The sequence below is a fragment of the Lissotriton helveticus genome, chromosome 1_2 (genome assembly GCF_964261635.1).
Source record: "Lissotriton helveticus chromosome 1_2, aLisHel1.1, whole genome shotgun sequence".
Lineage (NCBI taxonomy): Eukaryota > Metazoa > Chordata > Amphibia > Caudata > Salamandridae > Lissotriton > Lissotriton helveticus.
The window spans coordinates 396,343,473-396,487,651 of record NC_136058.1 but is presented as its reverse complement, the minus strand read 5'-3'; the positions used below and the strand labels follow the sequence as shown (position 1 = coordinate 396,487,651).

The 144,179-nt window shown below is 49.1% G+C and overlaps 1 protein-coding gene across 2 annotated transcripts; it reads right to left on the bottom strand.

The window, feature by feature from the left end:
• Window positions 1-47,012: 47,012 nt before the first annotated feature.
• LOC144806323 (uncharacterized) lies at window positions 47,013-109,866 on the bottom strand. Of its 2 annotated transcripts, XM_078672720.1 has the most exons (4): window positions 109,799-109,866; window positions 92,027-92,146; window positions 51,883-52,050; window positions 47,013-51,703 (listed from the first exon to the last, which is right to left on the bottom strand). In XM_078672720.1, the coding sequence occupies exon 4, from the start codon at window positions 50,852-50,854 to the stop codon at window positions 49,376-49,378; it is 1,479 nt and encodes a 492-aa protein (XP_078528846.1). In that variant the 5' UTR covers window positions 50,855-51,703; window positions 51,883-52,050; window positions 92,027-92,146; window positions 109,799-109,866; the 3' UTR covers window positions 47,013-49,375. The 2 variants fall into 2 exon arrangements, with proteins under 2 accessions (XP_078528846.1, XP_078528841.1); XM_078672715.1 differs by having other exon boundaries at window positions 47,013-52,050.
• Window positions 109,867-144,179: the final 34,313 nt, after the last annotated feature.

Below are 144,179 nucleotides of genomic sequence, written 5' to 3'. Positions count from 1 at the left end.
AGGCCCTAATGAGGGAGGCCAAAAGCTGTCATTCCATGGGTTGGCTGCTCCGCCCACCAGCACAAGCTCGGTCTTGGTAGGATTTAATTTGAGCTGGCTGTGGTACATCCATTCCGATATCTCAAGCATGGTAAATTGGAAGCTGGTGCAGGAGGAAAGGGAGGTGTCAATAGGAAAAATTAACCGCAAGTCGTCCGCGTAATTAAAGATAGTGGCTGCGGATTTGCGAAGAGAAGCAATTAGGGGCTGCATGTACAAATTAAATAACAAAGGGGATAAAGCGGAGCCCTGTGGGACTCCGCAGGATAGGGGGGAATAGGAGGCGGAGAAGGTAGACAGGTGCACTGCCTGAGAGCGTTTATCCAGAAAGGATCTAACCCAGTCCAGAGCTACGCCCTGAATGCCGGCATTTCCGACACGGTCGATCAATATTGCATGATCGACCGCGTCAAAGGCCGCCGATAAGTCCAGCAAGCAAGTGCTTGGGAGATGTTATTGTCGGCGCCCCTTCTCAGGGTATCCATCACAGCCACAATGACTGCCTCGGTGGAATGAAGTGGGCGGAAACCGGCTTGCTGGGCCTCCAGAAAAGACGCGCTCTCAATAAAAGCACTCAGGCAGCAAGTGACATGTGTCTCCAAAATTTTCCCCAGATAGGGGAGAAGGGAGATGGGCCTATAATTGCTCAAGACCGTAGGGTCGGCATTGGTCTTTTTTAGGATCGGTATCACAACTGCCTGTTTAAAGGAGTCCGGGACCACCCCCGTCGCCAGCGAGCTGTTCAGTAATGCCAGTGGAGGGTCGGGGAAGGCCAAGAAGATTTCCTTAAGGACTTGGGGAGGGCAGCAATCATTGGGGGAGCCAGAGCTCACTTTATGCAGTAACGAATAAAACTCCGAGAGGGAGATCGGGGGAAAGACATCCAGGCAGCAAGGATTTCTGGGAGGTAAAGGAGGAGGAGAAGAGGATGAGGGCGGGGGATATTGTTCTTGATGGTGATGATTTTATCAATGAAAAAAGCATTGAGTGAGTCGCACAAGGACTGTGTAGGTTGAGGTTGAGGAGTGACACGGTCTGGCAAAGAGAGCTCATTCACTATGGAGAAAATATCCTTTGCTTTGGAAGCAGACTCCATCATTTTTTGGGAAAAATAAATTGTTTTAGCCGATAAGATGGATTTTTTATAGGCTTTCAGACGGTCCACAAACTCATCTTTAAGTTGTTGGTCATAATTACACCTCCAGCGGCGCTCAGCCTGGCGTAGGGCTAATTTGTCTAGCTTTAGTTGATCCGTAAACCACCGCTGGGCGTCATGAGGGCGCTTCGTTTTTATAGTTTTCAGGGGGGCGACAGTATTACAGGCGGACAGCAGCCATTGTTCAAGAAGGAAGGCCTGGCGAGTCACCAAGGCGGAGGTCGGAGGGACTGTGGAGGCTAGTATAGAATGAAGTTCCACCAGGTTGCCTCTCTTCCAGTTCCGAGTAGTGAAATTGGTCGTAGGGGAGGGGCGACTGGGGGTAGTCAAGTTAAAAGAAAAAGAAATAAAGCAATGATCTGACCAAGAACAAGGGGTCGCTATAGGGGACGAAATTTCGAAATTGGCCGTCCACACTTGATCTAAGATGTGGCCTTTGCAGTGAGTGGGTATTTTAATGTGTTGATGACAGTTCAGGCCTGATAAGAGATCAGAGAATTCCTCTGAGAGACGGCTTTCCCGGGGGTCAGAGGGCCAATAATTGAAGTCACCGATAATGATAACCGTAGCATGGTTGATGATGAGTTGGGAAATAAGATCACCAAACTGTTGAGGGAAGGAGGGCATAGGGTCAGGGGGTCTATACACAAGAACAACGATAAAAGAGGACCTGGGAGAAGTGAATTTGAAAGTGAGACTTTCCGTTTTGGAGATCCTAGCACAAGCTAAGGTTGTAAAAATATACTGGGAGCATGTGATGGCTGCCACCCCGCCGCCGGCTTGCCCAGCTGGTCGATTAGATTGCAGGATGTAATAGTCGGCGGGGATAGCAGCAAGGATGTCAGGGGCGGAGCCCTCAGTCAGCCAAGTCTCTGATAAAAGGAGGATACTCACAGCTCTATCGTCTAGCAGCTGGAAGATTTCGAGTTGATGTTTCACCATTGACCGGGTATTGAGATATATCACGGTCAATGGAGTGGCCCCCAGAGTTGACGATTTGAGGCGAGAAGATATCGGCTTAGAGCAGGGAGAAGGAGTCTCCAAAATAGGAGTATCCAGGGAAACAAGAATGCCACAATCCAGAGCAGCCCTTGCGGCGCGGGCCTGTAAGGGTACCGTGCGGCAAAACATTAAAAGGTCAGCGGAGGAATAGGTAATGAGTTGGGCATTGTGACTGGCCCCAGGGCCCGGTCGGCCGCGGATGGGCGCAGACGGGCTTTACTTAGGCACAACTTCGGTGCGAAGTCGGCGCTCCCGCTGCCCTCGTCCGCTGCGCGTCCGCCAGGCCACCATTTATACTACCCAGGAGGTAAGCCACTAGACCGCTAACCTGTGAGGTGGAGGGGCAGGGCGGAAGTGGTGTTAGGAGCAGAAAATGGAGCTCAACTAGACGACCCGCCGCACAAATGGCACAATGCCGGGGCAGAACGGGGCAAAGAGCGTTAGGAACAGGTAAGTGAGCTCTAGTACCCTTAAGCATACAACACCGAATAAATTGTACAGTCAAGTTAAAATTGCAACACAGCTATTAGATCAGCTTTTAAAATAAAGTTCAGCGAGACAAGCACACACCCGCAGCCTAAATTGCCGCGTTTATCTGAGGAAAGGTGCAAATACCGTGCCTAAAATAGAAAAATGTCTGCAGCCACTAGACCGCTAACCTGCGAGGTGGAGGGGCAGGGCGGAAGTGGTGTTAGGAGCAGAAAATGGCGCTCAACTAGACGACCCTCCGCACAAATGGCACAATGCCGGGGCGGAACGGGGCCAAGAACGTTAGGTAAGTGAGCTCTAGTAACCTTAAGCATACAACACCGAATAAATTGTACAGTCAAGTTAAAATTGCAACACAGCTATTAGATCAGCTTTTATGTTTAAAGTATTTTATTGAAGCAGGGTGGGGTAGGACACAATAGGGCAAGGAACAGATAAACCACAGGAACCGCACAATCAGTGCGCATTATACAGCAAGTACAACAATGCAGTTACAACTTTGCAAGAGGCTTCATCCGACTCGGGAGCACAGCTTTCGCACCTGTGGTCACATACAAATAACGAGGGGGGGGGAAGGGGGAGGGAAGGAAGGACGGGATAGGGGAGAGGAAGAGAAAATCAGGGGGGGGGGCAAAGAAAAAATAAAGAAAAAGGAAGGGGGGGAGGCGGGAAGGGGAAAAGAAAAAAGGGGGGTGAAGGGTGGAGAAGCATCCCCGCTCCAAAAACCTACCCAACCAAACAGAACGCCCAACTACCATACCCCAACCCACCCCCTGTACTGTGCCATTATCTTCAGCTTCCTCTTCAGTCAACTCTCCAATAATCCCCGCTATACAGTACCGACCCCGCCCGGTCAGACAGGCGGGTCCGGTGGCGGCGTCAGCCTTAACAACCTAAGGTATCTGGGGCAGGTGATCTCCCGAAACTCGGAACATAACAGGCTATGAAAGGGCGCCCACAGTTCTTCAAAGGTATCAGTATCTCCCAGGGCTACTAAGGACATCTTCTCCATTCCAAGAACATGCCATAATCTATGCAGCCAGCCAACTACAGAGGGAAGTGTGGTAGTGCGCCAGTGTATGAGAATATTTTGCACCGCTGACCCCAGAGCAATCGCGATCTGTCTACCCCTCTTAGACCTAAGGGGATACATCAACCCATTTGGCAACCCTAGCAGAACATAGGCAGGGAACCTCGGCAGTTCTATCCCAAAGCATTTGTCCACCTCACCCAAGACCTCTTCCCAATAAGGAGTCAGTAGGGGGCATTCCCACAGTATGTGTGTTAGTGTACCAGTATTGCCACAGTTGCGCCAGCACGTCCCTGGTATTGCCCTGTCCATCTCGTGCAGTTTCTCCGGAGTGCGGTACCAGTAGGTCGAGATTTTGGTGAAGGTCTCCGTAAGACCCGTGTGATAGGCCGAGTGACGTGCGCGGAAGGAGATGTGTTCCCATTCCTTGTGGCTCAACACTCGCCCGAGCTCCCGCTCCCACCGTTCCCGACCGGGGTTGTGAATGTGAAAGGAGGGGGGCTGCAGCATTTTATACAGGTCTGAGATCAGTTTAGCGTCCGACGTGCGAGTGATTAACCAGCGCTCATACACCGTGATCTCCCGGTGTGCCGCGTCGCGCACTTGGGGTTGTAATGCCCAGTGACGCGCCTGCATGTATCGCATGCGCTCCGTTTCCGGGAGGCCATAATCCCTCCTCAAGTCCGGGAAGGGGACAACTCCCTCAGGGCTGTACAAGTGATACAAAGTGCAGCAGCGGGCCACCCGCCAGCGCTCATAAGCACCCTGCTCCATCCCGGGGCCGAAGTCCGGGTTGCCAATGAGCGGCGTAAAGGGAGAGGGGAAGGTAGTAAGCTCGTACCTGACAGCCACCGAGTCCCACATCCGGAGCGGGACCCGCGTCACCAGAGACGCGTAGAGGTTAGGGGGTCGATGGGCCCGCTTCAAGAATGGTATTTCCTGTAGCGTCCTACCCGCCACCGCCTGATCCTGGAACAGCCAGTGCTTATCAGACTCTCACCGGCTCCATTCCACCAGATAGCGGAGTTGGGCGGCCTGGAAATATTTCCGCAAGTCCGGTATCCCCAGCCCCCCAGAGTCGGGCGTCAGCATAGCGATGCTCCTCTTGATCCTCCGCCTGCGGCCCTGCCATACGAACCGCGCAATGGCAGACTGTGTCTCCGCAAGCCACCCCGCGGGGGCTGGAGCGGCAACGCTCTGAAGAGGTAAAGCACCTGAGGCAGGAGGGTCATCTCCACCGCGGCCACCCTACCTAGTAGCGACAGCGTACCCTTATCCCACCGGCCTAATTCCTCCCTGATTTTCGTGCCCAAAGCCGCATAATTGGCCGTGACCATCTCTGGGAGGGAGGGCGCCAACAGGATCCCCAAGTACGGGATCCGGTCCTTGGACCAGCTCAGAGGGTAAAGCCTCTGTAGTTCCGCTCTAGTGGCGCTAGTAAGCGAAATGTCAAGGGCGGCTGACTTCCCCAGGTTCACCTTGAAGCCCGCCACGTCGGCGAATAGGTCCAGTTCCTCTACGCAAGCCGGCAGCGACCTCCGCGGGTCATCTAGCGTCAGAATGACATCATCCGCGTACAGGCTGATCGCATGATGGAATTCACCCATCTTGACACCGACAATGTCGGGGTTCTGCCTAACCCTTTGAGCAAATGGCTCCATGTATAGGGCAAAGAGCAAAGGGGACAGTGGGCACCCCTGTCGCGTACCCCGTTCAATGGGAAAGGGTCGAGAGCTGCCTCCGTTCACTCGGACTACTGCAGATGGGAACCGGTAACAATTGAAGATCAGATGACGGAACTTCTCCCCAATCCCGAACTTGCCCAGGACCTTCTCTAGGTAGGGCCAATGCACCCTATCGAAAGCCTTCTCCGCGTCTATGGACAGGAGCATCCTCTCCCCTGGGATCCTGGAAGCCTTCTCAAGGATGTGGGTCACCCTCTTTGTGTTGTCTACTGTTTGCCTACCAGGCACAAAGCCCGCTTGGTCCGAATCAACCATGCCCGGGAGGTGCAACGCCAGACGTGCAGCTAATATACTGGTGAACACCTACAAATCTGTGTTCAGCAGCGAGATAGGACGGTAGGACCCACAGGCGGTCCTGTCCTTGCCCGGCTTCGGGATCACGGAAACCGTGGCCTGGAGAAATTCGGAGGGGATGGCACCCGGCTCCGCAAAGGAGTTGAAAAGGCGGGTCAGTAGAGGCGCCAACTCCTGACAGAAGGTCTTATAAAACAGAGGGATAAAGCCATCCGGACCTGGGGCCTTGCCCAATTTGAGCCGGGATATCGCCGTGATCACCTCCTCGACACGGATGTCGCGCTCCAGATACTGAGCCTGATCCAGTGTCAACGACGGGAGCGGCACCGAATCCAGATAGTCCACCTCAGCCTGGGCCGAGGGGGCCTCCCCGGTGTAGAGGTCAGCATAAAAGCTGCGAAAGACATCTGCTATTTGCTCGTCAGCCGTGACCCTACCTCCGGTCGGGTCAACTAGTTCCTTCACTCGGTGCTGCTGGTGTTGCACCCTGAGTTTGTTGGCCAAGAGCCGCCCGCACCGATCGCCCCCTGTGTAATATTTGTGTTTCAGGCGGAGCATCGCATACTCCGCCCGGTCCGTATCAAGGGCTGCCAAGAGTTTCCGTGCCGCCTTCAACTGCCTCCAAACCCTGGGGGCCCCTGTCCTATGATGAACCTGTTCCAGCTCCCTCACCTGCCGGGTGAGCTCATCCCTCTTGAGCTGTCGGTCCCTATTTTCGGCCGAGGAAATAGCTATAAATTCGCCTCGGAGCACCGCCTTCAGGGCTGCCCACTGTGTCGCACAAGAAGTATCCTCATTATCGTTCACGGTCTGAAAATCCAAAATGGCCGCTCGGATCTGGTCCACCACTGACCGCCTGTGCAATAGCGTGTCTCGGAGCCGCCAGACCCCTCTTGGCCGAACCGCCGGCGGCAGAGTGAAAGCGCCCTCCACCGGCGCGTGGTCGGAAAGAGAGAGGACCTCCATATCTGCATTCGAAGCCAGAAGGAGCATTGTGCCCGACACAAGTAGATGGTCCAGTCGCGCATAGGATCTGTGGGCATGTGAGAAGTAGGAGTATGCACGGGTGGTAGGGTGAAGGTGGCGCCACATGTCATGCAAGTCCAGCTCCTCAAGTCGAGTGCGAATCGAGCCCGAAAGCTCACCCAACTGGTGGCGCCGCTGCACAGACCTGTCCATTGCCGCATCGAAAACCAGGTTCAAATCACCCCCCAACACTATGTGCCTATCAGAGGTGGATGCCACGTCCTCCAATGCCCTGTGCAAGAATTGGTCCTGATGATCATTGGGACAGTAGATGGTGCCAACAGTCAGTGCTAAACCCCCCATCTTGATCTTATATGCCAGAAGTCTCCCTTTCTGTTCTGCTAGCTTGCACACGACCTCTCCCCTGAACCCCCTAGAGAACAAGATCGCCACCCCTGCCGTCTTGGAGGCGCTAGAGGGGAACAGCTGCGTGGGGAACTTGGGGGTACGCATTCTTGAGCAGTCCTTAGCTAGCAAATGGGTCTCCTGCAACAGGCAGATATCCGCCTGTGAGTTTTCCAACAAGGATAACACTGCCCGCCTCTTAACCGGATTATTCAGCCCTTTCACATTTAGAGTGAGCACTTTAAGAGCCATCAAGGAGGGGAATCAGTGGGGCACATACCAAGAAGCAAAGCCCAGCAGGCAAACACAGAAGGCACCACTCGAGGCCTCAACACAGAGCAACTTTGAACAGTCCAATGGCACAGTACAGTCCCCAAACCCCAACACCCCGCAACTAGAAAGACCCCCCCTGCCCCCCGAGATCCCACACAACCAAATCTACACCACCCCCAGCAACAAGCCCCCCCTTTAGGCCCCGAAAGCAAAACATCCCCCCGCCAGTCCCGTCCCCACACCCCACTTCTCAAACTTTGCAAAAAAGACATTGTCCCAGTCCAGTCCTTAACGGACAAGGCCGTGGTAAATCAGTCTAGTGGACGTCCAGCCACCACCTCCAGCACTCGCCATTCCTCCCAGCCCTCCCCTCGAATCCCCGCACCTGCAAAAGGAACAAGCTAGAGTAGACTTCCCCCGGAGTGAGTTCAGGCCGTCAGGGCCACTTCGCCATTTGCCGCCACTCTGGAGGCCTCCTGGATGGCGGCCGCCATGTCCGCCCGGATCGTGGGCGAGCCCGGTCGTTCCGACGGAGGAGAGCCCCTCTCTCCCACCTGCTGCCATCCGTCACGAGTGCTTCGCCTCCGCCGCGGAGCCGGGGTATCCGTATCTGATGCTGTGAGGCCCAGCACCGCGCAGACATCTTGGAGGGACCGGAGCTGGTGCAAAACACCGTTCCATCTAAAAATCAGGCGGAAAGGGTGCCCCCAAGAGTACTGTGTCCCTTGCTCCCGAAGGAAGTCAGTAGCGATCTTGAATGATTTCCTCTTCTGCAGCGTGACCGTGGATAAGTCCTGAAACAGGGTCACAGGGTGGTCTCGGAATCGGAAAGGTTGCTGCCCTCGCGCTTCTCGGAGGATCCGCTCCTTCAGGGGGAAGTCTGGGAGGAAGGCCAGAATGTCCGGGGCGGGCGCTGTGGCTCTGCGGGGGCGACCCACCCGATGTGCTCGGTCTATGCGGATCCGAAAGTCTTCCGACTCCCCCAGGATCGCACGAAAGAGGGCCACCAGGTATGCAGTCACGTCTTCACCCTCCTCGCCGGACGGCACTCCGCGGACCCGTATGTTATTCCGCCTGGACCGATTTTCAAGGTCCTCGGCGTGGGCCTGCAATTCAATCTGTTGTTCCCGCAGTCGCAGGACTTCCTGCTGCAGATGGGTGATCTCCTCATCCCTGGAGTGACCCGCTTCCTCCACTGTGTTCACACGTTCCCCCAGGGAGTCCATCTCTCTCCGTACTTCACGGACCTCCCCGGCCACTTCACGCTTGAGCGTTTGAAAGTCCTCCCGTAGGGAGCTGAAGAGCGACTCAAGAAATGATCTCGTCACTGGGGGTTCTCCGCCATCTGCACCCCTGGCCGGGGCTGGGGAGGTCGTGGTGGGTTGGGTTCCTCCACTGCGTAGGGCGCCGCGTCCCAGCATGTCCGGCAAGGTTCGGTCGCCCCTTCTCTGTCCTCTAGCATTCGACATTTCAGCTGAGTAGAGGACGTTGAGGCTTACTGTCCAGCAAAGAGAGCAGCCGTACCGGCGCGGCTATACACCAGCCGGGGGCAGCGCCACACAAAGAGCACTAGGAAGGCCGAGCTGCCAGGCCGGAGTTCACAAAATGGCCGCCCTGTGATATCGAGAGGCCAACGCCCAAGATGGAGGTCCCTTCTCTGTCTCGGGTCCGGGATCTAGAAATCCGGCCGGTGGGCAAACTCACTGAGCGATGGTCGCCGGGGCCCGCAATTCCAGGGGGAGATCTGCTCCAGGAGCACAGTTCCACTGCTCCACCACCGACAGCTGGCCGGAGCGGCCTCTCAATACGAGCCCCCTCAAGCCACGGGACGGCGTAGCAAGTCGATGCCGGCTCCGCCTCCGCCCATCACCTCCGCTCAGCTCCGCTCCGTACATCCGCCGTTGGATAACTCCGTTTCGCTCGCGAAGCCGCTGCCGACTCCCACTCCGACAGTACATGCACTGCTGCGGGCTTCACACACAGGAGGCAGAGCGCTCCGTCAGGCTCCGAGGGTCGGGAGACTCGCGGCTTCCGGCTCACACACAGGCCACTCAGCGGGCTTCGACCCAGGCTTTACCGGTCAGAATCTCACCCCCGACGGTGCAAACCAGGCTCAGCAGTCGCTCCACACCTCTACCGGGGGCACCAGGCTCAGTCGCCGCGTGATCCGGGGGGGAATCAGCGGTTACGAGCGGTGCAGGAATTCAGGGGTCCGGGAGCTCTCGGCGAGTGCGACCTCTCAGCCCGCCATCTTGGCCACGCCCCGTCTTAGATCAGCTTTTAAAATAAAATTCAGCGAGACAAGCACACACCCGCAGCCTAAATCGCCGCGTTTATTGAAGAATGGGTTAATATGGTAAATACATTTGATATCCTTATGTTCCCGGAGACCTGGGCAACTAAAGAATTATACCTAGAAGGATATGAGTGCTATAATATTATAACCCCTCACCCCAAACACGGTAGACCCTCTTGTGGTTTATCAATATGGGTCAGTATTGCATCAGGTGGCAGACCGAAATTAATTCCCATTAGAAACGCTAACTTTCAAGTACTGATTAATACACGGGGGTTCTATTTGTATTATTAATTTTTATAATAATTACTTCTTAACCACACCTAACGTTGATTTTGTTAATCTTTTTAACTTTATTTCGGACATGGATAATCTACTGGGAAAGCATAAACCGGTAGGGGTATGTTTGGGAGGTGACTTTAATGCGAAGATAGCAGGGGGAAATACTGCGAGTCCCACCCATCATATCTCAGTTAATCCATGTAAGAGAGGACACAAATTAATAAACCACCTATCAAATAGCAGCCTTTTAAATGTTATGGATATTGTTTCTGTAAATAATGGGGAAGGTTCAACACCGACTTATAGAGGTTTTGGTCGAGCCTCAACTATAGACTATGTTTTTATATCTGCACCATTAGAAGATCATCTGGTTTTGGCAGAGGTTAGGGCATCGACTTTTGGGGATCCCAATCCCATCTTAGTCTCTTTCTGGGCAGCCCCGAGACCCAAAACTAGAAAGGAGGCAAGGGCCGGCAATTTAGACATTTCCACTGATAACCTAAGAGTTAAGTGGAAGGGCATGGACTGCACGAAGGTGTTCCAAAAGATGGAATAAAACTATCCATCGCTCTGTGAGACTTGTCTAACACTGGCTAACCCTACCCCAGAGGCAGTCTCTGCTTTTATCTTACTATGCGCAGGTATTGAAGAACTAATCTCCAGACCCGCAGATACACCTATACCCAACCCTAGGTGGTTTGATAACATTTGCTCCAGGGCTAACAGAGAACTCAGGGCTGCCCTATCAGCTTCCCCTAGAGATCCTAACCTCATTAGAGTACTAAGGCACACTTATAAAAGTGCAGTAAAGCACAGGTGAGATGAGGCCCCCGGATAGAAGAGCCCAGCTCAGCCCCAGGGGCCCCCAGATAGAAGAGCCCAGCTCAGCCCAGGGGCCCAGGATAGAAGAGCTGAGCTCAGCCCCCGGGGCCCAGGATAGAAGAGCCCAGCTCAGCTCCCCAGGGGCCCCCGATAGAAGAGCCCAGCTCAGCCCAGGGGCCCCCGGATAGAAGAGCTCAGCTCAGCCCAGGGGCCCCGGGATAGAAGAGTCCAGCTCAGCCCCAGGGGCCCCCGGATAGAAGAGCTCAGCTCAGCCCCAGGTGACCCCGGATAGAAGTGCCCAGCTCAGCCCGAGGGGGCCCCGGATAAAAGAGCTCAGCTCAGCCCAGGGGCCCCAGGATAGAAGAGCCCAGCACAGCCCCAGGGGCCCCGGATAGAAGAGCCCAGCTCAGCCCGAGGGGCTCCCATATAGAAGAGCCCAGCTCAGCTCCAGGGGCCCCGGATAGAAGAGCCCAGCTCAGCCCCAGGGGCCCCGGATAGAAGAGCCCAGCTCAGCCCCAGGGCCCCCCCGGATAGAAGAGCCCAGCTCAGCCCCAGGGGCCCCGGATAGAAGAGCCCTGCTCAGCCCTAGGGGTCCCGGATAGAAGAGCCCAGCTCAACCCGGCTCCTGCAGAGATTCCCTCCAGGATTATTCAGTCTATTTCTACAAACAAAGCATGAGGTGCTGACAATCTCCTACCTGAGCCTAGACCCGTGCAGACATGTCCAGGCTCTCTCCTCCTTCTGGGGTGGTGCCGGGGGGAGGGGGGAGGGGGGGAAGATATGGGGTCTGAAGGGGGAGCAGGGGCAGATCTGGGGTCTGAGGGGGGCGTCGGGGCAGATCTGGGGTTTGGGAGGGAGAGGCAGATCTGGGGTCTGGGGGGAGGGGCAGATCTGGGGTCTGAGGGAGGGGTCTGTGAGGGTCTGTAGATGGCGGTAACTGCCCACCAGACAGGGCTCCTTCCTCCTCTGCAGCAGGCTGAACACCAGTAGAGGCCGGAAGTGATGTCAGCATCTGCTGCTGGTGCTGTCTCTTCCGCCACTGACCCGGAAGAGGAAACCCTTCTCCCTTTCATCCAATGTGCAGTTCAGTGGGTTTCATCAGCAGGTGAGGAGCGCCCTCTGGTGGCTGCTGACGGAACCGCCACCTCCAGCCTCCAGCAGTGAATTCATTTCACACAAACAAACACTTATACCTGTAAAGACCAGGGATTTCAGATGTCACAGACGTGAATGTTTTTAAGGGTCAGACAGTTCAAGTGCAGGCCTCACACTTGGCTGCTGCTGTATAAAAGTATTTATAGCTTCACTTCAGATGAGCATCTTCCAAACACTGTTGTAAAGGACTGAAGACTATTTACAGAAAGGTGACAACTGGAAGTGATAGTCCGTATTTCAATTAATATATCTGTATTTCAATGAATTATATGTATTTCAATTAATATATCTGTATTTCAATGAACATATCTGTATTTCAATGAATATATGAGCATATCGGTCAGTTTTGCAATTAAACTGGGCAGCTTATTTATTTATTTAACTCATGTATTTGCAGTTTTTTAAATCCACAGCGTGGTACATAGGAAAGTAAACAGAGGAAAATGCCATGGTGTTTTAAACACCAGATCAGTGACAATGAGGCATATGTCATGTGACAAAGCTGAAGGGGACAGACCTGTATCCTCAGCACTTCTTGAGTGGGGTGCAGGGGGGAGTCATCTAGACAGTCACCTTGAGGATTCTCTTAAGCTTTCTAGAGTGTTCATAGGACTTTGCTCTTTCTGGTCCCTACACGCCAGGAAAAAACGTGCATGTGCGTGATCCAAAGGATCAGAATCAGCTTCCGGCCTGGCCTTTCTAATGTCAGCCAAGCGCATTGCTCGCATTCTGGTTGTCTATTTGTACCATACGTTATCTTAACAGCATCTATCTAACATTTTCTAGCTTTACAATTGCACCAAAATACGTTCTTATTAATGTCATTCTTTTTTTAAGGCCCTTGGATTTCTATCCATGGGCTGCGTGTGGATGCGTATCATTGTAAGAGATTTCTAAAGTATCAGGTTTTAAATTAGTTATGCCACTGATGGCCGTACGAACCACATATTCCTAAACATAATGGGGTGCATTGCAGTGGCGGCTTGTGACTTTTGAAAGTAGTAAGGCGTAGAAGTTGGGGCTGAGTGTTACATCGGAGCCAAGCAAAGCAAGCAAGCCTGATCAACAATAGGGGATTTGGGGGTTGTCCCCTCTGTGAAAATGTTTAAAAAGAGTGCACTTTAATACAAAATTATTTTACATGCAATTAGACATGGGGTCACAAATTTAAAAAAGTTCTAGCAACTGCCTCCTCAAACTCACCGATTTGCATGCACAACTGTACCTTTTATAATGTGTATATGTAATTGTGATTGTGTGTACATGTAGTGTGTATGAAGCATGAGCTACTGTACTGTACCTGCTATATGTGTGTAAATCGTGTGCTGTTGTTGCCTGACTGTACATGTCATATGTAAGTGAGCGAGAGAGCGAGTGAAGCTTTTTCTGATACTGATGCGTGTGTGTGTTTCTGTATGTTTGTGAAAGCACATGTATGTGCAGCACTGCTTCTGTCAGAGGGTGCCTGCCAGTGTGTGTGTGTGTGTGTGTGAAGCTTGTGCTACTGTTGCCTGACCGGCTGCTGTTCTGTGTGGGAGAGCAGAATGAAATGGTGAAGCTTCTGCTTGTTAGCGTAATAAGCGAATCTCGAGAACAGTGTTTATTGTATTGTATTGTATTGTGGTATACTTATAGAGCGCAGCCTGTCACCACCAAGGGCATCCTGGCGCTGATCCAACAACAGCTTCAGCAGCTAGCCTATCCTCGGGAAGAGGTAGGTTTTCAACGCCTTTCTAAAGGCTGGAAGAGCCTCAAGGCTCCTGAGGGCTAGTGGCAGGGAGTTCCAGAGTTTGGCCGCCGCTACTCTGAACGATCGGCCACCCATCCTCACTCTCTGGAAGCGCGGGACTACTAACAGCTTGGATGACGAGGAGCGTAAGGCTCGAGATGGGAGATACCAAGCAAACATTCTCCGCAACGGGATTGGTCCCAAGCCATGAATAGCTCTGAACACTATGCATGCTGCTTTGTATCGGACACGAAGGTGAATCGGCAGCCAATGGAGTTCCTGTAGTGCTGCTGTAGACGAACTGTAGTAGGGGCGGGAAAGAGCGAGTTTGGCAGCCAGATTCTGTACCCTTTGAAGCTTGCCCAGTAGTGTTACAGGGGCATCCAAAAGTAGTGCGTTGCAGTAGTCGAGTCGACTTAGGATGGTACTCCGCACTACTTCGGATCTGGCTTGCTCAGGAAGGAGAGGTAGGACCTTACGCAGCATCCGGATAAGCATCATGCACGTTGACGTGGTCTTATTTACGTGCAGATCCAGCTGTAAATTAGGCCCAAAAATGACCCCCAGATTACGCGCCGAATGTGTGGCTGACACCGTCTCAGAAAAAGAGACGGAGCTATAGTACACAAACACTAAAACTGCTGGCCACTGACACTGCTTGCTGCTTTACTCACCAAAACACGGGGTGTGCAGCAGCGCCTACTAGTGCCTAGAGAACCTGCTCTCCGGCGCCTCGGTGACGCTGTCGAGTGGTGAACCGCCCTCCTCATACCTGACTCTCTCAGGGCTGACTCTACCTGATTATCTGCTCTGAGGGGTTGGAGGAAGTGGGTTCCCAAAGGCCACAATTAAGAGGCAGCCCCATCACTCCTCTCAGCGAGCCCTATGTAATTGCTGCGCAGTTTGGCTTTTTAAACCTATCTTCGGGAGAGAGAGGCCCTTCATTACCAGGTCTTAAATACTTGTGTCAACTGATAAGGGGGAGGCGTGAAGGAGCCAAGCCCAGGAGCTGTGTGCTCTGCCCATCGAGGCCTCTGCTGCTGCCTGGCACCGCGGAACAGCTTTGGGGACGGATCTAGGAACCTACAGCCTACCAAACAAGCATTAAAATGCAATAGGTCTCACCTTTAATTAACTTAAAGCTACTTGCTTTGCTATACAATACCATTAGAAAAGCAAATGGCTTTTACTTAATAAAAGGCGAGACCCATTGCATTTTCAATGCTTGTTATCGTATTGCCTCAAGGAATGGACTGCCACCAACCGCCTTCGCTTTAGTTAAGAACCTTGGAGTTGTAGGTCTAGCTCAGCTAAGATGACAGTAGCCTTCCTGAGTGACCTTTAATTTGGGATTCAGTGCCTACCTGCCATGCCCGGCGTAAGGTCCATCGATCAGTGCAGCTTTTCAATGCAGAGGGCTTTACTCTGGATTTTCTTTGAGCCCTTTTAGTTCCCGAGTCTCACAAGTCAGCATCTAAAATGGTGTAACCCGGCTAGAAGCTGTGGCCACACCTTGCCCTGCAGAGCCATTGGAAGCACTCGGGGGAGGGGCTTCACCAGGCCGGGTGTGGCATACAGCTGCATAGCATAGCAAGTGGAAACTTCAGAAAAACTTCAATCAAACCACCGGTAGCACATTATACAAAGGGCATTTTCAACGGACACAAAACAGCCAGAGATTCATTTTCTACAAACCGCTGACGACTGTAATCAGAAGCCTGCAAACAATCACACACAGCACCCGCCTTAGCATGAAACGCCAGCCCGCCCGCTCTTACGTTTGAACAACTTAGATGGACTGAGTCATTCATCCCAAGCCTTTCCAGCTGTTGTGGCCTCAATCAATGCACTCTATGCATACAGAACAGCCTCAATGTACACTGATCGAACAATATATCAATAGCCCAGTGATCCCCAGAAACATCAGTTTTACAATGGTGGCAATAAACAACAACTGCACATTGATTTCCAAAGACAACATCAAATACTGCTTACCCAAAAAATCCCTTTGCTTAAACAAGGCCATTATGGATTGCGCCACAAAATAGATATAACACATCGATTTAAAAATATTTTTCTATCACAAGTTATATTTAAAACAAGCATTTGCAATGCAATAGGTCTCGCATTAGGAAAGTTTGAGCTATTGGTCTTGTAAATGACACATTTTTTATTTATGTGTTGGTTTTGAAAATAGCGAAATTAATAGCTTTGTCATTTACAATGCCAATAGTTTTAACTTTCGCAAACGTGACACCTATAGCATTTGTAATGCAATATGTGTTGTATTTACATGACTTAGATCTATCAATATTACAAATAACAATGGCTTTTATTTTTTTTAATAATTAATACTTAAATAAAAGTTATTGTAATTTATAATGGCAATAGCTTAAACTTTTGTAAATAACTTTTGGGAACATTATATTCAGTGTATTTTATTGTGATGAAAATCCAAGAACAGAAGTGAAATATTAACATCTTTTTGTGACATTTGTAATAAAGCTTGAAACATTGAGAGAACATATTAGAACCAGTTATTGTTTAATGGTTGCACAGAGTGATGCTGTGGCCTTTAGTGGTGCTGAGTGATGCTGTGGCCTTCAGTGGTGCTGAGTGATGCTGCGGCCTTCAGTGGTGCTGAGTGATGCTGTGGCCTTTAGTGGTGCTGAGTGATGCTGTGGCCTTTAGTGGTGCTGAGTGGTGCTGAGTGATGCTGTGGCGTTTTGTGGAGCTGAGTGATGCTGTGGCATTGAGCGATGCTGTGGCATTGAGTGATGCTGTGGCGTTGAGTAATGCTGTGGCGTTGAGTAATGCTGTGGCGTTGAGTGATGCTGAGGCGTTGAGGGATGCTGTGCACTGAGTGGTGCTGTGGCATTGAGTGGAGCTGTGGCATTGAGTGGTGCTGTGGCATTGAGTGGTGCTGTGGCTTTGAGGGGTGCTGTGGCATTCAGTGGTGCTGAGTGATTCTGTGGCGCTGAGTGATGCTGTGGCGTTGAGTGGTGCTGTGGTGTTGAGTGGTGCTGTGGTGTTGAGTGGTGCTGTGGTGTTGAGTGGTTCTGTGGCGATGAGTGGTGCTGTGGCGTTGAGTGGTGCTGAGTGATGCTGTGGCGTTGAGTGATGCTGTGCCATTGAGTGATGCTGTGGCGTTGAAAGATGCTGTGGGAGGATGGATCCAACTGATTTCAGAAAAGGTCAAAGGGTGCGTAAAATCACCTCTGCCACCACCAGCTGTTTGGTGAATGGGGGACAATGCTTGTAAGGTCACAGTGAAGCTTTTATTGTGGAAAGTGCACCTGCCCCTGAGAGCCAGACACGAGACGGGACAGTAGTGTGTGCCAGCAGTAGCACCACCTTCCTTCACAGACACAGGGCGCTTGTGAACTGGGAAACTCTTATCACATGTAAAATCAGAGCAGAACCGAGGAACATATACGGGCGCGGAACCGGAAGCTTCCATCCAGGAACAGTGGGTCAGGGGTCAGGCACTGCAGACACACTCTGGGTATCGGTCAGCAACTCACCTGGAAGGACGACGCGTCCTCTTCTGCAACAGAAAAGGGCAGGTAGAGGGAGGGAAAGCAGGGGAGGGAGAAGCGAGAAATGAAATAGGAGCAGTGATAACAGATAAGGGAAGACAGTGTGGACAGAGGAGAAACAAATGCATGAATAAAGTGAGAGAATGGATAGAAAGAGAGCAGAGTGACAAGATAGAGAAACAGGGAGGAGGGGAGACGTTTAGAGAAAATGAGGATGAGAGAGGAAGAGAGGGACAAAGGGAGGTAGAAAAAAATTAAAGGAACAGAAGGGAGGAGGGGCCAATCGAGGAAGAAGGTGGGGAAACAGGGCACGAGGAAGTAGGAGAGAGGGAGAGAAATAGAGGCGAGGGAGCGAGCAGGTACAGAGAGGGGAAGGGGGTAGAGAAAAATGTGTGTTACTTAAGTAAATAAAGCTGATTAAAGATCATTTCGCAGCGTCTAAATCACGAACCTTTAATCCGGATTAGCATTTGGCAGCAGGTCAGCACTAAAAGAAAAGGGTGAAAAGTAGCCGGCAGAGGAAAGGAAGCGCTGGTGGTGGAGCGGGGGGGGCTGGGCATCCATGCCAGCATCCCGATTCACGAGCAGATGGTCCTGTTTATGACCTGCGGCGCGCCTGAAGTGGATGGTGGCAAATAGACTCAAAGCGGCTGGTCACTTTGATGTTCTTGGCTTGCTTTGTGGGATGGCGGAGTTTCAGATACTCAACAGAGTCAGCAAGTTTCCAAGTACTAAGTGCAAGTGTAGTCCTTAGTACCAGGTTATGGTCCTGTCCAGATTTTCATTCTGCTACTCTAGTGCACGATGAAACATAACCAAGCTAGGGCAGAAATTAGAAAAGCAAGACTGTGTTATTCAACATGCACAGGGATATGGACTTGAATATTAAGCAGGCCTCCCAGGTGCACTTTAGAAATGGGGCTGGAGAGCTGTGCAGTCTGGCTGCAGTCCAATATCTATCTATCTTATTTAATGTCTGTAACCCTGCTGAAATAACCAGTGATAGGAGCAGAAACGCGCCACTGTTAGTCTGGTACTCGCTGTAGTAGCTCCTGTTGTGGTTGGGATTCTGAAACTGGGGGATCAGGCATGTCAAAAATAAAACAACTGTGAAACTAACTATACTTATAAAAGCAGGTCAAATGTATTTGTATAAGAGTCTGCTAGCAACAAATTGATACTTGCAACGTATGAGTTCAGAGTACTTGGGTCACTGTGAAGCGTGTAGTCAAATATATGATGACATGCTAGCGAAAAAGCAACAAAACTCAGGTAAAAAATACAACAAAACACACAGAACACATCAGTAGAAAGATCGACCATGGTTTCAAAGAACAAACTCTATATTTTGTTAAGACTTTTGTGAATCTGCCTAATAGGTTGTCATCTTGTCGTGGCACATGGTAAACAAGAACAACAGGAAAGCCTTTAATCTGAAGTCCAGGTAACAATGAAAAACCCAAAAATTATCATGAATTGGAGGCTGCCTATGCATCTCTTTTTTTACACCATAGCAAAGCATATCGCTTCGGTAACTGATGATAATTTACCATGAGTTTTGCACCCGGCCAGTATCTGCCAAAAACTATCCGCAAAATCGGAAAAGATGAAATAAGGAAACGAGGAGAAATTAGAGATAAAGGAGAATGGGAAACAAACAAAAGAGAAATGCAAAGGGAAGACAGGAAAATAAGGAAGGGGAAAGATCAAAGAAGGAATACACAATAAAAACAGATAAGCGATGCACGCTCTGTGATGGGGAGGGCGAGGGTCATTAGACTGAGAGAACTCGCGGCAAGATCAAAGGAAGGGCGGGAGGGACATTGGCGAGCGAGGGGGGAGGGGATGTGCAGCCTGGTGAGCTGAAGTGGCAGCAGAGGCGGAACGCGGCGCGCGCGCACGAAATGTGTGTGGATAAAGGGATACAAGAAGGAATGAAGCATGACTGTCATGTCAAAGTCAGTGAGGCAAGCACTACTTTACTTAAAGAACAGGCCTTATACACAATGAATGCTTCAGTTCGAGTCTGGGCAGTGACGTTCAACATCATGTGATTTTGCGCAAACCACTTAATCTACCCGTGCCTAAAAAAAGGAATATGTCCGTCTGTAATGCAACAGGTGCTCAATGTACAGCGAGCTGATACCTTCAGGTCGAGATCACGCTAAATAAAACTGCCAGCAAAAAAAAGAATTTGATCTCTGGAAGTACATAGTTTAATTGCTCACGTCATGTGATTCAGTTAAGTTAATGTTACGCAAACAGACATGGAGACTTCAGCATGCTATTGCCACATCGCTAAACTACGTGTTTGGGCGCTAAGCAATTGAATCTTTGTAAGTCCTGTGAGAAGCAGAATTGTTTTTACTTGGCAGTGCTTTGGTTACTAAACTGTGTGTGTTAGAAATACAGCACGTCATTTGGAGGACAGCTAGGAGTATGACAGCGGAGGGAAGCCAACAAGTTAAATGTAAACATTGCCAGCATTGCTGGGGGAGGGGGCAGGGGAGCTGGAGCGCTTTTCCTTGAAGTCTGATGGCAGGGGCAGGAGAGGCTTGAGAGCGGATTCCTCTGAAGTCGGATACGAGCCAGATGGTGTTTGGTGCGAGGCTGATGGGTTTGACGTGCACGCACGTCTCACACAACTAGTTCACATGAACTGCACGTAATCCACACTTGGTCAAATGTTTGTTTCGCCTACTATATACTCACCTATTAATCCCTGTGGGGTATAATAGTCGAGACCTAAAAAAAAACACGAAAGCTGGACCTTTCTAGTGAAGTGAATGGGGGAGGGGGTTTATTTTGGACATGTGCCTCGGACGGACGGCCCCATTGTTCTGCCCCTTTCTTTTTCTTCACAAGGAGAGAGTTGCAGCCCGTCCCTCCTGGGGCGCCCCCTTTTAATAGGACTGATGATTGAACCGGGAGTCTGGAGGTCTGGAGGGGCGATAGGAACGAACATAATCTGACTTCTGAAGTGTTACATGTCCGCCCCCTGAGCCCCCTCTGGGGGACACACATGCGTCAAAGGGAACCATGTGGGGGTACAGTTGCCTGTTGACTCCACTGGAGAGAGCCTCCCCCCACCCCTGCCATTGGAGTGCTGGGAGTACAGAGAGCCGCGCATCTTTCGGCCCTTCACCAGGCGACACTGAAGGATACTCCCGCCTCCTCCCAAAATGCAAACCCTGCGGCAGGGCACCCTTATGGCGTTAAGTACCACTCCACCCCTAAAATCTTCACAACTTGTTACCGCTTCAAGCTTCGGGCAGAGAGGGGGCACATCCATACTGGAGGGGGCTGGGGAAGCTTGTCCTAGAGGCAGTGTTGACAGTATATAGGGTAGGCTGGAGGAATTTCATGGGACCAGCTGTAAAATAAACAATACATACACTATGTATTGTGGCCCAGTAATGTATTCTCGGGGTTCTGATACCAATCACAACTCCAGCCCTCATTGGCTCGAGGGCCGATTGTCGTGTGATCGCGCCAGCCCACGGCATCCACACTGCTTCATGGTATGTACAATCCTCCCTGATGCACGTGCACGCACGTGTACATACTGCACATGTATATCGCATGCGGAACTCGTCAGTTCACTGCTGGTTGCAGGCTGTCGGTGCTTGCCATCCAGGGCCCCCTGAAAGACATGGAGCCTCCGCCCCCACAGCTCTCGTCAGCACTGCCACAGGGCCGCTCCAGGCCTGAGGAGCCGTCGAGAGGAAGTGGGCAATAAAAGCAGCGAGGCCCGTCCACGGGACACACAGTGAGGCGACCCATGACAGGGCATTAATTGCACCCCAGCGATGTTTGTTATTTGCTCTCAACCCCTAGTAAACGCCACTTAATTACCTACGTCCGTCAATAAGATCTGTTTAAAATGTAAAAACACACACACTTCGCCGTCTCCACAAAAGAGGCCAGTCACTTCAGCCGTCGAACACATGCCATCCGCTTCTGAAGAATGAATGGCTCAGTCGTCCCCTCCAGCCCTCCAACATTTTGCCTGCAGTGTGTACGCAGGTTTCAATAAATCCCTGGTGTTCCATGTTTTATTGTGGTGTATTCATTAATTATGCATGATAAAAACTGACATTTTGATATCAGTGCTCCTGCGGTCACGGCGGAATGACCTGCACCGCTGCCTTATAATTATCGATCATCAGTAACTCGGATCTAGACTGCCGCGCCCGCCGGCTCTCCTCTTCGGACCTCCCATGGCCCCCCTGAAACGATAACAGGCATAGTCGGCCCGGCTGCGGCTCGATCGGGCCCGGGGGAACTGATCTCCCAAAATGTCCCCAGGTGGGGCACGTGGCTGCCCCGGCGGCGGGACATGTTTCTGCCCAGGAGGGACCCAATGACCCTGCTGCTGCCCCGGCGTTGGCTGACTCTGGAAAGTGCTGAACTTTCTGTGACCGGACGGCGGGTGCGAGAGGTGAAGGATACGGTCATCCAGGGCGCACCTAGGGGTCCTGTCAGCTCTCCCACCGAACGGGGTGGGGTGGGTCCAGCCGAGCGCTAGAGCAGTCCTGTCAAGTATCACGCATCCGGTGTGACACTCACGCATTTCAGTGCGGTGTTCCGTATCACCACACTGAAATGCGTTGTCACGCATTTGAGACTCGCCAGGTCGCGCCACCAGCAGTGCCTGTGCACTGCTCCTGCTGCGAGAGACGTGCTGCCAGTGCCAGGAGCAGCTCTTAGTTCATAAATACCTAATAATGGCTGAGTCAGTGAGAGCGCGGCAGCGCTAGGCGGCTACATTTACAATGTAACAAGTGGCTCCAGGCTGGCGCTGCAATTATTCCTGCCGCGCCACGCGGATTAAGTACTCAGACACAGTTGCTGCCAATTAAGAGGGGGTGGGCCGCCCTGTGAACACGATGATATAACTGCTCTGCAGCCAGGCACTCACCAGGGGCGCCCTGATGTGCTAATTATCCGAATGTGAGATACCGCACTTGCCTTCACCTCCGGAGTATGAGGTCAGATTAACCCTCGCACCGTGTCCATTCCGTGGAAACATATCTCTGACACCCCCGCCCGCCTACCCTCCTTACAGTAAAGATAGCCAACAATGCGTGTGCATGTTGTGGTCATTGTTGGCCGCAGTTTTATTAGTATTACACACATGCTGGTTATACATTTGTCATTTGCGAACTGCCGTATGTTGGTCATAAGTCATACATGTCAGAAAACATCTTGGGCCGACTCTGGGCCGGTACTTTTGTGTTACACATCAGTTCGTAAATGGCACCCCAAAAAAACAGCTATTTTTGTCAGTCCTCGGTGGTCCTCTTTGTTGGTTATTTCCGGGATCACCATTGGTTGGTCACCCACGCCTTCTGTGTGTAGTGGAGGGTAGCTTTTCTCTCTGGAGTTAGGCCCAAGCTCGCTACCTTTTGCGCCCTGCCGTCCGGCCGGGTCTGGGCCGCGAGTGCTGTCTCCTCTTGCTACTCCCCTCCTTGGTGCGGCCACCTCACCCTACCATGCGGCATCCAAAAGTGAGTGGCCCTCCTCCTACACACCGCCCGCCGGTGTGTTTCCTTAGCCAACCATTGTACCAATTTCCGCAAATGCCCTTGCCACCATCCAGCCCTGCGACACTGCTGCTCCTTAGGTGTGGGTGGGTGGGTCTGCAGAAGTTCGTCAGGTGCGCCGCTCTCCCTGCTCCTCGACGAAGTTGAGAGCTACCTGGGCGAGCGGCGACTTATATTTGCCATCTTCTCACCTTGGCGCTCCAGTGGAGCCCCATGATTGGGGGGTGCAAACATAGCGCTTCCTGCCCATTGGCCGCCCTTTTGGCGCCACCGGGCACTCTCTGTCTTTTTGGCGGGTGGCGCGAACCGCGAATCTCCCCTTGGCTTCTGGGCGCTTTAAAGCGCCCAGAACCAGTTTCCCACTGGGGGCACAGCGCGGGTTATGGCGCCGGCCCCTGAGCCCCACCTCCCCTTTGGGGGGGGTGTGGCGGCCTCTGCAATAACCCTCACACCGTGCCCATTCCGTGGAAACATATCTCTGACACCCCCGCCCGCCTACCCTCCTTACAGTAAAGATAGCCAACAATGCGTGTCCATATTGTGGTCATTGTTGGCCGCAGTTTTATTAGTATTACACACATGCTGGTTATACATTTGTCATTTGCGAACTGCCGTATGTTGGTCATAAGTCATACATGTCATAAAACATAGAAAACATCTTGGGCCGACTTTGGGCCGGTACTTTTGTGTTACACATCAGTTCGTAAATGGCACCCCAAAAAACCAGCTCCTTTTGTCAGTCCTTGGTGATCCTCTTTGTTAGTTATTTCCGGGATCACCATTGGTTGGTCACCCACACCTTCTGCGTGTAGTGGAGGGTAGCTTTTCTCTCTGGAGTTAGGCCCCAAGCTCGCTACCTTTTGCGCCCTGCCGCCCGGCCGGGTCTGGGCCGCGAGTGCCGTCTCCTCTTGCTACTCCCCTCCTTGGTGTGGCCACCTCACCCTGCCGTGCGGCATCCAAAAGTGAGTGGCCCTCCTCCTACACACCGCCCGCCGGTGTGTTTCCTTAGCCAACTATTGTACCAATTTCCGCCACGCCGTAGGGAGGCTAACGTCTTTCTGCGGCTCCCCCACCCCCCCCCCCATAAAAGAAGTTTTTTTTTTTATTTGCAACTTGTGAGAGTCATTGCGCCCCACAAGTTGTCCCAACAGACTCTCCTCCCTATGCCGGAGAGATGGACCCCGTCTGGACCATACAATTCTGGGCGTCCGCGGTGAATCAGCACGAAGGAATGGCCCACTATCCATCAGCTATGGGCGACTCCCTGCCAAAAGAAAAATTGGCAGAATAAGGTGGCCTGCTGCGCACCGGATCCATTGTCTGCCGTCTGGGGGTGTTGTGTAGGGGGACTTCGGACACCCTGCCGTGTGGCCTCCCAAGGTTGCCCTGCCTGCTGCTCACCCTGCCGTGTGGCATCCCAAAGTGACTGACCTCCCCCCCCCAGTAATGCCTGTTCTGTTCGTCAACCACTTGAGCGCTAGGAAACCCGCCTCTAGCTGTGTCTCAAGGGAGTCTGACGTCTGGCCAGGTCTGACGGCAATCTACCACAGGCACCCCATGGTGTGCTCTGCCCCGCCCTTGCCTTCATGCAGTGGTACGCTTGCGTCCTGTTCGGAGTCTTATGGCACTGTATTCTCTCGCCATGGGTTACACATGAAATCCAAACAAAAATTGGGTGATTGTCAGATACCACGTGTGGATATGTGATACACTTAACATTCATAAATACCATCCTCTCCTTCACTTGTTCTCCTGGTAAGCACCTTTGCAAAACCAGTACCCAAGTAGTCCCCCCCTGGAACGTGATATTAACGGAAAGTTGCATTTGTATGCTAAACAGGTATACCGCTAACCCTTCCTTCTTCCAAAATTTTGTATTGGACTTTTTTATCTTAAACTTCATATTCGCGCCCAATGAGATGCAATGTTTTCACAAACTTCGTATATTCTTAATAGAGTTGCAGTGACTCCGCCCCTTTTATGAGGATTTGCCTTTGCAAATTGTTAGCTTATGCTTCGTAAGCGCGTCCTACTCATATGCGATACTTTACAAATGTTTTCCTATATTCTTAATAGGGTCGGAGGTCTCATGCTGCGGGCCTGCTGAAATCCCTCCACTGGCTTCCGATAAGGAAACGCATCGAGTTCAAGACGCTGACCTTGGCATTTAAGGCACTCCATGGCTCTGATGCAGGTTACCTAAGGAAGCGGTTGGGATTTCACACTCCATCCAGAGCACTTCGCTCTGCGTCCCTTTCACTGGCCACTATCCCGGCAGTCAGGCGCGCTCGCATCGGGGGCCGCTCTTTTGGATACCTTGCACCCCGAGCCTGGAATGCACTGCCACTGTCACTTAGGAAATGCGTGACCCTTTGGTCTTTTAGGAAGGAGCTGAAGACGTGGTTGTTCTGCAATTAACTCCCCTCAGCCGTAATGGTTGTGTTGTGTTGGGTCTGACAGGGCCGGGACACTCGGTCCGAGTAGCTGAGCGCTTAATAAAACTCTATATAACAATAACAGGGTCACCATAAGACTTTTCCCTCTTATCCAAATTTCGCTTCTGAAAATTGGGCAAATTTCGTAAGCACGCCCCAATCAAATGCACTGTTTTACTAACATTTTCCTCGTAACTTGTTGCTTATTCTTGGGAGGGGGGAGTCCAGAGCTGGCACTGCCTAGGACATAACCTACGTGTTTGTAAAGTGCCCTTACGCCCAAGTGATCCTAGCACTGAATCACAGCTGTTTATTGTTACCCAACTCCCTGGTACAGCTGTTTTTCCTTGCTGTATTCCCCTCCTACGTTTACCGCCAATCCTCCGTGAACACTGAGTACTGGTCGCCCTGTGCCTGCTCCAGACATCCGCCTTCTTGTCAGCTACCGGTCTTGGAAGCTGGTCTAGATCGTGTTGGTGCATTTTTTGTACTCTAATGTTATACATTTTTGTTTACCTAGCACCTCGCTAAACTGTACATGTTTTTCCTATGGGCGGATGAGATCACGATTTGCACAGTTGGGGTCGCCGGGACCATGACCCCTCTATTTGTAAAGCGCATGTACACCCCATCTAGGCCCTGGGTACCAGATGTTCATTGTCACCCAACTCGACTTGTTTACTTTCCTTCCTTCCTCGCGGAGATAACCAGACACAGCACGGATGCCCGGGGCCGGGCCCCCCGGCCCGGGGTGCCTTACTGATGGGTAATATCATTGTCCCCATATTTACTTGCCTGCCGCACGGCTGTCTTTGAAAACTTGCTCCCTCGTTCTTCATTGTTGTACCAGGAATCAGCCCAGCGGTACATGTGCGTGCGCATTATACAATTATTCTTGTATTACAGGTAGCTGAGTTACCGGCTGACGTGGTTCCCCAGTCAGATATACCGGCCCTAATTACACAGTCCCTTTCTATCAGGTTTGTGCCACATGCCAGACTTGCATTCCTATCGTTCAGCATTCTGTCCTATGAATGACACCTGCTGGCACGAGCGCTATACCTAAAACCTAACCTAAGCTTCTCCCGGTAACTCCGTACTACCTGGTATTATAACTAAGGGCTACTGCAGACATTCAATAGCACTTAATTATCAAATGGACTTTTATTCTGAGGGTTTTTAGCTCTTCTACAGCTTCACCGCAGGCTGGACCTGCATATGTCCCTGCACCATGATAGCTTTAACCATACAGAGGGAGATGCGATTTGAAACATCTAACTCCTGTGCTCATCTAGGAGTTTGAGCGTTATGTTTTACCTTTCAGTTACAGTAACCTTTCATTTATACATCTGCGCATTTTGGTCACCGATTAGGCTGGGCAATGCTGACCTCTAGTGGAATGCCTCGGGATACCACTTATCCACTTTGGTGTTCTTGATGCAATTAGCGCGCGTTCTCCAAGGCAGTAGCATAACCACTGAATTGATTACCCGTTTTTTAACGCTACACCTCCGGCAAAATTCTGTGAATGCCTGCTGCTCGTTTTCTCAGTGTAAATGCTACTAAAGTTTCCGGGAACTACATGAGTGCAGCCATCTGAGAAAGTTTAAATGCTGGCATGTCGCTGCAAAGTGGGGTCATCCACGAAGGGTGACCTTAATCGCGTCCTACTTGCTACAAGTGGGCTTTCAACACTGATTGTGCCTCCCACGTCAGTAGCATTTCAAGCCTGTCTCCAGCCTACCATTGCAGTGCCTACGTGTGCAGTTTACTGCCATTGCATTGCATGCTTGTATTGCGCGATTCGACTCGAAGGTATTTGGCGCACTTCGCCTGAGCACCGTATTACATTACACATGGCGGCACAGGAAGATTAAGTGATTTGCCCAGCCTCTTCGGCTGGCAATGGCGGTTAAACTATTCGCGTACTGCCACGTCTTTAGTTGTGGTTGCTTACCATTTACTTTAAAGTGCTTGGTTTACTTTTCCGTTTAACTGTTGTGTATGGCACTTCTCTACCCCCAACCAAGGTATGGCTTTACCAACCTTCGTGCTCGTGTGATGGGCCACGCAGTTTGACCAGCTCTTGCGGGTTGATTTTATGTGTCGAGCTGAGCTCTACCTTTTGCATCCATTTCGCGACGCAAGCGTCCATCCACAGCTACATTAGCTCCGCCGCATTCCGCGCGCTAACTCCCGCATTTATAACAAACGGACACTCCTATCTTGGACTATAGAAGCGCTTGATCACATTCATCCTTATTCACAGGTAACACTCTTTGCCGGCTCTGTGGGTTGGGAGGAATGTCTGACATAATATCGACAGACAGAATATCGACATGCAAAAATATCGGAGCAAAAATATCGACAGCAAAAATATCGGAATCCTATCTTCATTAAGGTAAGTACAAAAATATCGAAAAAATAATATCGAAGTACAAAAATATCGGAATCAAAAATATCGTTTTTTTAAATGTATTAATAATAATGTAAAAATAATATTTAAATACATATAATTTTACAAGTATTAAATAAAAATATTAAAACAAAATTAAAACGAATACATATACATTTAAAATAAATAAAACACTGAAAAATTTAAAGTAATTTTAATTTTTTTCATCTAATTTATTTGATGTAATGTAATATTTTTTAGTTTTTACCCTGTACACCTGTACCCCAAAAACCCAAAACTGACCCTGAACCCTAAAAATATCCCTGTACCCCAAAAACCCAAAACTGACCCTAAACCCTAAAAATACCCCTTTACCCAAAAACTGAAAACTGACCCTAAACCCTAAAAATACCCCTTTACCCAAAAACTGAAAACTGACCCTAAACCCTAAAAATACCCCTTTACCCAAAAACTGAAAACTGACCCTGAACCCTAAAAATACCCCTTTACCCAAAAACTGAAAACTGACCCTAAACCCAAAAAATAACCCTTTACCCAAAAACTGAAAACTGACCCTGAACCCTAAAAATATCCCTTTACCCAAAAACTGAAAACTGACCCTAAACCCTAAAAATACCCCTTTACCCAAAAACTGAAAACTGACCCTGAACCCTAAAAATACCCCTTTACCCATGAACTGAAAACTGACCCTGAACCCTAAAAATACCCCTTTACCCAAAAACTGAAAACTGACCCTGAACCCTAAAAATACCCCTTTACCCATGAACTGAAAACTGACCCTGAACCCTAAAAATACCCCTGTACCCAAAATTAATTAATATTATTTAATTACCAATTAATTATTAATTAACAATAACAATAAAGTAAATATATTATCACATTTGCTGTAATTAATTTAATTTAATAATTAATATTATTTTGCCCAATTAATTAATTAAGAATAACAATAAATTATATATTAAAAAATTACTATAATTAATGTAATAAAATAATTAATAATAATTAATTACCAACTAATTAATAATCATAAATATGAAAAAAATTATAATAATTAATTAACTAATTAATAGAAATTAATTACCAATTAATTATTAATTAAAATATGTACAAACATATATCAATTAATTAATTATTATTAAATTACTTCCCACCCTATTCCCCTATAAACCCATAACCCGCTACAGAACATATTTATCAATTAATCAATTAATTAAAAATAATTAAAAATTAATTCTCAATTAATTAATTAATAATTCCTACTAATTAATTAATTTAACATAATTAAATTACTTCCCACCCTATTCCCCTATAAACCCACAACCCGCTACAGTAGTAAAAGACAATATTTAATTAAATTACATTAAAAATAAATAATAAAACATAATAAATACAATATAATATACACTAAATTTATTTAAAAATTGATATTAGTAACATCAAAGTTATTAATTTCGATATTGTTAACATCGATATTTACAACTTTGATATTACTGATATCATACCAATATCGATATTTAGACTGTCGATATTACTTACCTTCGATATTTTTGTATATCGATATTTAAACTTCGATATTTTGGTATATCGATATTTAAAACTCAATATTTTGTCTGTGTACCGGTTGTGAGCAATGAATTTGTGGAGCGCTCTGGAAAAGCACTGTATTATATTAACGTTAAAGACTAGAACAGTGGAGGCCAGGCCACGCGCTCCTCAGCAGCAGCCGCGGTGTCATAACAATTGAAATTTGCTGTGAGAATGGAAACTTTGTTTATCTGCCTCGCTCGATGTACTTCTGGCCTGCCTGCTTGGTCAACCACATTCTACTAGAATGAGTATTTCTCAGTCTTTTGTGCATGGGTGCAGTTAGGTACATGTCGTGAACACGAATTGATGCGTTTTACCACTGTTAGTTTCCTCTCAAATAATGAGGCCTCTTTCTTTACTTGAAGGGCATTTTAATCTGGCCTCCAAATGCGTTGCTTTTTGTCAAGGTAAAGTAGTTGCCTTCCACCCCGAAGGTGTTTTGAATCGATGCAATATTTTACGTACATTCTTTTTACTGTGTCATGCTCTCTAGCATAGTTTTAGTCAACGTGGATTTTTGCTGCTCCCTCGGCCCTACTGCCCCGGGAAGGGAGAGGAGATTCACAAATAGTACTGTACGACATCGCGCTGCAGTCTGTGTACCCAGTCCGCTATATACACGGTCACTGCACCTGTGAACTTGGCTCTTGTAGCTGGGGCATAGCTGGGGGTCTGGTTCATTCCTTAGGGGTCGGCAGGTGCTCATGTGCCTTCTACCACTTTGTCTTTATGCACGCATTCTTGGATGGCAGAGCGCTAGCTCACATGGCGCTGCTTTAAGGCACACGCTCTCTGCCATGGAAAGGAGATGGCCCTAGCTTCATTGCACTGGGCTCCAACCTCTGCGTGTGTGGACGAGGCTACCAACCTCTTCAGTCGAGTCTCGCAACCCCTATCAAGGCCATACGCAGCTGCTTGCAACTCCCACCCTGACAGACAAGCAAGATTAATCTCACTCCAGACTTTACAGCTTATGTAACGGTGCCCCTGCAGGGCTGATCCTTACCGAGGACTCATGTTCCATCCTGTAGGATGCCGGCTCTGGTCCTTGTTCTCCCCATCGGCCCGTGGCCTCCGCCGCTGCTCCTTGGCACGCTCACGCTGCATCCTGTTGATGGCTCCCTGCCTCTGCTACCGGTCGGATGTCGCTTTTCTTCTCCGCCGCTCGCAGCCGAGCTGGTAACTCACCGAGCCGGTGAGGTGTAAAAGCTCTTTTAAAAAAAAAACCGAGGGTCCGCCGCCGCTCAGGACGTCCGAAGGAGCCGATCGCACCCTCACTGACCTCCTAATGCTGCGCCTTCCGCTCACACTGTTCTTGCCCACGGCCCCCAGCGGCACAATGCGCGCTGAAAACGGTGAAGCGAGAAGCCGCGGGCTCTACCGGGCTTGTGGTGGCCTAGCCACGTGCCGGTCCCGGATTCGTTTGAGCGTCTGGGTGAATACCTGCTCCGCCACAGAGAGCCTTGCCGGCGCACCGATGCTCCTTTAAGTCCAGCGATGGTCCGTCATCCGCCGGTCCCGCTAGCACACCGATGGACCCTTCAGTCCAGGGATGGTCTGTCGTCCGCCGGTCCCGCTAGCACACCGAGGGTCCCTTCAGTCCACCGATGGTCTGTAGTCAGCTGGTCCCGCTAGCACACCGATGGTCCCTTCAGTCCAGCGATGGTCCGTCATCCGCCGGTCCCGCTAGCACACTGATGCTCCTTTAAGTCCAGCGATGGTCCGTCGTCCGCCGGTCCCGCTAGCACACCGATGCTCCTTTAAGTCCAGCGATGGTCCGTCGTCCGCCGGTCCCGCTAGCACACCGATGCTCCTTTAAGTCCAGCGATGGTCCGTCGTCCGCCGGTCCCGCTAGCACACCGATGGTCCCTTCAGTCCAGCGATGGTCCGTCGTCCGCCGGTCCCGCTAGCACACCGATGGTCCCTTCAGTCCAGCGATGGTCCGTCGTCCGCCGGTCCCGCTAGCACACCGATGGTCCCTTCAGTCCAGCGATGGTCCGTCGTCCGCCGGTCCCGCTAGCACACCGAGGGTCCCTTCAGTCCAGCGATGGTCTGTAGTCAGCTGGTCCCGCTAGCACACCGATGGTCCCTTCAGTCCAGCGATGGTCCGTCGTCCGCCGGTCCCGCTAGCACACCGATGCTCCTTTAAGTCCAGCGATGGTCCGTCGTCCGCCGGTCCCGCTAGCACACCGATGCTCCTTTAAGTCCAGCGATGGTCCGTCGTCCGCCGGTCCCGCTAGCACACCGATGCTCCTTTAAGTCCAGCGATGGTCCGTCGTCCGCCGGTCCCGCTAGCACACCGATGGTCCCTTCAGTCCAGCGATGGTCCGTTGTCCGCCGGTCCCACTAGCACACCGATGGTCCCTTCAGTCCAGCGATGGTCCGTCGTCCGCCGGTCCCGCTAGCACACCGATGCTCCTTTAAGTCCAGCGATGGTCCGTCGTTCGCCGATCCTGCTAGCACACCAATGGTCCCTTCAGTCCAGCGATGGTCCGTCGTCCGCCGGTCCCACTAGCACACCGATGGTCCCTTCAGTCCAGCGATGGTCCGTCGTCCACCGGTCCCGCTAGCACACCGATGCTCCTTTAAGTCCAGCGATGGTCCGTCGTCCGCCGGTCCCGCTAGCACACCGATGGTCCCTTCAGTCCAGCGATGGCCCGTCGTCCGCCGGTCCCACTAGCACACCGATGGTCCCTTCAGTCCAGCGATGGTCCGTCATCCGCCGGTCCCGCTAGCACACCGAGGGTCCCTTCAGTACAGCGATGGTCTGTAGTCAGCTGGTCCCTCCGACAGAGCTTCACCTCGTCTGCAGAAGTTCGTCAGGTGCGCCGCTCTCCCTGCTCCTCGACGAAGTTGAGAGCTACCTGGAAGAGCGGCAACTTATATTCGCCATCCTCTCACCTTTGTTCTCCGGTGGAGCCCCCTGATTGGGGGGTTCAAACATAGCGCTCCTTGCCCATTGGCTGCCCTTTTGGTGCCACTGGGCACTCTCCGTCTTTTTGGAAGGTGGCGCAAAGCGCAAATCTCCTCTTGGCTTCTGGGCGCTTTAAAGCGCCCAGAACCAGTTTCCCACTGGGGGCACGGAGCGGGTTATGGTGCCGGCCCCTGAGCCTCCTCCCGCCTTCGGGGGGTGCCGCGGCCTCTGCAAGAACGGAAGTAGTGAGCCACGGCGGGGGACTCAAATCGAGACAGGAGTCCTCCTCACGCCGTGGAATGCTGTACTGCTGACAGATAAGTGCCTCTCGGAGCCCCAGTCCTGAGGCCTGAGGCAGGGTGGCTTTCCGCCTCTGAGAAAGTTCGAGACATAATTAGCACTTAGAAGGAGTGAAAGCGTACTGCCAATCGCCCATTTTCTCCTGGACGGACACTTGCACGCAATGGACTGGGTTCCCTCCGTACCTCGATGATCTCCCCAGGCGAATCCTCATCTTATCTCACCAGAAACTTCTCACCTGCAGCAGGGCAGCACATGTGCAGTGCTGCCGGGGAATGCGGCTCTGGTAAAGTGAGTGCACTCCCCGGCAAGTATGGCGCGCCTAGGAACGACTGTGCAGGTCAGCAGTAGTTTTTCTGTGTAAGCGGCAGGCGCAACTAATGCTACCTTCAATATGTGTTTTTTGTGTAAGTCAAGTGGCAGCGCGTTATCAGCTGCTTGTAGTATTGGTGAAGCTCTGCCCTGGGCACGGCTGCAGGCTCGAGGCTGCCGGTGGACCGCGACCAAGTGTGCTGCCTCCCAGAGCATGAGGCTGCCTTGCCCAACATGCCCCGGGGCGCATGCTGCTGTCAGCCGCCGTACGTTTTCACTTCACCCTCGGCCAGACAACAGCTCTAACTGTCCGTTACTTTCAGCAGCAGTGCTAAAAGATGCAAGGATTGCTGGAAATACTCATGTTCTGTTGTACCTGTTACGTGTTTAAGAAAAATCAATGAAACCTATTAAACCAAACACGTTACTATAGGGTGCTTTTGTTTACTTGTAATTTTGACCAGGAAGCGGTATATTGCTTTCCAAGTATGTGCATTCATGCTTTGCCTTACCCCGAACGCTACTTCAAATAACACATTTATCTCATTGAAGTGCTGATTCTATTATGGAAAGCGCTTCGCTCAACATTTGATTTAGGTTGATGTTAACAGAACAGAACTGAAAACATTTCCGTTCCAACATGGTGTCTATGTTTGTGTGCATTTCCACTGAGCTCAACTGCCTTATCCGGAATTACGTTGACAGTTGGCTTCCGTTTTTTTTTGCGATATTGTGAAGTGTCTGTGTTTTAAAACTCCCCACAGTCCACATCCATGGCTATTCTCCTTTCGTTCCAGACATAGGTGCTAGTTCCATTTTGCAAGTACTTTTTGCTTTTGGTATTTTAGGGCTGTAGCTTACTAATTACACAAATGAAACTGTATTGCATAATCTTCCTCGTGCACATTCCTTAGTCTTGCCCTAGCTGGCTGTAACCTATGTGTGTTTCAGCCTCACTCTCCTTTGATGCTTACCTGATGCAGAATGTCAGTGACTACTGTCCAATCAGGTTGCAAGGCCACTATTTTTTTATTTCTGGTGCTTTACAGCAATTTTAAGATCCCCTTAGAGTTTCTTGTTGCTCAAATGTGTGTAATTTCTGATAAGTATATGTTTCCCTGGTCTTCGTGGCTTGATTTTGCTTGCGATAAAGTGTCACTCATAGTCGTTGAAATGTCACTCATAATTACACTTAAATTATGAAAATGTCACACATAGCTATCAGAAACTTTGGCAGCTATGCTAGAGGGTCCCTCTCTCACTCACCAAGCGCTTCTTCAACCTTTGCGCAGCTCATACATACACGAAGCACCAAGAAGAGCAGCGCTGAAAGACAAGCGTGATCTCGTGGCCGCGAAAGTTAAAGTTGTGCCTGTACAGCGTTTCCTTTACGGGAGCCAGCATGCACAAGTTTCAAGTTAAGTGCTGACTGATTCCAAGAGGTCCCTCTAAGCAGTGCTTACGCACTGCATAGCGAGACCTAAAAAGGAGGTCACCGGTATACTCAGACTGAGCACCTAAGCGCTAACTATGGGGGGGGGGCGCGGTCGAAAGGCTAATGGCTCAGTGAAGTAACTGTTCCACGGGAGATGTGCCTCTGTGTTGCTAAATTTTGTGTTGTCAGTATGTATTTTTAATTGCTCCCAAGGAATGCATTCATTTGTGAAAGGAAAGCAGAGTGGTGGTACTGACCCGTGCCCTGAAGAAATTGTCTCCAAATCAATAGGCAATGAAACATGTTGGCTCTCTATGATGAAAAGAAGCAGCAGAGTGTCCTTTTAATGTGAGCAAACCCACAGCATAAAATAAAGGTGATAAGCTAGTGTTGGTTATAGCTCGTTTTGAAAACATAAAGTGGAGCCTAAATGCTAGGATCTACTTTATAGGGTCAGTTTTTTAGTACTTAGAGCAACACTTTAGTACACATAACCAGTAAGTTCACGACTGGTTTCACTGCACACTTAACATATGTGCACTTCACCATCACCAATATTCATTTGTCTTTACTGTTTCCTTTAGCGTACGGGTCTGCTGATGATGAGAACCTGAGTCCACTGGTGAGAACCAACCAGTGGACTCCCAAGGTGTTACTTCCGTGAGGCACCCTATACCCTTTCACATTTTTGTACGTTTGTCACTTTATTGGCACTCACTTGCGTTATTAGGATTTTATCTATTACACTAAGCTCTGGGTTACACTGGTTGGGAACATTTTTATACATAGAACAGGGACCTATAGAGAAAGACAGCGTAGGATTCACTGCTCAAGCAGGACACGATATTGTGGCAGCTATTGACAGATATTAGGTCCACGTGCATCTGTTCTAGCATTTAGGCCAGGTCTCTATTGTGTTTTACTTCAGTGAGTGGGGGACTGACCTGGCTTATATAGTACCCCTCAGGCTCCTTGGGGAATTTAGAAATAAAACAATTTGCCAGAATCACCTCATGTGCTCACGTGGGTAAGCCGGGACTGATCTCAGGTGTTCTTGTTTCCCATTGTGCAAGTCGGCATCTATTTCTCTCTCTCATTTGACATACACATTAATTATTTGCCTTTAACTCTTGGTGCATGAGGGGTGAGTCTGGGTGGCAGGAAGAAGGCACACTCTGCTTGTTTTGGGCTCAAGGATAGAAGAGATCCTTGTGCTGAGCCAGAGCCAGGCATATGGCTCGAGCCGTCAGTGGTTTGTCCACCTCTATCGCTTAATGGCAATCAAAGGGACAAAGACATAGGAACCACTCGATGTGACCGTGGTCAAATAATGTGGTCAAGTAGGAGTATTAACACCACAGCACAAGTTCTCTTGCTACGCAGTCAATAAGATTTTCACTACTTCGTATTTCAGTGAGTGGGCTCTGAGAATAGGTGTCCTAGCCTTATGGGTAACATAAAATGGATAGTTGGCCTTCAGTCCTGTTTTATTATCACATACTTTTTACAAGTGTTTAGTTTGAATGCAGTTATTCCTGTTACTGATAAAACCGAATACAAAGATCTTGAGAACACAATTGGTCACGAGGGGAGGCTGGGAATTATGACAAACAAGTCTCCTGGTTTTATAGACTTCATCTTGTTTGGTACATAATTTGGGTATCAGTGGCCCTGATGGTGAGACTCGGGGACTGTTCTTATCAATAACATAACATAACATAACATGAGTATTTGTAAAGCGCACGTTCACCACTACGGGCCTCTTGGCGCTGAAATAACAGATGTTTGTTGTTACCCAACTCAATGAAATGCAGATGATGGAGGCTGCCCAGACTTTTAATGGAGTTCACAACCAGAATATTTTGGGCAAGATGTCAAGCCAGGAGTAAATGACAGTGAGGTTTGTGGCTGCCCAACTCAGTGAACTACGCACCTTGTTGGGGAGTTTCACGAGGATTTCTAAAAGCACTTGCTACTTTAAATGACCCTGTTTCTAAGCTCTCCAAATGTTTACAGATAAGAGATTAAAAGCATAAGTAGATGGTGAGGCCTAAGATTGTATTTCATTCCAATTAAATAATCAAGTTACCTCCTGTGTAAACTTGATTGATCAAACGTGGCAATAGCAGGCAGAGAAGGCTTGCTTCAGGGTCCAGTACACGGAGAGCAACTGAAATAGAGCACAACACAGAACTGTCAAATCTATGTCTCAAGTAAACACTAGGGGATTAATTTAGAGGGCAGTTTGATATGCCCTCGATAACCCCATGAGTCACAGTCCACACAATGTACAGGCTTTGGTCCCCCTATTTACAACCTTACATCCCCCAAATCCCCTGCCTGACCCTCTCCCTGCTGATGACAATGTGGGCCTCTGTCACCCAGCAGACCATATGTTTGAGGCATGTGAGCTGTAGATCACATGCTTTGCATACACACTGTCATCTAGTTTTGGGTCTGGATGTTTGCAAGTTGTTCTTCGAAGAAGTTTTTCCAGTCACGAGGTAGGTGATTCATCCTTTAGGTGATAGTGCGCATGGGCATCAACTCCATTGTTAGATAGTTTTTTTTTCGCCATCGGGTTCGGACGTCTATTGCTGCACTCCGCTTTAAAACCGTTGCTTCGGGTTCCCCCCGGTGTGCAATCCACTTTACCCGCATCGGTACTGTTTTCGAACACTTATTCCACTTCTCCGCGTATCGTGTCCGTCGATCAGAGATCTTGGAAAGGCCGTCCAGCCTACCCTCTTCGGTCCACTTTGCAGTCAATGGAATGGACCCCATTTAAATTCTGCCCTTGGATCTTTAACAAAAAAAAATTCTGCCCTTGGTGCCGCACTAAGTATATGCGCACTGACCTGCACGAAGTTTGCAACTTGTGCTTGTTTCCGGAGCACAACGAAGAGAACTGTGACGTGTGTAAATCGTTCTGATCAAAGAAAACGCTCCATGATAGTCGGGCTTGACGTCACGAGATGCAAACTCATAACATCGACTACATGCTGGACATCTTTGGCAAATATTTCGAACAGGAATTCAATGCACAAGGGGCAGAGGAAGAACTTTTCTCCATCCCTGAATTGGACTCAAACGCGGAAGAAGACTTGCCGCAAGGTCAACGTACCGTGAGTACCGAAAGCCCCTTAACCCAAAACCCAAGTCAACCAAAACAAAAGGCTTCGGTCCCACCCCCGCCTTCAGGCCACGTTCAACACCGACAACATGTTTCCGATGCCCCACCCTCCGGCTCGGCACAAAACACATCACTAAGCCTTCTGGCTCAGGATCGAGTAGGCCAAAGACTGGCACCAAGCCGAAGCATTCAGGCTCGAAGCCGCAACCCGCTTTTGAGCTGAAATCCTTGACGCCAAAGAGAAAGCCTCCTTCGGCACTGAAACCTTTTGGCGTCGAAAGGAGATTGCACCCCAGCACCAAAATCTTCGGCACCAAAACCCAAAACTGTGCCTCCGAAGCGGCAGGGTCCAGATTTCGATGTTCCAACATCCAAATTGGACCTAAAACTAAATGAACTATACTAAATCCTGATACAAGATGTGTTCTTACTAAGTAACCTCAGAAACGTAAACCTGAGTCACAAGAAAGACACTTACTTTATTCCTTTCAAGAAGAAGAATGTGGATACTAACCCTACTCCCTTCCCACATTCTTCAACACCAACCTCTCCACCTTTACGTCATTTGCTAATCACACCCACTAACTCTCCAGGATGATGATAAGAATGGGGGGGGGGAGACTCTTCTACAGATAGATCCCTGGAGAGACTATCACACAGATTCACCAACACAAACTCTCCAGGATGACAATGTAGGACACCTAGCGTTGCTCACTAGAGTTGCAGAATATCATTGGGTGCAGTTACACAAGGAATTTCTAGAGGAAGATTTCCTAACCCTCACTACCACACATAGGGTTAGCCACACTCTGCCTATTCTTAGAGGCATGATGAGGCATGCGGACAACATTTTCAAAGATCCAGTGCGGGCAGCATTCTAACCCCCAGAATTGAAAATTATAAGGCTGCTCCTTCAGACCCAGTCTTTATTAAAGGTCAGCTACCACTAGGCTCTGTAGTCTCTAATGCCCGTAAAAGGACCTATTCACAGACCACAGGGATGCACCCCCTCCAGATAAGTAGTCAAAACTATTAGACGCCTCTGGTAAGAGAGTAGCTGCTTAAGCAGCAAACCACTGGCGCGCTGCCAACACCCAGGTGCTGCCAGACAGATTTGACAGGGCACACTGGATTGAAATGGAGCAGTTGCTGCAACATCTCCCAGATGAATGTAAAGCAAAGGCCCAAGATTTAGTTCAGGAGGGAAAGCTCATATCCAATTCCTCAATAAGATGTGCTTTAGATGCTGCAGACACGGCAGCTGGGGGTTTAACACAAGTGTGTTACTTAGAAGACATGATTGGCTAAGGATTTCTGGGTTCAAACTTGAAGTCCAGCAGTCTACTTTAAATATCCTTTTGACAAGGAGCATCTCTTTGACCCTGAAGTAGATAAATCCTTGGAGAAGATGAAAAAGACACAGTGGTAGCCAAATCCATCGGAGCTCTACAGTCTCCTCCTAACCGTGGCTCCTTTCGTCGGTTTTTCTACCAGGGGGTTTAAGACCATTTCTTCGGACAACACCACCACCTCTTATAAAGGTAACAACTAATCTTCCTCTACGAGAGGTTTCCTTAGAGGAGGATAACAAAGGTCGAGGCAAGCGTTCAGTACCGCGTAATTCCCACTCTCCCAACAGTGACTTGCTCACACTTCCCCCAGCCATTTTACATCTATTGGGGGACTTCTTCTACAATTCCTCCACATTTGGCAATCTATCACTACGGACAAATGGGTGTTAGGAATTATCCAATATGGTCATTGCCTGGAACTTACCAACATTCCTCCAAACATACCACCAGGTTCTCACAAAATGTCGCCAGAACATTACACTTACATTTACACTTCAACAAGAAGTACAGTCTCTCCTCTCCAAAGGAGCCGTAGAACCTGAGCCGTTATAACATCAAGTAACAGGGGGCGTACTCCTTGTATTTTCTATTCCCAATAAAGACGGCTCATTGAAACCCTTTCTAGACCTCAGAGAATTAAACCCTTTACATACTTTCAGAGCATTTCCACATGGTGATACTGCAACAATTGCTCCCTCGTCTAAAGCAGGGCGCTTTATTGTCTACCCTAGATTTCAAAGACGCATGTTTCCACAATCCATTCAGGATTACAGCCTTCCAACATACAAACTTATCTGGGGGGGGCCACAATAGACGCTCACAACGCTCTAGCCTCTCCCAATACAGCCAGGATTCACAACACTCAGGTCCTTCTCGCTCAATTTCAGCCCAACCAAGCATTGCCAGCAAGAGTATTCATGCAACTACTAGGGATGATGGCGTCTTGCATTATAATTTTTTACCCCCATGCAAGGCTTCACATGCGTCACCTTCAAGAATGCTTAGCAAGTCCACGGAACCAGTCGCAGGGTCAGTTGACTGATCTAGTGGCCGCACCCATCGCTCTCTGCAGTGGTGGAACCCACAAAATGTATCCAAAGGGCGGCCCTTTATCGACCCTGTTCCACAGACAGGGCTAACAGCAGACGCATCGCTCACTGATTTGGGCGCATACCTACAGACTCTCCCAGTCCAAGGGTTGTGGACTCTAAAATACAAGAGCCTCCATATCAATCACCTGGAGCTACTAGCAGTATTTCAAGTGCTCAAAGCCTTCCTACCTTACCCTACAGGCAAAACTGTCCTGGTATGCACAGAAAACATGCTAGCGATATATTACATACAAAAACAGGGGGGGAAACACACTGTCTGCAACTGTCACGCCTAGCACAAGCCATTTCAAAATGGGCCATACATCAAAAAATGTATCTCCTAGCAGAATATCTTCCAGGAGTGAACAATCAGATTGCAGACAGAGGCAGCAAATCCACGAGTGGGAACTTCATCCCAAGGTTCTCCGTCCCTACTTTCAGGAATGGGGATTTCCACACATAGACCCGTGCGCCACAGCTCCAAACGCAAAATGCCAAAGCTTCGCCTCCAGGTTCCCACACCTGCTCTCCAAAGGCAATGCCGTATGGATGAACTGGTCAGGGATATTTGCTTACGCTTTTCCATCTCTCCCACTCATTCCGCTGGTAGTTCGGAAGCTCAGACAAACATCCCTCAAACTGATTCTCATAGTTCCCACATGGGCACGTCAACCTTGGTTCACCACCCTGCTAGAGCTCTCAGTAGATCCACATCAAAAGCTGCATCTCAACTCCAGTCTACTCACTCAGAGCCATGGAGAAATCAGGCATTCAAATCCCAACAAACTCAACCTAGCGATTTGGCTACTGAGGTCATAGAGTTTTGTTATTTACAATTACCACCCAACTTTATGAATATCCTAAAGGAGGCTAGGAGACCTACCACTAGGGCATGTTATGCAGCAAAATGGAAACAATTTGTTATCTATTGTACAAATAATAATATCAATCCCCTTGATGCCTCAGGGCAAAACATCATCTGTTGCCTCTTACACTTATAGCAATCTGGACTAGCCTACACATCCATTTGCTTGCATTTAGCAGCAGTAGCTGCATACTTATAAAACATACAACATTTTTCTCTATTTAGAGTGCCAGTTAATAAGGCCTTTATGGAAGGATTAAAAAGCGTAATACCACCAAGAGTCCCACCTGCACCAAAGTGAAACTTGAACATAGTCCTTACAAGGCTGATGCGTCCACCTTTTGAACTAATGCACAGGTGTCCATTACAATTTCTCTCCGGGAAGGTTGCTGTTCACAATCATTTCCTGAAGGAGATTTGGTGAACTCCAGGCGCTAACTATACAAGAACCTTACTTTCAACTTCATAAAGACAAAGTGGTTCTATGAACCAATCCCAAATTTCTACCTAAAGTGGTTTCTGCTTTTCACATCAATCTATCAGTCGAGTTACGCGAGTTCTTTCCTCAACCTGTTTCTGTAGCAGAGCGAGTTCTACACACATTAGATGTTAGAAGAACTCTACTTCATTATGTGGAAAGAACAAAAGATTTTGGCAAGACAAAACAGTTCTTTGTTGTTTTTTTTGCCACCACACACAGGCAATATTATATCTAAATCAGGCATTGCACGATGGATTGTCAAATGTATCAAAACATGTTATGTGAAAGCTAAAATAACCTTGACAATACCGCCTAGGGCGCATTCCACCTGCAAAATAGGGGCGACTATGGCCTTTTTAGGGAATATTCTCTTAGCTGACATTTGTAAGGCAGCAACATGGTCTACACCGCAATCATTCACCAAACCTTACTGTGTAGATGTGTTAGCGAGACAATAGGCTAATGTAGGTAAGGCAGTAAATATAACACTTTTTCAAACAATGGCGACAGCTACAGGTTAGCCACCGCTTTGGGAGTTACTGCTGTATAGTCTATGCAAAGCATGTGAACTACAGTTCACATGCCTCGAACGGATAATGGTACTTACTCAGTAACCATCTGTTCTTGGCATGTAGAGCTGTAGATTCACATTCGCCCACCCGCCTCCCCAGGTACCTACACCTGTTGCAGTTCTTCTTACTTACATACAAACGCATGGACATCTCTATTCTACCTTTACTAACTCCATTCTCACCCTCTGCTCAAAAACAATCTAACAATGGAGTCGCTGCCCATGAGCACTATCACCGAAAGGAGGAGTCCCCTACCTCGTGACTGGAAATACTTCTTCAAAGAAAAACAACTTGCAAACATCCGGACCCAACTCTAGATGGCAGGAGTATGCAAAGCATGTGAATCTACAGCTCTACATGCCAAGAACAGAAGCTTACTGGGCAAGTAACATGATCCTTTTGGCCCCCCTGGGAACATGTTTGAGATTACCCGTACAATAAAATGGTGCAGTTGTAAACACATAGCATTTCTCATTTTTTATGTTTGAAACATTTTATTGAATAATAAAACCTAATAAACATAATCTAATTAATAATGCATAAATAAACATGAGCTGCCAAACATATAATAGACAAAAGTGGTACATAAAACTCAACATACTGTAACATAGCATTCTGTAACACAGCATAGTTATGTAGAGCAAAATTCTTCATATCAGGCAACCTAAGAAGTTAAACAATGGAAATGTTCATGAAGAAAGGAAAGAAAAGAAAGAAGGTGGGATACAGAGATTTCATTAATGTAATGCTTCCAACATATAGAAAAACAAATACAAATTATTTTTTTACACAAATAAGTGCAAAAATGAAAATACTAAGAGAAATATTGTGAACAATAATCATATTGTGAACAATGAGCATTTCATATTGTAATTCAAATTCAATTTGAATGTTCAAGGAGGCTTTTTGACTTCATCAGTGTTATTTGACTTATGACTTATGATACGGACATGAATACTTTCTGGAAGGGAACCGCCTCATAGGGTTCAAAATCATTTCTTTTTCTACACTAGCAATTAAGGTATAAACTTGAATTCGATCCACTTTGTGGTTAAACACTTCTCTTTCCAACGGGTGGCAACAACAATAAATATTTGGTCAATTTTACATTCGAAAGGAAAAACATACCACGTCTAAATCATGCTGCACAACAGGGCATTTTTAGGTGTAGCATTCATTAAGGTTTGACCAGCCCTGAAACCATAACTCCTTATCTTTTGGGATTTTAAATGTCATATGGAAATAGTTCAAGCAGACCCAGCAAAAGACCAGTATCAATTAGAAGAATTGTAATTAGAGAATATGTGCTGATAAATAATCTATTGATGTAAAATACAGTGGTCAGGCCATGCTTGTGGATCTAATTTATTCCATAAATTGACTGAGCATAATACTTGAAGGCCCATCTCTCAGATCAGGTCATTTACAGTTTTATTTCTGATAATAGTAATTAAGATCAATGATAAACAGCTTTTAGAAACCATGGGTGGAATTGATCCTTGGTCTAAATCTAGATTATTATCTGCAACATACGCCAGAACAAACAGATTAAATCTAAAAGGGTTGAATATGTTTATTATAGTGGTTTTGAGAAAACCAAGAAACACACATTGTTCCTGATACTCAGAAAATGTATCTAAAAATTATGATTACATCATATCTTATGTTGAAGGCCCAGAGACAGCTTTACCTACTTTTCTGTATGCGACAACATTTAGAAACATATTTAACAAAACATTAAAGCTTGATGTCAGAAATTCTGTCCTTAACCCTTTCGATGCTCATGACGAGCTCAGCTCGTCATGATGCACGGTTGAGCTGTGCTGATGACGAGCTGAGCTCGTCATGATTAATGGACCTGACGATAAGTCAGCATAGGAGGGGAAAACACCTAGCAGCCAAGGTGTTAAATAAGTATTGTGTCAGAGTTAAGCGAGATGGTTTCATTTGATCTCAAGCAATACTAACATTAAATAGGTAGGTGTACAGGTTACTAACTCAACAAATGGTATTAGCAAACTTAATTTGGAGACAATTTAGAAACATAGGGCTTTACCGTTCACAAACGCCCGATTCGGTAAATCCCATGGTTTGCAATGCTAAAACCCTTTTTGACATATACTAAGCCCATTTAAGGATTCAGAATTTGGAAGGGTGATACCCTTCTGAAACTTTAATACATCCTTGTGGTATGCATTAAGTTTTGCGACGAAACGTAGGTTGCAAAACATTATTAGGAGTCGGTAATCCAGTAGCAAACGGGAAGGAGTCCCCAAGGGGACCTTTGTGAATGTGAAAGGAAAATGGGCTGAATTAAAAAAAAATGAAAGATTCCTTTATCTAAAAGCTTTCACAGAAACGGTAGTCTGCTGACCCCAAAAGGAACCACTTTTACCAAATGTATTATTTTTGATGGAGGTTTAATATATTTTATATTTCTGAGATTCAGGGCCTGATTTAGGTCTCGGCGGATAGTTTACTCCCTCACACTGGTGACGGATATCCCTTCAGACAAAATATAATTCCCATCGGACAAACAGGAATTTATATTTTGGGTGACAAGATATATGTCGCCGTTGTGACACAGTAACCCGTCCGAGATCCAAATCAGGCCCTTAGTCTCCAATATGTTTGTCCTGTGGTGTAAATATGTGTTCCTGTTATTTTCGTTCCCATTTCAATACTGTCATGAAATATAGCTATTCTTTTTGTTAAACATATTGAAATAACTTTATCACAAATTTAGGGAACTCTAAAAAAGTGTTTTCACTCTTTAACTTGAAGCTTCCTAATAAAAATACTGATCTGCTAGGTCATTTAGCTTTCTCCCTAAAACAAGCACAGTTTTGATTTAAGAGAGATGGTTCTTGTAGAGATACATATTGGGGTTAATTTACAAAAAACTATTATAGCGCTTCTTTCATCTTTAAAAAAGTTTTAACTATGTCCACGAAACGCAACAATTTAATTTCTCTCCTATAAGTGATACATGCAACATTTTATATCCAATAATTTAACGTAATTTACTGATAAACTTATCTGGTAAAGATACATTATTTTCTTATTTCTAATGGTGTCACACATCTGGTAGAATTAACAGACTTCTCTTCTGGAACAAAAACTGCAATGAGAAGGCATTAAATAGGATAATTAACATTCCGTTATTCTTAATGCATTTTCTTAGCACACAGAGGTATTTCCCTAAATTGATCACAATATTTCAAGGAATGAATGAATGAATGAACAGTGTTTTATAATGCGCTACTTAGCCCAATGGGCGTCAAGGCGCCTAATCCAAATACCTGTCTTATGCCCGGTGAAAGCTTACTAGTAGGCCTCTTTAAAATACCAAGTTTTTAAAGCCTTTTTAAAGAGGGACAGCAACGGTTGCGCCTTAATCTCCACAGGCAGGGAATTCCACAATCGAGGAGCCACAGTAGCAAAAGCCCTTCCTCCCCATCTGACCTTCCTAATACGAGGAACGCACAGAAGATTCATGTTGGAGGAGCGAAGGTTCCTGCTGGGAGTATAACACGTTAGCAAGGAGCCTAAGGCATCCGAGGGGCCCGCAAGTAAGACTCCGAAAACCAGACATAGGATTTTAAATGAAATTCTAAACTGGATCGGGAGCTAATGAAGGTCCTTCCTGGCTAGCGTGGCAGAGGAAAAGATGGGAATGTCCAGAACAAATCTGGCGGCCGCGTTCTGAACACTCTGCAGGCGTTGGATCAGGGCCTTATTGATATTTGCATACAAAGCGTTGCAAGAATCTAGCCGGGAAGAGACCAGCGCGACCACGTTCTGTTTTCGAGCCTGGTGGGACAGATAGTGAGCGATTCTTCTATGAATCCTAATGACTCCCCATCATGTGGCCACAGTTCTATCTACCTGAATGTTCATAGACAACGAGGTGTCTATAAGAACACCAAGGTTCCTGGCTGAGTGCGATGGAGTAGGACAGGCTCCCAATGAAGGGGGCCACCACTCACTAGACAACACATCCCGGTCCTTGCCGAAGATCAGCACCTCGGAATGTTCTGTGCTCAAATGTACAATTAAGGGGTAAGAATACATACCCTCGGCCACATGCCACTCACAGCTCAGCTGTACAGATGCATGTTTGATTACAAATGATTATGGTTTGAGCTTAGCTTAAACCTTGTACACAGTTAAATAAAGTAGCATAAGCTCAAGAGTGTGAATTTTGCAGCCATAAATAATGTCTTTTAAGGTTTTCCAACATGCAATATGGTGTCAGCGATTCATTGCAATGTGTAATTTGGCGGATGAGTGAAAGCAGCTTTGCCGGCTCAACTGCGAGTTGCAAAGACACATCAAAGGTATTTCACCACAAATGCAGTTGCAAATAATTTATCATATCCAGATACCTGAGTTAGGGTAGTATCTGTTTTGGGAGTTGCTACATTTTTATTACCTAAGGATAAAAGTGAATTGACTGTTTTAAATAATTCCTTAGTTGAGTTTTCAGCTGCTCGATTTTATCTGTAAAGAAGGCAGTTTTAGTCACCTGAACCATAGTTTTATAATCTTTTATTATAGTTTTATATTTTATGTATTCCTCTAGGCTGTAACTCTTCCTCCAAAGTTGGACTTGGTGCCTACATTTCCTTTTATATTCTCTGAGCTCATAGGAGCACCATGGTGCGGACCGATAGTTCGTCTTTGATTTAAAAGGCCCTACTTGAGAGACTGCTGCATCAACCCTGCCTCATACCTGGCAGCAGCTTGCTCCATATCATGATCAATTGAGGGCTTGGATTCACATAGAAGATTGTTGGGTTTGTTTTTATCAACTTTCTTCCTTGCACAATATTTTATTACTATTCGTGTCTTGGCGGAAACGGACTGCATAGCTGGACCACAAAGATTAAACGAAATGCTTCTGTAATCAGTTCACACCAAACGCAGAGCTTTTCCGACCGATGAATTGATGTTATTGGTAAATATACCATCGACGGTGTGATGAGCACTGCTCAGTCTGATTTATGACCCAGGTTGCGTCACAGAGGTGAACCACTGGCGCACTGAGATATTTTGTTCTTAGATAAAAGTCCCTGACAACTTAATATTGGAGCTGTGAACAAAATGATTTTTCTGAATGATTTTCAATGGGAGAAAATTAATGTTAACTTAATGATTAAGTTACTCTTCATTTAAATGTTCCCCCATTTTGAAGGGTCACATTTACAAACAGCAGGGCCCTGACTCCCAGTGGCCAGTAGACATCGTGTCGTAAGTATAACTGAAAAATACAGCCATTTTTTTTTTTAAATGAAACAAATTTAAAGTGCAGATTTTTTTCCATATTATAAGCATTTTTGAAGAACATTTGTTAGCACTTTAAATTTCTCTCATTTAAAAAAAAAACTGTATGAAAGTGTCGTACATATAACAGTGCAAAATATGGTGAAAGGTATGTCATGTGCAGCAAGTACGTACAACACAGGCTCTCAGTCACCCATATAAATATAACCATCCATATGTACACATTTGTTCATACATCCCCAATGACGGCGCTCTAACTGACGCACATGGCAGCCCTGCCATAGTACCCTTAGTCAAATATTTTGCTCAAACTATAGTGTCTCTACGGATATTAGGCCTAAAGCAATGAAGATGGGCGTGGAGGTGGTAACTGCGTGAGATGTTTAGCCTCCAGCAGCTAACAATTTTTACTTATCAGAAGCAGCTTTCACTAAAGAAAAGGTTGGAGACCCCTGCTGTAAACAGTTAAATACCTGCAAAATTCAATAATTTGAAAAAAACACAAAACAATACAGAACTCCACGCAGAACGATGGGTTTCCGTTGTGCTGCTCCTGTGAAAGGGGCCCGTTGTTACACTTGCAAGGACTGCTTAAGATAGATAGGATAGGAATGATGCAAACTGGGAGGGGGAGGGGCACCATGTTACCTCCACTCTTTGCAAGTGGGGCTTCAACTATATGGATCCAGCCCACAAGGTTCAGAATTGGCCTGTGAAACAGAAGATTCCTTACTAAGGTGTACAGGATACAGCGTGATAAGTATACGGGAGAGGCAGCAATGTACTGTCCTGATTAGACCATGATAATTAACTAAAACAGTCTAAATTTTGACTATTCAGGGACTGTTTCACATGAACTATGTCTCCTGAGAATCAGTTTTGCTTAACTTTTATTGTACAAAAGTAATTCACAGTCCTGTTTATGAGTATAATATGTGGATCTGATTGTTTTATCATCATATCACTTTCAGCTTGAGCACTGTGCTGACATTACTCAGAAATGTATATGTACACTTGTTACTGAGAATACAATTTGAATTTTTTTAAATGAAAAGGACTCATCTGAATGTTATTCATTTAAAAAAAGGTGAATTAATCTCTACACATGGCCTGCATATGTGATACATTCCTGTGAGATAATGAACCCACGAACCCCTGGGTTTGTTCACAATGAGAATGGTTAGTGCTCATATGCGTCTTCGCTCGTCACTCTGGAGCAGAAAGAATTTGACACTGAGCTGCGCGATGTCTCCTACCGGCGTGCAGCAGGACTGCTTTAAAGTTTCAGGATCCAGTCTGGCGCCTGGGGAATATTCTCACGGTGAAGAATTAGCAGGTCAAGGAGTATCCACCAGAAACAGCGTGACCAAAGGTAAGTAACTTGTTTATTACGTTTAACTTCTGCTGTATTTTATCATCAAAATTCTGCATTCAATAATGTTCACAAAGTGTACAAAACACTGCACCCAAAATATATATTTCAGTCTTATGTAAACAAACAAGGGTGAGTAGGAGCCTTTTGGGTCTAATACATTTTAGACAGAAATAATGTGAATTTTGTGGCAATTAGTTGATTTTGCCAGCACTGACATTTCTCTGAGTCGAGGAGTGACCTTGAGAGTTTTGTAACTTTCAGGTACTGTAACTGCTGATTTTTGGCAATTTGTTGACTATTTTCAATCCCGCAAAATTCTTTTGAGGTTGCAAGTAAACCTATTGCAACTTTAATTTTTTCTCTTACATGTAAAGTCAGGTTGCATTAGAAGCTTTTCAGCAACTCAGGATGATGGTTCCTATTCACCTGGTGTGGATGCATTTCTCATGTTTAGTGAGACTGACTTTCTTTTCTGACTAAATCCTTTCTTGCATTCAGAGCACGTATAAGGCTTTAATCCAGTGTGGGTCTTTCATGTCGAATTAGATTATATTTGTCAACAAACCTTTTCTGACATTCAGAACACCCTAAGGCTTTTTCCCCCTGTGTGAGTACACTCATGTCGAATGAAAAGCAGTTCGTAACCAAAGATTTGCTTGCATTACAAGCACTCATAAGGTTTTTCCCCAGAGTGGGATCTCTCATGACATGTAACACTGTCTTTCAGATAAAAGCGTTTCTAGCATAAGGATTTTCTCCAGTGTGGAGTTTCTCATGGTGAGATTGTGTTTTTCTCTGAAGGTATTTCTGGCATTCAGAGCACTCATATGTTTTTTTCCCAGTGTGGAGTCTCTCATGGTTAGTGAGGCTGTGCCTATCAAAGAGGCATTTCTGGCATTCAGAGCACTGGTGACGCTTTTTTCCTGTGTGTGTTTGCTCATATAGTGTGAGACTGCATTAAAAATGTAATCTTTTCTGGCAATCAGAGCACGGAAATTTATTTTGGACTGTGTGTGTTTGCTTATGGTGCTTGTAACAGCTTCTAGCTCGTTTCTAGCAGTTAGAGCTCTGATAAGTTTTTCCCCCACTATGGATTCTTACATGTTCAGTGAGATTAGATTTATGTCTGAAACTTTTTGGGCATTCAGAGCACCGATAACGGTTTTGTCCAGTGTGGGTTCTTGTATGGCTAGTAAGTCCTCTTTTTTCACTGAAACATTTTTGGCATTCGGAGCACAGATAAGGTTTTTCCAAAGAATGGGTTACTGCATGTCGAGTAAGTCTCCATTTGTTACGAAACCTTTTTTGGCATTCAGAGCACTGAAAAGGTTTTTCCCCAGTGTGGGTTCTTGTATGTTCAGTGAGTCTTCTTTTTTCACGGAAACATTTCTGGCATTCGGAGCATGGATAAGGTTTTTCCAAAGAGTGGGTTAGTGCATGTCGAGTAAGACTCGGTTTGTTACGAAACCTTTGCTGGCATTTAGAGCACTGATAAGGTTTTTCCCCAGTGTGGGTTCTTGTATGATCAGTGAGACTGCTTTTTTCACTAAAACATTTCTGGCATTCAGAGCACTGATAAGGTTTTTCCCCCGTGTGTATTCTTATGTGCCGAGTGAGACTGCTTTTTACAGTAAAACATATCTGGCATTCAGAGCACTGATTAGGTTTTTCCAAAGAGTGGGTTATTGCATGCCGAGAAAGACTCGGTTTGTTAGAAAACCTTTGCTGGCATTTAGAACACTGATAAGGTTTTTCCCCAGTGTGGGTTCTTGTATGTTCAGTGAGTTTGCTGTTGTAACTGAAACATTTCTGGCATTCAGAGCACTGATAAGGTTTCTCTCCAGTGTGGGTTATTGTATGCCGAGTGAGAGTGTTTTTGTCAATGAAACATTTCTGGCATTCCGTGCACTGATAAGGTTTTTCCCCAGTGTGGGTTCTTGTATGCCGAGTGAGAGTGCTTTGGCCACTGAAACATTTCGGGCATTCAGAGCACTGATAAGGTTTTTCCCCAGAGTGGGTTCTTGCATGTCGAGAAAGACTCAATTTGCTACAAAATCTTTGCTGGCATTCAGAACACTGATAAGGTTTTTCCTCTGTGTGGATTCTCACATGCTCAGTTAGATATGATTTATCGCGGAAACATTTTTGGCATTCAGAACACTGATAAGGTTTTTCCCCAGAGTGGGTTCTTGCATGTCGAGAAAGATTCATTTTGCTACAGAATCTTTGCTGGCATTCAGAACACTGAAAAGGTTTTTCCCCAGTGTGGATTCTCACATGTTCAATTAGATGCGATTTATTGCGGAAACATTTTTGGCATTCAGAACACTGATAGCGTTTATCCCCAGTGAGCAATTTCACATGTTCAGTGACATGAGATTTATGGCTAAATCTTTCTTCCCCAGCTTGTGTTATTTTGTGTTGAGTGAGGCTGGGTTGAACACTGAATTTGTTCTCATAGTCTGTGTTTTTACAAGATTTATTTCTAGTGCTAATGTCACCAAGTTTGTTTTTCTTTTGCTCATATGCCATGCTTGGAGTGAACCAGATCCTTCCTGGAGTCCGGCTTGTTTAGAAAATGGTCAGCATTAATCTCTGAAACAAATCATGGGCAATCTCCGTAACGATTGAATTGAGCAAAATTTGCCTGGAAGTTGCCCTATAAGCACCTGTTGACAGGTTTCTTGCAGATAATGGTCTTCAGGTTATGACCTCTTCGGAAGCAACTTATTTTGTGACTGATGTTTTTCTCACATTCCTTTGTATAGGTTCTTAGCAAAGCAGTGATAAAGGTGTTAGTTGGATATTTAATGATTAAATGTTAAGTTCCATTTTGCACTGACGTAATGACAGTAACCGAGGACGTTAGAACATGCACAGTACTATTGTGGATCACCAGTCGCAGAACATCAGTTCCTTTTAACCTTCTTATACATTGAGCAAAGTTTGTAGTTCTGATGACAGGGATTCACATTAGATATAGCTCCCCAGTGTTCACTTAATCAGTTTTTATATTTAACAGTTCTACATATACTCCTGCACAACAGATAATGCTAAGCCAATTTACATAGAATCCATCACAGAACAGTACACAATAAAAAAGAAACATTTATTTGAGATGGTCATGGACACAATGAAATGGTGTATCTTTAAGGGAATTGCAAAAGAGAGGCGAGTGGTTTGAGGTGTTATATCCAGAGGCAGATAGTCTCGAGTTTTCACTGGTTAAAAACGGTTGTTGAGCAAGAGTGATTTTTAATCTCAGTGCTTTTCTCTGTCGGATGTGTCGGCTTCAAAGTCTTCTTTCGGCGTCTTTTCTATGATGGTATGTAGAAGAAACCTTTTGCAATAACTTTCTGTTATGCACCGTGTGCTTCCTCTCTGGAATTAGATGAGGCTTTAGATTAACATTTATTCTGTCATGCTGAGGCAATTCGTCTTTCTGATAATTTTTCAGATGAGCATGCTGAAGTGGTCTTTCAACATTATTTCTGATGCTGTGTGCACAAATATGGCTTTGCTCTGGGTTAATGAAATGCAAAATTAGAGACTTCACTTACAGGTATAGCACTTTTCTCAGCTCCCAGGTCAGCGCAACACCTAGATTTTAGAAATTCTTCAAACTTAAAATGCTGGATGTCCTTCCGTTTTTCAAAATAATCCTCCTTATGGCACTGACATTCGGTTGCCTAGCGCTAAACCTTGCGTTCTTTGCACATAATTTCAATCTGTAGATTTAAAATTAAACAGTTAATAGAAGTAAATTTCCAAAAATATAAGTTACAAGTCAAATGAATGCAGAATTGGAGAATTTTGATAAATTTTAGCTCTTTTTCTGACACAGCAGAGCGAAGAATTGTAAACTGAGAGCACTCGGTTGTAAGAGTGAGAATTTGTAAAATTTCCAAAATTTTAATAGACTCGCATAACTTACATGTACCCTGTGGAGTTGTAACGCAGTATCCCAGAGTCATATGGACTGGCACAAATCATCTATTTATAAAAAAAATACTATTCATTCATATGTAATGTAGATTTCTGGGTTGGGAATGTCCCCTCCATTGACAACGGGCGTTTTCCCCTGTCAAAGTTGCCAACTGCATGTATCTGTTATCCTGACTTTTGATTTTTGGCCTCGGCTTCACGATAATCTATTGTGTGATGCGAGCCCTATGCCTAGATCTATCCCTCAACTAACCGAAGCGCAAAGAATTTAAAGTGTACTTTCATGTGTTAATTTTATTCCAGCTGATTATCAGTTGTTAGGTTTTTCTGACACGATTTTTCCAGATGGAAACATTTGACGGAAAATCTGCAAAAGACTTTGTCTGCAGCAGTAGCAACCAAGATTTGTGCTATCTTTTTTTCTAACTGGGGGAACACACAATGCTTTGCCCTGTTAGAACCAGATTCCCCTTCCCTCCCCTACTCTTGACACCCCCAAAACCAACTACATGAATATATCTACCACCTGCTGGAAACAGGTGGTAAATATTAGTGAGAAAAACCCTATGAAATGGCAAATTGCGTGTGGTTTGAAGACCAGAAAAATTTGCTCCTCATGGCAGTTCCCCATTCAATGGCGTCCACCTTGCACCTGTACGTTACTGGGGAAATCTATCACAAACTAAAGGAAACCATTATGTGAGAATTTTCTGCCGCCCCAGTACTGTGCAACTTGTAACAAGGGACTATGAGAGGTCTTGGACCGGGCCTGTGACCTGGAGGGTCACACCAAGTGTGCCCTTATTTAAGGCAGAGGACTGTCATGGGTTTAACAGCTAGAGCGGTGGTGGCTATGCACCCTGTTGAAAGGATCAATAGCCTGATGAGATCTTTACATCAGGATCACTGGAGTGGGGTCCGACTGACGCACCCATTTAATGCTCTGTTTCTATGTCCCTGCCCAGGCTTTTGAGCTAACATCTCAAGTGCGTGTTAACCATGTTGGTGGGTGTAGCCTGTGAGGGGCATACACAGAATGTGAGAGTGTGCCAGAGTAAACTACATCTCCTTTCTACCAGTTGTGTATACAAGTGGGACCATCTAGCCCTCTTGTATGCTCCAGTTCAAAGTCCTCTGTTACCAAGGAATAAAGTGCTCTGCCGAGCACTCAGGTGCTTGCTTGCCAACAGGATTGGTGTCTGCCTGACAGTCTATCCAAGTTGAAGGGGCATCACAAGTAGGCTGAATTGATTGCTGGTGCGTCTCCCTGCAAGGGCGGGTTGAATAGCCGCCGGACTCTGCAGTACCTTTCACGCAGCCTTATCTTCTGGGAACCGGACCGACACCTCGCGGCACCCGCTCCGCGGGCACCACTCGTCTCCTTGGGTCCCCCAGTGAGTGTGCACACAGGACTCGAGCCACAATCCACCAAGGCTCGTCGCGGGACTGCGAGGACCAGCGGGCAGCGCGCCAACCTGCCACAGCTGGTCCTCTTCCCGCCGCCTCCTCCCTGTGCATTCAAATTGGGGGCTGGACATCGGCTCTGCGTGCGTCTCCCTGCAAGGGCGGGTTGAATAGCCGCCGGACTCTGCAGTACCTTTCACGCAGCCTTATCTTCTGGGAACCGGACCGACACCTCGCGGCACCCGCTCCGCGGGCACCACTCGTCTCCTTGGGTCCCCCAGTGAGTGTGCACACAGGACTCGAGCCACAATCCACCAAGGCTCGTCGCGGGACTGCGAGGACCAGCGAGCAGCACGCCAACCTGCCACAGCTGGTCCTCTTCCCGCCGCCTCCTCCCTGTGCATTCAAATTGGGGGGCGTGTTCTCCCTTCTAAGAACTATATAGGTGGACCTACATTTCCGGCCCGCGGGACGCGCGCGGACGTGCGCGGGCGAAGACCGGGCCACGAGCGGGCCCGTTTGTGCCCGTTCGTGACCGATCGTGTCCGGGCCGGGCCCGCCCCCTTGTTTTTTCTACTACTCCTTGACATACTTAGTGTGGGGAGATGTCCTGTCGAGAAACCAGGAGCAAGTCATCTTTAGCCGGAGCGGCTATTACTGGAGGTATGGAGAAATTTCTGATTAGAGCTAATACCCTCATTGACACTGAAATAAACGTTCTCGAGAAGCGTTTATCAAAGGAACTATCTGCCTACAAAAGATCTTCCCTTGGAACTCTGGCTAATGCTAAAACCCCCGACCGGCTTACAGAGACTAATAATAACGCCACGGTGGGCCCATCCTTAACAACTACTGAGACCAACCCGGCGTCACTTGATCTGGACATATTGGTTAACGAAATTCTTCCAGAAATTGATATGGCCCTTGATATTAATGTGCCCATTCCCTCAGATTCCGCTGTTATTTGTGATACTATATCAAATGGGGTTAATGACGGGGCTGCAACCAAAAGTAAAAGGCCATATAACTCGAAATCGGGTGGCAAATCAAAATCTGCCAAACATCAACATGATTCCCTTAATCCCACACCAGGTTCATCCCAACCTTTACCTAGCTTGGATTTTTCTTGAGAAACCCTGGGAGCCCTCTTTAAATCTTTTTTATTCCCCCTAGAGTCCAAACTGGAACGCATTGAACTTCGTCTGACTAACATTGAGAAAACCTCTGCTGCTATTCTAGCTAGATTCCCCAAGTCTAATATTCTCTCTAATCCCTCTAACCCCCAAATCACCCCCACTAATCTAGGTCCCCCTCTAGTGAATACTGCTGTTCCCTCTTTGCAACCCCCTATGGGCAATCTAGCCCCGATTCAAAGCAGCAATTCTAACATTCCTTCTTTGCTACCAGTAGGCCCAGTTCAATCAATGACCACTACTAACGGGGCCACATCCAACGATCATATAGCTCCCCCACCCCCTGATAAGATTGTCCCTAGACCACGTAGGCCTGACCTGCCCCCTGAAGCCAATCGCTTCATGGTAGTTTTGGCCGGTGTCCCTCCCCTAGAGGTTGGAGAAGCCGAGACTTTCCAATCCCTCAAAAGTAAAGTCATTAGATGGCTGAACTGGAATAGACCCCTCCCGGCCCACCTTCATAATGAAATTATCATGGTTAGAAGGGTACCTTGGCTGGGTAAAACCAGAAAGTCTATAATTGGGGACTGTATCACGGTGAGTTTGAGACCCCAGGGCAGTTTTGCACATATGTGCCGGGTTTAATAGATCCCTCGATTCCACCATCCAGACGCTGTCAGTGTCCTTCTTCTTTCCCCCTATCCATATGCATCATGATCAAGGCCGAGGTAATTGGACGAGGGTTGAGCGGAGGGGCAGATTTCGTGGATATGAAGCAAGAACGGTCTTGTTGCCTCCGGAGACCCCCTTCTGCGATGTTAACCGATTTAACTGTCTTAACGGATTAGATGGAGTCGACTGACTACCTCCAACTTATGTCTCAGTCCCCACCCTCCCTGCTACTGGTAACAGTTTAGTAGCAGCTATGGGTAAAAGTTTATCCATCACTCCTGCACCCGTAATGTCCCCCACCGCTACCTCGGTACATTCAGTATCCCAGGGAACTGACCCCCCTGGTAACAGTTTAGTAGCAGCTATGGGTAAAAGTTTATCTATCACTCCAGCCCCCGTAATGCCCCTCACCCCTACCTCGGTACATTCACTATCCCAGGGAGCTGACCCCCCTGTCCCTTCCCACCCTCCTGTTCCTACGGTCTCCTCCGTTGCCATTATGCCATCAATGACATTTTCTAGTGTACCAGAGGCTATTGAACCAGCCTCCGGTACCCCCGGCTTCAAATTTGCCAGCTGGAATATTGCTGGCTGGAGCCGGCAAATGTCGTCCTTGGGCTGGAGCGAAATCCTTTCCGAGTTTGATGTCTTATGTTTTCAGGAGACGTGGGTAACAACTGATATCATCTTTGATGGATTTGTGTCATATAACAACCCGGCACAAAGGTCTAATATGGGCAGGGCCAAAGGGGGGGCTAGTAATCTTACTTTCTGTGAACCTCCCTGTCCGTGTGAAATTGCACCAGACTGTGGGTTTTCACTCGCAAATTTTAAGCCTGGAACACAAAAGGGGTCATGTAACCCTGTTGATTAACCATTACAACAATTTGTTCGATGCTTCAAATACCTCAGTTGTGGATGAGTTAGGTTTAGCAGTGAGTAATATATGTAAAGGCATCCATAAACCTCTTGATATCATCTGGGGAGGGGATTTCAATATTCGTACCTGCCCCCACTCATTCACTAAAATTGGCGGGTATGACGGGGATAATGGGGAAAATCGGGCACATTTTATACACTCCCCTTATGTTGACTCCCTTAACTCTTTTATGCTTAACCAGGATCTACTGATACATTCCCCGGCCACAGACCATGAGGGTAATCCAGTACCGACTTTTGTAGGAATGAATATGGCCTCTGTTATTGACCATTTTTTAGTTTCTGTACATATTGTTCCATTTTGTACGGTTCCTACTGTTGTAGATTTTGGAAGTCGCGATCATAATGCCATCACCATGTTGATCTCTATCTGGGGGTCTCCGGTTAACATCCAGCGTACGACAGTAGAAGACTTAACCCCCTGTAGGCAGAATGGCATCCGCATTAAATGGTGTGCGGATAACTCTGAGAAGCTGCAGCACAAAATTGTAGGAGCGGGGTCTGTAGCAATACTTAAATGTTTGGATCCAGAGGCATCCTCTCAGTGTATTATAGCCGATTTTGAGGAATTAGGTACTATCATAAAAAGATCCCTACCATCACCAAAGGCTTATCAAAGAAGGCAAATGCCGGTTGGTTTGATAGTGCATGCACCAAATCCCTCCAAGAACTTAAGCGGGCACTCTCTAAACAACCCAGAGACAGGGAGGCCATTACATACCACAGGCAGACATACAAACAGCACCTAACACGTAGAAAACATGAGCTAAGGGAGCTTGCCTGGGATGATCTGACTAAAGCTGCAATACTGCATGATAGTAAGCTCTTTTTGGAATACGGTCAACATCCCTTTTCTTGTAAAGGAAGACTTCCCTATACTATCAGCTCAGGTTAGCGAAGATAATTGGGTTTTATATTTTACAGAAATCTTTGACCCGGCTGGGGAGGACTGTGCTAGCTCTTCTGCCGCCCTGTATGAACCTAGGCTATCCCTGGGTATTACTCTTCAAGAAGTGGATATTGCCATCAGTCAGAGTAAAGGGGGGAAGGCACCGGGGACCGGATGGGGTCCCGGTTGACCTGTATAAATCCAACTTGGCACTTTGGAGCCCGCTCCTGACCCAGGTGTTTAATGCCTCAGTTAGGGATAGTACACCATCTACCTGGAGTGAATCCATAATTCTACTGATCTACAAGAAGGGAGATAGAGGAGAGGCTAAGAACTACCGCCCTATCTCCCTTCTGGATTCCTCACTCAAGATTATGAGCAGGGTCCTACTAATGCGATTGGAGGAATGGGCAGAGGACAATAAAATTCTAGCTGAATCTCAATATGGCTTCCGTAAGGGTCTTGGGACAACAGAGCAGTGTATTAATCTCGATCTTATCATCGGGAAATACACCAAAGCGAAACAGGGCTCTTTATTTCTCAGTTTCGCTGATCTCTCAAGTGCCTTTGATCTAGTGGATCATACTTTGTTATGGTCCACTTTATTGGAAATGGGAGCCCCTTCAGCAATATTATACTTCCTGGCCAGACTCTATAATAAATTATCAGCCAGATCCGCTTTGGCCAGGCTGGGGAATGCACCAGGAAAATCAGGGTTAAATCAGGCATAAGGCAAGGCTGTGTGTTGGCCCCGTTGCTTTTCTCCCTTTTTATAAACTCTATAGGGTCCGAATTGAAGAGGGTGCATGGGGATTCCCCACAGGTTGGTGGTCACCCTGTGCCGGTCCTGCTATATGCTGATGGTACGGTTCTACTCTCGCGTACCCCGAATGGACTCCAAAACCTTATGAACTATTTTTACGATTTTATTAAGGGGAGAAAACTAAAAATTAATAACTCTAAGACCTTCATTATGGCCTGCGGGAAACAGATGAAACTTTCTAAACCATTTCATTTTAACAATCACAGAATAGAGGTAGTGGACAAATTCTGTTATCTCGGCATAACTTTTAATAACAGAGGGACTTGGGCACCAGAGATTTTAAACGTGAATGCCAAGATGGGCAAAAGCTCCTCCGGAGTATTCCGCTTTGCATCCAAACTAGGTAGTCGTCGCATCCCTGACATGTTAAATATCTATAGACATAGATGTGTATCTATTGCCCTATATGGATCAGGTATATGGGGCTACTGTAATTACAGGGATCTGCAAGTTACAGAGAACCAGTTCCTTAAAAGACTCCTTTGCCTTCCCTCCTCGGCATCCACTGAACTGAGCCATAGAGAGGTGGGCGTGGATTATCTTACAGACCTAACGGGATTGAGACCTCTTATGGCTTGGAGGTCAATCTGGGCTAAGGATAATACCGATTTTACCAGGCAGATCATTTTAGATTGTCTTCGGTTGGACAATGCCCGTAAGATCCCCTGGTTAAATTATGTCTCATCTTCTTACAGTGAAATTTTTAATCTTGATATTTTTGATGACCCCCTGAGTACCGTCACTGTACCGAAAAAGGAGCTTAAAAATGTTTTTCTAGGGACCAAATCTAACCTGCGTAGTGTCCAATGTAGCCTCATGTCTACTCACGTATTTTACCACTCTAACATGTTGGACGATTGGGGCATGCCTATGTACTTAAAAGCCATTACCAAACAATCTCACCAGTTTGTTCTCACTAGGTTTAGATTAGGCATTGCCCATAACCTGGTGGCTTTCCCACAGATGAAAATGTATAGCCCAACCCCTTGCCCCTGTGATGGCAAAGCAAAGCAAAGCACATTGCACTTTATGCTTATCTGCCCTTTTTACTTGCACCTTCGTCTCTACTACCTCAAACCTGTTTTTAAGAAATATTCTGTGTTTACTACTGCCCAAGCGATGAAATTGTTATTTGCACTTGATACGTTGGACATTTGTTTCTTTACCGCTACCTTTTTACTAAAAGCTGTCTCTCATAGGAAAAGCCTGGTGTTTTAGCCTTGGTCTTTATAAATATCTGATTGTCTGGCCGACATACCTGATACCATTTGAGCTGTTTAGCTTATTGAAATATGTGTTGCACGTTTTGTATTTTATTCTGTATTTTTAATACTGTATGCTTTTATGATTGTTTTGAATAATCAAATAAAGCTTTGAAATTTGAATTTGATTGCTGGTACCGGTTCTGAAGAGCCTAGAAGCCTGCCTGCCTGTCTGTCAGGTTAGAGAAGGGATTTTGACTATCCAACAGGAGGACGAGGCTGTCCTGGTAGAAGCAAGGTCCAGCGCATCCCTTGCAGCTGTATGGGGCCGGAGGAAGCCAACTACTGGAAATCCATCCAGCAGGACAGGGAGTCAGACGGTCCCCCGAGACTCTCCCAACAGCTCAATGCAGAAAATAATACTCTATGACAACGCCCATGACGACGCCCAGTCCAGTGATAAATGTGTGCTGCCAACCAGCCCATGCAGGGCTGCACATGCCACATTCTTAACAAACCCAAGAGCGGCTGAATCTACGGACTTCCTGGAGAGACTGTGTGGGGCTGTATCTGCCAAATTCCTGAGCGGTCCATGCCAGAAGCCCATGAGGGACTACAACTACCCAAGTGTCGAACACCCTGCCTGAAGATACGCCTGGGGTTCAGCCGGCCATACGTTGTGGGCTCAATTGCAGATGGTGGGGCCCCCAGAGGGCCTTCACTCACCAACAGGCCAGGTGTACCGCAAAACTTTAGGACTGCTGATCTTCACTGTAAACTGTAAAGAAAAGGCAAAGAGGGTGCCCTACTGAACGCTGCCATGCACCCAGGACGTAAGAGCTCCACAAAAGCCTGCTAGTGGGCCAGAGCTCTCAAGCGCGCAGGCGTGCCCTGCGAATGCTGGACAGCTGGAAAGGGACCCTGACAGGACTGACTCATGTTGTGAAGGGGTAAGACACTTAAAACTTAGAGCACTTGTGTATGAGGGTGAATGAACTGCACTTTTCTCCCGCTCTGACCCTGGTCAGAAGCAAGAGTCTCCTTTTTAATTTGTTATTGTATTTAAAAATTGTGTGAAAATACTTCCTACCTGCATTTAATTCTGTGGTGTGAAATACTTCCTTCTTACACTTTACTCTGTTGGGGGCACTCTGAGCTGGTTGATAGGCTCTGTGGGAACTTCCGCTCTGTGTTTTGGGAATTGGAGTTAGCGCTCTAGTTTTGCGTGCTAACGCGCACTCACGCACGCATTATCGGCTTTAAATCTTGCCGATTACGCCTTCGCACAGCGGACGCGCGCAGTGGGTGCGCCAGTGGCAAGCCCATCTGCACCCGTCCGCGCCAGGACGTGGCCAGGGGCCAGAACCTCTGCTCGACCCTCTTCAGACAAGTATGGCTATGATAGGGATCAGCTGTTTAGAGTTAAAGGTGAGAGCAGGAGTGAGTGCGTGCATAGTCTGTCTTTAGAGGAGAAGAATATATGTTGCCCTCTATGTAACTATAATTTTAAGCCCCTCCAGGCTGCTCCCCCATTGACTAATGGTAAGGGTAAAGTAAAACCTATTTCCATTATTTTACTTAGCTGTCGCTCCCTCCAAAAACATTCTATTCAAATTCACCTTCTTCTTGAGGAGAGGAGTTTGTATTGTATTGTGGCATACTTGTATAGCGCGACCTGTCACCACCAAGGGCATCCTGGCGCTTTGACCCATAATCCAGCGAAAACAGTAGCTCAGCCTATCCTGGAAAAAGATGAGTTTTCAGAGCCTTTCTAAAAGCTAAGAGATCTTCAAGGCTTCTCAAGGATATAGGCAGAGAGTTCCAGAGTTTGGCTGCCGCTACTCTGAACGAGCGGCCACCCATCCTCACTCTCTGGAATCGCGGGACTACCAGTAGCCTGGACGACGAGGAGCGTAGAGCTCTAGATGGACGATACCAGGCAAACATTCGCCGCAAAGGGATGGGGCCCAGGCCATGAATAGCCCTGAACACAATACACGCTGCTTTGTAGCGCACCCGCAGATGGACTGGCAGCCAATGAAGTTCTCGCAGCGCTGCCGTAGAAGAGCTATGGTAGGGGCGAGAGAGGGCGAGTTTGGCAGCAATATTTTGCACCCTTTGCAACTTGCCCAGAAGTGTTACCGGGGCCTCCAGAAGTAGTGCGTTACAATAGTCAAGTCGACTTAGGATGGTACAACGCACTACTTCTGGTCTGGCTTGCTCAGGGAGGAGAGGAAGGACCTTGCGCAGCATACGAATCAGCATCATACATGTAGAGGTGGTCTTGTTTACATGTAGATCCAACTGCAGGTTAGGCCCAAAAGTAACGCCTAGATTGCGCGCTGATTGTGCCGCAGACACCGTCTCTGAGAAGGACGGAGGCCAGAAGTCGACTGGGAGATCTCGAGGAACTCGATCGGTGGAACAGTGCAAGACCTCTTATAGAGTTCTGATGTACTCTTTCTCACGGAAACATGGACGAATAAGGATTCTTATGCGGATATAGTGTAAGCTCTCCCCCCAAACTACGCAATTTTTAGGCAAGATCGTGCCATTGGTGGGGGGGGGGGACTGCTATTATTTGTAAAGACATCTATAGATGTAGAGCCACCAACTGCCACATATCTGATTGTAAAAGCCTTTCGTTTGGCATAAGTTGACCTCCAACCTGTACTTTTTCCGGGATTCTTATATATTGCCCACCAGGAGCACTGGGTAATTTCTGTGAATACCTCCCAGAGGTAGCTGCCAGTGAGGCGAGTCTATCGTCCAATTTTTCTATCTTGGGTGATTTGAATTCACACTTTGAGGATCTCGATTTCTCCCCCGTGAATGACCTTACTGAATGCTTAGAAACATTTCAATTCAAGCAAATAGTGACTGGCCCTACTCATAATCTGGGACATTTGCTTGATCCCTTGTTGACAAATCTCACAGACATCGCTTGGTTGAGTCTATTGAGATTCCTTGGTCTGATCACTTCCTTTTAGCTTTTATCTGGACCCCCCAAGAGTCCTTACAACCGTCAGTTAGAACTAAACAATTCGGCCTTATATGGTCTAAACTTCCAGTGGAAAGATGGGCAACCAGTCTTATAGAGTCCACTCCCATTCCTCATTCTGATCCAACTTAGACGAATGAGAATTTGTACAATTGGCTGGAGTCTTCACTTGACATAATTCTCCCAAAGAAAGAGCTTTGTCACCGTGTAGGCCCAAATATGAAAGCTTGGTATACTCATACTCTGTAAACAACTCGAAAGGACATGGAGGAAGGACTTTACAGCAATAAGTAAGGGCAAATATAGAGAGGCAATTAAGGTCTATAAAAAGGAAATAAAAGCTGCCCAAGCCAGCTATTATCACGGAAAAATCATCACAGCATCTAATTCCCCTCGGGAAATGTTTAAAATGATAAAATCTCTTCACCCCCCCCACCCCCCCCCCCCCCCCCCTAGTTTCCCTGTTGATGGTGGTAATGCTTTAAAGCGTTGTGAGGAGTTAGCTAACTTTTTTCCATTAAAGTTCAAAACATCTATTCTAGTTTTCACCAAAGGATCCTAGATACAAATATTTAACTGCTTCCACAACAGGCTATGCTGGATGAGTTCCCTCTACTTTCCCTGCCTGTACTGCAGGATCTTTTGAAGTGTCTGAAATCAGGATCGCCTGCAGGCCCTGCCCCACCAGCCACTCTGTATTTGGTCTCAGAGATAGTGTGCCCAGTTATGCAGGATGTAATAAATGCCTCGCTTTGAACAGGCCAGGTGCCCTGTCTTTGGAAACAGGCTAGAGTCAGGGCCCTCTTAAAAAAGCAATTTGGATCCGAAGGACTGGACCAACTATCGCCCCATTTCTTTACTGCCAGGAATTAGCAAACTAACAGAAAAATATGTGAATTCCGTATTGGCAGCTCATCTTGAGGAAAATGACTACCTCCACCCGACTCAGACCGGAGTCAGGCTTCATCAGGGCATGGAGACGGCCCTCCTTGCTGTGGTGGAAGAATCCAGAAAGATCATGGATGACGGAGGCTTCGCTGCTATTATTTTATTAGATCTCAGCGCAGCCTTCGACACCGTGAACCTTCATATCTTGATCCAAAGACTCAGGGAGGTGGGAGTCGCAGGCACTGCCTTAAAAGGGCTACAGTCCTTCTTGACAGATAGATCTTTTGCCGTTTTTAAAGAAGGAGCCCTTTTTCAGCAAAGACCTTTGCAGTATGGAGTTCCCAGGGGTCGTCACTGAGCCCTACCATGTTTAACATCTATATGAGGCCTTTGGCGGGGGTGGTACTCCCCTGGGGAATACACATTGTGACCTATGCTGATGACACCCAATTGGTGGTGTCTCTTAGTCAGCAAGATAAATCTGAGCCGGGCTTAGCTGCCTGCCTTGCTAAGGGATCTGAATGGATGGACCTGTCCTTTCTCAAGTTAAATGGGGCCAAGACAGAAATCATGATCCTGGGCCATGCATCCCCCAACAATTTAGATCTTATGTGGCCCAGTTGTCTTGGTTCTCCGCTGGCTCCGAAGAAACAAATGTAGAGTTTGGGTGATTGGTTGTATTGCAACTTGAACCTCTCTGCGCCCGCATGTAAAGTGGCGGGGATCTGTTATGGTCTTCTTACGTGGATACGTAAGATCCTTTCCTTGCTCCCATTTGATGCCAGACGGTTGTTGGTTCAGGCCCTCATCATGTCTCGGCTGGACTCCGCGGATGCAGTCTATTTTGGTGGGCCACAGGGAACTATTAAGAGATTACAGATTGCCCCACATTGCACGGCCCGTCTTTTGTTGAACATCCCTAAATGTAATTCTGTTAAGTCGGCGCTCAGTTGGCTGCACTGGCTCCCTGTTCAAGAAAGAATCAGGTTTAAGGTCATGTGCATTGTCCACAAGTCCATCTCTGGTAATGGTCCCTCCTTGATTCAGTCCATGGTACAACCTTATTGCACCAAGAGGACCTTAAGATCTAGTAATAAGCAACTGCTTGCAGTCCCTAGGATCAAACGGGTCGGTCTGGAGGCCGGCTGTTTTCTTATAATGCAGCCAATTCTTGGAATCAGCTCCCAGATTTCATCCGCCTTGAATCTGACCATCTTAGATTCAGGAAGCAGCTGAAGACCTTCCTCGTTCCGTGATCAGTGGTGATTGAATGGTGTCACAGGAAGTGCTGGGATGCCCTGGGGTAGCCATGCGCTATACTAGTGTGTATTCATTCATTCATTCATTCACATGTACTATATTCATGCCAATCCTAAATGCCCCTGGATGGGATGAGGGATCAGAACCAGAAGAAAAATAAATGATACTAGGGAGGGCAGGGATAGACATGAGTGAGCGCAGCACCCGACAACTTAGAAGGCAGAGGTATTGACCTGCTTTGATTAATGTAGTATTGGGTGCAACTGAGTGAGTGAAGTACATTTTCTTGACAGGATAAGCAGTGTGCTGGTCATTCATTCTTTTGAGTCTGTAGGTTTACTGCTGAGCTCTGAGTTCAAGCAGCCAACATTACCAAGCTGAGAATTCTGGGACTACTCGCCCTCGCTACCTTGAGAGTCAAGTACAAAAAGGGTTTACTCTGACCAGTTTGCACAGCTGTTCTAGGACAGGTTTCGGACATTAAAGGAAAATGATGTCAACCCAGTGGGTCCTGTCTACATCCTGGATGCTGAACTGGATTGAACACAGAGGTGAATCAACACAGCCCCCTGCAGCATGTACAGCAGCTACTATTAAGGAGCCAAGTTTGAGTAGTATTACGCTTTCACGTAAAACACTATTCAGATTGAGCACATATTAACAGTGCTATGCGCAGTATTAGCTGACCCTGCTGTCACTTGCACGACTTGAGACATTTACAGTGTCTGATTACAGTTTCAGAGTGCTGGTGTGAACATTGACAAAACCGCTTCCCACTGTGATACATATTTAAATCAATATGCATACCTGCAGTTTCCATTGTACCATCCCAGCAGGTGGTGCGCACAGCACTTAACAGGGCGGTGGGAGCAGCTCTGGCGTTTGAAAGCGGCAGTGGGGAGGCACCCTCGGTCCTTAAATGCACAGCAAATGTAACAAGGTAAGAATATGATTTGCATCCCTTTTTACTGAAACGGAACTCCGAGCGACTGAAAACATCAAGCACTCGTAAGAGTGCTCATAGACAAAGGAAAGAGCAGTCCCTATTGCAGTTGCCAAAATGGGACAAGTGGAAGACTACAAGCAAATGGGGCGGTGCCCCATGGGATGATACAACACATGAAAAAGAAGGACTAATAGAACAGATTAACCACTTGCAGCAAGGATGTGCAGAGAACAATGTAAGAAACTAATGAAAAGCAATGGGTGGGCTGGAAGCCCACAAAGTATACACAACATGTCTCGAAAGACAGCACAAGCGCTGCCTAGCCTTGATCTTAAAATAGAGTGGAGCTAATAAAGAAACAGCCCAAGCAGGAAGCAGGACTGGTTAGGATGTTACTGACCAAATTAACAGGGGAAAAGAGAGGATTAAAAGATGTGACCTACCATATGGGATTGACCAATCAAAAAGGGATTTAGATCTGCAGTTGGCATTTTCAGTAAACAGAAACAGCTGGGCTGATAACCTGCACATGCTAGGGTTTAAACAGAAACATCTGTAGGTTCCTGCACTTGCAGCAAATTAAGATGGCCTAACCCAGACCACGATAATAGTCTATATTTATTCTACTGACCTCCCTACAAATGAAACAAAAAAATCTTGCTACCAACATAAATGCACTAAGCACACACTTTCCAGCTGCTGCCAATGCCAAGCACCCATACTTTCAAAATACCATCTGATCACTACAGTCTCATTCACATCCTTCATCCAACTTAATCTACCCACTCATCAAGCACACCACCCAATCTGCCACTGCGCTTCCGTCATACTTTCCTCTAAGATCACCACTGTTGGGAACACCCTGATACCTCACTTACTGCCTCTCTTCTCCTTTTTATCTATGTACTGCTCTCTCTCCCTTCCCTGCTTTTTTCACCTGGTGAACTCCGCATTTCTCAAGTCAGCTAATCCATCAAGCACACCATCTGACCCCTTCATGGTCACGAATATTATACACCTTTGGATATATTTCTCTGCTGAAACTCTATTAAATCTCTCTTGCCTTCTGTATCTGCTTGCAGCACTCAACACTTCGGTTCACCAACACTTAGACTGGACAGTGAACCAACTAGCCTACCATAGGCTCCAACCTCAGAACGTGTACCAGATGTTTTAAACAGAAGTAAAATCATATTGTGTGCAAACTTCAAAAATGCCCTCTGTCCAAAGGCACCACCCTTATCCCTCAGGGTCAATCATATATGTAAACTTATATTAAAGTTGCACCACATTCCAATGTATGTTCAATCAACTCAATTTGTATCCAGTCCGTTTTAACAAGGTGATTGAAATGTCTTCTTTATGGCTTTATTTTCCTTCTTTTTAAATAGGCCACAGCCAACGCGTTTCGTTCTGCAAACAAGAACTTCTTCAGGGTATTTGTAAATTCCAAAATGTCATTAGATAGATGATGATTTAAGTGTCACTCCTTGGCTTATCTTGTAGCAATATGCTCCTTGCATGTTGACCTTATCGTCTTCATGCACAGGTCAAGGTTGATTGCCGGGTATGATGACGTGATATAATAGTCACTCAAAATTCTCCAAGGCATATATGAGTCAAACCCAGCACATGTCGTACCTTGCGAGGGGGTCTATACGCCCAACTCGACTTCTCAGCGTTTTGCAATTCCCGCCCGTGATTCGGCTGGTCAACAAGTGGAAGAGATGCAAGGTGACAAATGTCTTCCCCCGTCGGGGTGAAGGCAAGAATTAATCGGTTCTGATGACTGAAAAAATGAAAACAGAACAATTGATATTTGGAATCAATGCACGTTTCCCAACTGCAACTTTTCCATAGCAGCTAAAACATAAAAGAGGAGGCGTGGCGCTATAAGTGGAGAATTCAAACAATGCGCTGCGACAATCATGGATTTCCCCTCTTTAAGCTGAAAAATGAACTCAAATATTAGGGCTCATCATAAAAGTGTGCGTTTTTCATGTTGGCACAGGGGGCTAAGTAAAGCAGGGTATTCTGCTAGCAGGCAGATAATCCCATATAATGTGGGTCTTAGAAACCAAATGAGGCAGGGATTTCATAGAATTCCATGTAGGGCGTCACAGTTCAATGTAGAGCGTCATGGTTGGAAATGAGTTCACTGCCTAGGGCTCGTCAGTAAAGTGCACGTCCTGCATATTGGCACAGCAGGCTAAATTAAGCTGACCATTCTGCTAGCAAGCAGCTAAAACAAGAAAGTCATGAACAGCCGACGCATGTTTCGCCCCCATGAGCTTTTTCAAGGATCTAATTTGATAAAATCGTGTCCAAATGTTCATAACACTGCTTTTGAAAAGTTAGCCTCCTTAATAGTTATTTCCGAACAGTTATCGGATGAAGTGCCACCCCAACAGGCAGTGATGTCAACTACTTTCGAAATAATGGGTCCTTTCTATACGCTGCCTCATATAGACGCTTCGTTCTCTTTTTGTTTTATTATTTACTCGGACCTTGCTAAGTCCATTCTGCGTCTTGCCACATATAGCGCTACTTGTAACAAGTAGCGCTGTATGCGGCAAGACGCAAAATGGCCTTAGCAAGGTCTGAATAAATATGGTCCAGCGAAGGTCAGACTCAGTGTGCTGGGCCTCAATCCAGTGGTTCACCAGGGGTGCAGCTCGTTTGCCTAACCTTTTATTGGATTTGTGTTCACCCATACAGAGTCTGCATTCCCTGCCCGTTTCTCCAATATAACCTATGTCGCTGGGACTAGAAGATGACGACTTAGATGCAGCATGCTGCTAGCGAGAGAGGTGGCTATACGGGCCGGTTTCAAACTTATTCAGCTAAAATTACCTCACAGGGCATACATTACAAGGACCCGGCTGTACTGTATCGGGCGAATTGACAATGACCCTTGCCATAGAGGGTTCCGGCAGAACAGTACCCTACTCTACATGCTCTGGAACTGCCCCAGGCTTCAGGGTTTCTGGAGGGTGGAGGGTGGCCGGATTTCAGAGGTCCTAAAATTCACCCTGGAATTCACACCACAGATGGTGACTTTGGGAATTTGGAAGGGAAGATACAATAGATTGCTACAGGCTTTTGGTCTGCAGTGATGCACTGATGGTAGCCTGCCGAGATGTGATCTGATACTGTGGGCAGGACAGGATTCAGTCTTTGAATGCCCAGGAAGTGAAACTAAATTGGTACATGATGCCTGAAATCTGGAGTGTCGGTCCCGGCGATGCCTGAGCAAGTTTGAAAAGGTGTAGGGCCCCTGGCGAACAACAGAAACCACAGATCTCTGAGCCCAGAGGAGACAACAGTGCGACTCCCAGTGGGAGGCCTGGGAGAGCAAGCTGAGGTCTACCAAGGTATATTTGGGTCTGAAGAGCCGCAGATTGTCAGTTTGTGGGATTTACTTTATATCATTATTAATCCATTATTGTCATTTCCGTCGGGTATGCAGTTGATGCTTGTTTGTTGGGACCTGTTCGTGCGGAGAACTCAAAAAGAAAGGTTTATATTTATTCATTTATTTTTAATGATGAGCGTCTTTTGCTTAGAAAGACCTCACGGTGCTTCAGCACACCAGACAAGCATATCAATAGAGTCTTAACAAAGTGACTGAAATAGAGCAACCAGAACAACACAAAGAGAAGGAGGGCAAAGGGAGCTGCTTCTGGGACACTGCTTGACGACCAGTGAATGAGTGAACTTACTGACATTAGTTCCTCTTCAACACTACAAAGGCCAACTTAGTATTGGGACAATGTGATTAATGCCCCGCTGATGACTGCTTTTTTTTGCTAATTGCATATGTTTATGTTAAAAGTATTTTATTGAAAGAGTACACAGATAAGAAAGACATTCAAGCAATGACATTTGTGCTGTAACCCCGGGAGCCCATCTTCAAGATAATGCTACGTGTCCCGCAAATGCAGTAGAGGCTGCATGAGCTCCGTTTCCATCCACATCACATTAAATAACACCCTGAGGTAGAAATGAAGTCCCTGTACCCTCTCCCTTTTAAAGAAATAGTTTCCCCCCAACTCCCCCCCACCCTCCCTTGCCCCCCTACCCCCATCCCAGTACCCCCGTCCAGTGTCTTGTCTAGCTAAACCTTCTGAGCTCAGCCCACACCCCTAACCCCTAGCCCTATCCAGCCCGTGGCCATTATGCGGTGAAGTCCAGCGGTGGTGTCAGTCTCAAGAGCCTCAGGTACCTCGGACAGGTTAGTTCCCTGAACTCGGAGGCCAGTAGTGCATGAAAGGGCTGCCACAACTCCTCGAATTGATCTACTTCCCCGGCCATCATCAGTGATAATTTCTCCATACCCAGGACATGTCATAACCTATATAGCCAAACCGTGATGGATGGAACAGTGGTAGTCCGCCAGTGTATTAGAACGTTCTGAACGCAATTTGTCTACCCCTGCGTGATTTTAGTGGGTACATCAGCCCGTTAGGCAAGCCCAACAGGAATTATGCTGGGAGGCGGGGCAACTCTATCTTAAAGTGGATGTCGATCTCATCTAGCACCTCCTTCCAGTAAAGGCTCAACAACGGGCACTCCCACAGGACATGTGTCAGTGTACCAGGTTGCCCACACTCCCGCCAACAGGTATTATCAATATGTCTATCCATCTCATGCAACCGCTCCGGAGTGTAATACCAGTATGTAGACACTTTAGTGAATGTTTCAGTTAGTCCTATATGGTATGCAGAGTGTCGTGCGCGGTATGAAATCTGGTCCCACTCTTTATGGCTCAGTGTTCTTCCCAGCTCCCTGTTCCAGCGTTCCCTACCTGGGTTATGAAAGTGTGTGGGGGGAGGCTGTAACATTTTATAACGATCCGTGATGAGCTTAGTGTCTGAGGCTCGCGTCACTAACCATTTCTCATACGGCAATAATTTCCTATCTGCCAGCTCACGCACCTGTGGCTGCAAAGCCCAGTGTCGCACCTGCCAGTAGCGCATCCTATCTGTCTCGGCCAAACCATACTCAACTAATCCTTTCTCTCACCAATGACCCCAGCACCGCCAAAACTAACCTACATGAAGGAATGAAAGAAGTTGCCGAATGGATGAAGCTAAGCCGTCTGAAACTGAACTCAGACAAAACAGAAGTCCTCATCTTAGGTACTTCCCCCTCTGCTTGGGACGACTCCTGGTGGCCGGAAGCCCTCGGAAAAGCACCCATCCCGACAGACCACGCACGGAACCTGGGCGTCATCCTGGATTCCTCACTTTCGATGAACAGACAAGTCAGCGCCGTATCCTCTTCCTGCTTCAACATTCTTCGCATGCTCAGAAAAACATTTCGCTGGATCCCCTCAGAAACAAGGAAAACAGTCACCCACGCTCTGGTCACGAGCAGACTGGACTACGGAAACACCCTCTACGCGGGCACTACCGCAAAACTCCAGAAGAAACTCCAACGAATCCAAAACGCATCAGCCTGGCTCATATTAGACATCCCACGCAACGAACACATCTCTGGTCACCTTAAAGACCTCCACTGGCTACCCGTCAATAAGAGGATCACTTTCCGACTGCTTACCCACGCACACAAATCACTCTACGACATCGGACCAGATTGCCTCAACTCTCGACTGTCCTTCTACACCCCCCCCCGCCAACTACGGTCTTCCAGCCAAGCCCTCGCCACTGTACCTCGCATCAACAAGACCACCATGGGAGGCAGATCCTTTTCATACCTGGCTGCTAAAACATGGAACTCACTCCCCGCTTACCTGCGCCTCACCCAGAACCACCTAGCGTTCAGAAAGCAGCTTAAAACGTGGATATTTGACAAATAATCCTCCTCCCCTTCCTAAGCGCCTTGAAACCCTCTGGGTATGTAGTGCGCTATACAAATTTTATGACTTGACTTGACTTGACTTGACTCCTCCTTGAGAGTCTGGAAAGGGAGAACTCCGTCCGGCCCGTACACATGGAAGAGGGTCCTGCAACCGGCGGCACGCCAGTGTGCAAAAGCTCCCTGGGTAATCCCCGGCGTGAAGTCCGGGTTGTCTGCAATAGGTGTAAACGGAGAGGGGAACGTGGTAAGCTCTTGTGCATTGTTAGTAGCATCCCACACCCTCAGCGGAACCCGCGTTACAAAAGACGCGTAGAGATTCGGGGGGCGATGAGCCATACGCAGAAAGGGCACCTCTTGTAAGGGACGGCCCGCCACCGCCTGATCCTGGAACAACCAGTGCTTGTCCGACTCCCATCGGCTCCATTCGACTAGGTATCTCAGCTGCGCCGCTTGAAAATATTTGCGCAAATCTGGGACCCCCAGTCCCCCCGATTCCGGTGCCAACGTGGAGAGAACCCTCCTCATCCTAGGCTTGCGGCCTTGCCAAATAAAACTGGACAGAGCCGACTGTGTCTGCTGGAGCCAGCCCTTAGGCGGTTGCAACGGCAGGGCCCGGAATAGATATAAGATCTGTGGGAGGACCGTCATTTTAACCGCCGCCACTCTCACGAGCCACGATAACAAGCCCTTACTCCACCACCCCAGTTCCTCCTTAATCTTTCCAGTCAAAGCCGTATAATTGGCTGTCACCATGGCCTGCAATGTAGGTGCCAACAGGATGCCCAAGTACTGGACCTGGTGTGCTGACCAATGCATGGGGAAGAGGCCCTGCAACTCCCGTCGTGTTGCAGGAGTCAGGGAGATGTCCAGTGCTGTTGATTTTCCCATATTCATTTTGAACCTAGTCACCCGTGAAAAAGCCTCCAATTCGCCAATGCACGCAGGCAGAGTACGCCTCGGTTCCTCTAAGGTCAGAATCACATCGTCCGCATAGAGGCTGACCGTGTGTGTATATCCCCACATCCTCACTCCAATCGCGTCCGGGTTCTGCCGGATTCTCTAGGCGAAGGGCTTCATGTACATATATACTGAAAAGGAGTGGGGACAGTGGGCAGCCCTGTCTGGTGCCCCGTTCAATGCCAAACCTTTGAGAGCTACAGCCATTGACCCGCACCACTGCCGATGGGAACCGGTAGCAATTAAAAACCAGGGTGCGAAATTTTTCACCGATGCCCATCCTCACCATAACCCGTTCCAGATAGGGCCAGTGCACCCGGTCGGACGCCTTTTCAGCATCAACGATAGGAGCATTCTTTCTCCAGGAATCCGGGAAGCCTTCTCCAGAATATGTACTACCCTCTTGGTGTTATGCACCGTCTGCCTCCCGGGGATGGAGCCAGCCTGGTCCGACTCCACCAGACCCGGCAAATGGAGCGCTAAGCGCGCCGCTAGAATTCCCGTATAAAGTTTTCAATCCCCGTTCAAAAGGGAGATCGGACGGTACGAGCTGCATTGGGTTCGGTCCTTCCCTGGTTTAGGTAAGACCGAAACTGTGGCCTGCAGGAGATCCGGTGGAATCGCCCCTGGTTCGGAGAAGGAATTAAACAATTTAGTCAGTATAGGGGCCAGCGTGGCGCTGAACGTCCTGTAGAAGAGCGCTGTGTAGCCGTCCGGGCCAGGGGCCTTACCATGTTTAAGCCTGGAGATGGCAGCAATTACCTCCTCGACCCGTATCTCCCTTTCGAGATATTCCGTTTGAGATGTTTCTAGGGACGGAAGGGTGACTGAGTCCAGGTAGTCCTCCGACTCCTGCGCCATCAGGCTCTCCCCAGTGTATAATTCCACATAAAATCGACGGAAGGCCTCGGCTATCTGAACATCCTCCGCGACCAGCCCGTCATTTCCTGCTGCAATCTCCTTCACCCGATGGCGTTCGTGGGCCACCCTGAGTTTGTTCGCCACGAAGGCGGCCACACCTGTCCCCCCCTGTGTAATAAGCGTGTTTCAGTCGTAGTGCTGCATATTCCGCCCTATCCATGTCCAGGGATGACAGGAGCTTCCTCGCCGCCTTCAGCTGGTTCCAAATCCTAGGGGCCCCCGTACGGCGGTGCACCTCTTCCAGTTCCCTAACTTTTTGCGTGAGCTCATCCCGTTTCTCTCTCCGTTCCCTGTTCTCCGCCGAGGAGACCGCAGTGAATTCCCTCTGACCACCACCTTAAGTGCGGCCCACTGCGTCGCCACCGCCGTGTCTGCGTTGTCATTATGCGTTTGGAAGTCCCTGATCGCCGCCGTAACCCTTTGCACGACTGTTTTCTTATGTAAAAGAGCGTCTCTGAGGCGCCAGACCCCTCGGGGGGCCCGATCAGCCGGCAGAGAGAAACTCCCCGAAACCGGCGCGTGATCAGATAGAGAGATGACCCCCACCTCCGACGTCGTAGCCAGATCACGGACTGGGCCAGTAACTATGAGGTGATCCAGCCTCGCGTATGTTTTGTGTGTGTGAGAGTAGAAGGAGTAGTCTCGATCCGTGGGGTGCAGGTGGCGCCAAAGATCATGAAGATCCAGGTCCACCAGTTGGGATTTAGCTACTTGTGACATTTCCCCTGTCTGTGGGGAACGCTGGGCCAACCTATCCACAGCCGAGTCAACCACCATATTCAAATCTCCACCCAAAATTATGTGCCTGTCCGGGGATGCTGTTATGTCCACTAATGCTGATTGAAAGAAGCTATCCTGATGTTCATTCGGACAGTAAATCGTCCCGATGGTAAATGTCAGGGCCCCTAGTTTGAATCTATGCGCTAAGAGTCTCCCCTTCTGCTCTGCAAACTTGTGTAGTACCTCCCCCCTAAAGGAGTTAGCCACCAGTATTGCCACCCCAGCCGTCTTGGTGTTGGACGAAGAAAAGAACTGCGTGGGAAATGCGCGGGATCGTAATCTATGGCAGTCTCGCGCAAGCAAATGGGTCTCCTGTAGAAGACAAATGTCAGCCTGTGTGTTCTCTAGCAAGGACAGTACTGCCCTCCTCTTGACAGGGTTATTAAGCCCCTTAACATTAAGGGTCACTACCTTAAGGGTCGCCATAGAGAGTCAAAACAGAATGAAACATGCATTGGATCCTTTGCAGTGAGGAAGGGTCCGTGGGCCTCAATTGCCCAGCGCACCCCATCAAGGCATCGTGGAATCATCAAGAACACTGAATGGACTTTACCCACCCCTTCCCCTACCCAACTCCCAACCCCCCTGACCCCCAACTCCCCAACTCCCCCTCCTCCCACACCCCTCTTGGTGCCCCAACTCCCCCCCACCCCTTCCCCCCCCCAAAACCCCCGAACCCCCAACACCCTCTGAGAAATTGTCCCAGCCCTGTCCTGTCCGGACAAGTCCGTGGTAACGTATCGTAGTGGACGTCCAGCAACACCCTTCCCCCCTCTGCTCCCTCCCCACCCTCCATGGCCCTAATCCAGCAAGAACAGTGATGCAAAGTCGTTCTCCCCCGGAGCAGTCTTACGCTGTCAGCGCGACACCATCGTGCATCACGGCATCTCTGGAGGCTTCCTGGATGGCGCTCGCCATATCAGCCCTGATGGTAGGCGAGCTTGAGCGCTGGGATGCCGCTGACGTTCTGCGCCTCGAGACCCTGCGCCACCCGTCCTCTGTGGCGCGTCTCCTGCGTGGCGTGGCTGAGACCTCCTCCTCCGCGGTGATCCCCAGTACTTCGCACGTGTCCTGCAGGGACCTCAATTGATGCAGTTCCACCTGAATATAAGGCGGAAAGGATGACCCCAGGAATAAGGCGTTTCATGCTGTTTCAAGAAGTCTGTCGGGATTTTGAACGCTTTCCGCTTTTGGAGGGTGATCACAGACAGGTCCTGATATAAGGCCACGGGGTGTCCTCGAAACGTCATCGAGGGTTTTTTCCGGGCCTCCGCCATTGTTAGACTGGGACCTGGAGGGTTGGCCGAGGACAAGGGGAGAGGCCTCCGGTGAGGGCCGTCTCCAGCGATTGTACAGACAAGTAACTTCCCCCCCACAGATGGACACCACACAGAGATAAGGTTAAGGCTTTTTATATGTAGTTCTCGAAGCAAAGTATCACGGTACAGTGAGATCAGGACACGAGAGTCCTCTCAATTCTAGTCTCTGGAAGGGAAAGGGGGTAGCGGGACAGTCTTGATACCTTTCTGGTATTGAGGTGGTCTGATGGATAGCTCACAATCCTCGAGCTCGGAGTTCTGGAAGGTCGGGCCGTGGCAGCGCCAGCAGGCTCGGATGGCAAGTCTCACTTGAGGAGGGCCGCGGCAGCGCCAGCAGGTCCCGACGACGATGTAGGTTGCAGAGGGCCGTGGCAGCGCCAGCAGGTCCCGAAGACGATGTAGGTTGCAGAGGGCCGCGGCAGCGCCAGCAGGTCCCGTCGAGGAGGAAGGTTGCAGAATGCCGCGGCAGCGCCAGCAGGCAGGACGATGGTTCACAAGGCAGGGCTGCGGCAGCGCCAGCAGTCTGTCAAGGATGAGTTCTTCTAGGTGTCTCTCGACTCCAGAATACAACTGCCTTCCTGCTCTGGAGCTGCCCCAGTTATAGGTCTGGCCCCCTTTGATGTCCGGACCCTCGCTCTTGGAGGTCGGAAGGTCCGGGATGAGGGAGTCCAGACACCCAGCAGGGGGGTGGAGCCAGCGCCCGGGGAGGCTGGGGGCGATCGGCACCTGGCGGGGGAGAGCCATCGACACTCCTCTTTCCCATTGACCTGCCAAGTGGTCCGCTCACCTCCTGGGTGGATGGTGGTGCCGGGATGTCGGGGCCTGGCCAGGCCCAGGGTTGGGGTCGAGCTTAGGCCACGCGGCCTCGTGGTGCAGTGTCCAAGATGGCGGCTGGGCCGGGCAATGGTGCTGGCGGTGGCCCGGGCCAGTGATACAGAGATGTCCGGGAGTAGGTGTTCCCGTAGGAGACGGGTTGCGGGTTGCTTCTGTGGGTCGCCGGGGTCGTTCTTCTGGTGGCACCGGGAGAGCCGGTGTCCAGGCTCTGTCATGCGGGGAGGGAGCGGACCTTTCACGAGGCCTGTCCAACATGCGTCCCCCCAGCTGAAGGCGGGGAGAGTCACCCATCCTCTTGGGGACTCTCCTCGTCGAGGCGGAAAAAGCGTGACAGGCCGTCCGCGTTGGCGTGGTCCTGGCCTGGACGATGCTCCACAGTGAAGTCCATCCCCTGCAGGGAGATGGACCATCGCAACAGTTTGGGATTCTCCCCCCGCATCTGCATCAACCATTGCAGGGGTCGATGGTCTGTTTGTACCCGGAAGTGGGTACCGAAGAGGTAGGGCCGGAGCTTCTTGAGGGCCCACACTAAGGCAAAGGCCTCCCGTTCGATGGTGCTCCAGCGCTGTTCTCGGGCCAGCAGGCATCGGCTAATGAAGGCCACTGGCTGGTCGACTCCCTCGGTGTTTAGTTGGGAGAGGACTGCCCCAATGCCATGGTCTGAGGCATCCATCTGGACGATGAACTCACGGCTGTAGTCGGGGGCCTGGAGCACCGGGGTGGTGCACATGGCGGCCTTCAGTTTCTCGAAGGCCGCTTGACAGTCCGGTGTCCAATTGACTGTTTTGGGGTGTTTCTTGGATGTGAGTTCCGTGAGGGGCCCCACAATGCTGCCATAGTCCTTCCCAAACCGCCTGTAGTATCCGGTGAGCCCCAAGAAGGCTCGGACCTCGGTTTGGGTGACGGGTGGCTGCCAGGACTGGATGGCAGCGATCTTGAGCTGGAGAGGGGCCACCAGGCCGCTCCCCACTTGGTGCCCGAGGTAGGTCACCGGACCCCTGGCCAATTTGGCACTTGCTGGCCTTGATGGTGAGGCCGGCCTGTTGGAGGGCGTGCAGGACTTCTCGGAGGTGGTGAAGGTGATCTGTCCAGTGGCGGCTGTATACAGCGATATCGTCCAGGTAGGCGGCACTGAATTCTTCGAGGCCCGCCAATACCTGGTTTACAAGTCGTTGGAAAGTGGCGGGGGCGTTTTTCATGCCGAATGGCATCACTTTGAAATGGTAGTGACCATCCGGGGTAGAGAAGGCGGATCGTCCTTGGGCTCTGGGGGTGAGGCCGATCTGCCAGTAGCCCGCTGTCAGATCGAAGATGCTCTTCAGGCCCCGATAGTCGACGCAAAATCGGAGCTCCGGGGTGGTGCCCGGGGCAGCAGCTTTGGGGACCAGTACGACTGGGCTGGCCCAGGGGCTGTCGGATGGCTCGATGACTCCGAGTGTGAGCATTTTGGAGACTTCGTCTTGGATGCAGGCGCGCACCCGATCTGGCACTCGGTACGCCCGGTGTCGGATAGGGGGACTGTCCCCCGTGTCCACGTCGTGAAGGCACCAGGGGGTGACCCCGGGGGTGAGGGAGAACAGGTTTGCAAATTGCAGCAGGAGGGCCCGACAGTCTTGGCGCTGCTCCGGGGTCAGGGCATCGGAGAGTCGGACCCCGTCCACCGAGCCATCTTTCTCATGGGTCCTCAGTAGGTCAGGGAGGGGCTCGGAGTCTTCCTCTGCCCCACTATCTGTGGCCATCAGTAGGCTGAGCTCCGAGCGTACGAAGTGTGGTTTGAGTCTGTTGGCGTGGAGGACCCGGAGGGGGTTCTGGGGGGACTCCATGTCGATTAGATAGGTGACAGGGCCCTTGCGCTCGACCACCTTGAAGGGTCCTGTCCATTTGTCTTGCAAGGCACAAGGTTCGATGGGAGACATTACCTATACTTGCTGACCAGGCTCGAACTCAATAGAGGAGGCATGTTGATCGTACCATTTCTTCATGTCCTCCTGACTGGCCTCGAGATTGGCTTTAGCGAGTTCCCTGAATCGCCGGGTCTGGTTGCGGAGGGCCAGGAGGAACTTATACACGTCCGGAGGGGTCTTCTGGGGGGCCATTTCCCATTCTTCTTTAACCAGGCTGAGGGGCCCCCAGACAGGGTGTCCGTACAGGAGCTCGAAGGGGCTGAAACCGAGGGATTTCTGGGGGACTTCTCGGTAGGCGAAGAGGAGGCACGGGAGCAGCACGTCCCACTGGCGACGTAGGGGTTCCTCCAGCCCCATGATCATCCCCTTGAGAGTGCGGTTAAACCGCTCGACTAGTCCGTTTCCTTGCGGGTGATAGGGGGTCGTGAACCGGTACGTGACCCCGCACTGCTGCCAGAGAGATTTCATATATTTGGAGATAAAGTTCGTGCCTCTGTCGCTGACGACTTCCCGGGGGAATCCTACCCGGGAGAAGATCCCCATCAGGGCTCGGCCCACCACTGGTGCTGTTACAGTCCGAAGAGGAATGGCCTCGGGATAGCGGGTGGCGTGGTCCACCAGGACCAGGATGAATCGATGCCCTTGTGCTGTTCGGGGGTCCAGGGGCCCCACAATGTCTATTCCCACCCGTTCGAACGGGGTGGTTACGACTGGGAATGGTTGCAGGGGTGCTTTGGATCTCTTCCATGGAGAGACCCGCTCTCCTTTCTTCCGTCTGATTGGTGTTTGTTTCTGGTGTCTCGCTGTTTTGGTTCCGGGGTACAGCCGTACCCGTTTCTGCCCAAGATTCTAGGGCGTGTTTGAAGTCCTCTTTCGTGCTCAGCCCGGTGGTAGCAATGCCTAGTTCCATGCAAAATTGCTTTAGCTCTCGATGGTTGTACTCCTCTAGTTTCTCCATCTGGAATTTCTCTGCGGATCCGCTCTCTTTTGTTGTCATTGTGGTTGAGTCGTGGGGTGAGTTACTCTCTGTACGATTACGCGTTGGTTCGGATCGCGCCGCTGGCCACCAATGTTAGACTGGGACCTGGAGGGTCGGCCGAGGACAAGGGGAGAGGCCTCCGGTGAGGGCCGTCTCCAGCGATCGTACAGACAAGTAACTTCCCCCCCACAGATGGACACCACACAGAGATAAGGTTAAGGCTTTTTATATGCAGTTCTCGAAGCAAAGTATCACGGTACAGTGAGATCAGGACATGAGGGTCCTCTCAATTCTAGTCTCTGGAAGGGAAAGGGGGTAGCGGGACAGTCTTGATACCTTTCTGGTATTGAGGTGGTCTGATGGATAGCTCACAATGCTCGAGCTCGGAGTTCTGGAAGGTCGGGCCGTGGCAGCGCCAGCAGGCTCGGATGGCAAGTCTCACTTGAGGAGGGCCGCGGCAGCGCCAGCAGGTCCCGACGATGATGTAGGTTGCAGAGGGCCGCGGCAGCGCCAGCAGGTCCCGAAGACGATGTAGGTTGCAGAGGGCCGCGGCAGCGCCAGCAGGTCCCGAAGACGATGTAGGTTGCAGAGGGCCGCGGCAGCGCCAGCAGGTCCCGTCGAGGAGGAAGGTTGCAGAATGCCGCGGCAGCGCCAGCAGGCAGGACGATGGTTCACAAGGCAGGGCTGCGGCAGCGCCAGCAGTCCGTCAAGGATGAGTTCTTCAAGGTGTCTCTTGACTCCAGGATACAACTGCCTTCCTGCTCTGGAGCTGCCCCAGTTATAGGTCTGGCCCCCTTTGGTGTCCGGACCCTCGCTCTTGGAGGTCGGAAGGTCCGGGATGAGGGAGTCCAGACACCCAGCAGGGGGGTGGAGCCAGCGCCCGGGGAGGCTGGGGGCGATCGGCACCTGGCGGGGGAGAGCCATCGACACTCCTCTTTCCCATTGACCTGCCAAGTGGTCCGCTCACCTCCTGGGTGGATGGTGGTGCCGGGATGTCGGGGCTTGGCCAGGCCCAGGGTTGGGGTCGAGCTGAGGCCACGCGGCCTCGTGGTGCAGTGTCCAAGATGGCGGCTGGGCCGGGCAATGGTGCTGGCGGTGGCCCGGGCCAGTGATACAGAGATGTCCGGGAGTAGGTGTTCCCGTAGGAGACGGGTTGCGGGTTGCTTCTGTGGGTCGCCGGGGTCGTTCTTCTGGGGGCACCGGGAGAGCCGGTGTCCAGGCTCTGTCATGCGGGAGGGAGCGGACCTTTCACGAGGCCTGTCCAACAGCCATGATCCGTTCTTTCAGTGGAAAATCAGGAAGAAAGGCCAATATGTCCGGAGGAGGGGCTGTTGCGCGCCTCTGAGGGCCCACTCGATGAGCTCTATCAATCCGTACCGGAAAGTCTGCGGCTTCACCCAATATGTCTCTGAAAAGCTCCCTTAGGTATTTCGCCACATCCGTCCCCTCCTCCGTCGATGGCACTCCCCGGACCCTGATGTTATTCCGCCGAGAGCGGTTTTCCAGGTCCTCATTATGGGCCTGGAGGTTGGTCCCTTAACCGCAACACTTCTTGTTGTAGCTGCGTGATTTCCTGTCCTGTCGTTGTGTGGAGCTTTCCACCGTGGCCACCCTCTCACCTAGTCCGTCCACTTCTTTTCGTATTTCGCGGACCTCCCCGGCCACCTCCTGTTTCAGCGTTTGAAAATCGTCTCTCAGTGTGCCAAAGAGTGACTCCAAGAAGGATCTGGTGACCGGGGGCTCACCGCCTCCTGCTGTGTGAGAGCCACTCGCCGCGTTCGGCGACGGTTGATTTCTGTCTCCCCTGGTCTGAGACCTGCCAAGCATCTCGTGGAGCGTGCGGTCGTTCCGTTTATTACCCTTCTGGCTCGCCATCTTGTCCTCAAGGCCGCTCCGCCGAGTACGGGCACCGCACCGGCCAGACACCCGGGCTTCGGCCCCACCTGCCTCTTCTCGCTATGATGACTCAGTCCTCCGCCGCGGGGTGCTCCACACGAACCCCCCGAGTCTGAGAATGACCTCTGTGGCCCGGGCACCACCGTCCGCCACCGTCCGCCCCCGGCTGCGCAGCGAGCAAGTGCAGGGACCCGTGCAATCCAAGTCCTCGCACCTGTCTTTTCCTTCAGCGACCGCTGTCGTCGTCCACGGCAAGCCGACCATCCGCGGTGTAGCTCTCAAGGGCACCACGCACCACCATAGTCCGCTAGTTTCGTCACTACCACAACAACTATGGCAACTATGGCGACTATGGCGGCTCCTCACGCCTCTGCCAGTTGATGCACCCCTTCCGGTGATGGCGCAGCCTCCGGGCATCTCTCCGTTCGTCCCCAGGAGCAGGCGCCTCCGGATCAGTCCTTGGAGGGTCCCGGTTCCAATTCCAATCCTCGTCGCTGCGGCCCTCGGTCCGCCTACGCTTCCAGCGACACCACCCTTCCGGCCTGCAGAGCGTCCGTTCAGCCAGGCAGCAGCCGCGGCCCCGATTTGCGACGAGACCGACAACCAAGGGCGGGTCGTCTCTGAGGACAGCAGGCGCTTCTCAGGGCCTCGCAGCACCGTCACGGCACCCAGGTGTGCCCCCTACTTCCTTCCACTGCACCACCGCTGACCTCGGCAAGCTTCGGGGACAGAGCTCAGCCCAACCCCAGCTAGGCCGCTATCCGTCTTCGCTTCCGGTCTTGGCGTCGCTCCGTGCCGCGGTCCGGACAACGGGTCCCCGGCCACTCCAGATTTGGACTTCGGATCTAGCACAGCCCGACCGCTTCCCGCACCATCCCCAACCGGTTTTATGCCAATGGGGGGGGAGAACAAGCTATACAGAAGGCTCAGGGCCCGGATCGGGTCGGGAGCTCCGGGCGAAAGCGTCTCCTCACTCCGCCATCTTGGCCACGCCCCCAATTGCATATGTTTAGAATGAGAATACAATGCAAAGCGCAGAGTTTCAGAAAGTACAAAGGAAGGAATTACAGTCTATATAAGAGCTGAGAGGGCACTGTAAGTTACAACCAGTCACTGACAAAGCAAACCGATCTTACATGGGCTATACCTAAAGTCCAGTTCGGGGCTCGGATTATTCCTCTGCCAACCCACGCCTCCATCAGAATAATAATAAAAAAGATAAACAAAGGCATTGATCGAGACCATCCTGCATCCCGCTCCCGAGGCAACAAGCAAGCTGAGATACTAGACAACTGACTCATGAACCCCAGCATTTCAGCAACACAGATCACATGGTCATCCCCGGTGAGTAATCTCAATCAATATACCCTGTCACTGACCAATATGGGCTACCCCACCTGAACTGGTCATCTCAGGTAACCATTGGACTGTTTCAGCTTTTACCCCAGTTGGGGTGGGAACTGTTTACATTCCCCGACAGATACTACATTGTTCTTTGAGGTATTGGGGTAGGACTTGGACTTTGATATTCGAAAGTGCCCGCAATGTATTATCTTCTCTTGGTGTACGTGTCACACACCTCGTAATCTTACTTGCTGCACACCATAACAATACATCTAAACAATTCAAATCCAATGGGGGAAGTTAAAGTGGTCACTTGGAATGTTAAAGACCTTCTTGACAAGATTAAACACGGAGCTGTCCTTAGACATGCGCAAAGCTTAGGGGTGGACGTCTTGCTATTACAGGAAACACACTAGATGGGGACCAAGGCCCCATGCCTGGCCCGCTTTGACTTCATACACGTCTTTCACTCTGGCTTCTTGAAGGGCTTCAGAGGTTTGGCTATCTTGAATCACCGCAGACTATCATTTACACATACTCGTACATGGGCTTGATCAGCGGAGAGTCTATAGTACTGGGTAGGGTTTAAGCTCCCCTCTCTCAGTCACATATTTACTGAACGCATTATTGGTACCTGGGGATCATTACCCGACGTCCTTGCATTGATAGGAGGAGACTGGAATTATGTCATTCACCCTGATCAGGATAGATGCCGTCCCACAGCTACACAACATACACAGAGAGTCTTGTTTGGGGCCAATGGCAGAGGCTCTGGCATGGTCCAAAACGTGGAGGACTCTTCATTCAGCAGTTAGGAGTTACAATTAGGGATTATATGTATTTCTCTACCATCCATGGGTCGTTTTCTAGCCTGGATCACATTTTTATCACTAGGGGAACACACTCATCGCTTGGTCATGTCGGATATCCCACCCGGAGGCCTATCAGATCACACTCCCATACAGCTGCAGTTAGGGATAGGTCCCAGTCGGGTACTGTTTCATTGGTGATTGTTGCCCTGGCACCTACACGACCATTTGCTGTAGGACGAAGAGCTAATGTGGCACTGATGCTAGCTAGTTGGGGTTCTCTAGGTACTGCGGTGAGTTTCTGGTACACCACAATTCACTAATGTCCTGGGTCCCTGTGCACAGTTCTGTATAGGAACAGAATCCTTGCAACAATCAATCACTCTACACATGAAATCCTACCCGAATCTCAGATGGAGGACTTCTTTCGAGATATACCTCCCAGGGCACTAATCGCCGTTGCGCAAGACTCCCTAGAAACTCTTATATCACTAGAGGAAATAACCTCAGCTGCCTCAGAAATAGCATTGGGTAAATCACCAGGACCCAGCCCATCACTAACGACCTTTGATCAGCAACTAACCATGCCGCACCGCCTGCCTTTCCACAATGGGATTCTCTCATAGGCCCAATCACAGCCACATTCACTGGGCGCACTCCAACGATCTTCAATCCGGTCACATTAATTGCTATCAATAATCTATTTGATACATCAGCTTCTAACCCACTACAAGATGGCGCCCGCGATCCCCAGACCATCACTGTTGATCTTTGATCAGCAATTTACTATTTCATACGAACCACCTGTCACCAATTAGCGCCGGATGGAGGACTTATAAACCAAAAAACCACCTCCAAGTCCTCACTCCCGAGCCACATGAGAAGGGGTAGGCCGTTGGTGAAGTTCTCCAATAGATGATGTGAGTACCGGATCTTTGGCTTTCCACCATGTGAACGGAGGATATTATTCTTCCCCCTGAGCTCAATTACAAAATTTAAAGCTTTCCTCCGAACACCACACTAAAAATGTTGGCGTTGATCTCAGTGTTTCTCTCGAGGAGGTGATGACATCACCCTCGTTGGGCGAGTGTTTTCCCGCTTTTGACCACAGTGTATTAAACTACCACCTATATGTTTTTATGAATGCATCACGGGTATTCTGTTTTTGGAAGAAAGGGGCCCCTGCCTAATGGGATGAACCCTGGCAAGTAAAACAACACTTGGGGTAAAGAGGGAGCAAATTTGCATCGGGTTTTGTGCCTGTTATATTAGAGAAAGAAAACTGGTAAACTAATGACTAAAATCACACTATAATTGTGTTGATATGTTCTAATATTTTATTATTTTATAACATCTTTTTTTTGTAGAAGGTATTTTTTTTAAGTCTTGTTATAATTTACTACATACAAAATTACAATACACATAGCAGAATATGAAAAAACAGACAGTTGAATCAATTTTTATAACGTGTGCTGTCTTTGTGCCTCAGCTTCTCTTTTGTAAATCGTTAGTAAGCAGCAGAGATGACCTCTGGTTTTTAATCTTAGTAGGATTTAAGTTACAGGGGCCACTATTGTCTGGAGTTGCCTAGCAGGATAATAAGTCCCAGGGGGCCAATACTGACTGAAGCTGGATAGCATGATTACAAGTCCCAAGGGGCCTCTAATGACCCGAATTGGCTAGGATGATAACAGGTTGTAAGGGCCACTACTGACTGTCAGGGGAGACATTGACTGACCTGTGAGCGCGAGCTCTGTCCTGCGAGGCCCTTTCTGCTGGACTGTTTGTTCTGTTGCTGCACCTCGCGGAACCCGCTCCGCGGGTCCCGCTTCGCCCGTGTGCCTGGGCGCATCGTTGCTGCTGTTTGTGGACAGGGGAGCTGCCTGAATCTCGGGGAGCAGGGCTGCGAGCGCCAGGTGAGGATCAGGGACTCCATTGCCCAGGAGTCCCTGTGCTACCATCATTTCCTGCACCTGGACGCTCTCCCTGCTGGCCACGCCCCCTAAGCACCGCTGAAAAGAGCCTGCTTGTCCTTAGCTCTTTGGGAGACATTGACTGACCTGTGAGCGCGAGCTCTGTCCTGCGAGGCCCTTTCTGCTGGACTGTTTGTTCTGTTGCTGCACCTCGCGGAACCCGCTCCGCGGGTCCCGCTTCGCCCGCGTGCCTGGGCGCATCGTTGCTGCTGTTTGTGGACAGGGGAGCTGCCTGAATCTCGGGGAGCAGGGCTGCGAGCGCCAGGTGAGGATCAGGGACTCCATTGCCCAGGAGTCCCTGTGCTACCATCATTTCCTGCACCTGGACGCTCTCCCTGCTGGCCACGCCCCCTAAGCACCGCTGAAAAGAGCCTGCTTGTCCTTAGCTCTTTGGGAGACATTGACTGACCTGTGAGCGCGAGCTCTGTCCTGCGAGGCCCTTTCTGCTGGACTGTTTGTTCTGTTGCTGCACCTCGCGGAACCCGCTCCGCGGGTCCCGCTTCGCCCGTGTGCCTGGGCGCATCGTTGCTGCTGTTTGTGGACAGGGGAGCTGCCTGAATCTCGGGGAGCAGGGCTGCGAGCGCCAGGTGAGGATCAGGGACTCCATTGCCCAGGAGTCCCTGTGCTACCATCATTTCCTGCACCTGGACGCTCTCCCTGCTGGCCACGCCCCCTAAACACCCTCTCCCTATATCAGGTGCAGCTTCTTCCGCGGCGCGGGAGCGCGCGGGAGGGCGCCGGGAGAAGCCCGGGACAAGGGCGGGACCGTCTGTGGCCGTCAGGGGCCGAAGGTGGCCGGGCAGGGCCTACCCTCTTGGTTTGTGCTTTCGAACCCTGGTCTCTTACACTCGGTGGAGCAGCCCGCTGAGTTTAATTTATTGCAACCAATATGCCGTCCCCTGCAAGGGAAAGCACCCCACTAAAACCGGGTGGAGCAAAGAACAGGACTCTAGAGAATTATTTCTCCCGGGCAGTGGGGGAGGGGGACAAAGAGTGTAATCTGTCCAGGTTAAGGGCAGAACGGAGACGCTCAATAGATAATATGAAAAACACGCCCCTCGCAGATCAACCTACTTTACCAAGGGAGGAGTTGTCCAGGATTGATGATGTCCCATTATTGCTGAGGGATTGCACTAACATGTCACCAGGTGAAGCCTTGAGTATAGCCCCAGAAACTAGTTCTAGCCCCCCCAGGGTGACCATTGATTTAGTGTCCCAACCCCCTTCGGCCCCTCAAGCCTCGAAGCTTAGGAAAACTAAATCTAAGCCAACTAGCACACAAGTAGCTTTTGGACCTCCTCCAAATAAACGCAGGAGGAAATCGAGGGGAGTTCAAGGAAAGAGTAAACCCAAGGTTGCACACTCGGACTTTGGGAAGTTTCTAAAAAACCCCGCATTAGCAGAGAAACCATTGGTTGATTTACATCCTAAACCCATTGCTCATGAGGATCCAGCTCCTACTATGATAAAAGACACAGGAGTTGGTACTGCTAATATTCCCTTGTCTGTTGTCCCGCTGGGAAACCTAGAATTTTTGCTAAGGTCCCTGTTATTACCGATCAGCGAGAGTATTAAAAAGATTGAGATCAGACTAACCATTTTAGAGGCCACATTGGGCAGTCTGAAAACTCCAGCTGGCAGACAGGGAAGGCAACCAGAGTCCACTCTCTCCACTGTAGCCCCTCAGCTGTCGGCAAATAGTGTCGCCAATCCAGTCCCTTCACAAGCTGTGAATGTGGCGCCCTCACAACAACTCACAAGGACAAAGCCTGCAACAGCTAAGCCCCCTAACACCAATATGCCCAACCCTCCTTTAGGATCTGTACCCCCGGCACAGCCGGTAGATAAGAGCACCCCGACCCCTTTAATGAAGCTCACCCTGAGACCACGCAGACCCAATTTACCCCCAGAGACCAACGCTTTTACTGTAGTTATGGCAGGTGTCCCCCCACTTGAGGAAGGTGAAACGGAGGATTTTTGTGCCCTAAAAAGTAGGGTAATCAAGTGGCTAAACATAAATAGACCCCTCCCGACACATTTTAATAATGAAATTATAATGGTAAGAAGGGTACCATGGGTGGGAAGAACACAAAAATCCATTAAAGGGGACTGCATACTGGTGAGTTTTAGGGATACAGGAACGGTGTCCCATATATGTCAAGGGAAAAATAGATCTAGGGAATCCACCATCCAAACCCTCCATGTGTCATTCTTTTTTCCCATCATCCCAGTCCTACCTCAGCAACTCCAAACTCATGACAACTGGGAGAGGGTTGGCAGGAGGGGGAGTCACCAGGCCTTTAACCCTATAACCGGTTCCATTGCCTAAATGGCCTTGAAGGGGTCGATTGACAGACAGACAATGCCCCCCAGGGTAGTATAGAAAATGGAGGTACGGTAGAAAGACTGGAGGAGCAAAAATCCAAGGCTCAGCAAACTCTGGTGGTTGGTGAGGGGGAACCAAAGTGTGTTGAGCCAAAGGAAATAGATGAAGACAAGACAGGAGGGGGACATGGGCAGGAAACGCAAAGATCAACGTGGGAAAGAAGACCAAGGGCCCAGGGGGGTGCTGAATGGAGTAGAGTGGGTGTGAGACTCATCTCTTGGAATATAGCGGGTATAGCGGGCAAATTTAACAATAAGGAATGGGTGGACTTTATTAGAACATTTCACATTATATGTGTACAGGAGACATGGGCTGTGGAGAATAACTACCATCTGCAGGGGTACAAGTGTTTTTTTCTTCCCGCCCGAAAATCTAGCTCAGGGAGAGCAATGGGCGGTTTGTCCATCTATGTAGACTTAGACCTGCCAGGCACTTGGTCCTTTCCAGACTGGTCCTCATATGGGATACAGGCGGTTCGGTTCCAGGGAAAGGGGCTACGACTCTCTGTTTTTAACATATATAACACCGAGTTAGAAAATAGCCATACCCCGGTATTAACTGAACTCGACCAAAGGTTAGGAAAAGAAATTACATTCCAGAATAAGGGACCGTCTTGTGGACTGCTTGTGGTGGGGGATTTTAATTGTCACCTTTGTCCGGCACTGGTCAAAAAGAACACAGATTGGGCGCAATGCCCAATTGAGAAGGGACCGCATTTTTCTCACTCGCCTACTGGGTCGGCTCTTAGGTTGCTTCGGCTCAAGTACGACCTAGAGCACACCATTAATATGGTAGACGCACAGTCGGATGGTACACTCCCACCAACTTTTAAGGGCAGGGGCTGCTCGTCTATTATAGATTATATTCTGGTCTCGAGATCCCTGGTTAACAAAGTAGTCAGTGTAGGGATAGACTGGAATACTTTCAGTGACCATAACCCGCTTGTTTTAACGCTGGCATATAGGGCGGGTACTGGCTCCAATGCCCATCGTTCAATTGTGGAGAGGGTCACCGATCAAGGCAGGAGACTGAAATGGTCCAAAATAGATGGGGCAAAGTTCTATAAAAATCTGAGCGATAAGGGTCTGCTGGCCATAAATGAATGTTTGGATCTGGAAGTCCAGGGACCAAGGTTATTAGAATCATTTAACCACATTGCCAACCTGATCGACGGGCTACTAAGGTCCAGTGCGCCCACGCGTAATTTGGTCAATCCCCGGTGGTTTGACAAAGATTGTTCCAAGACACTGAGGGAACTGAAATGCTCTATTAAGTCAAAACCACGAGACCCACAAGTAATCAGGGCATGCAGAGAAAAATATAAAAATGAGACCAAAAGGAGGAAACTCACCCTGCAGGCAGAAGCTTGGGCAGATCTGAGAGAGGCAGGGGAAAGAAGGGACCTAGCGGGGTTCTGGAGAATCATCAACAAACCGACCTTTCAAGAAAATGATTCTCCGGAGGTAGGGGCTAACATCCTCCCGGAGCAGTGGGTCACACACTTTAGGAGCCTGTATAACCATGAATCGGGTACCCACGTAGAGTCATCAGTAAACCCAAGTCAGGCCCCCCCGGTACAATTTTCCCTTAAGGAGATCACGGCAGGGATGGAGAGTCTAACTAAGAATAAAGCACCGGGCCCAGATGGAATTCCCCCTGACCTTTTTCTTAGTAATACAGATCTTTGGGCCCCTCTGATGACCAGGGTCCTAAACACTGCTATCATCTGCGGTCTCCCTCCATCATGGTCTAAAGCGATCATTGTGCCAATCTTTAAAAAGGGCAACAAGGACGACCCCAAGTGTTATCGGCCTATTTCCCTGATTGACGTCTCGGCTAAACTTCTGGGAAGGGCACTCCTGAACAGATTGTCCGAGTGGACCGAAGAGAACAACATCTTCTCGGACACTCAATATGGGTTCAGGTCAGGGAGGTGCACCAGCGACCAATGCCTGAACCTATATATGCTGACTGCCAAATATACTCTGGCCAGTAAGGAACCAATTTATATGGGATTCATGGACCTGGCAGCAGCATTCGATCACGTCAACAGAGGGAAGTTGTGGGACATGATGGCAGGGATGGGGATCGAGAGCGGTCTAATCACCATACTAAGAGAGCTGCATAGCGACACCACGGCTAGAGTTAGATTCAACAGGGAGGGAGGATTGACGGACCCCTTTCCATGCAAAAGTGGAGTCAGACAAGGTTGTATTCTTGCCCCTTTTTTGTTCTCCCTTTACATCAATAATTTGGAACAGTTTCTTTTGGGCTTAAAGGCAGATTCCCCAAGGGTTGGGACGCGGCAAATCCCTGTCCTGCTTTACGCAGACGACGCGGTCTTGCTGGCGCGTACACCACGAAGCCTACAGATTCTGATAGATGGGTTCGTCAAGTTTATGAGCGATCTGGACTTATCTGTCAACCTAAGCAAATCTTACGTGCTCCTGGCAGGCAAAAAACCTTCCTCTAAATTTTCTTACACAATAGGCACCCATTGTTTAGAGGAGGTTAAAACGTTCTCCTATCTCGGAGTAACCTTTGATGGTGCTCTTCAATTCAACTCCTTGGTAGAAGAGCGCTGTAACAAAATGATTGCCTCTAACGGGGCAATAGCCGGATATGGCAGGAGGTTGGGCAGATGGAGTCCGGAACAGGTGATGAACCTGTACGGCTCCATAACATGCGCCAAAGTAAGCTATGGGGCAGAAGTTTGGGGCTTCGTTAATACCTCTAGAATTGACCAGGAAGAGAACAAACATCTGAAATCTATCCTGAGGGCACCACCCAGTACTGCTGGACTCATAGCTCACAGGGAGCTAGGGAGGCCATATCTGGTCGATCTGTTAAAACTTAGGCCAATTGTGGCGTGGCTAAAAATCTGGGTAAATCCAGATGCGCATCTAAGCAGAAAAATCTTACTGGACTGCCTAGGTAGGGCCCACTGCATGCGCATCCCATGGCTCAAATATGTGAGAAATACTCTTGAGGAACTAGGGTTTGGAAACCTCTTCAAGAATCCCACCACCATATCAGCACAGCACAAGAAACAAGTAGGGGAAATTTTCCTAGAGCGGAAAACCCAATGCCGTGCTGTGGCGGAAGGGGGGAAAAAGTCAATAAGGGCTTACAATTTGGTGAAGAGTGTGGAGGGTATGGAGCCCTATCTGTATCTTGTACACAACACACAGGATAGATTTCTTATGTGCCGTTTCAGGCTGAACCTACTCCCTTTCATGTTGGCTTCGCCAGCAGGTTTTACTATGTCAATCGAGCAGAAGGGACCCTGCGGCTGCGACAACCGGTCTCCGCAGGACTCCCTTCATTTTACCTTGCTCTGCCCCTATTATTCAATGCCCAGGCGTAGATTCCTAGTAGATATCCTAAAAAAGGCCCACCTGGAACATGCCAGAGATGCATTAATCTACTTGCAAAAAGCTTCTGACCCGCTAACCTTGTGTTGTGTTATGAATTTTATCAAGGTTGCGGTTCGACTAAGGAAAACGAGGGGAGAGGATTGAAAGACTTTTGACTCCCTGTTTTAAATTTAAGGCCTTGCATGTTAGTATTTTATTGTTATTTATGCACAAGGATCTTGACTAATATTTAATGCTGTCTTATCTATGTATATATACATGTGCTTTTATGGTGTTTTTTAATCACCGAATAAAGATTCTTGAATTGAATTGAATTGACTGGAGCAGGCTCAAAGAATAACAGGTGAAGGGGGGTCGGGGTGTGAGTGGCACTTGTGACAAGAGCTGGCTAGAAGCATTGATGACCTTTGGTACTGATTAAATGCAGCATTTTAGGTCACAGGAGGCACTGCCGAAAGCATCTGGCTAGCAGCAGTGGTGGCCACTGGGAAGAAGGAATTGAGACTGCGTAACTGCATATACTTGCGGCTTTAATACCGATAATTGTTTACAAATGAATGCCATAACCTGCATTGATATATTACATACCAAATTACAATGATCTTGTATCAATTTGATGCGTTTGTTCGCCTTAATATGGCTGCAAAGTTACATGATTCTGTTAGGGCCCAGAAACATTTTATTTAGTGCTGTACATCTGCACACTTTCCTGCATCTTGTGGGAAACTGAATATTGGAAATCAGAAGTAAATAATGAATTCTACAGCTTGTCTGTGTATCGTTTATCTGTTTCTCAAGGACTTCTCGCATTCTTCTTGAGAAACAACCTTGCCTCATACTCATTAGTTTAGTTTCAGTAACTATTTCTATCACATGTTCATGTTTCATTGTCTTGTTTTAGGAGAAAAGTGTATAAAAATACATATTGTAGCATTAGTATTCTATACTTCAACTTGCTTTTGGGTGGATGCTCGCGTCCATTGAAATGACAATTGTCACTTGTTAGTTTGCTTGGCCTTTTGCTATTTTTGCATTAAATGCATGATAGAATAGTTGGCCTTCCGATGTGTTTTGTTTTATTTGAACAAATGTACATAGCAGATAGTGGCAGGCTTTTTACAAAAATTACAATTTGATTTTATTCTTGGAATCACTCAATTTTCTCACAGACGTGGGAAGATTCTGGGTTCTTGCAGTTTGAGAGAGAGCACAGAAAAATGTTGTATCAGGATACCTGCCTCAGAGCGCACTTCTTAAAGACAACTGCCGGGATATCATGTTGCTGCTACAAGGTCCTTACCTGTGTGAGTTATCGGGATCGATGCAGGGGGCTGACCCACACTAGCCACACCCTGGAGATCAATGACAAACACTGAAGAACGAACAGAGCTTCCAAGTTGGTGACCATTACATAATGGACCTTGAAATTAAAAGAAACAACATGTTTTAGTATTCTGGTGACTCATGACCATAAAAACAAAAGGTTACAAATTCAATATTGTGTCAAATACTGAAAAAATTAAACTGGATATACTGAATCGGCTGTCGCCCCAGGGCATGCTAGGCACCTTCCATTACTATTGCTTATGGGACTTGTAGTTTTGCTTTTCTTGTTAAAAGGGTGGTCTCTAAAGCCCCAGTGTTCTATTTCATTCCAGGAAACTTGGTGCGAATCGGCACCAGCATTAAACGGATTTAATCTGCTCTCCCTACTTGCTATTAAAAGCTCCAAATTCGGCCACAGCAAGGGAGGCCTTGCTACATACAGCTCTATAAAGAGCATTTATGCTATGGAGCCAATGATGCACAGCTTAGCACCTCTGCAAGTGCTCAGAATCAGGAGGAGCTCGATAAAATTATAACGGAAGAGCATACCAACAGCCTGATCATTACGGGGACTTCAATTCCAATATGTTCAGGAGTACATCTGAAGATATTGATACGGAGGAGGACCAATTTGTACGGGACGCAGTAATACAAGATAATAACTCAGGCGGAATACAATACAATACCATTTGTAAAGCGCGCTACGTACCCGTGGGGGTCTCAAGGTGCTGAGGGGGGAGGGGGGGGGCTGCTACTGATCGAAGAGCCAGGTCTTGAGGAGTCTCCTGAAGGCCGGCAGGTCCTGGGTCTGTCGCAGATGGGTAGGGAGAGTGTTCCAGGTCTTGGCAGCGAGGTAGGAGAAGAATCTGCCGCCGGCTGTGGATTTTCGGGTGCGAGGTACTGTGGCGAGGGCAAGGTAGGCAGAGTGGAGGTTGCGGGTGGGGGTGTGGGAGTTGAGTCGGTGGTTGAGGTATGCTGGTCCGGCGTTGTGGAGGGCCTTGTGTGCGTGGATGAGGAGTTTGAAGGTGATCCTCTTGAAGACAAACGAAAACAGCTCAGAGGCTTCTAGCGATTCGGGAGCAGGTGGGTTTCCGAGCATTAAACAGAAGTGTAGTAAGGCTTGTAGGTCCATTGTCGACAATTTCTAAATTAGTATGAGCTTTGCTGCCATGAACCTGCTTTTGCGCACGACAATGCAAAAATCTATTTCGCAATACTTATTTGTGCCCCTTTTACACATGAGAACTGTCTGCTTTGCAAGTTCTATGCTGTGCTCTGAGGTTTAGTCTGCACATGATGTTCAAGGGTAAACAACAATGCCCCTTGTTATTCTTTTCTGATCTGTCCCTCGCATCTAGGCATAACAGGCTTCACACAGCTGCACCTCTGGAAATCGTGTACTTTAATATTGCAAACATAAGATGTTTTCACACACAGAGAGCGACACCTTTCCAAACAGTGTTTGTCCTGCGATGTGAACATTGAATCTAGGCCTTGAGGTATGGGGTCTGCTGAAAAAGCCCAGAGGTCTTCTGTTTTATAATAAACTATCTCTTGTCACGGGGAAGGTGGTTAAGTTGTTCACTCCTTTTCCATTGTTTTTTATAACATGACATCCCGTTTGTATTCTATGCACCAGTAACATTCTGCACGGTGCAGTGCACCAGTCACACTCTGCACGGTGCAATGCACCAGTCACCCTCTGCACGGTGCAGTGCACCAGTCAAACTCTGCACGGTGCACCAGCCACACTGGACGGTGCAGTGCACCAGTCACACTCTGCACGGTGCAGTGCACCTGTCACCCTCTGTACGGTGCAGTGCACCAGTCACACTCTGCACGGTGCAGTGCACCAGTCACACTCTGCACGGTGCAGTGCACCAGTCACACTCTGCACGGTGTACCAGCCACACTGCACAGTGTGGCGCACCTGTCACCCTCTGCACGGTGCACCAGTCACATTCTGCACACTGCAGTGCACCAGTCACACTCTGCACGGTGCACCTGTCACACTGCATGGTGCAGTGCACCAGTCACACTCTGCACGGTGCATTGCACTGGTCACCATCCATGCCTGTCAAGTATCACGCATCAGGTGTGACACTCATGCATTTCAGTGCGGTGTTCCGCATCACTGCACTGAAATGCATTGTCATGCATTTAATGCCACTTGCCAGCGCGTGCCACCTGTGGTGCCTGTGAACCTGTGCGCCGTCTCTGCTGCTCCTAGATATGGTGGCAGCAGCTGCTTGCTGTACTCAGTAGTTCCTAAATAGTAAAAAAAATTCTGCTCGCAGCTCTGGAGTGGCTGAGAGTCATACAATGCATCAATTAATCTGCCCGCCCTTTCGCGCCTCGCTCCAGGCTACATGATTAATTGCGGAGGCCCCGCACGGCTTTTACACACTGCTCTCGCAATTACCGATGGGGGGGCCGGCTCTCTGCAGTGAGTGGTTGCTGCTACTGGCACACCCTGGGGGATTATAATCCGGATGTGACCTTTAGTGAGCTCAGACTTCGGCGGGGGACAAGGCATCCAAAGTTGCTTCGTTTATGAGGCAGGCTGACGTCCCGGCCGTGGAGGACGGGTCCACAGACTGAGGAAGAGATGTTTCTGGATAACCGAGGCACGGGGAGTCAGTCAGTGGAACCACCACGGGGCAATACTGGCTCTGCCTTCGTATGAACAAGTGGCAGGGTGGGGTTCTCCAGACACCTCTGGGACCTTGTTGAACATGCGGAGAGGTGCAGAGGACGACGATGCCAAGGCCGTGCAGCAGTATGAGCCAAGGGTGATAGCCAAATACCCTGGGGCCTCGGAGACGGACAGGGCTGAGAGCACAAGAAAAACAACCACGACTGACCAGAAGTGCCCGCAAGTCCAGAACCCACTCTACCCCATGACGGAGAACTCGTATAGCACCTACGCCGTGATGCTGCTCTCATTGACCGTCTTTGCCGTGGGCATCATCGGCAACTTGTCCATGATGTGCATTGTGTGGTATAACTAGTCCGGGTGCACTGCTGAGTGGACGGTCACGGACCGGGAAGAGACAGCAGTCTGAAATCGTCTAGTCCAAGTAAGTGTTACTTAAGTTACATCATTCCAACGGGCAAAGTGCTGCGCGTCAGGCAGAGCCATGACTGACTTAGTACTGTACAGTCAGTTTATTATTGAACTTTTGTGTCAGTACAGCCGCGGAGAGGCACGAGTCTGTCTGATCATCAACAGAAAAAATAATTTCACAAACAATAGCATCTGGAGGCAGTTACCTAATTGCTGTTTAAACGCTGCCGCCCGGCCCTCCGCATCCAGCACGCTCCCTACTCACTTACTCTACATAGACACTTACACACAGTCACACAGCAGAGGTGCTTCCGACACCCCCCCCCCCTTGGCCTCCCACTCGTAAATAACAATGGCATAAACTAACTTTGCCCGTCTGTGATTTAAAGCGTCAGGAACTCCCTCAGCCCACCTGGCCTATGTGCAAAAATCCCTTACTTAGCATATGCTCCATGGCAATGTCATTTTGGGTAAAGCCTCATGTTAGTCACAATTTTGTACCTTGACAATTGACAGGCAATTAATTATTATGTAGTTTTCAGAGGAAATAAGAGTCTGTGTTTTAGAATAGCGCGGTTGAAATGAAGCATCATTCTTTTCTGCACCAATAATAACACTCTCTGTGCAGCCGAGATTGAGATTTGTGTAACTGTACAGAGCGCACATTTGCAAAAGTGATTCAGAGTAACTGGCTCGTCTATATTTCTTGACGCACTGGCCTCTAAAACTTCCTTTTTGTCTGCTGCACAGTGTTTATCCACGAGTGAGGTCTTGTCAAGCTAAGCAAGTGTCTCACAGTCCAATCAAACTTCCTTCTCATGTGTCTTCATTGCCGTGAAAGGCTTTGCCGCAATTAGTTTAAATATGTAGTTATATTAGAAAGGGGTTGTAGGTTAGTGACCTTTAATTTCAATAGTTTCCCATTATTTTCATAATATGCTTAGAGCTTCTCATTGTTCAAAATTGGATGATTTTTTAAATGCAAAAAGTGCCACCCTATCTGGGCAGTGTTACAAGCATTTGGCATAAGGGGTAAATATTTTAAATGGATCCAAGCATTATATGATTTGCCGCTGGGTAAAGTTTCTTATATGGGCAAATACTCTGCTACTTTTATGATTGGAAGAGGGACACGACAGGGGTGCCCCTTTCACCCTTATTATTTGCTTTAGGTATGGAACCTTTTTTAATTGCTCTTCAAAAACAAGCTTTGATTAAGCCCTTTGTAAATGGTTTGAACTCTTTGGATATAACAGTATATGCGGATGACATTGCTGTCTTTTCTACGAATATACCTGAAACTATGGCAGGCATCTTGGTGGAAGCGGGGAAGTATGGTTTAGTATCTGGGTATCGCTTGAATACTAGTAAGACTCAAGTTATTCTGAACCATCAATTACCATCACCGGTGACAGGTATATGTGCGGTAGCAACTTACTTAGGGGTAAAAATCTCGTCAAATATAGATTAAATTATGAACCACTATTGAAGGAAACTGCTGTAATATTTAAGAAATGGCATAAACTCCCACTTAGTATTATTGGCCGGATTAACTTAGTTAAAATGAAAATATTACCTAAATATCTTTATCTTTTTCGTTCTATTCCTTTAAGGGTAAATATTTCTTACTTTAGTAGATGAGAGGGTATTATTAGTAGTTTTATTTGGGGCTATAAAAAAGCACGACGAGCTATTTCTCTTCTTAAAGCTCCTTATGATCAAGGTGGATTGGGTCTTCCAGATATTAAATATTATTATTGGTCCTCCTTTATGACTCGTTTTCGCAGGCTGTTGATTCCTGACCAATGTTTGTATTTTCATAAATTTCTGTTGGGAACAAAAAAAAAAAAGCAAAAAGTGCCACCCTAAGTGTCACACATTTGGCAGCTGAATGGGACTCCTATTCATAAGTACATTGAAATGTCATGCACTGGCGCTTTGCAGCAGTTTCCAGTTCCTTGCTGCTCAAATGGGTGTAATTTCTGATATTTATAGGTTTTCCTCGTCTTCATTGCTGGATTGTGCTCGGGAGAGAGTGTCACTCATAGCTGTTAAATGTCACTTATAGATGTTAAATGTCATTCATAGCTATTGAATGTCACTCATAGCTATTAAATGTCACTCTTAGCCGTAAAATGTCACTCAGTCGTTAAATGTCACTCATAGCTGTTAAATGTCACTCAAAGCCGTTAAATGTCACTCATAGCTGTTAAATGTCATTCATAGTCGTTAAGCGTCACTCATAATTTCACTGAAATTATAAAAATGTCACACATGGCGATCTGAAACCTTGGCAGCTGTGGCTCTCTGCAGGGTGCAGTGCACCAGCCCCTCCTCAGGGTCCCTTGGGAGGTTGTGGCCCTCCAGGCCTCGTCTCACCTGGTGCACCGGTCAGTGGAGGCAGAGAAGGCACCGCTCGGATGTCCTTGAGACGGACGCGCGCGCTCACGCCGCTGCACGAGCCACATCCCGCCTCATAACTGCGCATGCGCAGGACCGCGCGCCACAGCTGCGCGTGTGCAGAGCGAAGATACTACTTCCTATCGCAGAGCAATCAAAAAGTGTTGGGACCTTGCACGGAGTACAGACCATGAACAGCCTTAGACAGAGGGTGCGGAGTCTCACTGCGCCTGCGCAGAGGAAAGACACTCCCCCCTTCCATAGAGGAGCCGAACCGAGGAGCTTTGCACTTGCATACATCTTAGCGTGTGCTGTGGCACGAGGCGGTTCTTGTACCTTAGTAATTGTGTCCCCACGCGGAGCGAACACAAAACGTCATATCTCAGATTAATGAAAGAGTGATGCGATCTTCCACGGAGTGCAGACTGTGAACAGCCTTGGATAGAGGCCGCAACCTGGAAAGAGTCAGATCCAGCGAGGATACAACCTGGGCCGGAAACACCGGGGAGAGGATGGAAACCAGGGTTTGAGCCTCGGGGTCGCGGCCACATCCTATGATTCCGGGCAAATCACTCAATCTCCCCGCGCCTGAATGTGTAATGTAAATACGGTTGTTGTATATTATTGTGGTTATCTTGTAGTCATTAGCATGTCACTTGTGATTGGTTGAATGACTCTTACGTCATTTGGAACCTTGATATATGACTTGACCCACGTCACCGCGAGTGTCACCATTCTTCTTCACCAGCTGATTTTCACAGTCACGCTGCTCCCAGCTGGCCGTGGGCTTTCTTGATGAGAATAAATACTTACTTAAACGATTCCCGGCTTCCTGATGTTCTTCTTCATTAACTGTGTTACTTCAACGGTGCTCATGGAAAGCGCTCCAATACCTTCGGGTCGAGTTCGCGCTGTATAAAATATGCCAAAAAAAACCAACTGTTTTTTCCAGACACACGGAATCCTCCTGTTGAGTTGCAGTAATCGTACTCTCCTGCTATGTCCCCTGTAGGCTCCCATTGTCCCCTCGCGCTCACCCTGCGTCATCAGCTGGCATTCTGGAATGCCAGCTGACATCCAATTGACAGTTGACAGTTATTGACTAGAAACCTGACCGGCAGCCTTGCCTTCCGCTCTGTCCGGTATGTTATACTTTATTACTAAATTAATAAAGGACAGTAAACTTACTCAGCTCCGGGTCATCTTTACAATGGCGACGATTTGAAGCAACACACCGGAACATCCACGCGTGTAATATGAAAAAAAGGAAGGAATGCTTAATCTACGAAGTGAAAAAAAAAATGGAAGTGAAGTACAAGTTGGAGGAATAACTGGATGCCGGAAAGATAGCGAATTGATGACAGCGCAAAATATCAAAAGCGTGTGCACTAATTAAAGCATTGAAGAGAAATCAAGCATCTGACTGTATTGGCGCCTGTATCAATGTTACAGTGAGGTGAGCACAAGAACCTGTGTAAACTTAGCGCGATCGGCTCTGAGACTGGCAGCAAATGCGCATTGTAAAAAGAAACAGGACTAAATAAATGACAGATTGGCACGGTGTAAAAGAGAGCGCGAAGTGAAGAACGAGCTTCGGTGCACTCTAGAATATTGAATGCGAGTGAGAGCAAAAAGGCATCGTGAAGGGATATCTGCTTATAAAAACAGAACAATGGAGAAGTAAAAGCTGAAGAGAACGTAGATGTTTAGTGAGGAAAGATGGACAGCGCAATGTGTTGACGTAAGCATGTTGCACGGGAGACATCTTGGGTGAGGTACAGCTTTCGGACAGTTTATATCTTACGAAGAACTATCACATGACTAAAAAAAAATGTGTTGTAAGGAGAACAGAGATAAAGTACACGGAAGCAAATAAAAACGAAGAGGTATAACGAGGCGCCCTCATGTGGCAGCTGATAATGAAGCCACATTTCCATAAGAGCCTCGCGCATTGTGTGCCTACATAAGGCAGAAATGTACTTCAAATGTACTGGGAGGGGTAAATAAAGCAGCATGTAGGGCAGGACAGTGTGTTTATGCAGTGTACAGAAATGTGTTTCTTAAAAATAGATAGGAAAGTAAACTGCGTTGAGAAGGTAATGTAAGTGTTTCCAAAGAAAATTTGCCTATAGAACCCCGGATTCTCTTTCACAGCTACATCTTGCAATGAAGCTGAACATGAAATTACACCACAGATCCAATACTTTTACTCCCAGGCAGTCAGGAAGGACGTTTTTTCTGCTGGAAAGTAATCCTATGCAAAACAAATAAATACAACACATGGAAAAGTTCCAGTTAGAAGCTGCTTAAAGCAGAAACAGCTAACTTTGCAAACCTCTCAGGAGAGGCAGCAGAAGCAATCGAAAGTGTACTTATGCTGTGTGCCAGCCGGCATACATTACAAACTCACCAACTATAGAACATCCTCTACTTGCTACGTAACACCCTAACCCCCTCAAGCTATGTCTACCACCCTTACCTTCTCCTGTTTGCAGTCTCAGAACTTGTCTTTTTTCTAATTCCCTGCTCAACCCATCTCCTTTCTCTTGCTGTGTCTAAAGTCTCTGCCATTGGTACAGTTTACCATTGTGGCCTAGTCTAACCCCATGCTGTATTTCTTACCCAATAAAAGCCCGCTTTTTTTGCTTTTTATATATATCCTTATACATCTCTAACCAACTTTGGTTCCCTTCCTTTGCTCTCAAACTACCAGGGTAAAACCACTATTCCTCCACTTCCCTGCTGCCCTCCCTTCTTTCTGCCCTCTACTAACCTTCTAGTTCCCTGTGTTTCTCATCTCCCTTTTCTGTTAAATGCAAACCATCTCTCTTTTTAAAAATCAGCATAACCCTAGCTTTGTTGTATTCCCTACCCTGAAGCCAGAAGTGGTTCCTTCTTTAGGACCTCTCCCATATTTAGATGTTAACTAATGGGCCATCCGTGGTTCCCACTTTAACCCCCACCTAAGGGCATCGCTGCCTTCCTCTGCAACTCCTCCTTCCTCCTGCCCACCCTGTTACATCGCTGCCACCCTGTGTACCTCCTCCCTCAGGACATCAATGCATCCCTCCATAACCCACCCTGCACCCCTCCCCCCCGGATACGTCACTGGCTCTCCATGTAACCTCTTGATCGTCACTGACTCCCACTGTAATGCTGATGTGAATGTTTGTAAGTGTTGTTACCTCTGTCATACATGTGATGGAGGGTTTTCCATGTTCTGGTGTCAGGGAGTGCTTAGAACATGTTACACCTGGAGGACTCTGACATGTGCTTCATTTTAAAAATCTTGTGTACAGCGCACAGGTGCAACACTTGCCTCAGTCTCTATTGACTTGTTCTCTGGCTGCTGTCCAGAGGGAGACACCCACGGCTTTGCGAAGTATTAATCACATACTGGGGATGTTATCAATTTTTGGAGGCTGAATACTGGGGCAGCCACCTCCATATTAACCGCATGACCAAGGTGACTGTCACATTTACTGTGAGTTCATTCTTGTTATCCTATTTTTCCATTCCTCCTTCTTCTTTTGCAAATGTCTGACTTTTTATGTTGTCTTTCTAACACCCAACTATGTAACCCTTTCTTTAAGTTGCCATTGATTTTTGACCCTATTCCATAACCTATCATTCCTTTCTGTCTATCTGCAGACTTGTGAGTTGGCTTTCCGGGACAAAAGGATGGTTGAGCACATCCGGATAGCACAAAGTAAAAACTATTCATAAGTTGTTGTTTCTGGTCAAAATCCTCTGTGTCTGCGCCTATGTCCTTTCAAAATGCCCCTACAATTTGCTAGAGTACTCTCAAGCCTCCATCTGAAAAAATGGAGAAAGTTTTGAAAACAAACAAGTTAATTCTTGTGGCTTTCGTCATCAGGCCCCGCAGATCTTTTTTTGCTAGATTTGTCCTGCCAGTCATATTATTCATGGTTCTCCCTGGATGTCTGCTTATACCACTGTGTACTTTATTAAAACGTGGCAGCCTTGGTTCTAGCTGATTTGTGACAATCTTTTATAATCATTGTAAATATCTTGTACAAAAATATATGTCATGTAAGCATGCAATATTGATTTACCAGTATAGCATACACCGGGTAAAGTGTAATTTCTGATTCCTGTATGCTCCCTCTTTGTGGACATTGTTCTCCCAATGCTTCAGCACTAGGATGCCTAAAATGTACTCTCTAAGATCAAACATACAATTTTGGCGGTCGGTTTAACAGATTTAGGAAATAGGTAAGACAAGTAGATTTCTTTGCAGGACAAGTAGTTTTCTGCACAATTTTGTCCACTGGACAAGTACATTTTTAAAAATATTCCACACCCCTGGACAAAAGGTATGAAGGTATTTTCAACAATAGACTTAACTGCTGCATACCACCAGGTTTCTCTACACCCAGACAGTAGGTGCCTAACCAGCTTCATTTCACCGTTCGGATGTTATAGGTTCAAAAGAGTACCTTTTGGACTAGCATCGGCAGCGGTACTATTTCAGAGACTCATGCATGAGGTATTTAAGGATGTCAAAGACATGCTCATCTTTCAAGATGACATCCTGGTAATGGGAAAAACCTCAACAGATAATGATCAAAAATTAATAAAAGTTCTCAAGACACTGGAAGAACGTGGATTGACAGCAGAATACACCAAATGCAAATTTGCAGAGAGAACAGTGACGTACTTAGGTCATGAAATAACACAAGAAGGAATAAAACCAAAGAAAGAGTTGGTTAGGGCTATTGAGGATGCTCCTGAACCACAAACAAAAGAAGAATTAAGAGCCTTCTTAGGGCTAGTGGAATTTTATTCAAAATTTGTAAGGAATTTCTCAACAAACACATATGAATTTAGAAAATTACTAAAAAGTAAAAACAAATTTGTATGGTCTAGAGATTGCAACGAGGCATTTATAAACCTTAAAAAGGAAATTTGTGATGCTCCATCCCTACAAGGGTTCGACCCAGAGCTAGAGAGTGTAGTCACAACAGACACGAGTGGAAAAGGTATAGGCGCTATACTTTCGCAAGTTGGACCAGAAGGAAAGGAAGTGACAGTTGCCTTCGCATCACGGTCACTCACCCCCACCGAGGAGAAGTACTCGGTGATTGAACGGGAGGCACTTGCATGTGTGTGGGGTTTGGAGCATTTCCGCCAATATGTGTGGGGAAAAAGGGTGACCCTAAGGTGTGATCACAAACCTTTGACAAAGGTGTTGACTGTTAAGGGACTATATAACGCATCTCCCAGATTGGCAAGATTTTCTGTAAGATTATTGGACTACAACTACTAACTAAAGTATCTCCCAGGTGCAAGAAACATAGTGGCAGGCTTTCAGCCGCTTACCCCTACCAGGAAGGGAAGAGGAAGAGGATAAAGAAGATAAAGAAGATGAGTGGCTAACATTAGCAAAGAATTTCCGAGCATTCAAAAAAAATGAATGGGAAAAGGAATATGAACAGGATGAAGTGATACAGGAAGTAAACAAATATATCATCAATGGATGGCCAGACAAAAACCACATCAAAAACAAGATGAAACCGTACTGGGAACTCAGAAACAAATTATCTGTGGAAGGGGGATTAATATTAAGACAGGGGAGGGTAATACCTCCCGAGAATCTAAGAAAGAAAATTCTGGAAATATGCCACGAAGGACATAAGGGTATCATAAAACTAAACAGAGAATAACATTTTGGTACTGGTGGCCAGGGTGTGATTTGGAGTCAGGACCTGTGCTAAATGTGAAAACTCGGACAAGCCCAAAATCACACTCAAACCACCTTTGCATCCATTGCCTTGCCCTGAGATGCCTTGGGGGAGTGTGGGAATAGATGTCATGGGCCCAATACGATATCAGGAAGATCTGTTGTATATCGTAGTTTTGGTCGACCATTTTTCAAAATGCTCGGAGATCAAAATACTCCATAAAGTAGAAGCAAATGACATTGTCAAGTTCCTTGATGGAGTATTTACAAGAGAAGGTATCCCAAAAATTATCGTGAGTGACAATGGCAAGCAATTCACTTCTGTCGCCTTCAAGAAGTTTATCGAAAGAAACGGAGTAACACATAAAACTACTTCAGTATACCACCCATCTGGTAATGGAGCTGTAGAGAGGTTTAACAGAGTGGTAAAAGGTACCATACAACTAGCAAATAACAACGGGTTGTGTTAGAAAATGGAAACAAAAAAAATGATTTGGGCACACAGAATAACTCCTAGGGAGAGCACAGGAATCAGCCCGTTTGAAATGATGAGTGATTTGCATTTGTGTTTATTGTCAACTTGCCTTTTGTATGTCATCTGTGCCTTCTGTACATTCTTCCTGGCCTCCTCTGTAGACCAATTGGCTTTACTACTTGTCTTGAGCCATCCTACATTGGAAGAACAGCACTAGCCAAGGACAATGTAGGATGGCTCAAGACAAATAGGAAAGCCAATTGGTCTACAGAGGAGGTCAGGAAGAATGTACAGAAGGCACGGATGGCATACAAAAGGCAATTTGACAATAAACTCAAATGCAAACCACTAGCCATCCAGGTAGGTGATTGGGTGAGAGTAAAGAGAAGTGGACACATTGAGAAAGGACAGAACAGATTCACCCAACCCTTGGTGGTGGAAAAGGTGTTTTGCAATTCGGCTCTCCTGAGCGATGGAAAAGTGTGGCATGCATCTGCATTATCCAAATGCGAGATGGAGAACAATATTGAAAAGGCAAAGGATGTGGAATTGGACACCAACAAACCTGCTGATGAGGGAGATCAGAAGGACTTTGACTGACGGTATGTTGTTGCTCCTTCACATCAAGAACAAATAGAGTCCATTGGGGTAAAGAGAGATGTCATAGGCAGCGAAACCACTGATGCATCAGGAGAAGAAAGTAGTGAGTCTTATGAGGAAGAACTGGAATCTGGAGGCGGTATTAACAATGCGGAAATTATCACCAGCAGATGCGGGAGCACTGTGGCTATGCCAAGCAAGTTCAAAGACTTTGTGTGTGACTAAGTATGGGTGGATGTTTCCTTCCACCTTCGTTCCATTGTTTACATCCTTTGGGAAGGAGATGTGTTGAGTTGCAGTAATCGTACTCCAGACATTCCAACCCTCCCGATTCAGGCGTGAGACTACCGATTTCAGGGCTAGTCTCCTGCTTCCCGATTCCTGCAAGCAAAAACCCGATTCCTCAGGGGTTTCAGCTGACAGGGTTTGGTACTGTGTAACGTGCTAATTCTTCGAGCAAAAGTCAGAGTGGCGATGCAGAGGCTAGATGGGATGAAAAATCTACGGGTGTGGCAGTTCAGGCTGGACAGTTCCCAAGAGGCACAGGGTCAGACTGATTTGAATATAGCCATGTCTGAACTGGGGTGGCAGAGTGGGCTAAAGAACGGTGATGGATTAAACCCAGATCTTTTGACTGGGTGTGACTGGGTGTGAGTGTTTGATTGGTTCAGATGCTCCGTCCATTACCACCCCCTTTTGTACCGCTTTTGGCCGCCATAAGTGTGGCTGGGTATGCTCAGACGTGAGTCCCTCGCTCACTTTGCCACTGGATTCAAGCACGCCGGGCTGAAGACGGCTGGAATGCCAGAAACCGGTCCTCGGAAGCTTGTTTCCGGTCCAGGGAAGGCATGGCGTGGCAGTTCGGGCTGGACTGCTCCCATGAGGCACAGGGTCAGACTGATTTGCATGTAGCCATGTCTGAACTGGGGTGGCAGACTGGGCTCGCGCTCACCCTGCGTCATCAGCTGGCATTCTAGAACCCCAGCTGTACTCTCCTGCTGTGTCCCCTGTGGGCTCCCGTTGTCCCCTCGCGCTCACCCTGCGTCATCAGCTGGCATTCTAGAACCCCAGTTGTACTCTCCTGCTGTGTCCCCTGCGGGCTCCCGTTGTCCCCTCGCGCTCACCCTGCGTCATCAGCTGGCATTCTAGAATCCCAGCTGTATTCTCCTGCTGTGTCCCCTGCGGGGTCCCGTTGCCCCCTCGCGCTCACCCTGCGTCATCAGCTGGCATTCTAGAATCCCAGCTGTACTCTCCTGCTGTGTCCCCTGTAGGCTCCCGTTGTCCCCCCGCGCTCACCCTGCGTCATCAGCTGGCATTCTAGAATCCCAGCTGTACTCTCCTGCTGTGTCCCCTGTAGGCTCCCGTTGTCCCCCCCTAGTGGAGAAGTGTGGTTCAATGGTTAGAGCGGCAGACCCTGATGCAGAGGTCTAGCCCGGGACCAGGGTTCAATTCCCCGCCTCTGCAGGTCTTGGACTCAAAAATTCCACAGACCTGATAATTCTCGCCTCCGTGCCTATTCTAATCATAGAGTCCCACTCTGCAACTCTGCGCAATAGCTTGCTTAATCTCCACAACGGCCCCCACAATGCTAAGGATGCCTGGCCTCACCCTGGGGGTGCCCAGGAGTGGACGCCTCACAGGGAAAGCCAGGATGGGTTCCACAGCGGTGTTCGTAAAAGCGCCTTGAGACCCTTGCGGGTGAGTAGTGCGCTATACAAGTATCAATTTACATTTACATTTACCCCCTGCGTCATCATCTGGCATTCTAGAATCCCAGCTGTACTCTCCTGCTGTGTCCCCTGTAGGCTCCCGTTGTCCCCTCGTGCTCACCCTGCGTCATCAGCTGGCACTCTAGAACCCCAGCTGTACTCTCCTGCTGTGTCCTCTGTAGGCTCCCGTTGTCCCCTCGCGCTCACCCTGCGTCATCAGCTGGCATTCTAGAATCCCAGCTGTACTCTCCTGCTGTGTCCCCTGTAGGCTCCCGTTGTCCCCTCGCGCTCACCCTGCGTCATCAGCTGGCATTCTAGAACCCCAGCTGAACTCTCCTGCTATGTCCCCTGTAGGCTGCCGTTGTCCTCTCATGCTCACCCTGCGTCATCAGCTGGCATTCTAGAACCCCAGCTGTACTCTCCTGCTGTGTCCCTTGTAGGCTCCCGTTGTCCCCTCGCGCTCACCCTGCGTCATCAGCTGGCATTCTAGCACCCCAGCTGTACTCTCCTGCTGTGTCCCCTGTAGGCTCCCGTTGTCCTCTCGTGCTCACCCTGCGTCATCAGCTGGCATTCTGGAACCCCAGTTGTACTCTCCTGCTGTGTCCCCTGTAGGCTCCCGTTGTCCTCTCGTGCTCACCCTGCGTCATCAGCTGGCATTCTGGAATCCCAGCTGTATTCTCCTGCTGTGTCCCCTGTAGGCTCCCGTTGTCCCCTCGCGCTCACCCTGCGTCATCAGCTGGCATTATAGAACCCCAGCTGTACTCTCCTGCTGTGTCCCCTGTGGGCTCCCGTTGTCCCCTCGCGCTCACCCTGCGTCATCAGCTGGCATTATAGAACCCCAGCTGTACTCTCCTGCTGTGTCCCCTGTGGGCTCCCGTTGTCCCCTCGCGCTCACCCTGCGTCATCAGCTGGCATTCTAGAACCCCAGCTGTACTCTCCTGCTGTGTCCCCTGTGGGCTCCCGTTGTCCCCTCGCGCTCACCCTGCGTCATCAGCTGGCATTATAGAACCCCAGCTGTACTCTCCTGCTGTGTCCCCTGTGGGCTCCCGTTGTCCCCTCGCGCTCACCCTGCGTCATCAGCTGGCATTCTAGAACCCCAGCTGTACTCTCCTGCTGTGTCCCCTGTGGGCTCCCGTTGTCCCCTCGCGCTCACCCTGCGTCATCAGCTGGCATTCTAGAACCCCAGCTGTACTCTCCTGCTGTGTCCCCTGTAGGCTCCCGTTGTCCTCTCGTGCTCACCCTGCGTCATCAGCTGCCATTCTAGAACCCTAGCTGTACTCTCCTGCTGTGTCCCTTGTAGGCTCCCGTTGTCCCCTCGCGCTCACCCTGCGTCATCAGCTGGCATTCTCGAACCCCAGCAGTATTCTCCTGCTGTGTCCCCTGTAGGCTCCCGTTGTCCTCTCGTGCTCACCCTGCGTCATCAGCTGGCATTCTAGAACCCCAGTTGTACTCTCCTGCTGTGTCCCCTGTAGGCTCCCGTTGTCCTCTCGTGCTCACCCTGCGTCATCAGCTGGCATTCTGGAATCCCAGCTGTATTCTCCTGCTGTGTCCCCTGTAGGCTCCCGTTGTCCCCTCGCGCTCACCCTGCGTCATCAGCTGGCATTATAGAACCCCAGCTGTACTCTCCTGCTGTGTCCCCTGTGGGCTCCCGTTGTCCCCTCGCGCTCACCCTGCGTCATCAGCTGGCATTATAGAACCCCAGCTGTACTCTCCTGCTGTGTCCCCTGTGGGCTCCCGTTGTCCCCTCGCGCTCACCCTGCGTCATCAGCTGGCATTCTAGAACCCCAGCTGTACTCTCCTGCTGTGTCCCCTGTGGGCTCCCGTTGTCCCCTCGCGCTCACCCTGCGTCATCAGCTGGCATTCTAGAACCCCAGCTGTACTCTCCTGCTGTGTCCCTTGTAGGCTCCCAATGTCCCCTCGCGCTCACCCTGCGTCATCAGCTGGCATTCTAGAACCCCAGCTGTACTCTCCTGCTGTGTCCCCTGTAGGCTCCCGTTGTCCTCTCGTGCTCACCCTGCGTCATCAGCTGGCATTCTAGAATCCCAGCTGTACTCTCCTGCTGTGTCCCCTGTAGGCTCCCGTTGTCCCCTCGCGCTCACCCTGCGTCATCAACTGGCATTCTAGAATCCCAGCTGTACTCTCCTGCTGTGTCCCCTGTGGGCTCCCGTTGTCCCCTCGCGCTCACCCTGCGTCATCAGCTGGCATTCTAGAATCCCAGCTGTACTCTCCTGCTGTGTCCCCTGTGGGCTCCCGTTGTCCCCTCGCGCTCACCCTGCGTCATCAGCTGGCATTCTAGAATCCCAGCTGTACTCTCCTGCTGTGTCCCCTGTAGGCTCCCGTTGTCCCCTCGCGCTCACCCTGCGTCATCAACTGGCATTCTAGAATCCCAGCTGTACTCTCCTGCTGTGTCCCCTGTGGGCTCCCGTTGTCCCCTCGCGCTCACCCTGCGTCATCAGCTGGCATTCTAGAACCCCAGCTGTACTCTCCTGCTGTGTCCCCTGTAGGCTCCCGTTGTCCTCTCGTGCTCACCCTGCGTCATCAGCTGCCATTCTAGAACCCCAGCTGTACTCTCCTGCTGTGTCCCTTGTAGGCTCCCGTTGTCCCCTCGCGCTCACCCTGAGTCATCAGCTGGCATTCTCGAACCCCAGCTGTACTCTCCTGCTGTGTCCCCTGTAGGCTCCCGTTGTCCTCTCGTGCTCACCCTGCGTCATCAGCTGGCATTCTAGAACCCCAGTTGTACTCTCCTGCTGTGTCCCCTGTAGGCTCCCGTTGTCCTCTCGTGCTCACCCTGCGTCATCAGCTGGCATTCTGGAATCCCAGCTGTATTCTCCTGCTGTGTCCCCTGTAGGCTCCCGTTGTCCCCTCGCGCTCACCCTGCGTCATCAGCTGGCATTATAGAACCCCAGCTGTACTCTCCTGCTGTGTCCCCTGTGGGCTCCCGTTGTCCCCTCGCGCTCACCCTGCGTCATCAGCTGGCATTATAGAACCCCAGCTGTACTCTCCTGCTGTGTCCCCTGTGGGCTCCCGTTGTCCCCTCGCGCTCACCCTGCGTCATCAGCTGGCATTCTAGAACCCCAGCTGTACTCTCCTGCTGTGTCCCCTGTGGGCTCCCGTTGTCCCCTCGCGCTCACCCTGCGTCATCAGCTGGCATTCTAGAACCCCAGCTGTACTCTCCTGCTGTGTCCCTTGTAGGCTCCCAATGTCCCCTCGCGCTCACCTTGCGTCATCAGCTGGCATTCTAGAACCCCAGCTGTACTCTCCTGCTGTGTCCCCTGTAGGCTCCCGTTGTCCTCTCGTGCTCACCCTGCGTCATCAGCTGGCATTCTAGAATCCCAGCTGTACTCTCCTGCTGTGTCCCCTGTAGGCTCCCGTTGTCCCCTCGCGCTCACCCTGCGTCATCAACTGGCATTCTAGAATCCCAGCTGTACTCTCCTGCTGTGTCCCCTGTGGGCTCCCGTTGTCCCCTCGCGCTCACCCTGCGTCATCAGCTGGCATTCTAGAATCCCAGCTGTACTCTCCTGCTGTGTCCCCTGTGGGCTCCCGTTGTCCCCTCGCGCTCACCCTGCGTCATCAGCTGGCATTCTAGAATCCCAGCTGTACTCTCCTGCTGTGTCCCCTGTAGGCTCCCGTTGTCCCCTCGCGCTCACCCTGCGTCATCAACTGGCATTCTAGAATCCCAGCTGACATCCAGATGACAGTTATTGACTAGAAACCTGACCGGCAGCCTTGTCTTCCGCTCTGTCCATGGTGTTCTACTTTATTACTAAACTAATAAAGGACTGTAAACTTACTCGGCTCCGGGTCATCTTAACACCTCCGAAATAAATCACGTGCACAGGCTGAGAAATGTATTAGCTGCGCCTGCGCATCAAATGTTTCTAAGTCACATTGCGCCTGCGCAGAGAAACACTTCCCCATTAGAGGAGCCGCCCGAGGAGCATTGCACTTAAATAATTCTCAGCGTTGGCTGAGGCGCATCGTGCTCCGCAAAGGAGGAAGTGTTTGCCCTCAGCGCATGCGCAGGTGTTCATCCAAGACACACTCTGTAACTGTAAAGTGACAAGGTTACATGAACACAGGAACAATCTGGAGGCTTCGTTGAATGTTGAAAGGTAAGTTTATTACCAAAAGTACAGAGCACCACAGGAGCACGTCCACACACGGCAAACCTCAACTGTAGAAGTCGCAGACCCACAGTTGAAGGTTGCGTGTAAGAGATGCCACGAGAAGCGCATCTCTTGAAAGAAAACACTCTTCAAGAGACGCGCGTGTAACATAAGAATGCACACGAGCAATAACACGAGCAATAACAATAAACAGGAAATCTTACCGGTATCTAAGCACTCTACATCTCCTCCCTTCCCTCAAAATAAAAAGGAAACTTGACTAAAAGAAATAAAACTTAGTTTACATAAAAGTCTTTAAAGCGTGTCGGCAAAGAACAATTCCTGTGAGTTCTGGTTGACACATCTGAAGTGGAAGTAGAGGGAGATGGACCAGGAATTTCAATGTTTTCTAAAGTGTCTTGAAGAGGAGGAATAACCTCAGCAGAAGGTGAAGACACCTCACCTATGACATCTTGAGGAGTAAGGGCGGAATCATAGGAAGACGAAGATTCTACCAGGGAGAGCAAAGGGAAATCTAACAGGGTGGGAAAATCATAAGTAACATAGGAAGAGTTCTCATCCCCATGTTTAGTTCTGAGAATGCTTATGGCTTGCTCAGGGGTTAGTTTAACGAGTGAGCGTTTGTTACGCCACCCTCTCTTATCTAAAAACAGAGAACCTTTAGAGACCTTGAGAACTTGAGTGGGCATAGAAAACTTGGAAATACCTTTCTTGACTTTATCCATGGTTTTAAACATGACCCAATCACCTACAGTAAATATTTCAGGGATGGAAATAACTTTGGAATCAAAATTCCGCTTTTGTACCAATTGCTGTTTCTCAACATTACTTTTTACAACCAATTTGTCAGAACAGGATATGCATTTGGAAACTTGTGGGGTCAGATCTTTGATCCATGAGGGGCAGACAGTACCATGTGGGTTTCTTTTTTTAAGTAGTCTGAAAGGTGAAATGCCCGTAGTGGAATGAGGGGTAACTAAGTAGGCCAAAACCTTTTCTCTTAGAAAGGCTTCAACATTCATTTTGCAAGAGAAAGCGGTTTGAATGCCCTCTTTCAAAAATCTATTCATCCGTTCTACCAAACCATTGGATGCAGGGAGTAAAGGGCAACTTTCAAGTGTTTGACATCAAACTTCTTCAAAAATCCCTCCATAACACGGGAGCAAAAATGCGAACCATTGTCGCTGACAATTTCCTTAGGAGGACCTTCCACCCTAAAAATTCTTTCCAAAAATCTAATTGCTGACGCGGAATCAGGGTTGGTACAAAAATCAAAGTCAAACCACTTTGAGTGATAGTCAACAAGGGAGACTATATAACGTTGACATTGAGGAAGAATCTCAAAAGGACCAGAAAAATCAACCGCTAACTTGACCCAGGATTCCTCAGGGATGGGAACACTATGTAAAGGTAGATTTTGTAATTTCCAATGTTTGTCTGAAGACAGACAGGTACTGCAAGAATCAACCCAATCATTGACATTGCTATCCATGGCAGGCCACCAGAAATGTTCTTTCAACTTGCGAGAGGTTCCACCTACACCTAAGTGACCCTGATGGGCTGCAAAAAATAATTGTTTACGCAAAACCAAAGGAGGAACACATCGATCTCCCCTAAAAACAATACCATTAACAATGGTCAAATCCTCTGAAACCTGTGCAAAGGACTTCAAAGGGGCAGGAAGAGAACGAATTCTTGGCCAGCCTGAAACTATTAAGTTTTTCACAGCCACAAGAGTTTCATCTTCAGAATAGCATTTGAACCAATCTTCCTCAGAAATGGAGAGAGGAGAAAAGACCAAATCTTCTAAAGAAGCTACGACACACTCAATGTCATCTTTGAGAACATCATCATCATTTTCTAAGGGCAACCTGGAAAGTGCATCCGCTCTCATATTCGTACCACCAGCAATATGGTGGATGCTGAAATTGAAGTCGTGTAATTTAGAGAGAATCCTTACCAACCTCGAAGAGGCTTTCCCTGTACCATTCCCATTTAGTAGATGAAGTAGGGGCTTGTGATCAGTATACAACAAAAAATGAGAGCCCCAAATGTAGACTTTGAATTTTTCTACAGCCCACGCACAACCAAGAGCTTCTTTTTCAATGGTGCTATAATTCCATTCAGCATGGTTCAGTGACTTTGAAGCAAAACCAATAGTATGTTCTACAGCACCATTCCACTGGCAAAGGATTGCACCAAGACCTTTCTGGCTGGCATCCACGTAAATGCCACACTTGAGACCTGGTGTGAAGGATGATAAGGCTGGAGCATTGACAATAACCTTCTTAATGTTATCAAAAGCCAGATTTGCTTCATCATTCCATAAAAAATTAACATCCTTTTTAATTAGCATCCTAAGAGGTTGAATTAACTGGGCATAGTTCATGACAAATCTTGAGTAATATTCGGTGAGACCGAGAAACGATCTCAAAGTGTCCTTATTGTTAGGGACAGGTACATTAGAAATAGCCTGAGTAAGAGAAAGTTTGGGTTTGATACCTGAGGTGGAGATAGAATGACCTAAATAATCTAATTCTTCCACAAAGAACTTACATTTCTTTTCACCTAGGGTGATTCCTACGTCTTTGAAGCGAGAGAGAACAATTCGTAAATCCTTAATATGTTCATCAACATTTTTAGAATGAATCAAAACATCGTCTTGGTATGCTTGTACACCTTTAACACCACACAAGACGCTGTCCATAAATTTTTGAAACACACTTGCGGCACTTGCTAAACCAAAAGGTAGTCTTAAATATTTAAAAGCCCCAAAAGGAGTAATGAACGTGGTGAGTTCAGAAGAGCATTTAGTCAGGGGAATTTGATGATAAGCACTCCTTAAATCCAAGAGAGTGAACAATTTTGATCCTGCAATGCCGGTGAGAAGTTCTTGAATTCTGGGCAAAGGATAACAGTCGATGAGAATATTTTGATTAAGTGATCTCAGATCTGCACAGAGACGAATGCTGGAATCCTTTTTCTTCACGACAACAATAGGACTAACCCATAGTGAAGAATCCACAGCTTCAATTATTTTCTCATCAACCATTTTCAAAAGTACCTTTTTTAAATCGTCTCTCACGCTAAGAGGAACATTCCTCAACTTGTGAATTACGGGAATAGCGTTGGGCTTGAGACGAATGCGATGTTCGTAGTTTTTTATCATACCAACAGAATTATTAAAAACTTCTGGGAAATCAGCAATAACTTTGTTGACAATCCCTACATCAATAAAATTGATGAAGGAAAAGGTACTTTGTTCATTAATCTGAACGGGAAATTCTGAACCAGGAACAAGTTTGAGGCCCATTTTAGCAAGGTCTTGCCACCCTACAATACATTTACCATCAGTGGCTACATATACTTTTGTGTAAATACACCTCCCCAAACAAGTTACACTGGTGATGAAGAAACCCCACATGTCAATGTGTTTGCCAGTATATCCCTTAGGTATGATGTCTAAAGGTTCAAGAGGGATTCTTGAAGACCAATGGGTGTTGAACAAATGATCAGATATAATGGTCACAGGGGCACCAGAATCCGCCATCATGTCTGTGAGAAGGTGGCCTGATATGCAGTGCTCACTATTCTAGTGAACACTATGTATCAGTCCAGCAACCCTTATTGATGATTGGTTGTAAGTCAACCTTATAGACCAGCTGTCCTAGTAGCGTGGATACGAGCAGTCTAAGGCTAAAGACTCGAGAGGGCGTGTTAAGCCAGCTGTTATACCACATATACCCCTTGAACACCAAGTGAAAGGACACCACACAAGTGTTATGAAAATAAACAGTTATTTATTAAAGATCACAACAGCCCTGTACTCTTTATGAGGACAGGGTACTAAGCACAAACCAAAACTCTTACAAAAATACTTAAGTTAGCACAGTATATACAAATGCCCGAGGGGCACGGAAAACCATATACTAGAAAAGTGGAATGCGAAATTACTAGCAGGTAAGTACAGTACTAATAGGCTTTGGAATCGCTAGGACTTGACTATAGAATCGTTAGATTACTTCTAGGAGACCCAGGGGACTCGGGTGCAGTGTGTGCACTCTCACGCGAGATGCGGGACAAAGTCTATGGTAGCTAGAAATTGCAAAGTTAGTGTTCTCGGGCGAACCCGACCTGGTAGGGAGAAAACGAAAGTAGATTCTGACCCTTGGATAGTGAGGCTATGCTGGGGCACCGAAATGCCGAAGTTACCTAGCCCAGGGGCTGCAGCTGCATAGGACTCAAAAGACGTCGGGAATCCTCGTTGACGGACCAGGAGCCTGGAAGAAAGAAGTTGCTGGCAGGCGACCAGTGAAGAAAGTTCGGTGGATCCAAGCCTGGATCGATGGAAGATGACACCTGAAAGCAGAGGGGACCAAGTTCGAGACTACTAGCCAGTAGTCAGTGGGCACCAGGAGGGCACCGGATGGTAGCCACCTCGACAAGGCGTGTGGGTGACGCTGGGCTCGGAGATCTCACGGACCAGGAGGCGTTGTCGGCGACCAGGAAGGAGGATCGAGCTGTCCCACGAAGCTAGAAGCTGTCGGCGTCGCTGGACCCAGGATTGGGCAACAAAGCCTTGGCAAATTCAAGCCCACGCGGTGGACCTAAAATGGCGTCTGGAGTGGACCAGGAGGGTCCGGGGTGCCTCTCTTCAAGAAGGAAGCAAGGGCCAGTCTGGAGCAACCAGACCAGCAGCAGTGATGTCGTCGGGCGTCGTTCAGAAGGCCACAAGCCAGCCGGCTAGTAGCCAAACAACGCGGTGCACAGCAAACAGCAGAAGGGCCCCACGCAGATCGTGGAGATGCAGGGAGGCTGATCTTGGGTGCTGGAGCTGCGCAGGGTCGGGGCTTCTCGGACCCCAAAGCACTCACCCGTGGAGGACACGGTGGGCTTGCAGTAAAGATGTCGTGCAGTCTTGGCGATCGTCGGTCCCTCGAGGTCTCGTCGCACTCACGGTTCTCAGCTTTGCTGTAGAGGTGAGTAGAGGTCAGAGGTGCCAGGGAAGCCGGGTCTCGTCGAGCTGGGTCGTCGGATTCGTGATGAAGGACTTGCAGCAGACCGCAGTGTTCTTTAGGATGGTGCCTGCGGATGCAGGGTGACTACTCCTTAGCCACAAGGGAGAATCTTGATGAAGAAATCGTGAAGTCCTTTCGCAGAAAGTCGTGGCTTGATTCCAAAGATGATCTAATTTGAACAGGGGGCCCGCTCCCATCTTTATACTAAAAAAGGGGGCTGACCCGGTGACTAGGTCCTGCCTATGGGTGGGACTAGGTGGGGGGTGGTTACACCCCTCTGCCATGCCGGACTTCCCCAGGCCAGGGGCTGGTGTGCCCCTGGAACTGGTTCAGACCGGCCTATGCGTAGTGAGCACCGGGGTGCCACTCAGCAGTCACCTTCCTGTAAAGCCCTGCCTACCCAGGATACACAAAACCATGTCTGGGACGGTGCTAGCACCGCCCCTGACAGGAAACCCTTTGTCCAGGCTCCCCTCGCTGGAAGGACTCCCAGCTGCAGGGGGTCAGACTCGTGTCTGTGGTGGCAGCATCCATTTTGTGGAGCTGAGGCTTCAGTTAACTTTAACCGGGGTTCACAGTTACATACATGTCGTGTCCCTCTAGAAGGGTGGAATGCTAACCCCGTCGCCAGAATTGGCGAGGGGTTAGTATTCCAATTCGTATGACACCTTACTCGACATGTTTTGATAAAGCAATACCAAAGTTAGCATTTAACCGCAAGGATTATAATGCACTTAAGAGTATATGGTATGCGATATCATGGAACAGCTATTAGGACTTGGTTCCGCAAGCTGCAGACAGGCTCAGCTCATGCCAGAGCACCATCTCACACGATTCCAAGCACTCTGCCTTCAGGATTGTCAAGACCTGCCATAGGAGTGACTGATAGGAATCTGTGTGTCCATTTTAGGGTTAGGTATAGGTATACTACACCTACAGCAAAGCGTGTTTACACGACTTTGCCCCAGCTGTCATGCAGCCAGTTGTGTCAAATTTAAGAGGCCAGCCAGGGGTGGCATAATACATGCTGCAGCCCCTGGCAGCCCTGGGTACACCTATGCCCTGAGTTACAGGGTCTGATAAGGTGGTCCAGTACCAATTGGTAAATGCACCTAGGGTACATGTCGCAATTTAGAAAGAGAACAGCCAGGCTGTGGGTCTGATTGGCAGGCCCACAGCCAGAGAAAGTCGTAAACCAGTGAAACAAAAGCAAAAAATCTGGGTGATCATAGGATTGCAGACCCTACTCTCCTACATGACCCCCCCCCCCCCAAACTTTGGGACAATAAGCTAACCTTGACCAGGTGAGTCTTCTTGTTCTAAGTGGAAATATCTGGAGAGCCCATCGGCATTGCCATGATCAGTACCAGGTCTATGTTCCACTGTAAAGTCCATCCCCTGTAGGGAAATGGACCACCTAAGCAGTTTGGGGTTTTCACCCTTCATCTGATTTAGCCACAAGAGGGGCTTATGGTCGGTCTGAATTTTGAAGTGAGTGCCAAACAAGTATGGCCTCAGCTTCTTCAGGGCCCAAACCACAGCAAAGGCCTCCCTCTCAATAGCTGACCAATTCTTCTCTCTGGGGGTCAGCCTTCTGCTTATAAAAGCAATGGGCTGGTCTTGACCATCAAAATTCAGTTGAGAAAGAACAGCTCCCACACCCAACTCAGAAGCATCTGTTTGGACAATGAATGGTTTGGAGTAGTCTGGACTCTTAAGGATAGGTGCTGTGCACATGGCCTGCTTTAGGTCATCGAATGCTTTTTGACAGCCTGCTGTCCACTGAACCTTTTTTGGCATTTTCTTACTTGTCAGTTCATTTAATGGTGTCACAATTGAACCATAGTTCCTGACAAACTTCCTATAGTAACCAGTCAGGCCCAAGAAAGCTCGAACCTGAGTCTGGGTGGTTGGAGGAGCCCAGTCCCTGATTGACTGTATCTTGCTCTCCAGTGGCTGAACCTGGCCTCCACCTACAAGGTGGCCCAGGTATACAACCTGTGTCTGCCCTATCTGGCACTTGGTGGCCTTGATAGTGAGGCCTGCTGCTTGCAGAGCCTCTAACACTTTCCTCAGGTGGACCAGGTGATCCTCCCAGGTGGAGCTAAAGACAGCAATATCATCTAGATATGCTGCACAGAAGTCATCCAGCCCAGTAAGGACTTGATTCACCAACCTTTGGAAGGTGGCAGGTGCATTTTTCAGACCAAAGGGCATTACCACAAATTGATAGTGCCCACCAGGGGTTGAAAATGCTGTCTTGGGCTTGGCATCCTCAGCTAACCTGATTTGCCAATACCCAGCTGTTAAGTCAAATGTGCTTAAGTAGTTGGCAGAAGCCAATCTATCTATCAGCTCATCTGCCCTTGGTATTGGGTGGGCATCAGTCTTAGTGACTGCATTGAGACCCCTGTAGTCTACGCAAAACCTCATCTCTCTCTTACCACCCTGGGTGTGAGGCTTTGGCACTAGAACTACCGGACTAGCCCAAGGGCTATCTGAGGGTTCAATGACTCCCAACTCCAACATTTTCTGCACTTCAGTTTTTATGCAGTCTCTAACATGATCAGGCTGCCTGTAGATTTTACTCTTAACTGGCAGACTGTCACCAGTGTCAACCTCATGGGTACACCAATTGGTCTGACTGGGTGTCAGAGAAAACATATGTCTGAAAGACTGAAGAACCTGTTTACAGTCTTTCTGTTGATGCTCAGAGAGGCTGCCACAAAAGACAACACCATCTACTGACCCATCATCAGGATTCTGAGTGAGCAGGTCTGGGAGAGGGTCACTCTCTTCCTCCTGTCCCTCATCTATGGCCATGAGCAAACTCATGTCCTTCCTGTCGACATATGCTTTGAGCCTGTTGACATGGAGCACCCTGTGGGGGCTCCTGGGAGTTCCAAGGTCTACCAGGTAGGTGACCTCTCCCTTTTGCTCAAGAATTGTGTGGGGCCCAGACCATTTGTCTTTGAGTGCTGCTGGGGCCACTGGCTCCAACACCCACACCTTCTGTCCAGGCTGATAAACAGTCAGGACAGCCTTTTGGTCATGCCAAGCTTTTTGAAGTTCTTGACTGGCCTTAAGGTTTTCTGATGCCTTCTCCATATACTCAGCCATCCTGGAGCGGAGACCAAGTACATAGTCCACTATGCTGGTTGCAGGCTTTTTGAGAGGTCTCTCCCATCCTTCCTTCACCAAACACAGGGGGCCTCTCACAGGATGCCCATACAAAAGTTCAAAAGGGCTGTAGCCAACCCCCTTTTGTGGGACCTCTCTGTAAGCAAACAGAAGGCAGGGAATCAGGACATCCCATCTACGCCTGAGCTTTTCAGGTAGTCCATGAATCATCCCTTTTAGGGTCCTGTTGAACCTTTCAACAAGCCCATTGCATTGTGGATGATAGGGTGTAGTGAATTTGTAATTGACACCACATTCCTTCCACATAGCAGTTAAGTAGCTTGACATGAAGTTTGCACCTCTGTCAGAGACAACCTCCTTAGGGAAGCCCACTCTGGAGAACACTCCAACTAGGGCCCTTGCCACCACAGGTGCTGTGGTGGTCCTAGGTGGAATAGCTTCAGGATACCTGGTGGCATGATCCACTACCACCAGTATAAACTTGTGCCCTGATGCTGTCTGGGGTTCCATTGGACCAACAATGTCAATCCCCACTCTTTCAAAGGGCACCCCCACCACAGGCATTGGTATAAGGGGGGCCTTTGTTGTGCCACCTGACTTACCACTGGCTTGGCAAGTGACACAGGAGCGACAAAACTCCTTGGTATCCTCATTCATGTGAGGCCAGTGAAAGTGTGAGACAAGCCTGTCCCAAGTCTTTGTCTGGCCTAAGTGACCTGCTAAGGGAATCTCATGGGCCAAGGTAAGTAGGACACCTCTCTGAGACAAGGGTACAACCAGCCTCCTGGTCATGCCAGGCTTGGGGTCTCTTGACTCAGTGTACAGGAGTCCATCTTCCCAGTATACCTTGTGGGTACCTGTGGCGTTCCCAGCAGCCTCAGCAGCAGCCTGCTGTCTGAGGGGTTCAAGAGAAGGGCAGCTTAACTGGTCCTTCCCCAGGTCTTCCCTTGAGGGTCCCCCTGAACCCAAGAATTCAACTTGATCAAGTTCAAACTCTCTGGGCTCAGTTTCCCTCAATTCCTGTAGGTCAGCCTCCTCTGAGACTTGATCCTCAACCTGGGGCAAGGGGGAAGGCACAGCCTTAACCCTGCTGCTCTTTTTCTTGGAAGGTGTCTGGTCCATTGTTCCAGGATCCAGCACCTGTTCAGTGGGGCATTTCCTGACCTATGACCTGGTGACAGCAAACACATGTGCTGGCAAGCCTAACATTTCCATGTGAGTCCTCTGCTCCATTTCTGACCATTGTGATGACTCCAAATCATTGCCCAACAAACAATCCACTGGGAGGTCTGAACTAACTACAACCTTCTTTTGGCCAGTTACCCCTCCCCAGGAGAAAGCTACAATTGCCATACTGTGATTGGTAGTGACATTGCTTGCATTGGTCACCAGGAATTCTGTACCTGGCATGATCTGTCCAGGGTCCACAAAGTTAGGTGTCACCATGGTGACACTGGCACAAGTGTCCCTATAGGCCTGAGCCATTTTTCCATTTATGAAAGGTGTCTGTCTGTATTTGCCCAAAGTATTGGGACTTATGTCAGGGGACATATCCATATCCCCTGTACTGACAAGGACAGCCTGAGTGGGTGTACCAACTAAGTTGTCACACCCCTCAGAACCCAGGGTTAACCCTACTAAACCCTTGGGAGGTGCAGTACCACTGCTGGCTGTACTAGGGGGCACAGGTGCCTTAGGGGCTGCAGTGGCAGGAGTCTGCCCTCCTCCTTTCTTGGTGCACTCACTAAACCAGTGAGTTTTACTTTTGCAGTATTGGCACCACCTTTTAGATTGGCCTTCTCTCTTCTTTTGGGGAGCCTGACCCCCACCCTCTTTGGGTTGTTGGGGACCTGTCGAAGACTTCTGGTCATTTTGTTCCCCCTTAGAATCTTTACCCTTCTGGTCTGCTTTCTTCTGACCACCTTGATTCTGGCCCTGGTTCTGTTTAACTCTTGTTCTAACCCATCTGTCTGCCTTCTTTCCCAATTCTTGGGGAGAGGTCAGATCTGAGTCAACAAGATGCTGATGCAACAACTGGTTCTGACAATTGTTTAAAATTTGTTCTCTCATCATCAAATTATACAATCCTTTATAATCAGTAACCTTACTGCCCAGCAACCTGCCCTCAAAAGCCTTAGTGGCACAATCTACAAAGTCAGACCAATCTTGAGACTGAGTTTTCTGGGTATCCCTGAACAGCACCCTGTACTGCTCAGTGGTTAGGCCAAACCCTTCAACCAGTGTATTCTTCAAGACTTGGTAATTGTTAGCATCCTCTACCCTTGTGGTGAGGAGCTTGTCTCTTCCTTTGCCTTCAAAGGAGAGCCACAAGATAGCTGCCCACTGACTCTGGGGAACACCTTGCACAGTGCAGGCCCTCTCCAAAGCAGTAATCCATTTGTGGATGTCATCCCCTTGTTTAAAGGGGGGCACTATCTTCCCAAGGTGTTTTGTATCAAAACTCTTTTCCCTATTGCTAGGTACAATGCTGCCACCAGTGGGGACTACCCCACTTAACTGTTGCTCTCTAGCAAAGGCAAGCCTTTCTTTGGCCAGGGCAAGTTCTTCCCTTTCAATCCTCAGATTGGCTGCCCTTTCTTTAGCTTCATATACTCTCCTCTGAGGGGATGTCATCCCTCTTTGAGAAGAGTTGTGAGAGCCATTGGTTTGAAGGGATCTGCCAGAGCCTCTTGACAGAGATCTGGCTCGTCCATTCCCAATGTTAAGCTGACCTGATAGTGGCCCCAGGGGTCCCCCAGTACCACTGTCATGTTTGCTTAAGTTGGACCTGGTTAGTCTACTGACTTCTACCTGTCCCTTGTCTGCCTCATCTCCAGAGGGATCCTCATTCTCATCCTCCTCTACATCTTCATTCTCAGTTGAGAGGTGGATGAGGTCAGGGTCACCTCTGGTTCCCTCAAGGGGAGGCATACCTCCATCTGGATTAGAAGAGCTAAGAAGTTTCTCAGCTTTTCTGGCATCATAAGTCTCTAAGAGACCAATCAGAAAGGAAGTTGTGGGGTTAGACCCCTGCTTAATCTTCCTAGAGGTACACACCTGTCGTAACTCATGGAAGCTAAGCACAGTATATCTGGAAGGAAGGACCTGTGGAGGGTCCACTGACACAAGGGGAGACTCAGAGTTTCCTCCTTTGTCTGACATACTGTTTCTAGTGTGGTGTAAGTGATGCACCTACCTACACTATGTGTTTACCTACTGATCCCTTGCTAAGAGTTGCAGCCAAGGTGTGCTAGGCCTTGAGGAGCTGCAACAGCTGGTTCAGTAGAACTCAGAGTATTCTAAGCTTGGTTATATGTACTAACAGTACTTATGTGATCTTTCAACAAGATATTCTTAGGATACGTGTGGTAAAACAACAGCAAGCTCAAATCCCAACCGCTGCTCACCAATGTGAGAAGGTGGCCTGATATGCAGTGCTCCCTATTCTAGTGAACACTATGTATCAGTCCAGCAACCCTTATTGATGATTGGTTGTAAGTCAACCTTATAGACCAGCTGTCCTAGTAGCGTGGATACGAGCAGTCTAAGGCTAAAGACTCGAGAGGGCGTGTTAAGCCAGCTGTTATACCACATATACCCCTTGAACACCAAGTGAAAGGACACCACACAAGTGTTATGAAAATAAACAGTTATTTATTAAAGATCACAACAGCCCTGTACTCTTTATGAGGACAGGGTACTAAGCACAAACCAAAACTCTTACAAAAATACTTAAGTTAGCACAGTATATACAAATGCCCGAGGGGCACGGAAAACCATATACTAGCAAAGTGGAATGCGAAATTACTAGCAGGTAAGTACAGTACTAATAGGCTTTGGAATCGCTAGGACTTGACTATAGAATCGTTAGATTACTTCTAGGAGACCCAGGGGACTCGGGTGCAGTGTGTGCACTCTCACGCGAGATGCGGGACAAAGTCTATGGTAGCTAGAAATTGCAAAGTTAGTGTTCTCGGGCGAACCCGACCTGGTAGGGAGAAAACGAAAGTAGATTCTGACCCTTGGATAGTGAGGCTATGCTGGGGCACCGAAATGCCGAAGTTACCTAGCCCAGGGGCTGCAGCTGCATAGGACTCAAAAGACGTCGGGAATCCTCGTTGACGGACCAGGAGCCTGGAAGAAAGAAGTTGCTGGCAGGCGACCAGTGAAGAAAGTTCGGTGGATCCAAGCCTGGATCGATGGAAGATGACACCTGAAAGCAGAGGGGACCAAGTTCGAGACTACTAGCCAGTAGTCAGTGGGCACCAGGAGGGCACCGGATGGTAGCCACCTCGACAAGGCGTGTGGGTGACGCTGGGCTCGGAGATCTCACGGACCAGGAGGCGTTGTCAGCGACCAGGAAGGAGGATCGAGCTGTCCCACGAAGCTAGAAGCTGTCGGCGTCGCTGGACCCAGGATTGGGCAACAAAGCCTTGGCAAATTCAAGCCCACGCGGTGGACCTAAAATGGCGTCTGGAGTGGACCAGGAGGGTCCGGGGTGCCTCTCTTCAAGAAGGAAGCAAGGGCCAGTCTGGAGCAACCAGACCAGCAGCAGTGATGTCGTCGGGCGTCGTTCAGAAGGCCACAAGCCAGCCGGCTAGTAGCCAAACAACGCGGTGCACAGCAAACAGCAGAAGGGCCCCACGCAGATCGTGGAGATGCAGGGAGGCTGATCTTGGGTGCTGGAGCTGCGCAGGGTCGGGGCTTCTCGGACCCCAAAGCACTCACCCGTGGAGGACACGGTGGGCTTGCAGTAAAGATGTTGTGCAGTCTTGGCGATCGTCGGTCCCTCGAGGTCTCGTCGCACTCACGGTTCTCAGCTTTGCTGTAGAGGTGAGTAGAGGTCAGAGGTGCCAGGGAAGCCGGGTCTCGTCGAGCTGGGTCGTCGGATTCGTGATGAAGGACTTGCAGCAGACCGCAGTGTTCTTTAGGATGGTGCCTGCGGATGCAGGGTGACTACTCCTTAGCCACAAGGGAGAATCTTGATGAAGAAATCGTGAAGTCCTTTCGCAGAAAGTCGTGTCTTGATTCCAAAGATGATCTAATTTGAACAGGGGGCCCGCTCCCATCTTTATACTAAAAAAGGGGGCTGACCCGGTGACTAGGTCCTGCCTATGGGTGGGACTAGGTGGGGGGTGGTTACACCCCTCTGCCATGCCGGACTTCCCCAGGCCAGGGGCTGGTGTGCCCCTGGAACTGGTTCAGACCGGCCTATGCGTAGTGAGCACCGGGGTGCCACTCAGCAGTCACCTTCCTGTAAAGCCCTGCCTACCCAGGATACACAAAACCATGTCTGGGACGGTGCTAGCACCGCCCCTGACAGGAAACCCTTTGTCCAGGCTCCCCTCGCTGGAAGGACTCCCAGCTGCAGGGGGTCAGACTCGTGTCTGTGGTGGCAGCATCCATTTTGTGGAGCTGAGGCTTCAGTTAACTTTAACCGGGGTTCACAGTTACATACATGTCGTGTCCCTCTAGAAGGGTGGAATGCTAACCCCGTCGCCAGAATTGGCGAGGGGTTAGTATTCCAATTCGTATGACACCTTACTCGACATGTTTTGATAAAGCAATACCAAAGTTAGCATTTAACCGCGAGGATTATAATGCACTTAAGAGTATATGGTATGCGATATCATGGAACAGCTATTAGGACTTGGTTCCGCAAGCTGCAGACAGGCTCAGCTCATGCCAGAGCACCATCTCACACGATTCCAAGCACTCTGCCTTCAGGATTGTCAAGGCCTGCCATAGGAGTGACTGATAGGAATCTGTGTGTCCATTTTAGGGTTAGGTATAGGTATACTACACCTACAGCAAAGCGTGTTTACACGACTTTGCCCCAGCTGTCATGCAGCCAGTTGTGTCAAATTTAAGAGGCCAGCCAGGGGTGGCATAATACATGCTGCAGCCCCTGGCAGCCCTGGGTACACCTATGCCCTGAGTTACAGGGTCTGATAAGGTGGTCCAGTACCAATTGGTAAATCCACCTAGGGTACATGTCGCAATTTAGAAAGAGAACAGCTAGGCTGTGGGTCTGATTGGCAGGCCCACAGCCAGAGAAAGTCGTAAACCAGTGAAACAAAAGCAAAAAATCTGGGTGATCATAGGATTGCAGACCCTACTCTCCTACAATGTCAATTTTCTATTTGATCAACAATTACTAAGCAAGTGGGATCTTTCACACGTTCTGAATCAATGCAATCAACCATACAAATAGAAACAGAATGAATAGAGAGAATTTCCTTTACAGCTAAATTTCCCTTATTAGAATCAATATTGACTGAACTAATAGTAACATTTTTCAAATCAGAATCAATAGATTGAACATTTGCATCTTCGCCTGTAAAATAAGAAATGTTATTAATTTGAGAACTCTTTCTGTTGCGACATACAGATAGGAAATGTGCATTTTTCTGACAAAAAGTGCACTTTTTCCCTTGAGCTGGGCAAGTAGGACTGTTACTCAAGTGTGTTTTAGAACCACAACGGAAACAAAAAGTGTTTGTTCTCCTTTGAAACGGTCTTTGAAACGGCTTTCCCTTAGAATAAACTGCGTTAACACTCAAGTCATTTGGAATAAAAGAAGAGGTACTTTCAGATATGCACTTAGAAGATACAATTGATCTCTCAATTCCTTTGGCCATTTCAAGGACTTCGGATAAGGATGGATCTCTGCAGCTTAGTATACGCTCTTGAATTTTTTTGTGACAGCAGTTATATACAAATTGATCTCTAAGAGCTGTGTCCAAATAAGAGCCAAAACTGCACTCAGAAGCAAGGTTCCTCAAGGCGGAAATAAACTCTTCAACAGTTTCATCTTGTTCTTGACGCCTTTTCATAAAATTGAAACGTTCAAGGATAACACTAGGCTGATCAAGAAATTTTCTATTTAATTTTAAAATTGCAGCAGAATATTCATTAATCTCATCACCACTTCCTGAAGCCGGAAGAGGATTTGGCAAATTATTAAAAATTTGTCTTCCTTCTTTTCCTAGATTACTATAGAGAATAGCCATTTTTCTCTTTGGTGCATATTCATCAGCTCCAATAGCAACCAAGTAACTTTCAAAATTTTGAAACCAATGTCTCCAAGGTTCCTTAGGTTTACCAGGAACTGGTAGAAAATAATTTAAAGCGACAATTTGCTGGTTAGTAGCCATGTTGCTTGAATGAAAATGAATGTAAAATAGTTTAATACAGCAAAAGTCTGGAATTGTTAAAAATGTTCAGAAGGAAACAACTTGTTTTATAATAAAACAAACTTTTAAAAGGTTCGAGATGCAAGAAACAATGAAATAACTTTAAGTATCCGCTCACCGTTGAAGTTTCAGAGACATGCGGTGATTAATTTACCTTCCGATCCTTGCGATCGTGAAATTGTAGTCATGGTAACCCTTTAACAACAAAACAAAATGGCCCCTCTGCGTAGCTGCGTGATTGCGCGTGTGCGCGTGGTGACGTGTGATAAGAGCGAGAAGGTGACTCGCTAACGTCTCACGTCATAGAGGGAGCGCATCAGTAATCAGAAATCGGGAAAGTGAAGAAAATGTCCGAAATCTTGATGCGAGAGGCCAATTTAAAGCGGGTTTTCTTGAAGGCGATTTACAGCATGCTCTGGAAGAGTCCGATGAGAAAGTTGAAGGTGCAAGGTTGGTGATGCTCTGTTTTCTCGAGAAAAAGGAATCCCATCCTCGTCGCCAAATGTAAAGTAACAAGGTTACATGAAAACAGGAACAATCTGGAGGCTTCGTTGAATGTTGAAAGGTAAGTTTATTACCAAAAGTACAGAGCACCACAGGAGGATGTCCACACACGGCAAACCTCAACTGTAGAAGTCGCAGACCCACAGTTGAAGGTTGCGTGTGAGAGATGCCACGAGAAGCGCATCTCTTGAAAGAAAACACTCTTCAAGAGACGCGCGTGTAACATAAGAATGCGCACGAGCAATAACACGAGCAATAACAATAAACAGGAAATCTTACCGGTATCTAAGCACTCTACAGTAACCCTAGCTGGGGTGCTGCGCGGTGAAACGCAGTGTCAGTCCTCGGCGTATGCGCAGTTGCTAATCAATGTGCTCTCTTTTGCCTGCGCTCGCGGCGGTGTCTGTCCTCAGCGCATGCGCAGTTGTTCATCCAACAGACCCTTTTTAACCCGCGCTCATAGTTGGGTCCTGGGGTTTTCCCGTGTTTGAGGGAAGACAGTGTTGACGGTCCCGGTTACGTCCTCTCTCGGTTGGACTCTGCAGGCCCCGCTTCCCTGTGAGGACGCCTGCGCAATGCTCAGTGACACTATCATGATCAGATTAAACCTGCGCATGCGCACTGGTGACAGGCCCCGTCTCCTGGGCATGCGCGGCTGAACCTCAGAGCGGCTCTTGTCTCGCGCGCGGTTTGTTGTCTCCCTCTCAGCGCGAGGTACCGGATGAAACAATGTTTACAGCTAAAAATATCAGATCAACATTTGATTTACCCATTTCCTGCCCGCATCTATAAATGATGTTTGATACACGTGTGTCCACGTGAGCATCTTTTAATTTGGCTGATCCGGGGCTTGCAGCAAATATTGTTTTTTAAAGCCATGCTCTTGTATTTACAATTAGCAGAAGCTGGTGTTGTGAGGGCTGGTGCTGTGAGGGCTGGTGCTGTGAGGGGTGAAGGCTGGTGCTGTGAGGGCTGGTGCAGTCCGGGCTGGTGCTGTGAGGGCTGGTGCTGTGAGGGCTGGTGCTGTGAGGGCTTCTGCAGTGAGGGCTGGTGAAGTGAGGGCTGGTGCTGTGAGGGCTGGTGCTGTGAGGGCTGGTGCTGTGAGGGCTGGTGCGGTGAGGGCTGGTGCAGTGAGGGGTGAAGGCTGGTGCTGTGAGGGCTGGTGCTGTGAGGGCTGGTGCAGTGAGGGCTGGTGCTGTGAGGGCTGGTGCAGTGCGGGCTGGTGCTGTGAGGGCTGGTGCAGTGAGGGCTGGTGCAGGGCTGGTGCAGTGAGGGCTGGTGAGGGCTGGTGCTGTGAGGGCTGGTGCAGTGAGGGCTGGTGCAGTGAGGGCTGGTGCAGGGCTGGTGCAGTGAGGGCTGGTGCAGTGAGGGCTGGTGCAGTGAGGGCTGGTGCTGGGAGGGCTGGTCCTCTGAGGGCTGGTGCAGTGAGGACTGGTGCAGTGAGGGCTGATATAGTGAGGGCTATTGCAGTGAGGGCTGGTGCAGTGAGGGCTGGTGCTGTGAGGGCTAGTGCAGTGAGGGCTGGTGCTCTGAGGGCTGGTGCAGCGGGGGCTGGTGCAGTGAGGGCTGGTGCAGTGCGGGCTGGTGCAGTGAGGGCTGGTGCTGTGAGGGCTGGTGCGGTGAGGACTGGTGCAGTGAGGGCTGGTGCAGTGCGGGCTGGTGCTGTGAGGGCTGGTGCAGTGAGGGCTGGTGTAGTGAGGGCTGGTGCTGTGCGGGCTGGTGCTGTGAGGGCTGGTGCAGTGAGGGGTGAAGGCTGGTGCTGTGAGGGCTGGTGCTGTGAGGGCTGGTGCAGCGACGGCTGGTGCAGTGAGGGGTGAAGGCTGGTGCTGTGAGGGCTGGTGCTGTGAGGGCTGGTGCAGTGAGGGCTGGTGCAGTGAGGGCTGGTGCTGTGAGGGCTGGTGCAGTGAGGGCTGGTGTTGTGAGGGCTGGTGCAGTGCGGGCTGGTGCAGTGAGGGCTGGTGTTGTGAGGGCTGTTGCAGTGAGCTGGTGCAGTGAGGGCTGGTGCTGTGAGGGCTGGTGCTGTGAGGCCTGGTGCTGTGAGGGCTGGTGCAGTGAGGGCTGGTGCTGTGAGGACTGGTGCAGTGAGGGCTGGTGCAGTGAGGGGTGAAGGCTGGTGCTGTGAGGGCTGGTGCAGTGAGGGCTGGTGCAGTGAGGGCTGGTGCTGTGAGGGCTGGTGCAGGGCTGGTGCTATGAGGGCTGGTGCTGTGAGGGCTGGTGCGGTGAGGGCTGGTGCGGTGAGGGGCTGGTGCTGTGAGGGCTGGTGCGGTGAGGGCTGGTGCAGTGCGGGCTGGTGCAGTGCGGGCTAGTGCAGTGCGGGCTAGTGCAGTGAGGGCTGGTGCACTGGTGCTGTGAGGGCTGGTGCAGGGCTGGTGCAGTGAGGGCTGGTGCAGTGAGGGCTGGTGCTGTGAGGGCTGGTGCAGTGAGGGCTGGTGCAGTGAGGGGTGAAGGCTGGTGCTGTGAGGGCTGATGCTGTGAGGGCTGGTGCTGTGAGGGCTGGTGCAGCGAGGGCTGGTGCAGTGAGGGCTGGTGCTGTGGGGGCTGGTGCAGTGAGGGCTGGTGCTGTGAGGGCTGGTGCAGTGAGGGCTGGTGCAGGGCTGGTGCTGTGAGGGCTGGTGCAGGAAGGGCTGGTGCAGTGAGGGCAGGTGCTGTGAGGGCTGGTGCAGTGAGGGCTGGTGCAGGGCTGGTGCTGTGAGGGCTGGTGCAGTGAGGGCTGGTGCAGTGAGGGCAGGTGCTGTGAGGGCTGGTGCAGTGAGGGCTGGTGCAGTGAGGGCTGGTGCAGTGAGGGCTGGTGCAGTGAGGGCTGGTGCTGTGAGGGCTGGTGCAGTGGGGGCTGGTGCAGTGAAGGCTGGTGCAGTGAGGGCTGGTACAGTGAGGGCTGGTGCTGTGAGGGCTGGTGCAGGGCTGGTGCTGTGAGGGATGGTGCAGTGAGGGCTGGTGCTGTGAGGGCTGGTGCAGTGAGGGCTGGTGCAGGGCTGGTGCTGTGAGGGCTGGTGCAGTGAGGGCAGGTGCTGTGAGGGCAGGTGCTGTGAGGGCTGGTGCAGTGAGGGCTGGTGCAGTGAGGGCTAGTGCAGTGAGGGCAGGTGCTGTGAGGGCTGGTGCAGTAAGGGCTGGTGCTGTGAGGGCTGGTGCAGTGAGGGGTGGTGCAGTGAGGGCTGGCGCAGTGAGGGCTGGTGCAGGGCTGGTGCTGTGAGGGCTGGTGCAGTGAGGGCTGGAGCTGTGAGGGCTGGTGCAGTGAGGGCTAGTGCAGTGAGGGCTGGTGCTGTGAGGGCTGGTACAGTGAGGGCTGGAGCTGTGAGGGCTGGTGCAGGGCTGGCGCTGTGAGTGCTGGTGCAGTGAGGGCTAGTGCAGTGAGGGCTGGTGCTGTGAGGGCTGGTACAGTGAGGGCTGGAGGTGTGAGGGCTGGTGCAGGGCTGGTGCTGTGAGGGCTGGTGCAGTGAGGGCTAGTGCAGTGAGGGCTGGTACAGTGAGGGCTGGAGCTGTGAGGGCTGGTGCAGGGCTGGCGCTGTGAGTGCTGGTGCAGTGAGGGCTAGTGCAGTGAGGGCTGGTGCTGTGAGGGCTGGTACAGTGAGGGCTGGAGGTGTGAGGGCTGGTGCAGGGCTGGTGCTGTGAGGGCTGGTGCAGTGAGGGCTAGTGCAGTGAGGGCTGGTGCAGTGAGGGCTGGTGCAGTGAGGGCTGGTGCAGTGCGGGCTGGTGCAGGGCTGGTGCTGTGAGGGCTGGTGCAGTGAGGGCTGGTGCTGTGAGGGCTGGTGCAGTGAGGGCCGGTGCAGTGAGGGCTGGTGCTGTGAGGGCTGGTGCAGTGAGGGCTGGTGCAGGGCTCGTGCAGTGAGGCCTGGTGCAGTGAGGGCTGGTGCAGTGAGGGCTGGTGCTGTGAGGGGTGGTGCAGCGAAGGCTGGTGCTGTGATGGCTGGTGCAGTGAGGGCTGGTGCAGTGAGGGCTGGTGCTGTGAGGGCTAGTGCAGTGAGGGCTGGTGCTGTAAGGGCTGGCGCAGTGGGGGCTGGTGCAGTGGGGGCTGGTGCAGTGAGGGCTATTGCAGTGAGGGCTGGTGCTGTGAGGGGTGAAGGCTGGTGCTGTGAGGGCTGATGCTGTGAGGCTGGTGCTGTGAGGGCTGGTGCAGTGCGGGCTGGTGCAGTGAGGGCTGGTGTTGTGAGGGCTGGTGCAGTGAGCTGGTGCAGTGAGGGCTGTTGCAGTGAGGGCTGGTGCAGTGAGGGCTGGTGCAGTGAGGGCTGGTGCTGTGAGGGCTGGTGTTGTGAGGGCTGGTGCAGTGAGCTGGTGCAGTGAAGGCCGGTGCAGTGAGGGCTGGTGCAGTGAGGGCTGGTGCAGTGAGGGCTGGTGCAGTGCGGGCTGGTGCAGGGCTGGTGCAGTGAGGGCTAGTGCAGTGAGGGCTGGTGAGGGCTGGTGCAGTGAGGGCTAGTGTAGTGAGGGCTGGTGCGGTGAGGGCTGGTGCAGCGAGGGCTGGTGCAGTGAGGACTGGTGCGGTGAGGGCTGGTGCTGTGAGGGCTGGTGCAGTGGTGCAGTGAGGGCTGGTGCAATGAGGGCTGGTGCAGTGAGGGCCGGTGCTGTGAGGGCTGGTACAGTGAGGGCTGGAGGTGTGAGGGCTGGTGCAGGGCTGGTGCTGTGAGGGCTGGTGCAGTGAGGGCTAGTGCAGTGAGGGCTGGTGCAGTGAAGGCTGGTGCAGTGAGGGCTGGTGCAGTGTGGGCTGGTGCAGGGCTGGTGCTGTGAGGGCTGGTGCAGTGAGGGCTGGTGCTGTGAGGGCTGGTGCAGTGAGGGCCGGTGCAGTGAGGGCTGGTGCTGTGAGGGCTGGTGCAGTGAGGGCTGGTGCAGGGCTGGCGCTGTGAGTGCTGGTGCAGTGAGGGCTAGTGCAGTGAGGGCTGGTGCTGTGAGGGCTGGTACAGTGAGGGCTGGAGGTGTGAGGGCTGGTGCAGGGCTGGTGCTGTGAGGGCTGGTGCAGTGAGGGCTAGTGCAGTGAGGGCTGGTACAGTGAGGGCTGGAGCTGTGAGGGCTGGTGCAGGGCTGGCGCTGTGAGTGCTGGTGCAGTGAGGGCTAGTGCAGTGAGGGCTGGTGCTGTGAGGGCTGGTACAGTGAGGGCTGGAGGTGTGAGGGCTGGTGCAGGGCTGGTGCTGTGAGGGCTGGTGCAGTGAGGGCTAGTGCAGTGAGGGCTGGTGCAGTGAGGGCTGGTGCAGTGAGGGCTGGTGCAGTGCGGGCTGGTGCAGGGCTGGTGCTGTGAGGGCTGGTGCAGTGAGGGCTGGTGCTGTGAGGGCTGGTGCAGTGAGGGCCGGTGCAGTGAGGGCTGGTGCTGTGAGGGCTGGTGCAGTGAGGGCTGGTGCAGGGCTCGTGCAGTGAGGCCTGGTGCAGTGAGGGCTGGTGCAGTGAGGGCTGGTGCTGTGAGGGGTGGTGCAGCGAAGGCTGGTGCTGTGATGGCTGGTGCAGTGAGGGCTGGTGCAGTGAGGGCTGGTGCTGTGAGGGCTAGTGCAGTGAGGGCTGGTGCTGTAAGGGCTGGCGCAGTGGGGGCTGGTGCAGTGGGGGCTGGTGCAGTGAGGGCTATTGCAGTGAGGGCTGGTGCTGTGAGGGGTGAAGGCTGGTGCTGTGAGGGCTGATGCTGTGAGGCTGGTGCTGTGAGGGCTGGTGCAGTGCGGGCTGGTGCAGTGAGGGCTGGTGTTGTGAGGGCTGGTGCAGTGAGCTGGTGCAGTGAGGGCTGTTGCAGTGAGGGCTGGTGCAGTGAGGGCTGGTGCTGTGAGGGCTGGTGTTGTGAGGGCTGGTGCAGTGAGCTGGTGCAGTGAAGGCCGGTGCAGTGAGGGCTGGTGCAGTGAGGGCTGGTGCAGTGAGGGCTGGTGCAGTGCGGGCTGGTGCAGGGCTGGTGCAGTGAGGGCTAGTGCAGTGAGGGCTGGTGAGGGCTGGTGCAGTGAGGGCTAGTGTAGTGAGGGCTGGTGCGGTGAGGGCTGGTGCAGCGAGGGCTGGTGCAGTGAGGACTGGTGCGGTGAGGGCTGGTGCTGTGAGGGCTGGTGCAGTGGTGCAGTGAGGGCTGGTGCAATGAGGGCTGGTGCAGTGAGGGCCGGTGCTGTGAGGGCTGGTGCAGCGAGGGCTGGTGCAGTGAGGGCTGGTGCAGGGCTGGTGCAGTGAGGGCTGGTGCAGTGAGGGCTAGTGCAGTGAGGGCTGGTGCGGTGAGGGCTGGTGCAGTGAGGGCTGGTGCAGTGAGGCTGGTGCAGTGGGGGCTGGTGCTGTGAGGGCTGGTGCAGTGAGGGCTGGTGCAGTGAGGGCTGGTGCTCTGAGGGCTGGTGCAGTGAGGGCTATTGCAGTGAGGGCTATTGCAGTGAGGGCTGGTGCTGTGAGGGGTGAAGGCTGGTGCTGTGAGGGCTGATGCTGAGAGGCTGGTGCTGTGAGGGCTGGTGCAGTGCGGGCTGGTGCAGTGAGGGCTGGTGTTGTGAGGGCTGGTGTTGTGAGGGCTGGTGCAGTGAGCTGGTGCAGTGAGGGCCGGTGCAGTGAGGGCTGGTGCAGTGAGGGCTGGTGCTGTGCGGGCTGGTGCTGTGAGGGCTCGTGCTGTGAGGGCTGCTGCAGTGAGGGCTGGTGCAGTGCGGGCTGGTACTGTGAGGGGTGGTGCAGTGAGGGCTGGTGCAGTGAGGGCTAGTGCAGTGAGGGCTAGTGCTGTGAGGGCTTGTGCAGTAAGGGCTGGTGCAGTGAGGGCTGGTGCTGTGAGGGCTGGTGCAGTGAGGGCTGGTGCTATGATAGCTGGTGCAGTGAGGGCTGGTGCAGTGAGGGCTTGTGCTGTGAGGGCTGGTGCAGTGGTGCAGTGAGGGCTGGTGCAGTGAGGGCTGGTGCAGTGCGGGCTGGTGCTGTGAGGGCTGGTGCAGTGAGGGCTGGTGCTATGATGGCTGGTGCAGTGAGGGCTGGTGCAGTGAGGGCTTGTGCTGTGAGGGCTGGTGCAGTGGTGCAGTGAGGGCTGGTGCAGTGAGGGCTGGTGCAGTGCGGGCTGGTGCAGTGCGGGCTGGTGCAGTGAGGGCTGGTGTTGTGAGGGCTGGTGCAGTGAGCTGGTGCAGTGAGGGCTGGTGCAGTGAGCTGGTGTTGTGAGGGCTGGTGCTGTGAGGGCTGGTGCAGTGAGGGCCAGTGCAGTGAGGGCTGGTGCTGTGAGGGCTGGTGCAGTGTGGGCTGGTGTTGTGAGGGCTGGTGCAGTGAGCTGGTGCAGTGAGGGCCGGTGCAGTGAGGGCTGGTGCAGTGAGGGCTGCTGCAGTGCGGGCTGGTGCAGTGAGGGCTGGTGCAGTGAGGGCTGGTGCTGTGAGGGCTGGTGCAGTGGTGCAGTGAGGGCTGGTGCAGTGCAGGCTGGTGCAGTGAGAGCTGGTGCAGTGAGGGCTGGTGCAGTGAGGGCTGTGCTATTCCTGACCTCCCATTCGGTTTGTGGAAGTGCCCCTTTGTGGATACAGATCACGCCCACTCTCTTATCGTGCTTCAGTGCACAGGCCCGACGTGGCTGCCTTCACAGTTTTACCCCCACACACACACGCGTCTACTTGCACACCCTGCAGCCCTTTACAAACACTTCTTCTCAAGCACCAAAAGACAGACCGTCTCTTTCGCTAACTCTTGTTTTAAAAGGAACAATTCTGTCCTTCTCTGCTTGGTGCTTCTGAATTCATACAATGCTAAAAATACTAGATCAAAATTTGATTTTCATCATACACAATCTATGTAAAGCATTTTAAGTGACATGTTTTTGTTTTGGACAAATATATAACTTTTAATCGTAAGTCACTTGTATTTAAAAGCTGTAGGTACAACTGGCTTGAGTAAAGCCACGCCAATTACAGCCTTTTCATTGAGACCATTGTTATTACAAAAGCTGATCACTAGGGCAAATACGAGTCTTCTGTGGTAATATGTGAGATTGTGATAACAAATAACTCTCTGCTGGATTTAATGCAGTGTAATAGCAATTCCCCTATATTACATCCCTAGGCACTTTTAACATATGCTTTTCACAATAAATACATCTGACCGTATGTTTTTGCATAGCTTTTATTAATAAACAGATTAGGCATATTGCCTACAATAAAATTGATTTAAATTATTTCAAGGAGCTAGCAGCTAAGCTGAAGCCTTTTGAAAAATGTACATCCTGTTTGCCTCAGCTTCTCACTCTCCTGCGGTTTGCCCAGTACTGCGGCGGGCTGGGCAGCGCTCCAAGTTAGCAGACTGTAGTTACTTTTAGTAGTTATGGTAATTTATTAGCAGGCAGCTGAGATTATCCGCGTTGGGGTCTCTCACATCCTGGTTGGTACAGTCAGATCCCAAACAGGCCTCGAAAAATCCTAAAAATGTTAGAAGACTTGTAGGATAGTTACTTAAATAATCTACTCAACCTAATTATAATGCTCTTGACACCTACATTGATTTCAAATGATGTGATCCCGGGCAAGTGTTTTAATTTCCGCAGGATAAGACTTGAAACCTTTTTTCAAGAATAAACCTTAGCTTGTACTTTAGTCAAGGGTACACAGATTTGAAATTGGAATTATCTTTTAATTCCCAACCACGTTGTATCCCGCCTGAGGTTTTGGCCTCAAGATGCTGAAGAGGGGCTCTTTGGCAGATATCTTTTGTTCCTTGCCGTTTGGTGCAGTGGAGGTAAGGGACCTAAAAAGTGTAGATGTGGTGTAATGGAAAGTGATTAAAACAGGTTGGGTAGGGGAGGAGCCAAGATGGCGACCGGAGCGGACGTGTAGGCTCCCGGCTCCACCGGCCCGTGAGCCCCGCATTACTATCCTGTCTGAATCCTGCTCTATTTTCCCGGCTATCCGACCGGGGAATATTTGCTGACTTCGCCGATGTCCCTCCGGAGTCCCTGCTCGTCCGGAGTGCGGAGATAGCCTACTAATCGCTCCGATGCCTTGGACCCTGATGTATACCGCCGCTGGATGCCAGGCCTCGCTGGAGCGGTGATGGCCGGCCTGCCTGCATGATGCCCGGAGCCTGGGAGGAGCTGCTCACTACTGTCTCGCAGACCGCCGCGCACGGATTGCCTTGGATTGCCGTTTGCTACACCTATCTCACGCCTGGAGGGTATAACGCACAGAAAGTACGGTCCCTTTGTTCAGCGCTGGGTGAATGCTGCTCCAACATCGCTACGGGGCTTGCCCGGAATCGGTGGTTTGCCCTTTTGCCCTGACTATTTGTCCTTCTGGTGGCGCTTGGCTGCAGCTGATGGTGACCGGGGAAGAGGCAGCTGCTGCTTTTCTGATGCATCCCCCATGTTCCTGCGACCGGATTAATGGCATGGCGGACATATTTGCTGAATTGCGGGGAGGAGAGGATCGCCCACCCTCGCCCTGGGACTGCGGCGCCATGGTTGGGCTGGGAATCGCATCGACTATCCCCTCATGTGCTCCAGATGCTGGAGGACCGCAGCTTGCCCCTTCCTATGGCGTTATCCTGACTGCCCTTGCTGATCTGCGATCGGCGCTGTCTCATGGCTCCCACAGGCTCAGCCAAAAATTAGAGGATATAATTTTCGATTCAGGACAGACGCAGAGGGACTGTTCCCAGCAGCAATTGCAAACTACCTTGTTGGTGCCTAAGTTCGCTACTGTGTTACCAACTCCCATCGACGGTGATGAGACCCGGGACGATTTGGACGCATTTGGATGGCCGTCTACCTACTCTGCCTGTGATACTTTGTTTCCCCCTCCGGGAACTGCTACTTTGTCTTCACTGCCGCTACCAGCGACGAGACTGCCGGCTACGCGACTCCTGACCCTCTCAACGGCTCTTCCATTGAAGCCTCCGCTTTCCCAGCTGTTGTACATGTATCGCCAGGATGACTCGAAGGCCCTTTTTGCTGACACCGACGAACTTTTGGATGTTTGGTACCGTTTCCTTTGGTTCTGTGGGTCTCCCCCTCCCTCTTGGCGCCCATTTTGTCTCTTTGTTACGGAGGGGGCTTGCGGTCATCGAGGGGTGTGCTCGGAGATCTATCCGAGATCGGGCCAGGGTTAGGCAGTCTCTTTATGGTACTGCTTCTTGACTTGCGGGGTTTGGGTGGTGATCTGCAAGGCAACGATTTATTATATTGAAAATGCGGTTCCTGATATGTGTTGACCCTGATCTGGACTAGCAACGGCCATTTTGTCCCTGGGCATTTCTTCATCATTGAGAGCGGCCATTTTGCCTCTTTGTTCTCACTGGAGCTGGCTATCTTCCTTTCTCTGACGCTTTCGGCTCCTCATGGGGGGCGGGTACGTGGGGCCGCCCAGGATCGGGTCCGGGCTGGGCGATTTCCTTACTGAGATGTACACATTGACGGGCGGGGACCGGGGTGGGACTGCTTTCAGTTCGATTTATTTGCGCATTTTGAAATGACTCTCCCTACCTACAGACTTGCTTGCCTCCTCTGTAATGCTGGTGATACCTGGGGTGGGGGATGTTTACGGGGCTGGTGGAGACCGGGAGTATGCTGAACTTACCTCCTCCCGACTTTTCCGAGGGTTGGAGACTGGGATGGTCTTTTCTCACTCTCTCTACTCTCTTTCCCACTTGGGGGTTCTCTAGGGGCGACAGGCATGCCTATTGGGGGGGGGTGGGCCGTGGCCTTCCGCTGGTATGCAGGGTGGGGGGATGGGACGTGTTTTATGTTTTTCTTTGTTTCTATGGCCCTCTTTCTTTTTCTTCTCTTCTTCTATTTACCTATTTCCCTCTTCTTTTCTCTTTTGGGGTCGGGGTTCCGTGTTCCTTGACAGATAATAGCTATCCTGGTCAGAGATTAGCTTTGACTCCTTTCGTAGTTTTTCAAATTGAATTCGACAAAATTATAAAATTAAACCTTTCCTATCCTTGCGCTGTGGTTCCAGGTTCCACGCGATACTTTTTGTTCAGAGACTGCTTTAACGAAGTTCTGCCTAATCGGATTCTTTCTTATCCTTTTACCGTATGTCATAGCGGCCGGCCCCGCGGGGTTGTAGGCAGACGCTGTGTATTGTGTTTTTTATAAATAAAGGTTTTCAAAAAAAAAAAAAAAAACAGGTTGGGTAGTCCAAAGAATGACTTTTATTCAGGTTGGCTCCTCCCCTGGTTAAAAGGAAGAGTGGCGACTATCTGAAGTAATGGTTTGGGATAACTGCGCTCTACAAGGGGTCGACAGGTTTGATGCCTCATAGTCTGGAGGATCAGTGGCGATTCATCAGGACCTAGTGAAAAACTATCAGTATGAATGTTACATGCATATTGTGCTGTGTGTTATGTACAGACCCCCCAGGATCTAGCGGCATGGGTTAGTAAATTTAGCGGCACAAATATGGCAATTTAGCGACATGTTTGCGACACTTTATTTTACTCGTAATCATTCATTTTCAGCCTTATATCAATGGAAACTGTTTTAGCAGAGTATTCCGCTTTGAAATAGGCAACCTGGGATATGGAACAGAGGTAGCAGCCCACAGGTGAAGGCTGTTATTCCTTGGAATGCAATCCTCCATTTGATTTAGTATAGGTTCTGAGAAGCCCATCAAAGATGGCCTGGTAGCAGAGCATCCCATAGGAAATGGCATTCCAGAACCTACCTTAGTGAAATTTAATATTTGCCTAAAATCACACGATTTCAGCATGGAAGCCACAATTTTATCCACATTTTCTGGTTTCACTCTCTACAAAATAGCAAGTAACTGGGTATCAATTTGTCTTTCCTTATGTTAAGACTTTGTTTTTCGTTTTAACCTCCTAGTGCATTCTTTTGTAGTTTTTTAAATTATAGATCCAACTTGACCCGAAGGTATTGAAGCTCTTCGCATGTGCACCAGTGACACTACACAATTACAGCACAAACACATGCATTGTTCATAGACATAGGGAGATTAAGTGACGTGCCCAGAATCACAGGATGACGAGCCACAATTTCGTAGTGTATTAAAGCAAATCTAACTCAGCAACTTTCTAAATTGGTTAACATCCTGGAAGATATGCTCTCTGCCCTGTCTGCCACACAGGGAGGTCTAATACCTCCTCTGACACAAGTGCTTCCAGAAAACCTGCCCCTATTCCTCCTTGTACATCCATTCCAACCTATGACCTCATTCCGCCACCTGACCCCACTCAAAGCACTCACACTGTCCAAAGTCCACCCAATGTCTTCTGGTGACCCAATTCTCCACTTCCTTCAACTATTCCGCATCTCCCTAAATTATCCCATACCCCTAAACCTCACCATTTCCATAAACATTCCTACCCAGTAGACTCAGGCTATGCCCCCATAAAAATCTTAAAATCCCCAACCAGACCCAAAATGTAGGAATTTCATATGGTCTAAGTGTATATAATGCCCTACGAGGGGGACATTAATACAAAGGTAAATTTTGAAAGTTTTTTTAATAGGTAAATCCGTGGTAAGTTAAAACAAGCATTTACAATGCAATGGTCTCGGCATTATTAAAGGTAGAGCTATTGGCATTGCTCATGACATTTTTTTTTTAAATCATAAATAAATGGCATTGTCATTTACATTGCCAATAGCTTAATCGTTAAATAAATGGCATTGTCATTTACAATAGCTTAATCGCTCGCAAATGAATGGCCTATTGCATTTACACCCACACAGAGCCACACACAGAGTCATTCACATAGAGCCACCTACACAGAGCCACCCTCACACAGACAGAGCCACCCACACATAGAGCCACCTACAAAAAAAGCTATCCACACAGAGCCACACACACACACACACACAGAGCCACATACACACAGAGCCACACACACACAGCCACACACACATAGCCACACACACACACACAGAGCCACACACACAGAGCCACACACACACAGAGAGACACACACACACACAGAGCCACACACACACACACACACATCCACCCCACACACACACAGAGCCCCCCACACACACACACAGAGCCCCCCCACACACACACAGAGCCCCACACACACACACACAGCCACACACACACATTCCCCCCCACATGCACACACACACACAGAGCCCCCCACACAAAGAGCCCCCCACACACAGAGCCCCCCACACACACAGAGTCCCCCCCACACACAGAGCCCCACACACACAGAGCCCCATGCACACACACAGAGCCCCACACACACACACAGAGCCCCCCCACACACAGAGCCCACACACACACACACACCCAGAGACCCCCACACACAGAGCCCCCCCCACACACAGAGCCCGTCACACACAGAGCCACACGCACACAGAGCCACACACACATACACAGAACCCCAGAGCATATGGGGTGACCTCCATGGAAGCACTTCCTTTTAGCCCATCAGGCTCAGCAATGGGTAGTACAAACAACAGCTTGTTCAAGTAAGAAAGGTAAAGAAAAAAACGACTCCATTAACCTTAAACATGCCTATTTCAAACCTAATACTTTTTCTCGAATAGCTTCCATTTTTAAAGGCTGAAAACAAACAATTTTAAAGTAATGAAATACAATTGTGTGCTGCAAAGTTTTATTTTTGATGCTGCAAAATTTGCTAATCTATGATGCAATGTCTTTGGGGGTGGTGAGAGTCTATCTAGAGTCTTCTCGCCAGAGATGTGCAACAGGTAAGATAATCTCCAAGCTGTCAGTTACATTTTAGGAGAATAGATAGTTAAGTGGCAAATATCAGCAAATATTAGCAAAACCAATAGATCCACGATAAGAATTTGTTGCGAAAGGAACTACATATTTAGAAGCTGAATAGCCTTGGCTAAATGGCTGAAAGTAGTATATAGATACTGCCATAGACATCCAATGTGACCGTGTTCTAGTACCGTTCAGAGTCCCAGGCCTATCTTCACTTCTCCCAGAAGGCTCCATGTGCATGAACCAGGCATTGCCCCGGACCCTGGGCAGAACTAGGGGCTGCAATCCGGGGCAGGTCTGAAGGAAGCGAGAGAGGACTGGGGGCGCACAAAGGGGCTTGTGAAAATCTGACTCCTGGGCACGGAGGGCCTCTGCGGGTCTGGGGCCACCAGAAGGTAAGACGGGGGTGGGGAGTAAAAGCTACAGTGAGAGCTACGCCGACCGGTAGAAACAGGGAGCCACAGAGTGGGTGGAGGGGCAGAGAAAAGAAGAGTCGTCAGAGCAGGCGAGCTGGAGGGAGGGGAGAGCAGCTCTAAGGTCAAGACAAGGAGAGCGAGTTGGTGCGATGAGGACTCGGAGAGGTGCATGTGACTCCGCCCAACCCCGGCCCGCCGTTCAGAGTCCCAGGCCTATCTTCATGTCTCCCAGAAGGCTCCGTGTGCATCAACCAGGCATTGCCCCGGAGCCTGGGCAGAACTGGGGGCTGCAATCCGGGGCAGGTCTGAAGGAAGCGAGAGAGGACTGGGGGCGCACAAAGGGGCTTATGAAAATCAGACTCCTAGGCACGGAGGGCCCCTGCGGGTCTGGGGCCATCAGATAGTTTTATCAGAGACGGGCGGGAGGCAACTGCCAGCGTGTGAAAGGCGGTCTGGGTGTGGTGCCCAGGGCACGGGCACAGATAGGACCCGGGCTGACCACACATTACCGCCCCCTCCCCGCCTCCCTCCCCCGTGAACCGCGGAAGGTGTTTTATGCCACCCAAACTCCGCTTCGCAGCACTGCGAGGGAGAAGGTGGAGCTGCGGGGTCTAAAGAAAGAAGAGGGGGCAAGAAATTAGGCGGAAACAAGGCCGAAATTAACCCAGTCATACACACGCCTTGCAGCAGTGCAAACTTCAAGCAAATGCTCCTTTGCGCTATTTTCTGTCTCCTTCATAGGAACACTCCAAAACGATTTTGCACCCTGGCAAAAGATAGATTAAAGAGATCTGCTCTACTTTTGCTGAAGTAACATGTTAAGGAGAGGTGTAGACAGCGTTTTTCCCGCCTATAAAATGTGAAAGATTAAACTAGATTTCGTGAAAAGTCAGCCCGCTCCGCTTCCAAAGCAAAACAGTGAAAAATCAACCGGTTTCATTTTCACATTATTTTTTAGCACTGCATTACTAATTAAAGAAGAGGTGGGAAGAGATGGGAAAGGAGGAGGAAACCAGGGGAGGGATCGTGAAAGAACCCCGTCCTTTTCAGACTGGGGGGCGTGTTTTTTCATGATGACGTCACAGCGAGAAAGAAACGAAAAAACACGCCCCCAATCCACAAAAGACGGGGCTTAAACAAAGTGACGCCCCTCTCCTCCAATGGCTGTCCAGCATTTTCGAGGCCAGCCAATGAAGAAGAGGGGCGGGTTCAAGCCCCCTAACTAAAAATCATTAAATCTTTAGACCGAACTGCGCAAGCGCAGCCTACGGTCCTCGACCTTAAAAAATCACATTACACAACAAACTACAGAATGCAACGGACCATGTTATTAGTTAGAACAGCACCGCCTGAGTCTTCTGTAATTCTAAAGACCAAAATACATTTTTCTTTCATATTAGGCAATATCCAACATTCTGAATTATGGTCATGGCCATTTTTCACCTGTCTATTAAGTCTGTTGAACTTACGCCAAGACAGAGGGCTGGAACCCGATTAGAAAAGGAGGTCTTAGAGCATTATAATCTTCAGGTATGGCCTTAAAACTATCAGTCAGAGTTGAGTGAATCTGAAGCTGATGATTTAATTGTATTCCTAATTAGGGAATCAATCAATTCAGACATCAGAACACCTTTACAATATTTAATTTCAGAAAAGTTCACAATTTCAGACATTAGCTTCAAATTAAAATTTTCCAGCCAGGTACTTGGTTTAACAATTCATTATTTTATTTTTCACTTTGACTTTTTCATAATTCCGAATTTTAATTCTCATATCTTTAATGTGTCTGTAGAGATAAATTAACTGTAGCATTTTAATTAAAGGGGCACTGCTTCCGTGACATAGAATGAAACATGTAAACCTTGAGCAACCTAGGATATGGCCTAATTTTAATTTGTACAAACAGGGGGAGGTTACATAACATAATATATATTTATATTGCCAGATACCAAGCTGGCTACTCTTGATTTCACTCCATGCCGTTTTCTTCTACCTATCTACACTTCCTAGCTCTTTTATCACACTTGTGCAGATTGTTCTTAATTCCCACGGTCTCCTTTTGCCACTGTTTTACCCCGTTGAAGTCCCTGCATTCCTGGGTACTTTGTAAAAATTGCGGCATTTTTACAAAAGTGCAGATTTTGCGGTTTGCTGTGAAATCCTGGAGGGTTTGTATGTAGTTGGCTCCTCATATGCAATGCATTACTTCTCTCTTCGCGTTGAGTCCATTGTCGGTTGTGCCCAGACGTAGGATCGTTTTTGCTTCGAAGCGCGATAGTATGGAATTAGTGCAACTTCCTTTTACGTGTTTTAGGATTGTCCATTTTATGTCTTGTGTCCCATGTCTTTTTTCTTCGCAATGTTGTACCATGGATGCATTCTGGACTTTGCATTTAATTATTGATCTGTGTTGAGTGATCCTCTTTTTTCCTGCCTGAGTTGTTTCACCTACGTATGCAAGCTGGCATGGGAATATTACACAATATATTACTTTGGTACTATTGCAATTTGTGAATTTTTCATGGATGATACTTTTGCCTCTGTATTCAAATTTATCTCCTTCGATGGTACTCAAGCGTGAGATGCAATTTCCACATCGGTGATGTCCTTTTATGGGAGGTAGTGCTAGCACGGTCAATATGGAAACCTGTGGTCTATTCATCTGTGTATTGGCACGTACCCGTTTGTTTGTGATGTTTTTGTCAGCTGACCGCTGTCAGGGGCCTCTGTTGGTTGCTGTCTTAATTCACAGAGTTTACCTTGGGTTGGGGACAAAAGTCTGATCCAAGGGGTGTAACGAACCAGATCACATGGTGGTACTGTCTGCCAACTGGGATGTATCTGTGAACAAGTTAGTGTTAGGTGCTGCACAGATGATGATAAGAGCTCCCAGTGGGTCAGTTCCGTGGCTCAGGAGAGTATAGATAGAGGTATCCAACTGAGCTCCTAGGGGCATAGAACTGATGAGTGCCTCTGAAGTAGAGGGCCACTGTCCACGTTCTATCACCTAAGCAGGAAAGTCTATCAAGGTATTGATTAAACTCCCCTGTCGTTAGGCTGGAGGGGGTAGTGTTAGAACTGCCCTTTTTGCAGGTTCATCCCCACACTTTATACCTTCCGCCTACTACTTTTTGATAAATTTGTTTTGTTGGCCTTGGGACTCTGTGCACTTTACCAGTGCTAATCCGTGCTAAAGTGCGTGTGTTCGCTTCTTAAAACATGGCCACATATACTTCTGCCCATGTAGCATATTTAATCTACTTGTTAGGCCCTAGTTAGGTAGCCCTACATGTGCCCATGGCATGTAAACTAAATGCCACTAGTGGGCTGCAGCACTGCTTGTGCCACCCACTTAAGGAGCCCTTCGAACGTGTCTTAAGCCTGCCACTGCACAAGACATCACTGGCAGGATACGAGGGAGGGCCTGAATAGGCTCTGTAGTGTCTCAACACAAAGAACGTAACAACCGCTGATATGGATGATATCAGTCCCAGGATGCATCACGACTTGTAGGATATACCCAATTGCCTTTAATACAGCGTTACTTCACACTTTTGGGGGGAAAGAGTTGTTTATGGGGCAATTTACATGGCTGACATATAAGGTGTTTAATGAGGCTCGTGTTAATGAGTTTATAGCATACTAATGGCAATTCTTTCGATTAACATTTTTTAGAACAGAACCCCTGACGAAGGACCGGTACGGCCCGAAATGCATTGGGTCAAGCTTTTCATCATTGTTAAAGGAACTGGGAATTTCGACATGCTGTATTAAAGGCAATTGGGCATTATGCTCGCATTTCAAAATTGGAATTACCTCGTTCTTCAAACTCATTTTTCAAACAATAAAATTATGGGACATTCATTAAATTTGGTTTACGATGATTTTTTCATCCTAAAACACGTGATGCATCCTGGGACTGATATCATCCATATCAGCGTTTGTTACATTGTTTACTTGGTGCCGCAGGACGCAGCGTAAGCCAGGATTGCTCTCCTACAGTCTACCATTGGATTAAAGAGAATAGAAACAAGGAGTGTGGGCCACAGACTCTTCCATACAGTCAACACAAAGAACTGCACACCCCTGTAGTTAGTCTGGAACATGGGCAGGGAATGGAGGGCATCTGTACACTTCAAAGGTATGCCTCTAGAAGTTTCTGCCCACTTCAAAGGCACCACTGTGTATGAAAGAAG

Excerpts from the sequence above, each read along its gene's own strand:
- LOC144806323 (XM_078672715.1), bottom strand. The coding sequence starts at position 50,854 with ATGGCATATGAGCAAAAGAAAAACAAACTTGGTGACATTAGCACTAGA.